The sequence below is a fragment of the Halichoerus grypus genome, chromosome 6 (assembly GCF_964656455.1).
Source record: "Halichoerus grypus chromosome 6, mHalGry1.hap1.1, whole genome shotgun sequence".
NCBI lineage: Eukaryota > Metazoa > Chordata > Mammalia > Carnivora > Phocidae > Halichoerus > Halichoerus grypus.
In genome coordinates, this window is record NC_135717.1 from 137775150 (window position 1) to 137897045 (window position 121896).

At 41.3% G+C, this 121896-nt stretch overlaps 2 long non-coding RNA genes and 1 pseudogene across 5 annotated transcripts; 2 read left to right on the forward strand and 1 right to left on the reverse strand.

Moving 5' to 3' along the window:
* Nucleotides 1-8118: 8118 nt before the first annotated feature.
* On the reverse strand, nt 8119-121364 carry LOC144382150 (uncharacterized). The gene is made up of 5 exons (XR_013448581.1): nt 121137-121364; nt 33079-33199; nt 28654-28720; nt 22682-22883; nt 8119-8993 (listed from the first exon to the last, which is right to left on the reverse strand). It is a non-coding gene; the product is annotated as an uncharacterized LOC144382150 (long non-coding RNA).
* On the forward strand, nt 10655-11193 carry LOC118531078 (cytochrome c oxidase subunit 6A1, mitochondrial pseudogene; annotated as a pseudogene).
* LOC118531080 (uncharacterized) lies at nt 44151-54542 on the forward strand. Of its 4 annotated transcripts, XR_004914974.2 has the most exons (6): nt 44151-44317; nt 47602-47783; nt 48257-48375; nt 51082-51214; nt 51679-51772; nt 53891-54542. It is a non-coding gene; the product is annotated as an uncharacterized LOC118531080 (long non-coding RNA). The 4 variants fall into 4 exon arrangements; XR_013449286.1 differs by lacking the exon at nt 48257-48375 and having other exon boundaries at nt 44165-44317; nt 47599-47783; XR_013449285.1 differs by lacking the exon at nt 48257-48375 and having other exon boundaries at nt 44168-44317.
* Nucleotides 121365-121896: the final 532 nt, after the last annotated feature.

Consider the following 121896-nt stretch of genomic DNA (forward strand, 5'->3'; position numbering starts at 1 on the left):
ATCAAGCGTCACATGTTCTTCCAGTGGAGCAGCCAGATGCCCCTGGATCTTCATCTATTTTTATATAGTCATCTTTTCAATTAAAAAATCTTTATCTTTTAAACACTTCTTGGACTTAGAAAAATTAGATGATACATGCACATTTCAAAAATTCAGAAAATACAGGGACACTTGGGTGGCTCAGTCATTAAGCATCTGCCTTCAGCTCAGGTCATGATCCCAGAGTCCTGGGATCGAGTCCGACATCGGACTCCCCGCTCAGCGGGAGGCCTGCTTCTCCCTCTCCCGCTCCCCCTGCTTGTGTTCCCTCTCTCACTGTCTCTCTCTCTGTCGAATAAAAAAAAAAAAATCTTAAAAAGTTTTTCAGAAAATACAGATAAATTAAAAATTGACCAGCACTGGAAGGATATAGCTAGATTAGGGGAAACATTCTAGAGACAAGAATGAATTATTCTTGTACAGAAAGTGAAATAAAAAAACTATTGTCAGATGAAGAGGTAGTCAATGGGAAGACAGCCAAAAATGTAGGGAAAAAATAATAGAGGCGATTAATTAATAAAAACAATATTATGTTATTTTTCTGGGTTTTGTGATCTTTCCAGTCTTTGTCACCTTTTAAAAATTGCAATTTGTTATGATTTCTTATATTGTTCTAAATAAATATTTGCTTTCACATCTGTGCTTTTGTATTCTTTTTCTTAAAGAGGGTTCCTCTACTAAATTGTGCAAGCTTCAGGCTCCACAAAATCTGAATCAACCCCTATTGGAATGAGTATTGTTGTTTTTAACAAAGTATTGTGATTAGATATTGCAAAAAATTGGGCTAAAGAAACAACCCAAACACATAGGAAAACCACTGATGAAACAAAGCCATAATGGATGTCAAAATGAGCCATTTTGGTCATAATAATTCACTCTATTCACAGACTCAGCAATTATGGAACAAGATTTGGATGCTCCCTCCACCTTTAAGCACTGTCTCCTATGCAAATTCTAAATGACTTGTACTTAATTTCTGTACTTGTCATGGATACTTAGCTTTCCAGTTTTATTCTTTGAACACAATTTTAGTTTAAATTGTAGAAATTGTGTAGTCTTTTATTTAAATTATAAAGATGGTTTGTTTCTTGCCTAACCACACAAATGGCATCTCCTTTAGACGGCACTTTGGAGCAACCAGGGGTCATATTGATCTAGCATTCACTCAACCATTAAAAATGTATTATGCCAGACATTGTAGGCAGTAGTAAGAGGGAACAGTGAGAGGGATGGGAATATAAAGATGAATAAGACATTTCCATTGCTTTCAAGAAGCTCACAGTTTACTGAAGAAGACTCATGGTCTAGGATGAGAGACATACTTAAATGTTGTGCTATGGAGAGAAAATGTAGTTGATTAGGTTGGGGGGTGTTGTCCTAAAAGACTTCTTTTTTTTCCTCCCTCAAAGAGTTATTACAGGCATTAAAATTTGAGCTAGGTCTTGAAAGATAAAAATAGCTAATCATGTTGAGATAGGGAAGAGTATTCAGGGCAAAAAGAACAGTAGAGTTATGGCAAAGAGGAATGAGTAAACATGGTAAGTTGGAATAAAAGGAAAAGCTGAACGAGGTGCACATAGGGGAATATCAAGAGTGAGAATACAGTGTGGACTGGGGCCAGACCATGGACTTTCTTGAAAGACTTTTAAGCAGTGTGTCACAATTATGTCTGTGTCTGAGAAAGTCCACTCTAACTTTATTTAAATCCATGAAAATAGGAATACTTAATATACAAATATACTGGGTGCCTGGGTGGCTCAGTCGGTTAAGTGTCTGCCTTCGGCTCAGGTCATGATCCCAGGGTCCTGAGATCAAGTCCCAACTTGGGCTCTCTGCTCAGCGGGGAGTCTGCTTCTCCCTCTGCCCCTCCACCCCACTCGTGTGCATGCAAAAATAAATTTAAAAAAGCTTTTTAAAAATATGCAAATACACTTTTTGTTTAGCGGATCTATGATAAAACTTGGCATTTTTGGACTCAATGTCTTGGTCTAAGGTTTGCTGAGACATGATATCCCTTTAATAGGGTTCAAAGTTGTATCAGGAGGGATCTGAAGTATAAATGTATAATTCTTATAAGCAGTGATCTCAGTGCCAAAATTTCAGATTTTCTGAACAGAGCAAATAACATATGATCTGCTACTGGTACCCTTTGACTTGTGGCCCATCCACTTAATTCCCCCCACCTCTAATAGACTTGTCTGGTTTCTTATATTACATATTTAAAATCAGTATCATACAGCTGTTATGCTACTACTACATATACAAAATTTCCTTAGGTTTCTACATTGACAACATTAACTTGAAATTTAAGATGAAATAATACATTACATCTCATAAATTCTACCCAATGGATTCTAAAACAATATTTTGTGCCAAATGAATACTGACAAAGTAACTTTGCCAAAAATCATACCTGTGTAGGTTTTTAGCTTTTTGAAAATAAATTATTATAAGATTATGGTTTTAATTTTGAGCTAGTTTTCCTTTAGTAAAGAATTAATCATTTAAATATTTTCAAATGTGTTTCTATTATTATGATCTATCACCTAAGCTAAGAATGAAATGGAGAGATTAAATAAAATCTATATAAAAGGTAATACTAAGTCAATTTACCGGGTTTTGCATGCATTTCTTACCTCATCTAAAACAAATGCCTTTCTTAACTTTTTAATCTGTAAAGCAAACATACTTTCAATAATGGTTCAAAAAAGCAATGTCTTATTTATGAATTAATATGCATCATCAAACGATAATGATTAAGGATATACCATATTTATGCAGCAGCAACAGACTGAAAATAAAAATAATTCAACAACCAATACTTTTCTTCTTTACTTAAATTCTTGCCCACATCAAGTCTAACCTGATTACTCCTTTGCCTTGTCTAAGATTCATGTTAATAACAAAACGGAGACAGAAACATAATCATTAACTACCCTTCATGAACTCCCTAAAGTAATTTTTGCTTGGTCAATTTTTAAATCAAATTTACCCTCTAACTCAAATTGCAAATTAAAAAGTGTCTTTACTTCTTCTGCTGGCAGACTTTTTCTAGTGTGGCACATTGTATGCTGAATATTATCTATAAATCAAAGTTTAAAGAGAAAAAAGTGATCTTTTATTTTATTTATTTTTTTGGATACCTCTCTTGAGAGGTGAGGAAATACATGCCACTGATTTTTTTTTTAATTTTTTTTTTAAATTTTTTTTTAATCAGAGAGAGAGAGAGTGAGCACAAGCAGAGGGAGTGGCAGGCAGAGGGAGAAGCAGGCTCCACGCTGAGCAAGGAGCCCAATGTGGGACTTGATCCCAGGACCTGGGGATCATGACCTGAGCCAAAGACAGCCACTCAACCGGCTGAGCCACCCAGGCGTCCCCACTGATTTTTTTTTTTTTTTTTAAATAAAGAAGGAAACAAGCTAGATGCATGACAGCCATGGAATTTGTAGACACACCTCCCCCACCCCTGTTTGTCACCCAGAAGCTCTTGCCTGTGTTCACAGGAGACATGTGCAATTATGTTCATGGAAGCACTGTGTGCAAGAGGAAAATGGGGAGACAAGTGCCCATTAGAATGGGAAATGGGTTTAATCACATGGATTATTTTTTAGTAGTTACTCAGAATCACAGCTAACAATTAAAGAGTGCTTGCATGGGTCCCATCTTGTACATTTTGTATATTCACTCATTTCACAGTGTGAGAGTTAAATGAGCTTGTATGTGTCAATTCCTTAAAACTGTGTTTACTCCATAGCAAGCACTCAGAAAATTTCAGCTAGCAATTTTTACCTTGTTTTTATTGCACTAGTTTTTCTACAACATCAACATCATCATCATCATCATAACACTGCCTATATTATTATTTCCATTTACAGAGAAGGAAACTAGGACACAATGAGGTTAAGCTACTTGCCCAAAGGGTTTGACTTCCTTGGGATTCAACAGCCAAGAGTAACAAAAAGCCATGATGGAAATGCTTGGCACTGGGATTGCCATCTTCCTCCCTATGAAATACTCCTTCCTCAAACTCTTCTCCTTTCCTATGACCATTGATGAAGCAGAGATTTTTGTTACTAATCAAATAACCTGGACAGAAAGCTAATACAGTTCTTTCTGGGGGTCTCCCAGAAGAGCAGAGGAGAAGTGGGGAAAGCAAGAGAAGCCCTGTTATACATTATACTCCTACAGATTCAGATACACTGTGAGACCAATCCAGCCCACATGCACGGCCCTTCCCATTATAATATGGAGCAGAGAGTGGGCCCAGCATTCTGTCAAGGTTCAGCTGGCCTTATTTTTCTGAAGGACATTCAGGGAGGGTGATTTAGCATTCTGCCTAAAGAGTGATAATGATTTCCATTATTGAACTACCTTGCACGAAACACGTGTTCAATGTTGAGCTTAGAGTCTCTCATTCCACCCTCACAACACATATTCCACATTCTATGGATGAGGAAACTGAGGCCCAGAGCCAGAATTTGAAAGTCTGTTTCAATTCAAAATCCATGTCCTCAATTACCTCTCCTCTTGGATATTTTCATATTAGAAACATGCAGAGTTTTAATGGTAACCTATTAAACCTGTGTGTGTGTGTGTGTGTGTGTTCACATATTTGAAAAGGTTCCCCCAGAGGATTATGACCTCCCAAAATACACTATCAGATCAAGAAACCATAGCTTTCAGAAATTGTAAAATCACATTTACACAAGCATCATACTCTAGGAAAGGCATGTCATTTCTGATTTGTAAAGCTTACAGGGAGGGAGAAGATCCTTTCATTTGTCATTCCTTCAGGTTCTGAGGCAGGGGACCTAGCCATCAAGAGCAGAGAAAAATGACCTTGTTCTTCCTGAATTTCCATCACCATCATGGAGAAGCTATAGGCTAAAATTGTTCTTTCTTTCTCTTATCCTCAGATAAAATAATCTAAATTACAGGTAAAAAGATGTGAAATGTAAGCGTACACATCCCTAAGTCAATAATTAATATGACTTGTTAAAAGTGTTATTCCATACTGATCATAAGCTTTCAAATGAGGTCTGCTGAGGAATGCAGTGACTTGGGGCTGGGGTACAGCCATCAATCTTCATATCACGGGACAGTGAGATGCCATTAATCGTTTGAAAAAATCATTCAAAATGATTCACGGGAGGCATGCATTTTAAAGGCACTGACAAAATTTAAAGATAAGTTACAAACAGAAATATTGAATTCCTTTGACCTGGTAAAGTTCTTTCATTTATGAATTATTAATGATGATATCTAAAAATGTTTTTCCTCTCAAGAGCCCAAAGCACTAAGTAGTCAAATTCTGGTTCCTCCTTAGAATGCCTGACTCAATAGATAGAAAGAAGATACTAAAGTGTGTCCATTTCCTACATAGAGAAATCAAGGTATTTTACGTCTTGCTTTAAGCCCCTCCGAATGCTTAAAATGTTATATGAAAATTTAGGGATGATCAGAATCTTTTCAAAAGAAACTTTACAAAATAGGGACTCCCAGGCATGACCCATCATCCAACCATGTATTCTGACATGGTGGAGATGAAAATGCATGGTCTGCACTTGTTTATAAAGATAGGATTGAGATTATTCTTTGGTCTTTGTAGATTTATCACGTTTGGATTGGCTCAAGTTCTCAGAATTCTTTGGAACACTAAGTTTAAATCTCTTGGAACTTCAGATATGTTTTAATGCTGAATTCAGTATAGCTATTCTCCAGGATCAATACCTCAAAGATCTATTTTCTTTTTTAAAAAAACATCTTTTTTTTAAGATTTTATTTATTTATTTGAGAGAGAGGGAGGACTAGCAGGGGAATAGGCAGAGGCAGAGGGAGAAGCAGACTCCCTGATGAGTAGGGAGTCCCACATGGGGCTCCATCCCAGGACCCTGAGATCATGATCTGAGCGGAAGGCAGATGCTTAACTGACTGAGCCACCCAAACCCCTCAAAGAGCAATTCTTAAAGATGTTAAGTCTATATAATGGCATCAGAGAAAAAAGAAAGTTGGTTATTCAGTGGATACTCCATTAACAACCAGCTATTAACTTCCTACTGTATGTTCTAGATTGCAACTGGTACTATGAAAAATGAAGGGAAACTCAGATGATTACCTACTTTAAACAACTGCAATTATAAAATCAGATAGGGTAAAAAAATAATTTCAAGCTTCTCCTTGATCTCTGTATTACTAAGGGCAGAAACCTACTAGAGGGGTTATTTTGTTTAAGAAAACATCATGGATTTTTTGGAAGAGCCCTGAATTAATCTGAATGAGAAATATTAACACAAGAGGTCTAAGCTGTACTGCATATTTAAATATTGGGATGTTTGTTTTCTTGGAACAGCCTAAGGGATGGGAGGCTTGCAAGTCTTGGGATTTGAAGAAAAGAGGGGAGCAGGGTTCCAGAGTACTGGTATGTACTCACATAAGGCAAGATGATCAGTGAGAACTTTCTAGGGGTAGGGATAGCTGAAGAAATTAAAGAATTGTGATAGCTAAAATTCATGTGCTGTAATATCCTGCTCTACAGCAGGCCTGGGTGAGTGGTTCTTAGCAGCTGATGGAGGGAGGGAGGTGTGTCCCCAAGCAAGATATTGAGAAGACAATAGCCACAGATGGGAGCACTGGAGGGAGGGCTGAGGATCGAGCTTATTTGACAACATTAATATTAATATTTACAAGGAACAGGAACCCTTTTAAATATTTCAGCTTATGTGTTAGAATAAATGATTAAATTTTTAATAGGTTACCATTAAACTGTATCTAAACTCTGCATGTTTCTAATATGAAAATATCCAAGAGGAGAGGTAATTAAGGACATGGACTTTGAATTGAAACAGACTTTCAAATTCTGGCTCTTGGCCTCAGTTTCCTCATCCATAAAATGTGGAATATGTGTTGTGAGGGTGGAATGAGAGACTCTAAGCTCAGCACTGAGCACATGTTTGGTGCAAAGTAGTTCAATAAAGGAAATCATTATTATCACCTTAAATGAGTTCATGAGAAATACTCTCTTGATCCAATTCTGAGACATTGGAAGAATTCTTTTGTTTAGATATTGATACTATCAAAAAAAAAGAATTACTTTTTTTTATTAAAAATATTGTTTTATATTATAGACAAATAACTATTATCAAACACTTTCTTAGGACTCTTTGGGTTGCAAGTGACAGAAAGCCCAACTTAAATGGGCTTAAGTAGAAAAGGAAATTTATTGGTCCTAATAAGTGAAAAGACCAGGGACCTTCAATCTGATTGGATCCATGAACTAAAAAAACGTCAATAATCTCTCTTTCATCATCTCTCAGCTCTGCTATCCTCTGTTGGATTTGGCATCAGGCTGACCCTCTTCATGTGATGATCACTGCAACTGTCAGGCTTAGCTTGTCCAAAATTGCTGTGGAGGAGACAGAGACCTTCTCCTAATGGTTCTCACAAAAGTACCGGATTTGAGCTTCATTGGCTCTGAATGGGTCATGTATAGATCACTAAACCAACCCATGGGCTAGAATAGTGGGATACTCTAACCAGCTAAGCCTGGGACATAAGCCTACCCCTGGAACTACGGTGAGGTGACTCATCCATAAGACATGACTGTGAAAGGGGGCAACCCCATAAAAAAATTAGAATGCTGTTGGGGCACCTGGATGGCTCAATCAGTTAAGCCTCTGCCTTTGGCTCAGGTCATGATCTCAGGGTCCTGGGATTGAGACCTGTATTGGGCTCCCTGCTCAGCGGGGAGTCTGCTTCTCCCTCTCCTTCTCCCTCTGTCCCTCCCCCGACTCGTGCTCTCTCTCAAATAAACAGAATCTAAAAAAAAAAAAAAAAAAAAAGAATAGAATGCTGCAGCAAGAAAAATGGGAAATGGATGCTATATAGGCAAAACACAGACATCCACAAAATCCCTGAATTACATTGGTGTTAGAGGATAAGGACAACAAGGATGCAAAAGGCTTTATGTACCATAAGTACATAAAGAATAGGATTTGATCCATAATGTTGTGAAAAGCACTTCGTAATGGCATTACTTACCCATCTATTTCATGATACTCTTAAGAAGAAGATGCATCAATATACCATCAACACCTAGCCAATTCTATCCAACCTTATAATGAATATTTTTCTAGGTTTCTTAGCATTTCCTGTTTTGTGGTTTACCTTTGTATTTATTTTTACTTATGCTATTCTAATAAAAAGATTTTTTAAATGTGTCTCCAAATGAAGCATAAATATTTTTGGAGGCAGCTGAAAGAATTTTCTCCCCTTGAAGTATAGATTTCTTTTTTTTTTTTTAACCTCTTCTTGCCTTTGCTCCTCATATCTCCATCTATTTTCCCAAGACTCTGATATATTCAATGTGTGGTAAGAAAGCTATCATGGAGAAAAGATAGCCAGTCACCATGGCAGAAGTTTTGATGAAATGATAGATTCTTAAGCATGTTAGAGCCAGGAGAAGCCATGGGATGTGGGTAGAATTCAAGGCAGGGGAATATTGGTACATTTTGAATGTCTATTATTTTATTCTGTGACCGCATTAGCTCTCTATACATTTGCTAGGACCATGCATATTATGCATATTATGACCTTGAATGGTCATAATATTGAAAATAGTATATGCTGCAAGAATGTGATTCCAGTACTGTGGAAAGAATTCCTCTCTCTCTGGAATTGTTCAGGAATCAGAGTTCAAAGAGAACAGAGAGAAGTGAATGAGGAAGTAACCTGAGCTGATAGGATCTTTCCTTGAGCTCTGGTCAGCATCCCTGGTTTATAAAGGGAATGGTGCCAGATGAGGACCCCACAGAGGAACTTGGGAGAAAAGTAAGGGGAGAGTGAGTTTTGAAATCCAGTCAGAGAGCTTACATTTGATAGTCCAGGAAGAAGGGTGAAGTTCTGCACCTGCAGGTGAGTTTAGGCTTCACTCATGGGTCCCACACCGTCAGAATCACCTGGGGAGCATTTAAAAAACAGACTCTTGGCAAAGACTTGATATCAAACACATCACAGCTGATACAAAATTGTTAGAGCTTTTTCCAAATTTGATAGCAATTCTAAAATATTTTCAGTACAAAATATTTTCAGTATAAATTGGTATGATGAAATATATTTTCCTAAATTAATAGTAATAAAGTCAAACCTTAACAGTGTTGCTAAGGGAAAATTGGAAATAAACTTTCTCTTCTTTCTATAGAAAATGGTATTACAGAGTAACTGTCATGTAAGAGGCAAAAAATACCTAGTCACTTTGTAGAAGAAAACCATTATGGAGGTGAGTCAGATGTTAACTAATAAAAATATAATTTTTCTTAAAAAAAAGCAGACTCTTGGCTCTACTCCAGGTGCCCTGAATCAGAATGGGGGTCAGGTAGATATAGGATGGGGTGCTTACTCTGTACCAAGCACTGTTCTAGGCACTTTTATTATTTTGGGCACTATTGTAATTGCCATCATAACATTATTTAATTCATTCAGGCATCTCATTAGTCAGGTATTGGTCCCTTTTTAACAGGTAAGGAAGCTGAAGTTCAGAGACATTCAGTAACTGGCAGCAAGTCAGAAAGTTGTGATTCAAAACAAGGTCTGCTTCTAGAACCTTCTTAACTCCTGTACTCTGCCAGATCCAGAAGTGAGGCAATGCAGATATCCTCAAACTAGAAGTTGTATTATTTTTATTAAGCACCCAGAAAAAAATCAGAAACAGTATCCTTTCTTATGTTGCCATTCATTTCATACATGATCTTTTTAAAAATAAACTTTCATTTTTAGAACAGTTTTTAGATTTTCAGAAAAACTGTGAACACAGCACAGAGAGCTCTCATATACCCAATACCCAGTTTCTTCTATTATTAACATCTAACATTAGTATGATATATTTATTACAATTAATGAACCAATATTGGTACATTACTAACTAAAGTCCACATGTAACCATTTTTTTTTTCAAGTATATTATTTAGAGTCAGCACAACTGTGTGCAAGACTCAGGGCTAGGTCTTATGGCTCAAGTGGTCTATTGAATCTTAATTTACTCATCTCTAAATGGGAAATAGTAAAAATAATGATTTCACAGGGACATGTTGGTCGTATTTGAAGAGGGTCCCATACCTCATACTCTTTCCCTTGCCTGGATCTAGTAGAGGCCAAAATATTCCCTAAATTAGGACTGCTAAAAACTATAAAGACCCATATGACTTTTATCTTCAGTCAAGTGGTTTATAATACTGAATTCCAGAATAAAGTAGATTTACACCACAGGACACACTAGCCAGGTAAGGCCTGGGAGCACAGAGGAATAATGAGTGAATCAGCCAGGAAACTTTCTTTCAAGGGGAAGATGCAAGGAAGGTGTGGGGCTCAGCATCCCCAGTTTCCCCATCAAAAATCTCAATCAGTTGAAGTCATTCCCCCTTCCCTGGGGAAAAGAGCCAGGTGGGGAAAGGCCAGGAGTATATTAATGTTGATGAGCAGCATTAGTAGTCAGATTTGCAGTTAAGAATTGATCTGAAAAAAAGAAAAAAAAGAAAAAAAAAAAAAAAGAATTGATCTGAGTGTGAGCTCAAATGATTGTGTCTGATACAGGGTACAAGTAAACACAAAACACATTTGCTCCAGGTCCAGGTCGAAAATGGCGGCGGCGGCGGCATCTGTGTCCCGGCTGTCTGGGCTGCTAGGTCGTTTCGGGGCACAGCTGGGGCGTTCCATGTCGAGCGGCGCCCACGGCGAGGAGGGCTCAGCTCGCATGTGGAAGGCTCTCACCTACTTCGTAGCGCTCCCTGGCGTGGGTGTGAGCATGCTGAATGTCTTCCTGAAGTCGCGTCATGGAGAGCACGAGAGACCCGAGTTCGTCGCCTACCCCCATCTCCGCATCAGGTCCAAGCCCTTTCCCTGGGGAGATGGTAATCATACTGTATTCCATAACTCTCACGTGAATCCACTTCCAACCGGCTATGAAGATGAATAAAGAGAACCTGGACCACCACCCAGTGGGGACCACAGCACTGGTTTGGACCATGACTGCACACGGACCAGAAAAATCTATGGGACCTTAAGCTCACCTTCTTTACTTGTATCAAATGATGACCAGTATACTGATCTCCCAACCCTTTGCTTACGGCAGGAGATGGCTTAAATAAATAACTTAGATTGGTCCATGAAAAAAAAAAAAAAAAAAACACATTTGCTCCAAATAACTCCTTCTGCAACAGATAGTGATTCTTCTTTTTCAGCAAAGACAGTGGTATTTTTGCTTCAGAAACAGTCCAGTTGCTAACAGTGACTAGACCCTCATGTAAGATTGCAAAAAAAAAAAAAAGTTATTTTGAGATGCATCTCTTTATGATGACTAAAGGGAAGTCAAATGATTACATCCATTAATTGCATTTTCTCATAGTGATTTCTGGTTTATCTACAGAGTCACCCTTTTCAAAATATAGAATCCTAGGTTCCATTGGTTCAGAACATCTGTGAGTGAGGCCAAGGTTTTTATATGTTGGAGAGGACTTTAGGAATTCTGATGATCAAAGAGTTTTGGTCCTACTGGTACACACTAAAGGGACATTTAACAATGAAATCTGATTTGGGGAGAAAAACATAACTATTTTGTTCTAAAAAAAACAGTTTTGAGTTATGAAGATGTATAAAAATATCAAGTTATTTTCTAAGCTTTTCTTACTTGGGAAATCTTTTCAAATAAGTAAAATATTTTGGTCTCAGAAAAACTATTATATCACATAGTTTGCCTGGCTATACACTATAAAGTATTAGCAGACAGGCTGCTGGAAAAGTTAAATCTTTGGGAAGTTTGCAATTTGAGATGCAAATGCTATACCTATGTTTATATCCTCACCATTTCCTGAGAAGGTGTACTCTTTGAACAGACTAAAATATAGATACTGCCTAGCCAACATTAAAAATAGGAACATGTTTGGGGCACCTGGGTGGCTCAGTCGTTAAGCGTCTGCCTTCAGCTCGGGTCATGATCCCAGGGTCCTGGGATCGAGCCCCACATCGGGCTCCTTGCTCAGCGGGAGGCCTGCTTCTCCCTCTCCCACTCCCCCTGCTTGTGTTCCCTCTCTCGCTGTGTCTCTCTCTGTCAAATAAATAAAATCTTTAAAAAAAAAAAAAAAAAAGGAACATGTTTGAAATTCACACACCCATACCACTCCCCACACTTCCTAAACCCACCCACAGCTTTCTCACGTTTCTGTCCCTGGCTGCAGAACCAACACATCCCCTTTCCTAAACATGTTTCCCTCCTGCTACATATTAATGCAGAGACCATTGATGCTGTTTCTAACTGTATCAGCAATAATGCTTCATCCTTCCCATGTCACTCAAGGAGCCCTGGATTCTTTCTGAACAAGTTTGTTAGTTCTGTCCACACTTTCATGGGGCACCGGGGCAGGGAGGCGGTCAGTTGCACTTATTTAGCTCATAATCCTGTGGACTGTGGTTCTCTCGGTTGGTTTTGCTGTCCTTTGCTGGGCTTACTTATATTGTCTGTGGTCAGTTAGCAGTTTAACTGCAGGCTGGCTGGTCTCAGATGGCCTCACTCGTATCTCCGGCTATTGGCAGGTTGTTGACTGGGGCCTGGTTGGCTAGGATACCTCACATTTCCATGTGCCCTTCATCCTTCAGCAGGCCAGCTTAGATTGCTCTGCATAGTGATCTCAGAGTTCTAACCACAGGAAAAGACAACCAGGCCTAAGGTGCAAGTCTCTGCTTGCTTCAGATTTGCTAATCTCTCAAGTCACATGGCCAAGCCCAGATTCAAGGTTTTGGGAAATGGAACCAACCTCTTGATGGAAGAAACTTCGAATTCACATTGTAAAGGGGAGTGGCTACAGAGATGGGAACATTGTGGCCCTCTTTGCAATCCAGTGCAAGTGCCTAGTCTGTAAAAAGCTTAACATTTAAAAGATACAGATAAGGCATCTGCCACAGTTAAATGGCTGTAGTTGATATTTTATTTTAGCCTTTTCTGCTGATGGAGTTGTGAGTCGGGCAAGTCCGGAAAAAAAAAAATCCCATTCAGCACACAAATCTCTACTTTTCTCTCACCACTTTAGCTTTCAAATTACCGGTGGAGCTAGTTTGCCACACAGAGCAGCTGCGGCTGGACAGAAGTGTGGTGAGACGGCCGGCGCGCGCGGCGAGACAGATGGCGCACGTGGTGAGACAGATGGCGCGTGGTGAGACAGCTGGCGTGCGGTGAGATGGCCGGCGCACGTGGTGAGACAGATGGCACGTGGTGAGATGGCCGGCGCACGTGGTGAGACAGATGGCGCGCGGTGAGACAGCCGGCGCACGTGGTGAGACAGATGGCGCGTGGTGAGACGGCCAGCGCACGTGGTGAGACAGATGGCACGTGGTGAGACAGATGGCGCATGGTGAGACAGATGGCGCATGGTGAGACAGATGGCGTGCGGTGAGACAGATGGCGCATGGTGAGACGGCCAGCGTGCGTGGTGAGACGGATGGCGCACGTGGTGAGACGGATGGCGCACGTGGTGAGACGGATGGCGCACGTGGTGAGACAGATGGCGTGCGGTGAGACGGCCGGTGCACGTGGTGAGACAGATGGCGCGCGGTGAGGCGCCGGCACGCGGGGTGAGACAGATGGTGCGCCGTGAGACAGCCGGCGCACGTGGTGAGACAGATGGCACGCGGTGAGACAGATGGCGCGCGGTGAGACAGATGGCGCGTGGTGAGACAGCCGGCGCACGTGGTGAGACAGATGGCGCGTGGTGAGACGGCCGGCGCGCGTGGTGAGGAAAGCCCGCCGTGCTCTGTCAGAATCGGCTTTTCAAAGTATCAGGTGAACTTTTCACCTTCCACGAGGCCTCCATGGACTAACAGGTGACAGAAACAGAAGGAAAACAGTAATATCATCTGATGAGAGCCAAAAAATGTGGCCTCACTGGGCAAAAAAAAAAAAAAAAGTGTGTACGTGATTTAGTGTGGGGGCATACTTGGTGACGGAAAGAAAGGGCATTTAGTCATGAGTCGGTCCCTGGATGAGAGACAGTGAGACAAAACTCCGGGAACTGTTGCAAAGTGGGCTCACGCTCCGTTTGATGACATCTGAGAACCTTCCGTCTGAGGAAGATGGTAATTCTCTTAGCCTGGACAGCACTGCAACTTGCCCCACTTTTTTAGGTTCCTTGTTGATAATGAGGGAGAATCAGGTTGTACTAAGGATCTTCTCTCCCTCCCCATCCCCATCTCAACCACAAACCCGTTCTGCAGATCGTGGCTCTTGGGTAATACACCCTCTTCCCCAAATGGCCTGCTCACAAAGTTCTCTCTCGCCAGAAGCCACAGAAGTGAAAACAGACATTAGCTGCCAGCTGTCAACACTCTTGGTAAAGGCCCCCAGATCCGCACTGAAGAAATATTTCCCTTCTGAAATGCAACGGGATTTGGCTTTGCTTGGTGTCTTTTGAAACAAAGCAAGGTTTAAGTGATAGGCAAATAACAGCGCTGCCTGAATTTTCCATATTACCTCTGTTTTCCTCTAGTTTCAGAAAAGCCTAGTAGAGAGGAAATAAACATTAAAATATAGTATTGGAACCTCTGAAACTAACAATACACTATATGTTAATTAATTGAATTTAAATAAAATTAAATTTAAAATATATATATATAGTATTGGAAGGGAATTTACAGTTACATAGATCAATTTCCTAGGCTTAGAAAGGGGCCCTCGTGAGCTATTGATCCGTGAGGGAGGAGCAGGACCAAGAGCGTTAAGCACCTGGCCTCTTGGCCCCTCCTCCACCAGAGCACTCTGCTCTTACCTGCTTTGTACATTGGGATTTGCAAAATATTTCTTTTGTTAAAAGGTTGTTGATGCTGAGACTTTATTTTGTGGGTGAGGGACTGGAAGCCCAGGGTCCCGGGGTGACTTGCTCAAGGTCACAGCAGTTGTCAGGTGCAGAGCTCAGGACTGAAAGCAAGTCCCAATTTCGGGTCCAGAGTTCTTTGTTCTATCACATGGCCATCTTCCACTTCTCCTTATCTAAGCAGCAAAACTTCCTTTCGATAGATGCTCACTCACGAGCTTCTATAAATATTGCCAAAATGTTTGACATCGATCAGGAGATGAAAATTGTGATTTCTCATTTGAACAACTGCTACAATATGATCTGGGTTCTGGCTTTGAGTTCTTACCCAACCTTTCACGAGATGGCTGACTTAATTTTTCTCTCCTGTGGCTTCCTTGCTGTGAAATAGAGACAATGATGCTCAACCACTGAGCTACTTGTTCAGCTTTTTGTAAGCAAGCAGTTAATTAATATAGGATGTTGTTGATTTTTGGTTTATTGCTTTGATTGAACAAAAACCATTTAAAATTCATGAATTGTGTATGGTGTAAGAGAATGGTCAAGTTTCATTCTTCTGTATATAGCTGTCCAATTTTCCCAGCACCATTTATTGAAGAGACTGTCTTTTTTCCATTGGATATTTTTTCCTGCTTTGTTGAAGATTAGTTGACCATAGAGTTGAGGGTTCATATCTGGGCTCTCTATTCTGTTCCATTGATCTATGTGTCTGTTTTTGTGCCAGTACCATGCAGTCTTGGTGATCACAGGTTTGTAATAGAGCTTGAAATCAGGCAATGTGATGCCCCCAGCTTTGTTTTCCTTTTTCAACAATTCCTTGGTGATTCGGGGTCTTTTCTGGTTCCACACAAATTTTAGGATTGTTTGTTCCAGCACTTTGGAAAAATGCCATTGGTATTTTGATCGGGATGGCATTGAAAGTACAGATTGCTCTGGGCAGCATAGACATTTTAACAATGTTTATTCTTCTGATCCATGAGCGTGGAATGTTTTTCCACCTTTTTGTGTCTTCTTCATTTTCCTTCATAAGTGTTCTGTAGTTTCTAGAGTATAAATCCTTTACCTCTTTGGTTAGGTTTATTCCAAGGTATCTTAAGGTTTTTGGTGCTATTGTAAATGGAATAGATTCCCTAATTTCTCTTCCTGCAGTTACATTGTTAGTGTATAGGAAAGCAACAGATTTCTGTGCATTGATTTTGTATTCTGCCCTACCACATTACTGAATTGCTGTATGAGTTCTAGTAATTTGGGGGTGGAGTCTTTTGGGTTTTCCACATAAAGTATCATGTCATTTGCAAAGAGAGTGAGTTTGACTTCTTCCTTGCCAATTTGAATACCTTTTATTTCTTTTTGTTGTCTGATTGCTGTTGCTAGGACTTCCAGTACTATGTTGAACAATAGTGGCGGGAGTAGGCATCCTTGTCGGGTTCCTGATCTTAAGGAAAAGGCTCTCAGCTTTTCCCCATTGAGAATGATATTCACTGTGGGCTTTTCATACACAAAGATAAAGTCTAAATGGATGAAAGACCTCAATGTGAGACAGGAATCCATCAAAATCCTAGAGGAGAACATAGGCAGTAACCTTTTCGACATCGGCCACAGCAACTTCTTTCAAAACACATCTCCAAAGGCAAGGGAAACAAAAGCAAAAATGAACTTCTGGGACTTCATCAAGATAAAAAGCTTCTGCGCAGCAAAGGCAACAGTCAACAAAACAAAGAGACAACCCACGGAATGGGAGAAGATATTTGCAAATGACACTACAGATAAAGGGCTGGTATCCAAGATCTATAGATCTATCCCAGATCTATAAAAACTTCTCAAACTCAGGGCACCTGGGTGGCTCAGTCCTTAAGCGTCTGCCTTTGGCTCAGGTCATGATCCCAGGGTCCCGGGATCGAGTCCCTCATTGGGCTCCCTGCTCAGCGGGGAGCTTGCTTCTCCCTCTCCCACTCCCCCTGCTTGTAGTCCCTCTCTCGCTGTGTCTCCATATATATATAAAATAATATAAAATAAAATAAAATTATATAAAAAATATATAAAAATCTTTAAAAAAAAACTTCTCAAACTCAACACCTAAAACACAAATAATCAAGTCAAAAAATGGGCAGAAGACATGAACAGACAGTTCTCCAAAGAAGACATACAAATGGCTAACAGACACATGAAAAAATGTTCAACATCATTAGCCATCAGGGAAATTCAAATCAAAACCATATTGAGCTACCACCTTATACCAGTTAGAATGGCAAAAATTGAGAAGACAAGAAACAACAAATGTTGGAGAGGTTGTGGAGAAAGGGGAACCCTCTTACACTGTTGGTGGGAATGCAAGTTGGTACAGCCACTTTGGAAAACAGTGTGGAGGTTCCTCAAAAAGTTAAAAATAGAGCTACCCTATGACCCAGCAATTGCACTACTGGGTATTTACCCCAAAGACACAGATGTAGTGAAAAGAAGGGCCATATGCACCCCAATGTTCATAGCAGCAATGTCCACAATAGCCAAATTGTGGAAGGAGCTGAGATGCCCTTCAAAAGACGAATGGATAAAGAAGATGTGGTCTATATATAAAATGGAATATTACTCGGCCATCAGAAAGGATGAATACCCAACATTTGCATCAACATGGATAGCACTGGAGGAGATTATGCTAAGTGAAATAAGTCAAGCAGAGAAAGTCAATTATCATATGGTTTCACTTATTTGTGGAACATAACGAATAGCATGGAGGACATTAGGAGAAGGAAGGGAAAAATGAAGGGGGTGAAATCGGAGCGGGAAATGAACCATGAGAGACTATGGACTCCAAGAAACAAACTGAGGGTTTTAGAGGTGAGGGGGGTGGGGGGATGGGTTAGCCCAGTGATGGGTATTAAGGAGGGCACGTACTGCATGGAGCACTGGGTATTATACAAAAACAATGAATCATGGAACACTACATCAAAAACTAATGATGTACTGTATGGTGACTAACATAACATAATAAAAAGAAATTATAAAATAAAATAAAATTCATGAATTGTAAAGACCTCCATTAAAATGTGTTAAAATGTGTTGTCTCTTAGCACTTGTGGAAAAACTGAAGAAAATAATCAAAACAATCACCATTTATATGGTACATAGCTTGAGTTCATTAAAGCATGATCAAAGGACCCGTGTTCTGTCTGAAAACCATGCAGTCAGAAGTACAACGAGAACTGCTAAGGAATGAGCCTCAAGAAATCACTGAACCGTTCCGAATCTGTTACAAAGCCTGGAGTACGAAAGGAGGGCTGGAGAAGAATCACCGGGGCTGTCTTTTAAATGGTAAACAACACAAGCACCAAGAATTTCAGTTGGTCTTAAAAGTCTCTGCTTCCCATTTAGGAGCTGCTTCTAAATGTGGCAGCTCTCCCACTGCCTCATTAAAATGCCTTCGCGGAATGGCTTCCAATCTGACAAGGATGAACAGTTGCCAAATGGGCCCCTTTCTTTGCTGGGCCTGTAGATAATTTGTCTCCAGCTAACAAGAATTGGCACTAAAAGCCAAAAGTGGGGCATCAAAAGGCTTTAGACACTGGGTGAGGACTGTTCTGTGTTACTCAAATGTGGAATGATCACTGTGGTGTGAGATCAGATTATTCTATCCGTAAATTGGGCAAAGCTACATTACAAAGTAGACAAAATGGTATCCAGATGAACACTACTCTAGTGTGTGCAATGGTTTCTAGTTTCTTTCACTATTATGTAAAATATCCAGATTATGTCAGTTTATGCCTCTGTTGGTAGATCAAGAGTGGAAAATAACCATGGGGTAATGGACTGGTATTGGGAGATTTGTGTTCAGGTTCTGGCCCGTTATTGAGAATCTTTGCTGGATTAAACTTTGGGCCTCTGTTTCCTCATTTGTGAAACGAATGGTGGGGTAGAAATTGAGACTGGGATTTCTAAAGGACTTTTCCAGGTCTAATAGATTCTTTATGTTATGGTTATAGGTAATAAGGACCAACAACTTTCTTTCCTTCTTTGGGCTATTTAAATTGTCCTATATATCAAATCCTAATGGATTTAAAAATTGTATGGATTCTGGGGCGCCTGGCTGCCTCAGTCAGTAGAGTATGTGACTCTTGATCTCAGGGTTGTAAATTTAAGCCCCATGTTGGGTATAGAGATTACTTAAAAATAAAATCTTTAAAAAAAAATTATATTGATTCTGTGGTCTCTTACCCTTCAGTGAAGCATATAAAAGAAGCTTAGTGTTTGATCACTTCCTGGGCTAGTGATTTAGTACGGACAAAACTGTGTTGCAAGAAGAAAGAGATCTGACTACTGTGGTTTAAAAACACAAAGGTTTATTCTCTGCCAAAAGAGTTTGGGAGGTAGGGAATCTACAGCAGGTACTGTGACTTTATGGAGAAACTTTATGAAGAAGTTCTGTTGTGTGTGATTGCTAACCTCAAGGTTACCTCCTAATTCATTATGACCACTAGGATGCCAACCATTACATCTGTGTTCCAGGAGCAAGGGGAAATAGACAAAGCAGGGCTCATCTTTTGACTAGCAAGTGTTGTCCTTTGGCTGGGCACTTTGCCACCCCAAATAAAATTGGGGTCCTGTTACTAGGACGAAAGGAGACCGACCAGCAGGCTCTGTCATAGGCAGTTCTCTCAGCTGGATTCCTTGGCTAAAGATCACTTTCTCGGTCCAGCACAGCTTTCTCCCAAATACCAGGCCTGCTGGGTGAGGGCCGGTGGAGAAACAAACCTCTCTGTTTTCCAACACCTTAAAATTAGGAGAGGAGCCTGGGCAGGGAGGCATGATTCTGATTGAGGATCTGGGGGACCATTTTCACGGGTGAAAGACAGCAAGTTTATTCTATTGCAGATGCCACCTGGGGAAGTGGTTATTTTTGAATGATTATAATAAAAGTGTTTTCCAATTTTGTCTAGAAAATAAACTAATTTCCACCTTCCAAAAAATATCCCAACAACTGTTTTAAATAACTCTGTTCTTGCTATGAGTAAGTTCCACAGTGACAGGGACTAGAAGGGAAACATACAAAGCTTTTTCTTTATTTTTAAAATAATGGCTCATCCTCGAGCTGGGATTAGGTAAAATAGTCACTCAGGCAAAAGGACCTCACTTCCTGAAGTTGTTTTTATCTTTGCTGCTAAGAACCCACAGCCTACATTTTTTCACTATGGTTTTATTTTGTTTTAATAATCTTAGTTCATCTGACTAGTCAAACTGCCTAAAAGGTATGTGGGTTTTAAAAAATTATGAACAAAACCCAGTCAAAACCTAAGCAGTGTGATAGCTGAAGTCAGTTAAGGAGAGTACTTCAGCTCAAACATTTTGGCTCCAGGGTTCATATTTGTCACAGATCACTGCTCCCCACCTGTGATGGTTCATTTTATGTGCCAACATGGCTAGGCCATGGTACTCAAATACTTGGTTAAATATCAGTCTAGATGTCAACATGCAGGTATTTTGGCGGGTGAGATTAATATTAAAACCAGTAAACTTCCAGTAAAGCAGATAACCCTCCATAATGTGCGTGGGCCTCATCCAATCAGTTGAAGGCCTTGAGAGAAAAAGATCAAGGTGGCCCAAGAAAGAAGGAATTTTGCCTCCAGACTGCCTTCAGAGTCATAGCCGCAACATCAACTCTGCCCCAGTCTCCCTCCTGCCAGCCTACCAGCCTTTCTTGCAGATTTCAGACTTGTCAACCAGCCAATTTCTTAAAATCTCTCTCTCTCTTGCTCTCTCTCTCTCTCTCGATATAGATATATAAATCTCTCTCTCTGTATATATACTGGTTCCTTTTCTCTGGAGAACCCTAATACACCATACCATCTTTTGGCTCATGGATATTTGCAAACAAGCCCATTTTTGCTGCTTCTCATTTCTGTAATGCATTTATTCAAAGCTGACTGATAAAGGCAGTGTGATCTAGAGGGGTAAGGAATATGAATACTGATATGAGTTGAGCTGGAATCATAGTAGCAAGGTCATATTCCCCAGGTAAACCTTTTACCTCTCTGAGCCTTAGTGTTCATATCTGTAAAGTGGGTCATGATGCTGGTTTGAGGATTAAATGATAATAGTAAAAACAACAACTAAAAATACCTACTTTGTCAGAGCATGTACTGTGTGCCATATGAACATGGATTCTCTTTTCCTTCCCACACAGCCTTAGGAGGTGGACATGAGGAAACCAAGGTCCACGGAGGTTAAGGAGCCCATCCAAGTTCACACAACCAGCAAGTGGTAATCACAAAATCATAACCAGCCCCACGCTGCCTCCATAACACGTGCGAAGACTCCTAGTCTATGCCCGGCACAGGGCAGCTGAGCAAGAATAATTTCCTTCCATTTTCTTTTTCCAAAGCCTCTTGTCTGATTACTCAGCCATTTCTGCTAGTGTCAGAACCAGTGAAAGCAACAAAGTGTTGTGCCGTTCATTATGGCCCTTGTGCAGTCAGGAATGTGCCCCGAGGTGTTTCATTCTGTGACTTCCTTGCCAGGAATGAAATCTGAACGTAGAGACTGCCTGTTGCCCCACAGCATCGTGAGGCCGCCTTCGTATTCACAGCTGCCAGTGGGCAGTTAGGGGAATGTGGTCACCAGCTGGACACAGCCACTGCCTCTACTGCTGAATTCATCCCCGAGCCAGTCACAAGCTGGTGCATTTGAATGCACGCCTCCTTGCCTCTGCTTTTCTGGTGTAATTTAAAAGTGAGAAGAAAGAGTGGATGTGGTCTGAATCTTCCCTCCAGGCTTAGTGTTGCCCAGAGAGCAAACTGCCTTTACTTATTTGGTTATGTTGCTGTGGAACCATGGGAAGTGGCAGAAGAACCACGCTCTCTGTCCCTTCTCTCTTCTCTTTGGAAATTGCTAAAGAGGTCTGTTCCATTAGCATGAAGAGCATTTATGCATTTTTAAGTGGTTCTTTGGCAAACTGGGGAGCTGTTCTATGACAGGCCACAGACATTGTGTCTGCAGCTATTCATAATAATAATAGGTATCCCTATAATATCGATATACCCGAATGTAACATCATCTTGAAAATTCATTTCATGCGAGGTTGCTGATGTTCATACCAAGTTATTCTATAATTCTAGGGAAAGAGCTTTTGAGAATCCTCTGTACTTGGCATAACACCTGTTATATCCATGCTCAGATTTTCATCAACTTAAATAATTTAACGTTCAAGAATATTCTATAAAGACTGGTTTCATTCCAGCTGATTACTTCAGGGCTTCCAGTATAAAGGCTAATGCAGGAACACTTATTTTTGTTATTACACTATAAATATGTTATAAAACATGTTTTTAGAAAACAATTTAAAAATTTAGGACTTGTATTATACATTTCCATAGTCTGATGCAATGAACCATGCTTGGCATCTCTTACAACTGTATCTACAAACACAATATATGGCATGGGTACAAAGTCACAAGTGTTGGGGGGCTTCCTTTCCCGTTTCCTGTCCCTTCATTCTTCCCCAATGATGCCAAACTCATTTCTGGTCCATAAGCATGTCATTGTTTTCCATGCCTTACCTATGCTAGCTCCTTGGTCTACAATAACCCTCCTGTCCTTTATCCTCCTTCTCCCACTATGCTTCACAAATTCCTTCTTCCTGACCCCCAGATCAAATGTCATCAGGAAGCCTTTCCTGATTTTCCCACACTCCTTCCTCGAAGGTTCATATCTATTTATTTCTTATAACTCTCCAATTTCCAAATATAGCTATATTTATAGTTATATCTATATTTCCAAATATAGTTAACTCTAAACTATCTTACCCAACAGTCCTGGAAAGCACACAGAGGTCTTGAATGAAACCCACACTTCTTGCAACAAGGAAGGAAGAGATGACTAATTTCTTGCAACAAGGAAGGGCTCACTATCAGCAGTTTGATCCAATGATTTAAGGGTCTTCCAGGATTCTGCTTCTCCCTCAGTGGCAAAACGAATACAGACTCCTTAAAGAGGATTTGGAAAGGGCTGGAAAACAGGGGGAAACAAAGGTACCCTTGATCCAATTATCCAGTGATAACCTTTATTGATGTTTAGTACATATTTTGCGTTTTGTTTTAAATGTGTATGTCTGTATACATTTTGTTTCTCCCCATTCCTGAGCTCATAGGACAACCACTCACCCCAACCAAACTCATTGGCCCTTGCCTTTTCTTAGTAAAGTTTTATTGCAATATAGCATATATACAGGAAAGTTCTCACATGAATCAAGTGTACAGCTTGATGAGTTGGAGGTTTGGAGGGGGGTTGTTTGTTTTGTTTTTGTTTTTTTGTTTTGCCCACAACATGGGGCTCAAACTCACAACCTAAGATCAAGAGTTGCTTCCTCTTCCGACTGAGCCAGCCAGGTGCCCAAGCTTGATGAGTTTTTACAAAATAAACACACCCATGCAACCAGCACCTGATGCAAAAAACAGTACTTTACCAACAGTACTTTAGCCCCTTCTAGTTATTACTCTTCCCCCAAAGGCAACCATTATGCATATTTCTCACACTAGATTATGTTTTGCCTGTTTTGGAAATTTATGTAAATGTAATCATCCAGTATGTGCTTTTTTCTGTGCTGGACTTCTTTCACTCAATAGTAAACTTACGAGATTCACCCACGTTGCTCCAGGTAGTTGTAAAGAGTTCATTCTCAGGTAGCATTAAATTTTGTCAATATGCCATACTTTGTTAATCCATTGTACTATTGATAGGCAGTTGGGTTGTTTCCAACTTTTGGCTATTATAGATAGTATTGTTGTGAATATTATTGAGCATGTTTTTGGTGCATTTTGTATGCATTTTTGTTGGGTTTTTACTTACAAGCAGAATTGCTAAGTAATAGAGTATGTGTATGTTCAACTTTTGGTAGATTCTGCCAAATTACTCCCATGGGTTTAATCGCGGGTGCCAGTTTACTGATGATCACCACACTTGGAATTTGTATGTTGAATAGACTCCATCAGTAAGAGTCATGTCCCAGCTTAGACTCATGAAGAATTGAAAAACTTCCATTATTTTTACTGTATTAAGAGAAACAAGTGTAGCATTTTCACATATTCTGACATTTTACTTAAAACAAAACAAAACAAAATGACATTGAACTTTCCAGGAGAAGAAATCAGTCATTATCATTTCAACCTTAAAAAGATGGGTGGTATATAACCCAAGAGCTTTTTATTATACTCTCATACCATTTGATTCTTGTATGTTGATGTTATCTCTTCTTTCTGTATCTATAGGTAAAGTCTAAAGGGGTAAAATGTTAGGTATCAACATTGGGGGCCCTGAAACCCCATGCCTTACTCAGAAGAGTGTGAAAAACATCTTTTATGAACTTTAGGATCTCTGTTCTTTGGCTCATCTTAGAGCACTGACCTATTTTGAAATTATGTCAAATGAAATATCAATGAAAATAAAATTTACTATAAATAATAAAAACTAATAATAACCATAATTCTAAAGCCATCTCAGTCTTCTAGAAATGAACTTTTGTCCCAGGCCTACTCTGCTCGAATTGACCTAGACTGGTTTTAGACTTACAGCAAGGTTAAGTGGTTATAGGCTTCCCTATGATTTGTTCTCTAAAAGGATGAATCTAATCCATACCCTAAAACACTAAATGTCTACTTCCCTGTTAAAATAAAATTCTGTCAAATTAAAATTGTAGATTTTTGTAATGATCAATCCGATTTCAGGTTGAGGAAGAAACTGAGGGTATCTAATGGAGTAAATCATGTTGGTGGGTTAATTTTGCATATATAAATGTACCCAGGATACAAGGATTAACTTACTTCTCTCATAGAAAGTGCTCTAGGGCCTTTGTGTTCATAACCCAAGTCCTACCATAACATTTGGACTGTCTCAGCCAATGGATACACTATACCAGCATAGACTCAAACAGAGAGAAGTAAAGGTAATTCCTATTTGCTTAAACTGGGATTAAAACTCAATTCTTTAAAAAATAAAATGCAGGACTAACCCAACAAATTATTTTCAGTATGAGACAGGGCTTGGCCTCCTGGAAAGATTTCTAGATTGTGTTGAATATATTTTTCTGTGCCAGAAACTACAGATCTATGCATTTGATGAATCAGATCTATTTCTAAAAGGAAAGAGGATAAATCCAATAATAAAAATAGCTAACTTTTATTAACCACCTCTCATATATGCCAGACACTGGTATATATACACATCAGCTGCTTTGTATAAATATATTATACAGTCCTTAGAAGAACCCTTAAGAGGTAGATCTTATTATCCCCATTTTAAAGTTGAGGAAATTCAATTGATTCTGCAGTTCCAGATCACTGGTGTTGGAATGGGGCTAGCTGATGAGCTGGTCAAAGAAGATTTTCAAAGGAAGGTTCTTAAAAATCACCAGACAGTGAGAACCTGAGGGTCTACACCATAAGAGTGCTTCTCTTCTTGAACCTGGGTGGGAAGGGAGTTAGACTATCCAATGAGTGTGGAGTGGAGCAGATCTCACTGAGAAAAAGAGAATAGAAGCCTACAAAGGAACCCAATGTTAGATTTGAGGAGAGAGGATGGGGTGTGATTGTATGGTCAGGATGTCCTTCAGGGATCCTGATCTCCCAGAGTGCCAGCTAACTCTCCTCTGGAGTGATGGACAAAAGATCCTACTAACTCAGCCTAAATCCCTGGTGCAAGGACTTTTCTTCGAATGCTGGAGAGACCCATGTCCTAGGAGCAGATGGTGAAGGGGTTTTCTATTACCTCCTAGAAATCCATTCCTCTAAGCAGGACTCAATTATCAGGTACAGGATTTAAAATTTAAACTAACTCTGAAGCAAAGGAATGAGTCTTCCTCTTTTAGTTAAAACTCTGTTTGTGAGAATGCCCTCAGCCCATACTCTCTAGCTTCTATTAGCCCTCAGGACAAGGAAGAAAGTTGAGACTAGTCAGAACACAGGAAGATCCTCCTCTCAACCTGGCAAGAAGGGAAGGGAAAGGAAACATCCTTGGTAGAATGATGAATGCAAGCTGGTTTAAAGTGATACCAAAACACTGGCTGTGGATTCCCTACTTTGGAACATCCTGCTAGTATTTATTGTCAGCACCTCACCAGGATCAGGCCTGGAGAGCATCTACCTAGAGAATTCCCTCCAGGGTTGAACTTCTCCTGGGCATGGAGCTGGTATAGTTCCCCCTAAATTCCTCATCTAAGGACTAGATGGTGAGGGATTAATAAGCAATATTGTTCCAATAAATCAAATATTCCAACTACAAAAATGAGGTTTGTTCCCCTAATAGAATTAACTGAATTCACCAAATCTTCTGTAAGGGGGTTCTGGGGAGAACCATCCCTAACAAGTCTGAGGCTGATGCAGGGACAACTGGTAGGGAAGAGACAGCTATCCTTCCATGTTCATAAAGCAAACTCTCTCCACTGTTTATATTCCTCTGACTTTCAACTTTCTGATCCCTACAAATACAAGTGGGGAAGTGGAAGAGGGATAAAGGGCATTGAGGGAAGCAGTGGGTTGAAGGAGAGGAAGAAAAGGAAAGAGGGAAATGAGAACAAATGGAGTAAAGCTCCAAAAAAGATAGGTTAGATGGGTTAAATAATGCTTTAATCTATCAAGTAATTTAAAAATAAGCAAATTAACAAATTAAAAATAGATTATGAGAGAAATGATACCTATTTTAAAATTAGATTTGAAATGGGATATAGAAAAACCTGAAAGCAGTGAGACAAAAAGGAATTAAGACTAGAGCCAAATATTCCAAATTAAGATTAGTTGATAAAAATACAATAAAATAAATATTTATAATTTTCAAAAAGACTAAGGGCAAGTGAAATAGAGATGATAGCTTTGGAATGGAAGCTATAAAATTAAGATGGGGCTAAAGTCCAAATGACAAAAAGAAAAAAAGTAAGGTAAATGTAATTTAAGAAGTAGAAGAAAGTAAAAAAAAAGGGGGGGTTACTCATAAAAACAAAAACTAAAAACAACAACAATAACCTGACCAGCCAGGCCAGTCAAAGGAGAGTAGAAATGAGGAAGTTCTTTGGACAGCCAGGCTTTCCTCATAGAAGAATTCTCTGAAGGCCCCTCCCCGGTGGCAGGTTTTTTAGTTTGGTCATATATTCACCTACCTCCATTCATTCATTCCACAAGTATTTTTTTGTGCCACGACCTGAGAATTCAATGGTGCAAGTCAAACAGAGAAGAACTTTGCCCCCGATGAAGCTTACAGTCTAGTGGCTGTAGATTGTGGCGGGAGAGAACATAGATGTGATTACACGGACAATTCAATGATTACAGAGTTATGAAGAAAAAACCCAGGGTACTATGGGGAATATATGAACTGGTGATTGTTTATATATTGGGGTTGGGGGATGTGGAGTGGATATGTAGGTAGGTGGACATCAGGGAAGTTTTTCTGCCAACATATTTGTTCTGAGATCCAAGGTTGTATTAGGAATTAACTGAGGCAAAGTAGGGGTGTAGGTGGACAATATAGGTCAAGGCCCTGAAACAGGAAGGCTTTGGTGCATTTGAGGAACTAAAAGGAGGCTGTGGCTGGAGGAGACATACCCAGCAAGGGAGAAGTGCTAAATGCACTTGGAGAAGATGGTGGGGACCATATTAAGAATTTCTGTCTTTATCCTAGGAGCAATGGGAAGCCATTTGTTTGTTTCTTTCATGGCACTTAAAAGAACAAATAAGTGTTTCATCCATTTGTGTGTTTACTTTTTTTTTTTTTTTTTTTTTTGCAGGTGGAGAGTACCCTTCCTTTGGGACAAGACTATATCTGTCTTGTATACTGTTGTATTCCCAGCACTTCCACAGTGGAGAATCAATAAATATTTTGAATGAATTAATAGCAAATTATTTTTGTAGGGCCACAACCAAAGTCTAGGTCTTCTCTAAAATTTGTGCTTCTTCTAGGATGTCAGGTTACTACCTTAATAAGTTGCTTCGAGTTCTATCTGCTCATGAATATGGTAGATGTTAGATGTCTCCCTCAGTACTTTTGCTATCTTTAAATAACTCAGCTTCTGAAGCATTGCTTACTTCTGAAAGTTTGGAGAATTGCTCACGGGTACTGCTATCTTCCTTGATGGTAGATGGATGTCATTGTGAGCCATGGGGGACAAATTGTGCAAAAGGAAAGAATTTATGATTACATATCCATGTGCCCTGGACTTTTCTGGAAAAACTAACACACACAGTGCCAAATTGCTTTCCCACCAACAATTTTCACAAATCTCAGAGAAATCTTAGTAACACTTGGTTTCTTAGTATGTTTTCCCCCCAAGCAATGGCACACCTAGGGTATTTGACACTTGAAGCAAATGAATTTTTAACATCCTCCTGTTGTATAAGACAGTTATTTTTAGTAATAGTCATGTAATAATCAGGAATGTTACTTCTTTTCTTGACTTTTAGGTTTAAAACAATAATTTAAAAAGAAGAATAAGTTACAGGTTTTTTTAAAAAAAAAACCACTTTAAATTCAGTAAAGTATTTCATGCATGAAGTAAAATTTGCACTTACTAATTAGACAAGAATATCACACTTTGCATTTTACCCTCATTATCACTTTTTAAAATTTAGATACAAATAACAAACTCAGAGCAGTCACAGAGAATGTCAGAATTAAAGTGAGACAACTTCAGTTTGTTTGTTTTTGAAGTCACTATGCTATGATTGTTTCTTTCGAGTCTACTTGTTTAAATGAGGGAATATGTAGTACCAAAGGGGGTGGAGACAGAAAAACGCACCTGAAGTGAGTTCAGATGATTCTGAACACTTCGGAATGTATTCTCACAAGACTCTTTGTGGCTGAATCTGCATGGGGATGGAGGGCACAGGAGCATGGGGATGGAGGGCACAGGAGGGGTAGGGGTAGGACAGAGAAAGGCAGCCACTGAATAATTGTTAGTTCTCCAAATTAACCCCCATTTAATAAACAAGGCTTATTAATGGGTAAGAGCAAGATATGCCACTTTGAAGCTTACATATACTTACTTAAATCCCACAGTAACCACGGCAATTGTTTAAAACTTAAACCAACAAAATGTTTTTGTGGGGAAGAACATTTTATCGCTGACATTGCTTAGAATAGCCAGCACACGATAACAAAAAACAGACCAATCTTTTGCATTGATTATTAAAGTTATGATTTTTCTAAGTCCTTTACAGAAAACGTACTCCCTCGCTGGCAGCACCTCAGGGGGCTCCCCCGCACCTGCCCTTGGTAAGCGCCACTGCAACTGTAAGACAATTAAAGAAACAACAGACCCCATCAAAAATGTTACATGTTATTTAAGAAATGGGGATCCCCCACCTCCCCCCTAGGCTTTAAGGGTAATTTCTAGAAATTAATTTTCTAAATAACACTTTGGGGAAATAATGAAAAATCTCTTTGGAAAATTAGGTTGTTGCCTATTTTCCATATTTTAAAAAGCACTTTGGCAAACGTTTTAGTGTGTTTCTTCACTAATTGCTGAAAAAAAACACTCTTCAATGTGGAATTGCTGGGTTGATCAATGTTTAAAGCTTTTCATGCTTTTACTACACGTCAGAGAAACCAGCTTGTACATGTGAAGAGCAACCACCACGATTTCCTACCTCCAAAGTTTCCACTGAGGCTACTGTAGAAACTGCGTCTGAAAGATTTAGAGGATCCTCGGACTCAGAAGTGGACAAGGAAGCCCTGTAGTCAGCAGGGAGGATGTGGGAGAGGCAGAAGCCTGGCTCCTGAGGTGACCCCCTCTCCCCATTGTGCGCATGCCCATCTCAGGATAATGTGCCCCCTCGCTCCCAACAGTATGGGCTGTCTTTCCTGCTTCTCTCCACAAGTTCCTAATTAGAGATTATATTCCTCCAAAAAGCGATCTGAAATTTCTACAGTGAGAAAAGCAAATTTTGATTGAAGTCGGGTTTGAATCATAAGGCACGTGGGAGGAGTTTGATAAATGTTGTGTGTATCATACTTCAGGACCTGCTCCACATGAAGACAATGGGTGTGGGGGCAGGGGCGGTGGGGGGGGATCAGAGAACACAGACACAGAGAGGGATAAGAGACCACCAAGACCCCTAATAGACTTATTTCAAAACTGTCCAGAGTTTGGGTGCCTGGGTGACTCAGTCGTTAAGTGTCCGCCTTCGACTCAGGTCATGGTCCCAGGGTCCTGGGATTGAGCCCCGCATCGGGCTCCCTGCTCCACCAGGAGCCTGCTTCTCCCTCTCCCACTCCCCCTGCTTGTGTTCCCTCTCTCGCTGTGTCTCTCTCTGTCGAATAAAGAAACAAAAATCTTTAAAAAAAAAAAACAAAAAACTGTCCAGAGTAGAAGTATTCTCTATCCTCTTATTCTTGCTTTATCAAATGACTGTCGACTCACAGGATCTCAGACTCAAACTAGCATATTGGTTTCACAGTATTAGGGATTAAACCCTGCTTTAATGGATAAGCTGGGTACTTCAGCATTTTATATATATTTATATATAATATGTGTATTTTATATATGTGTGCCTATATTTAAAATATGGTTTACGTGGAAAAAATATTAATTCTATATAACCAATTTATTAATAAACAGATAAATGGATAACCAACTAAATGTCAGAATCCATGTAGAGGGCTTGGAATAGTACCTAACACAGTAAGCACTGACTAAATGTTAGTTATTATTATGCTTGGCTGTCCTCATGATTATTATTTTTTTTTTTTAAAGATTTTATTTATTTATTTGACAGAGAGAGACACAGCGAAAGAGGGAACACAAGCAGAGGGAGTGGGAGAGGGAGAAGCAGGCTTCCTGCAGAGCAGGAAGCCCGATGCGGGGCTCGATCCCAGGACCCTGGGATCATGACCAGAACTGAAGGCAGACACCCAACCATCTGAGCCACCCAGGCGCCCCTGTCCTCATGATTATTATTACAAGTCTCCTTGCAAAGGGCACGGGCCCAGGGAAGTCATTCCTTGGGGCCAGCAAGACAATGTATCAACTACACTGGTAGACTAAAGTTCTTTACTATTGCCACCTCGAATAAATGTGAGATTCTTGTGAGGGTGGATGCTGGGGTCAAGTAGCAACTAGGCCACATCAGGGCTTGTACCACTGGGGAGAACTTATACACTTTGCCTCTGGGGACAGGCCAAGCTGCTTTGAATCAGGCTCTACTTCTCACCTGTGCTGTGTATGTGGGTAACTCACTTCACTTTTCTAAGCTTCTGGTTTCCTCACATGCAAACAGAGACAAGAATAGTGCTTACCTCCTGGGGTTGTTGTGATAAGTAAGTGACACATAAAGCAGCTAGTGTGACAACTGGTCAGTAGCAGGGACCCCGAAAATATAGGTAATTATTATGCGTTCAGCCTGGATGACCTTTTAAGGGTTTTGTTTTGTTTTCTGCCCAGATTAAAGAACTTATCCTTTCCACAATTTAACAAAAAGGAACACTCCCTAGAAACTAAGGTTTCTAAGTAGTTTCTAAGGAAACTAAAGTCAGTTCATAGTGAGGCACGATTATCCAAGAAGGTCACCTTCAAAGGTATATCAGTAAAACTTTGTAGGTGCAGAGACAAGTCTTTCACCGGCTGTCTCCATGGCTGTCACTTATTTTTCCCCCTTTTTGTACAACTGGGCTCTTTTATCAACCTTAGTGCCCACTAAAAGTAACAGCTACCAAGAGCCATTGTTGTTTCACATGGTACTTAACAGCATTGTGGGCTCGTTTTTCCACCTGCTGCCAAGCTGAAGAATTTTCAGAATTCTCCCTTTGTCTTGTTCCAACTTTGGTATTAGAAATATGAGACGAGACATAGTGAAGATTCAGGACAAAGTCAGTTTTTTACTCCTGTGAAGGTTGAGTTTGCAGGTGAATGAGAAATCATGGGTGAGATGTCTAGCAAAGAGGCTGGCAGGAAATGTTCACTGGCTTGGTTACCCGACCCTGAAACACTCCTGCCTCCACTCTAAGCTCTCGCTGACCCCTCCGGCCCCCACCCCAAGCTCTAGACCTCAGCAAGGAAGAACTTGCAGAGTTCAGGTGACTGCCAAAGGTCAGCCACTTCCAAGGTTTGCCCTGACTTTAGGTCCCAGTTCTAGCAAAGTCCTGGTATTATTATTCTGACCTTAGATCTTTCCTGATCTTACAGCTCTTCTTCCAGGATTGAATTCTGCCTTTTTCTGACCAGTGCTCCATTCCTCCAAGCTGGGATTGGGATCCTACTCCTCACTGCGAGCCCCAGAGCCCTGCTAATTCATGCCCAAATTTTCTAATCGCAACCAGTGGCTTGCCACAAGACTCTGAACTGGTCTTGCAGACCAGTTTGGATTACTATCCATCACCTGTCTCTTCATTACATTCACCAGAACTATGTTTGGCCAGCCTGGCTGAAGACTTATGACAATTTGGTTCAACATCAAACACCACTTCTGGACCAGGCAGGGAGTACTTGTAGGTCCTGGCCCCTCTATAATTTTCCTGTCCGTGCCTACTGAGCTTCAATTTTGGAATGGGCCCCTACCCAAATCTGCCACTTGCTATATGACTCTGGATAAATATCATAACTGAGAGGCCACAAACCCAGTTACCTACAGGGACCAACCAGGTGGGTAAGATAGATCTAAGTGGCTACTATGAGACTCAGCAAACTAGATTGTCATCATCACTCAGGCCTGGGTGGTTATCACCATGCCAGACCATGGGACTCTTCTGTTATGTAACAGGGGAGAAAAAGGAAGAAATGAGCATGGGAAACCAGCTGATTCTGTCAGCTCCCTGTGTTACTCCTCACCTCTGATTAACTCCAGGCATTTTTATGGCTTCTCTGGAAGAAGCCATATGGGTGATATGGGTGATATATGGCCACGCCAGATCACGGTTTCTCCTCTCCATTACTTTCCCTACAGCTCCTGAATGCCTCAGTAAGATTTCCAAAAAACTGTTCTAGCCCCAGCTTAGTCATGGATGTTCTCTGTGGCTTGTTAGTCCAGTTTACTTAACGTGCTTGCTTTTTTGGTGAGAAAGTCATGGGTTTGTTCTAGGTGACTGTATTTGATTTCAAGGACAGAGAAGGCTCCCTTTTCTCACCAGCCATATCTCAAGTGGGGTCCATGGAGAGAAAGAATATGTGGAGCACAAATCCATCATAGCTACCAGGGAAGCCGCTAAACATGGTTTTGAATTCACTCACCATTCTGGGCTCTGTCCTGTAGAATGAAGGTGTTGAGCTCTGTGGTCACTGGTATAATACAGCTGAACACTCCTCAGAGCAAGGGAATGTTAGAACGGAACTCTTCCTGCCCCTCTTTCAACTGAAAGGAAGATGACAGACTCAGATATCAAAGTGAATGAGACAGACACTCCCTTTCCTGATTAGTACATTTAAAAGGAAATGTCTCCAAGAATCTGTTCCATAATCCTTGAACTACTCCAGGAGATCAAGATAAGATTAAGGAGGAACATATCTTTAGACAGAGGGAATAGGATGAGTGTAGTGGACATTGTTAATGCCCTTCCAAATCCCTTTGACCAACTGGCCCCCCTCCCCCCACCCCATAGCTGCCTCCTTCTCTGGAGAATTGCCCTCAGCCAGACAGTACCTGCCATCTGCACACTCCCACCCTGAGCACCTCAGCAAACCTTGGCCCAACTATCAGGAGGATATAAACTGAACTCCTTGCCTCAAGGTGGGACTATCTTTGTGATGTACTTTGAGCTGTAGGGTTTTACCTCTGGGATCAGATCGAAACTAGTCTCCAGCTAGGGTTACATTCCTGCTTACCTTCCCCCTTCCCCAAGCTTTATCCTGTTTTTGCCATACCTCTTCTAATGAGAACATTTTTTCAATAAATCACTTGAACAATAATCCTCATTTCAGGCTCTGCTTCTAGAAAGATTGACCTAAGATAGTGAAGTGTACCTCCTAGACATTGGGGGTGGGTCTTGAAGATGGAGGCTCCAAGGCAACTACTTGGACAGCTTTGAAGTACTCCCTGTGATCGAGAGACAAAGAGAACTGGTCCCTCACTCAGGCCTGAGGAAGGCCACGTGGCCCGTGAATGGCATCTGACTCTCACCAAGGAACTCTAAAGGCAGCTGCCTCAATGATGGAGTTGGGAGGGTGCTGCTGCATAGAGATGGCCTGACCCCAGATTGTGGGCAGGTAAGGAATACATGAGGGCAGAATGGACCACTGTGGGTCAGGAGGAAGAACAATGTGGAAGTCTTCTTGGTCCAATAGGGCTGTCTGGAGGGGCACAGAGACCTCAACTAAAAAAGCCTCCTCTTTTCAGGTGTTCCTCAGAGTGAAGAAAGTGCCAGAGGTGGCCACCAAGAATGGAGATCAATCATCCCAGGTCATGGGAGCTGCAAGAGCAACGAGAAACCTCTGAAGGACCCACAAAATTCCCACAGGTGAAAAGAATCAACTGTGACCACCTGCTAACCCCATCCAGGGGTTCCATCTTTAATCATTGCCAGGTTCATCCAAGTGAAGGCCCTACTTTGACCCAGCTGGACAGAAATCACAGGTAGCACAGGTGAACTGGGAGAAAGGTGAAAACAGAAGGACCACAAACTATGCCCCACCGCAATCTTGTGAAGCAGACCAGGGCTGGAGAAGGGGTGATGGTTTAACCCTGACTTCAAGTTTGGATTTTTGATTAGTATGTGCAACTGAATGTATTAAAGTTCTAAAATGAGACTGGTTTACAACTAAAAGTGACTAATACCAAGAGTGATGCAAGAAAGACTTTATTCATGGACAAAAGAAATTGATCTCCACTGAATTTAGTTTAAAGTGATGGAGGGAGACAAAAATAATGTTTGGATCACATTCCATGGGTCAGCCTTGTGCGACATATGGTTACATAAGTGGGGAGCAGCAGTGGCTTCCCACTGCTTCCCGAAGAGAAGCCCTGGGCTGATTCAGTCAGCTGCATCCTCAGTCGGGCTCCCAGGATAAAAATATCTATTGGATAAGAATCTGAAACATCAGGTTCTGAAACTTTTGACTGGCCAAGTGCCAGGTGACTCAGAGCTGTGCAGTGTAACTAAATGAGTCACATCATCCCTCTCTATGCTCTGGAAGAATCTGCTATCTTTAAAATGGTGGCAGCCTCATTCCATGGCGCTGGTTGGGAATTTGTGTGTTCTTCCTTGCTTTGTTGAGCACGTGTCAGGTACTGAAGATTAAAGAACAGAGAAATAAGGACCTCACTGGCAATGATACAATTTGCTATGTGCTCTCATTTTAGTGCTGAGGAGGGAATGATTTTAACAGGGGTGATGATGAAAATGAGGTTGATCAGGGACTACTTAAGTGAGTGGATCACAAATTTGCTGGAACATTGGGATCACCAGGGATACTTTAAAAACCACCATGCTCCATCCTTGGGAGATTTTGATTTATGGGTCTGGGCTGCTGCCTGGGCATCAGGATTTAAAAAGCAAGCAAACAAACAAACAAATAAAAACTCCCCATATAATTCTAATATGCAGTCAGGATTGTGATCTACTTTAGATAAACATAACAAAACTAAGTACAGATCTTCCTCTGTGTCCCAATAAACCCATCATAAGTTGAAAATATTGTAAGTCAAAAATGCATTTAATACACTTACCCTATTGAACATCATAGGTTAGCCTAGCCTACCTTAAATGTGCTCAGAACACTTACATTAGCCTGCAGTTGGGCAAAATCATCTGGGTGGCTCAGTTGCTTAAGCGTCTTCCTTTGGCTCAGGTCATGATCCCAGGGTCCTGGGATCAAGTCCCGCATCGGGCTCCCTGCTCAGTGGCGAGCCTGCTTCTCCCTCTGCCTGCTTCTCCCCCTGCTTGTGCTCTCTCTCTCTCTCTGGCCAATAAATAAATAAAATCTTAAAAAAATCATCTCACACAAAGCCATTTTAATAATAAAGTGTGGAGTATCTCATGCAATTTATTGAATACTGTACTGAAAGTGAAAAATATAGAATGGTTGTATACGGACAGAATGGTTGTGAGTTGTTGACCCTGGTGACCACATGCTGATTGGGGGCTCTGGTTCGCTGCCTCTGCCCAGCGGCATGAGATAGAATCAAGAATATTGCTAGCTTGGGCAAAGATCAAAATTCAAAGTATGGTTTCTACTGAATGCATATTGCTTTTGCACCACCGTAAAGTTGAAAAATCACTAAGTTGAACCATCATAAGTAGGGAACCATCTATATAAGGGTACCAAGATGATAAGTGTATTAAAATTTTATTTTTCACAGTTTATTAGAAATTTTCATTTTATGAAATGAAAGCCAATGACAAACATTTCAATGTATGCATGAACTTTTTGCAATCTTTTGTATTTCTCTTAAGATATCCAACTGATTAATTAAAAAAACACTAGCATAGGGGAGCCTGGGTGGCTCAGTCAGTTAGACATCTGCCTTCAGCTCAGGTTGTGATCTCAGGGTCCTGGGATGGAGCCACATGTCGGGCTCCCTGCTCAGCGGGAAGCCTGCTTCTCCTGCTCCTCCTGCTTGTACTCTCTCTGTCAAATAATTAAATAAAATCTTTAAAAAATAAATAATTAATTAATTAAAAAACACTAGCATATGTTATATCCACCCAAGAACAAATTTTTTTTCAATTATCAATAGAGTAGATTACCACTTCCACTTTTTTGTAAAATCGATTCTTGCCAAGTAATCCTGGTTTCAAACTATTCTATAAAAACAAATTTCTTATATTAAAGTGTTGAGTATAATAATAATAGGACACATCTATTAATAAATAATAAGTAATCTCTTGATTTTTATCAGGGACTTCAATATCTCTGATTCAATAGCAAAGACTATCTCTAAAAAAAAGTCAATGTACAAGATGCCAAAACATTCAGATTAATTCCTTAGGCAGCTTATTTCTGGGTGTTAGTATTGGAAAGCAAAGATGAAAAAAATACTCCAACAAGATTTTATACAGGTGCACAATATGTTTTTGTTTTCAAAACTTGTATTAGAGCTACAGGTAAAAGTTATTCGGTAGAAACATCTGGGTCCATCATTAGTCACCTAACTTATTTTACATTCTGGAGGCAAAGGTACACCATGGAACAGCACTAGGTATTTGACTCAGTAACTTAAATCGTTTATACACACATCCACACACACACACACACACACACACACACACACTGCAGCCACATGTAGGCAGGATTTTTGTCTATTCCATCAGTGTAATTTATTTTATTTTTTTAAAGATTTTTTTTTTTTTTTTGAGAGAGAGAGAGTGAGAGGGAGGGAAGGAGGGAGGGATGAGGCAGAGGGAGAGTGAGGGAGAAAAAGCTCAAGCAGACGGCCCCCGATCTTGGAGCCCAATTCAGGGTTCAATTGTACAACTCTGAGATCACAACCTAAGTCAAAACCAAGAGCTGAAACGGACTGTGCCACCCAGTTGCCCCTCCATCAGTGAAATTTAGAAGTGGGGGTGAGAAAAAAAAGCATGGTTTTTCCCCCCTTTTTATATCATTATGCACATTGTTTACAACCTATATTTTTAAGTTCTTAACATCAATTTTTCTCCCTATTTTTTTAAGTACTCTCTTCCTTTTTTTTTTTTTTTTTTTTTTGGTTCTTCAGCCTTTCCTTCTATTAACCAAACTGTATTCTCGGTTATAATAGGCCTGTCCACCCACTTGGTTCACTCATTCATTCCTTAACCCACCATTTGTGATATGACAATTAATTCTATTGTAGTCAACTGTCACACCATAGATAATGGCTTCAGAACTTTTAAAAGAAAGGACACGTTGATTTCTCTATTGATAGAGTGAGTAGCTTGCTTCACAGCCCCACTTTCTGAGAGCAAAGTTTAATCATCAACAGAGCAACTTCTTAGTGGGTTCTGGGCAGTCCCTCTTCACACCCTCCCACCTCCTCCTCCCGCCCACCCCCAGCCCCTTTCAGCAAGTGGCTGGGAACCTACTGTAAACCAAAGTAACAGACTTAACTGCATTCAGAGGTTGGAGAATCTGAGTCATAAACTGTTCCTCTGCTTTCAAGAAGGGTTTACTTTTTTTATTCCTTCCTCTCTTCTATTTTGTCTTCACCTTCTGACCCCCATTGTTTTGCTCTTCTCTCTATATTTTTTCTTTTCTTCCTTCCTCCTTTACCCTTCTCCTGTACCAACTTATGTCTACAGCCAGGGTCCCTTGGGCATGGTTGATTGTCACCAGTAGGCCTACAGACTGGCCCTGAGCCACTCAGTTCTCTCCCAGTTCAGAGCAATGGAGGCCTGTGACAATTAAAGAGGTAAATCCTGACCTCCATGGGGGTGCCAGGAGGGAGCTGTATTCTGGGCAATGTGACCACAACAGGATGCAGTAGATTTCCATTTCAGTGGTTTGTAAGCCAGTTCCAAAGGTGAATATCCCAAAGCGTTTGGGGCATTGGTAATAAAGGAGAGAGACTCTCAAGTCGACTACTTTGAAATGGACAACACAAATTCAGATGTGTGTCAGAACAAAATAATGTTTGGAGGATCCCTGTCATTTCCTTTTCCTGCATGTGCCACAGAGAATTCTGACTTGATTGGTTTGGCTTCCTGACCCTCCCCTGAGGTGGGTCCTGGACCTTGCTGATAAAGAACAGAAAGAGAAGGGGAGAGCAGAGAAGAGAGGAGTTTTATAAAATGAAGTCCTAACCCCTGAAGGTCATAGTATTAGCAGGTGGGGCCTTTGAGAGGTGCTTAAGTCATGAAGGAACTTTCAGGAATGAGATTAGGGCCTTATAAAAGAGCTTATGGATATTTTGAGGTAGGTATGGAATTTTCCCTTTTTCGGTAACTGTGCCTGGTTGTAAGTAGCCCATTGGTTAGTTAGGGCCTATGGATAGTGCCTTATAAAAGAGACCCGAAGAGATCCCTAACCCATTCCCCCATGTGAGCACACAGAGAGAAGGCACCAGCTATGAACCCAGAAGAGCACCTCTACCTGAGCAAAACTGATCTTGGATATCCAAGCCTCCTGCACTGTGTGAAATAAATTCCTGTTGTTTATAAGCCACGCACTCTGTGGTATTTTCTTATAGCAGCCTGAACAAAGACAGAAGTCTTCAAATCCACATCCCCGGCCCCCAACACACACCATGTTTCAGTGACTAGGAGGAAAATAGGACTCAGCATACAATCTTACTCAAGGCTTAGATTTATTACAGTAAAAGGATACAAAGCAAAATCAGTAAAGAGAAAAGACACATGGGGTAAATGTGGAGAAAACCAGGTGCAAGCTTCCAAAAGTCCTAAGTCACACAGGATGTGCTTAATCCCCCCAGCACTGAATTGTGAGGACGCATGTGAAGTGTGAGGGAAGCTCATTAGAGATTGGGTCTCAGGGTCTTTATCTGGGGCTGGTCATGTAGGCACTCTCTGCCTGGCATGTACCGGAATTTCAGACTCCCAAAAGAAAAGCAGAGGTTCAGCATAAACCGCATTATTTTCTGAACAGTTTAGGCTCAATGAACTATGCTTCTCATTTAGGGAACAGTGGGAACCCTCCCAAATACCAGACAAGTTCCCAGACACCAGGCAAGAGCCAACATTGCAGTCAGGCCTTTCTGATGACGGCAGTCTCAGGCTTCCTAGAACTCCTCTATGCAGTAGGTATGTTTTTATGCCCTCCCCCTGTATCAGTGAAGAAAAGGAAGCTTAGAAAAACATAACAATAAAAAAATAAAATAAATGAATGAATTAATTAATTTTTTAAAAAAAGAAAAGCCAACTACTTAACTTGTAAGTGTTGGAATTGAAATACAAACTCAGATCTCTGACTCCCAAGCCTGTGTATTACTCTGGAATCACAGTATGCTGGAATTGTATGAAAGAAATTTGAAAGGGACCACAGTTCCAGCAGAACAGGGGGTACTGAAAAAGTTCAGGACATGCCACCCCAAAATATGCTGCTTTGGCATATCAATTATTTTGAATTAAAGGCACTTGAAAATAGCAGGTACAAGAAGGGCACTCTGACCTTTTTTTTTTTTCCCTTGAAAGCTTGAGATTTAATTCCCACAAGAAAGGTGCCCTCTTTGTGCCAGGAGGAAGAAACATTCTTAATCACCAGAGAAGGGTGTCTAGGCTGTTAAAATAACTTAGCTTCCTTTAGTCTCCATATATTTTAGTTACTTTTCCACATTTGCTACTCTTTGTTCAATCTAGTATGTAAGCACTTAGGCCTCCTCACTTCTTTGGGTATACATTTTTTCCATGAGGACTTTCATGTACATGTAAATAAAATTTGTATGCTTTTCTCCTGTTAAATCTCTCTCTCTCTCTCTTTTTAAAGATTTTATTTATTTGAGAGAGAGAGAGAGTGCAAGCATGGGTGTGGGGAGGGGCAGAGGGAGAGGGAGAAGCAGGCTCCCCACTGAGCAGGGCTGGATCCCAGGACCCTGAGATCATGAACTGAGCATAAGGCAGACGCTTAACCAATTGAGCCACCCAGGTGCCCCTCTTGTTAAATCTATGTTATGTCAGTCCCCGCCAGAAACCTTAAAAGGTAGAGGAAAGAGCCCAGATGTCCATTGACAGATGAATGGAAAAGGAGATGTGAGATAGATAGATATATATAGATATATATATATACATACATACACACACACACACACACACACACACACACACACAATGGAATACTACTCAACCATCAAAAAAAATGAATTCTTGTCATTTGCAATGACATGGATGGAACTAGAGGGTATTATGCTAAGTGTAATAAGTCAATCAGAGAAAGGCAATTATGTGATCTCACTCATATTTGGAACATAAGAAACAAAACATAGGATCATAGAGGAAGAGAGGAAAAAATAAAATAAGATGAAATCAGAGAGGAAGACAAACCATAAGAGACTCCTAATCATAGGAAACAAACTGAGGGTTGCTGAAGGGGAGAGGGTGGGGGATGGGGTAACTGGAAGGCACATGATATAATGAGCACTGGGTATTATATAAGACAGATGGGTATTATATAAGCAGTGGGTATTATGTAAGACTGATGAATCAATGACTTCTACCTCTGAAACCAATATTATGTTAATTGAATTTAAATTTTAAAAAAAGTTTCCCTCTGACCTAGTAACTCCACTTCTAGAGATGTATCCTAAGGAAATAAATTGATTTTTATGTAAAGAAAAAAAAAAAGAAAAAGGAAGTTAAACAGGGGTGCCTGGGTGATGTAGTTGGTTAGGCATCCAACTGTTGGTTTTGGCTAGGGTTGTGATCTTGGGGTCATGAGATTGAGCTCCACGTCAAGCCCAGCATTGGGCTCTGGCTTAGTGTGGAGTCTGCTTGATTCTCCCTCTCCCTCTCCCTCTTCCTCTGCCCCCCCTCCCAGCTTGCTCCTGCTATCTCTCTCTCTCTCTCAAATAAATAAATAGATCTTAAAAAAAAAAAAAGGTAGAGGAAAAATTTTACCTCCCCTAAGGTACATTCAAGAAAGAAGTGTTTTTTTCTTTTCAAAAAAATTGCTTTTATGGACCCTTTTAAAAAATTGAGTGTAGTTGACAGAATGTTACATTAGCATAAGGTGTACAACTTAGTGATTTGACAAGTTTATATGTTATGCTATGTCCATCACAAGTGTAGGTACCATCTGTCCCATTACATCCCTATTATAATATCATTGACTGTATTCTTCATGCTGTGCCTTTTATTCCCATGACTTACTCTTTTATGGACCTCCTTTTTGTGGGGGAGGGGGAGGAGCAGAGGGAAATGGAGAGAGAGAACCTTAAGCAGGCTCCACACCCAGTGAGGAGCCCCACCAGGGCTTGGTCTCACAACCCTGAGATCATGACCTAAGCCAAAATCAGGAGTCAGATGCTTAACCGACTGAGCCACCCAGGTGCCCCTATGGGCCTCTTTTTTTTTTTTTTTTTTTTTTAAGATTTTATTTATTTATTTGACAGAGAGAGTGGGAGAGCACAAGCAGGGGAAACAGTAGAGGGAGAGGGAGAGGCAGGCTCCCCGCCAAGCAGGGTGCCCAATGCAGGGCTCAATCCCAGGACCCTGGGATCATGACCTGAGCTGAAGGCAGAGGCTTAACCATCTGAGCCACCCAGGTGCCCCTATGGGTCTCTTTTTAACTAGGCTTAGGCACTGGGGAAATGCAAGTTATATTTAATGAATGCAGGAAACCTTGTCATGAATGAGGAATGAATAAAGAAACCAGTGTGACATGGGTGTGAATCCTTAGAAAATATCTTAAAATTACAAAGAGGTCATGGAGCTTTGATTTGTCCCAGCTCCTAGAGGCAATAGTGAGGTTCACACAGGAAAACCAAACCTATTCTAGGTATACCAAGCAGAAAGACATCAACACAGGGAATTCGTAGTTTGACACCGATTGTGACCTCTCATCTCTCATGCCCTGGGGCTCCATTGACATACCCTCAAGGTAACCTCACTGCCCATTCTTGGGAGACGAGTCTCCTCATTTCCTAACTCACTCTCTCTAGCTTGGTTTTAGTGTCAATCAGGGACACTTCCTCTAAGAAAATTGTCACTTCTACTCGACTCTTCTCCCAAAGTGTGCTAACTTGACTGTGGCTCACCCCTCCCCCCACCCCGACTTATAAATTCCAGTCAGAATGGTACATATTGAGAGAAAAAGGGAAAGAATTCTAGCAGAAATATGAGCTGCACCCCCCTCTCCCCAGTTCTGTCTAAATGTTAACCTGGAATCTGGTGGAGAGAATGAAACAAAGGACAAGATGAGACGCACCAGAGTGCAGCAACACCTCCTTGTTCTCAAGTCATGATGAAAAAATAAAGCTGTCTGACAAAAGAGACTTTTGCAGACTTGAAAGGACCTCATTGAATTCACTCCACGTTGCTATCTAACAGCTTCACAAGATGCTGCTTTTCTTGTCAGAGTCAACCACGGAGGTTGCAGGAACCCATTTTCGTGGTCCTGAGCTTCCCCTCCTACGACTCCTCCTTGTCACCTTTTGTTCACTTTGCAGCTTTTAGGCCATAGTAGCTTGAATCCCCCCATATTTTCTACATGTAGATTATCGGATGGAGTCAGAGTTGTCTGTGGAATTAATATATATCATAAAATGTAAAAAGCTATGTCAAAATTAAATATGTAGGTAATCGCTGTCTCCCGAGGCCACATTCAAGAGTGGGTGGGTGACACCTCCAAGCCGCTTCCTTTTTCCCCAAGGTGGCTAATGTTTTTTTATGGGTGGGTGGTGCAGTAAGTTGAATTGTGTCCCCCCAAAAGTTATGTCCAAACCTAACCCCCAGTACCTGTGAATGTGTCTTTATCTGGAAAAAGGGTCTCTGCAGATGTAATTAATGAAGTTATAAACCTCAAGATTGGATCATTGTGGATTTAGAATGGGCCCCAAATTCAATGGTGTGTCCCTAATAAGAGAAATGCAGAAGATGGAAGACAATGTGAAGACAGAGGCAGAAATTGAAACTATGAGTCTACAAGCAAAGGAATGGCAAGGACGCTGTCCACCACCATGGAAATCAATTCTCCTTCAGAACTTCCAGAGCAATCAGTCTTCCAGACACCTTGGCTTTGGATGTGTGGCCTCCTGAACTCTGAGAGAATAAAGTTCTGTTGTTGAAGCCACCCAGATTATAATAACTTGTTATGGCAGCCCTAAGAAACTAATACACTTTGGTATTTCTCATTGCTAGAGTTTACTTTCTATACCCAGTCCTACTGCTACAGTTTCATCATAACAGGGGTTAGCATTTTTTTTTAACATAAAGGGCAAAATACTAAATATTTTAGGCTTACGTGTCACATAGTCTCTGTCAAAACTACTCCACTCTGCTCTCACTGTGCAAAAGTAGCCACAGACAATATATAAATAAATGGACATGACGGTGTTCCAATAAAACTTTATTCACAAGAGCAGGTGGTGGGCCAGGTTTGGCCTATGGGTCATAGTTTGCTGAGCCCGTCGTTAGGATGTTCACCTGTGATGCTGGTGCCCCATTTCTTGGCATCTTCCTAGAGTCTTCTTTATACCATTTCTCACTGAAGCACTAGGAGGTCTTCATGCAAGAAGGCTTGACGTGGCTTGTTTGGGTTTTTCAAATTCTCTGATAGGGATTTGCCTTTAGTTCTCACTCTCAACCGCTGGTTCTTTTAAAATAATCACCTGGCCCAATTTATCTCCTGTTCCTCAGATTTAAAATATTTCCATCATGAAATACATTTTCCTTTTCTCCTTACATCCTACAGCCCCATTTCCATTGTGCGTTTGACATACTAATGATGAAGGCGTTGTGGCTGTCATTTGACAGTGTTGAGTCGTCAGCGGCTGGAGACTGTGCTTCAAAGTGTGTGGGTGGCTTCAAACACTTGGGGGCAAGCAGCTCGACAGCTCTGCACTGCTGAGTGGAGGAAATAACAAGAAAAGAACAAGAGGCTGTTTATTGTAAGTAACTTTTATTTTAAGATCAAGCCCAATACGAGGGGAGTTGGGAGGGGAGGAGAAGGAGACAGAGAGACTTCCAAAACAATAAATGATTATTTGGAGGCAGGGAATATAAGCTGAGGGGAAAGGAGGCAAAACAAACATAATGGGATTTTATACCAGAAAATCAAAATCAGTCTGTATAGAACAGTGGAGCTTTAAAGAACAAGTGTCCAGGTGAGAGAGGAAGGTTTACTTGGATTCAGAAAGAAATATTTGGGGTTGAAAAGGAAAAGGAAGTCAGAAACCTTCCTCAAAAATCTGAGACAAATAGTCAGGCTCTGATCCAGACAGTTCGTCCTCTCTTCTTTTGTCCAGATTAGCCCTTAGTTAGTTTTCTACGGTTGCTGTAATGAATTACCACAAACTTGCTTATTTAAAACAACAGAAATTTATGCTCTCCCAGTTCTGGGGGCAGAATTCTGAAACAAATATCACAGGCATCACCAGGGCTGTGCTCCCTCTGCAGGCTCTAGGGGAGAAGATGTTCCTTGCCTCTGTGAGCTCTGGTCACTGGGGTCTTCCTTGACTTGTGGTCCCATCACTGCAGCCTCGGCCTCCGTGGTCACATGGCCTCCCCCTTTTCTCTCTGTCAAATCTCCCTCTGCCTCCCCCCATAAGGGGAGAGGTGATGGCCTTTATGGCCCACCCAGATAACCCAGGATAACTCCCCATCTCAAAACCTTTCATTCAATCACATTTGCAAAGATCCTTTTTTTGGCCATAGAAGGTAACGTTCATAGGTTCCAGGGACTAGGATGTGGATATCTTTTCGGGCGGCATTTTCAGCCAGCTACAACCCCCAACCTTTATACCCACAACAGTGAAAAGCAGTGTAGCTCACAGGTTCCATTTCCTCCAAGAGCAGTTTAGCAAGAATTTTGAACAGGATAAGGGAATGGGAGCAGAAGGTTGGCTCAGTTTGTCAAATATTTCTTTCAACCACGATACATTTCAGCCCCTCTTCATTGACTGACTCCCCACATATCCACATGGCTGCCTTCTCTTTAATTAGGCTCTGCAGTAGGGAGTGATTATGGAAAGGACTTAAAAAATATAAAGGGTGGGTGACAATTTAAATAAGCAGAAACCCAGGAAAATTTTCTACAATGAACATTTTTCTAAGAAAAAAAAAATATTTCTAAATATGGACACAGGAGAACATGGACTCTAGGGATGGGGCCCATTGTACTGATACATACCCACCCACTTCCTCTTAATTTCAACATGCCTATAAAATCATACAAAACCAGGAAGCATTTTAAACTGCTTTCCACCTGAATATCCTGCCACATGCATCTCAAACTTATTACGTGTAAAACAGGACACAATACCTCCCACCACCAGCATGTTCTTCCTTATTCATTGTTACAGCCTGAAAGCAGCTGTGTTAATTTGAGATCCATGAGCTTCAGAATTGGAAACCCCATGAACTGTATGCAGACATTTTTGTATATGTGCATTGGTGCCTTTTCCAGGGGAGAAATCAATAGCCTTCATCAGATTCTCCACAGAATCTTTGACTTCAAAAGGGAAAGAAAAGTCAGTCCTGGCAGGGCACTCAGTCAGATCTACAGAAACATTGCTGCATAACCTCATGAATTTGCAATAGAGAATGCCCACTGCTTTGTTTTTGCATGCATTTGCCAAATTTGCATGCATTGTCATCATAAATTTGCATGATAGCTGGCTGGGAGTCACAGTAAAACAAATTTTGCACCATTCCCTTCCCCCTAGGTAGGGCTACAAGTCCAAGATCAAGATCTTCTCTCTGAAGAAATGGATTTTGCTCTTAAGAACAAGGAAGCAAGGGACTATGATGAATACTTTTTCTGTGTCTAAGAATTATTTTGACATGCCAACACATACCAAATAGACTTTCACATTCTTGGAATGCTTGCCTCCACTTCCTCCAACTTCACCTAATTCATCCTCAGGTCTCAGCTTAAATATTTCTTTCCCCAGTCAACACCCCTGGGAAAAGATCAAAGACTCAAGTTTTGAAATACGGGTCTTGTTGCTTACTGAATATCTATATGAAGGGAAGGAAATTGACCACGAGCTAGAAACTGGAGACTGTCCCTCTGGTCTTAACTCTTGAAGCAACCCAAGATTTCCCTCCAACCCCATCCTTTTCTGGAATCACTTTGGTATCCACAGGAAAGGTAGGGCTGGTGCTCAGCAGCAAACAGACTTCAATAGGCCATTGTATCAGAAAAGAGAGTCATATGGACATTTTGAAAACAAGAAGAGTCACAATACTCCTTTAGAAAACTAATAAGACCAAAAAGACTATGTCATTGAAAATAGTCATGATGAAGTTTCAAGGGAATAAAACATTAAGAATTATTTTCACTAAATTTTTAATATTTAGAAAATTTTAAGGTCTATTGATTCTAGAGGGACCAGTTTCCCCTTCATAATCTGTTCTTATATCAGCCCATATATTTTGTTTGTGGCATTAGCACGATTCCATCCGTATAATTTTATGTTTAATGACTTTCTTTTGCACTTGTCCATAGCTCTGCAAGAGCAGAAGCTGTCCATCTTGTTAGTGCTTAACAGTGCCGATTTCGGTCGATACCAAAAAATATTTGATACACAAATAGATGGATTAATGAATTAATATAGTATTGTGATTGTTTCTCTTCCCCAGAGAGAACTGTCCTTTGACCAGAGCAGTTACTTGTCCGTTGGATAGGATTCTCGAAGTGGGGTGGTTCTGCATGCCTCTCCTTAGAGCGGGGTTTCTCACCCTCAGCACCGTTGCCGCTCTCGGCAGGATGGTTCTTTGTTGGGGGGGGGGGGGCTCTCCTGTGCTGTATGCTGTTTAACAGCAACCCTGGCCTCTACCTGCTAGATGCCACAAGCACCACCTTCCTTAAGTTGTGACAACCAAAAGTATCTCCAGACTTTGCCAAATTGAAAAACAATGCTCCAAGAAAGAAGAGAATCACAGGAGGTGTTTCTGAATCTGGGACAAGAGTCGGGGGGTAGGATGAAGAAGAGGAAAACGAAGCTGTGGTTGAAGGCCGGAAAAGCTATGCATCTGAGGCTCTCCCTGCAGAGGCATTTTTTTTTTTTTTCATTTACTATAATAAATCTGTATGCCAAAAAATCCTTGGTTTTTATACTTTGATGTTATTATTTCTTAATTGCTTGCTGAAAACATCTCTTGAACAATTCCAACTTTATTTCTGTTGAACTAAGAAGAGGAACTTAATTTTGTGTGTGTGATTCAGCAGGACAGTTCCCTGAGGCTGAGACAGATGGGAACTGAGAAAAGATTACAGAATTGGGGCAGCTGGGATGCAGCTCCCGACACACCTGGGCGTGCTCGGTGATGGCTTCAGACAGCGTCCTTCAGACAAGCAGCAAACCACACGGAAAGGTGCCTGGAACGACCAGGAGTCAAGTTCTTTAGAGGGTCGGTGCTAGAAATTTGCTTAGTCATCTGAGTGTCCTGTTTTCTCAGTTCTGGATCTTTCTAAATAAAGCATGAGAGAAAGGGGGAGTTTAGAAGGGATAATGGTTTCTGATGAAATGGGAAGAAATACTTTTGCTTTAAAAATTAATGCAGCTATTCCTGTATCCTGGGGCACTGCAGAATTCATTGCTCATTGTTAAGGAATGTACAAAGAATGAAGTTGCAAAGGGACACAAACTAAAACTGAAATGTACAAAGACCGCATACTTTGTATTTTCTGTAATAGACCTAATCCTCGTGAGTCCCATCCCACTGGGTAGCAGCCAGTCTGGGGGCGGGGTGGGGAGAACACGTGAACTTCTCTAATGAATGGTGCACTTGCTTTAAAATATTGTGTTGACAAAACATTCTATTGATTGAAAGTTAAACTTCCTGTGGGAGCTGGATTTCTCCTTTCCCTTCCCTTCCTCAAGGAGGCATCCGGGTGAAGAGGAAGATTGCATCTCGCTGGCACTAGGGAGATGGGGCCAAGGCTGACCTGGTGCCTGTCCTTCTGCTGTCTCTACAGCAGTCCACCTGGTCCTGTCCTCAGGTAGGTGCCAGCTGGTGCCCACTAAGGCGGGCTGGGTCTGCTCTCCTTCAGAGTATCCTGCAAGTGGTAGCTGCTAAAGTCCATGACTGAGGAACTCATCTCGGTCTGTTCTGAGTTTGGTTAGGGTCACCCTGGGGACTCGGCCCTAGCTCCCCCCGACTTGCTGGTTGCTGTGCATCCACTGGAAGTCCAGCTACTAATCCCAGATGTTCCCCATCCCACCTTGAGTTTCCAGCAACAGAGCTTCTTGGCCTTATCCTACATGGTGATAACTTGTGGCCAGTTTCTCAGCCTGAATCTCGTCTATTTTCAGCAGCCCCCAAGGGTATTTGAGAACTTCTAGATTCCTCACATGCCATTCAGACCCTAAGGAGTCAGGAGCTCTACCTCAGATGTCTCTTTGCACATCTCCCTCTCTTTTTTGATATCAACCTGTGCATGGCACTGCTAAGCAATAACAAGCAGCTTGTGCAGAGCTTACAGACAAGTGCAAAAGAAAGTCACGAAACATAAAACTTAATTGTAATTGTGATAATGCCATAAACAAGGAAAAAACAAAAGCCCCTATGCTGTCTGCCCTCCTCTTACTGATTTGATTACCTCCCTCCTTCCGGACATCAACCTTGGAGAAGATAGGAATGACACAAGGCTCTCCCAGCCTTACTACCTGTTCTACCTCCTGTGTCTCCCTTCTTCTTCCCATAATCCCTCAGGGCAAGTAGTGGGCTGTCCACACCTTCACTTCCCAATCCCCCTATACCTTTGTAGCAGGGACTAGTCTTACTCTGAGTTCTCTTTCTCTCTGGAATAATGCTTCCATTTTAGCCCAGCAGACTCTGTTCTTGATATGTTAATGATGGCTCAAGAAATTTAGAAAATCATCTCATCTCTTGAAAAACAGTCTTTTAAGACAATTATTTAGTCTCCCAACTGCTCTGGAAGTCCAAAGCTGGGTACCGATTTCCCCTCCTGTTTGCATTCCTACTGCTACAGCCCTAATCCTCCCCAAAGCCAGCAGTCAGCTCTGGCAGAACAGAGAACTGGCCACGCATAAAAATTATAAAAGATAAAAGTGTAAGTCATTAATAAGAAAAAGCACAAGATAAATCCTTGTTATTTCCATTTCACACATTGATGGGGTGTTTTAGGTGTGGGAGACAAGGCCCAGGGCCAGTCCTATGGAGTGGAGAGGCTGAGATAAGGCTCAGCATGATAAAGTCAAAGTGCTTCTCATGGGGCTACAGAGGTTTTTCTAATGCAAAATGACGTCTAGGCTTATCTGGATAGATATAAAAAGTAGAACTTGTGTAAGAGAGGAAATGGGAAAAGGAAACCTAGAGAGTTAGGGCAATCCTCAAAAACTTGGCAGGAAAGCAGGCCTGAGGGAGAAGGATGGCTACCAGTAGGACACTCCCTGTGGGGCTGCAGACAGTAGAAATAGGGGTGTCTGAGGTCTGATTTCCTCTCCATCTGCTCCCATTGTCGCGCTTGTCATAGCACTCCCTTGGAGAATGTAAGTGCAGCTATGGTCCTATTGAGGGAAGAAATAACCAGAAAGAAATGGAGATTTGGTAATAAAATGACCAGAAGTAACTGAGAAGAATCTGGGAGCAGGAATTTGGGGTGAGAGCTGACAGGCTACAACTAGGACAGGTATCTTCCCTAGCTCCTTCCCAAATCTGAGCACTTCCAGCTCTATGTGTTTTCTTTTTTCTTTTCTTTTCTTTCTTTTTTTTTAAAGATTTTATTTATTTGAGAGAGGGAGAGAGAGCACGAGCAGGGGGAGAGGGAGAACCAGGCTTTCACCAAGCCAGGAGCCCACCTCAGGACTTGATCCCAGGACCCTGGGATGATGATCTGACTGAAGGCAGATGCTTAACCAACTGAGCCACCCAGGTGCCCCAGGGATCAAGTTTACTAATGGTAAATGCTAATGTGGTAGATTAAAAATGGCCACCAATTCTTGGTTACTTCCCACATAGAGAAGTGGTATTTATTTCCCACCATCTTGCATTTGGTTTGGCCTTGTCATTGCTTGAACCAAGAGAATGTGGTGATAGCTATGCTGTGCTGATCCTGAACCTAAGTCATTAAAAACCTGGCAGTTTATGATTTTCAAAACTCTGTGCCACTACATAGCTATTGTAGAGAAGGAAAATCCTCCTAGGAACCTTACCCCAGTTGGAAGCACCTTGTCTGACAAAAGTTAGATTAACACAAGAAAAGCAAACAGAATGTAACACACACACACACACACACACACACACAATCATTCAACAATGAGTCACTCAAAGAGGTGATTAGAACTTTGGCTTATATAGTATCTTAGCAGAGGAACAATAAAATTTTAGAGAAATGACGAGACAAAGGAAAGAGACTTTGTTTGTAGGGCAGCAGACTGGGGAAGGTAAATTATATGGGAAAAATGATAGCTCTATCTAGCTCTAGCAAGATTTGCTATATAGATTCCTCTGGTGTAGTCTATGGACTGATAAGGGTCTAGACTTGTCTCTGGTGATTAACTTCTGTCCTTCCTGGTAGAGAGGGGAGGGGGGATACCTTTAGAAATTTATGTCCTGTTTTTAGACAAATGGGAAAAAAGAGAGTTTTTCTTGTATCTACTCTTCTCAATTGCCTTTAGCTCAAAATAATCCTTATGCTGAAGTGGCATATTTTGGGGTGGCATATTCACCTACTCTTCACTAGGTCTAGAAAGATCTCATAGAGAAACCACATGAAAAGATCAGATGGAGACTGACAAGCTCTGGGATGACCTGGAAAAGGAGAGAGACCCAGCCAAGTTCATCCTTCCAGCCATCCTTTCCAAGATGCCAGACATGTGAGTGAGCCATTGGATACTGCAGCCCTGGCCATGACCTGATTGTACCGACATGAGAAACCTCCAGAAAAGACCAACAGAAGAACATCTTAGCTGATCCCAGTCAATTCACAGAAGCATGAGATAGTGGTTGCTTTAAGTCATTAAGTTTTGGGGTGATTTGTTATGCAGCAATTGATAAGTGGAACAGTGGGGTAGGGCCAAGGTGGCAGCAGTGAGAGAGACTGTGGTGTATTGTGCATCGGCTCTTACATGCCTCCATCCAGAAGTGACAGGTGAAATTTCCATTCCTATTTTATTAGCTAAAGCAAGTCATACAACCATGCTTAACTTCAGGGAAGTTATGTCCAGGAAAGAAAGTTCATGAGTGATATCTACCACCCCACCTCTAGCAGCAAGGGAGGCTGGGGAAGCTGAGCAGGTTTGTAATGATTTGTTTTACCTGATCATGATTCATTACCTAGGTCTGGGCACACTGCAGCCCTGAACACAATCAGGATACTGTTGTCCGGGGTGAAGGCAGGAATACATACAGCATTTGTTCCAAGAGGGGAGTAGGTAAGTAACAGAGAGATTGCAAAGGCTGCCACCGGCTCTTGCACCCTGCCCTGACCCTGGCCCCACTTACTATGCTTGAGCTCTCACCATCCTCACACTTTCAATCCATATATTTGGAATTTGAGTTTGGAACAAGCCTGGATGGGGAAGAGAAAGGGAGAGAGAGAAGGGAAAAGGGAAGAAAAGGAGGGATGGAGAAAAAAGGCAGCAGTTATGTACGTGGGTGTGAAATGAAAGACAGGCCTTGAGTGCTCCTGACTCTGACTTCAGAACTTTTTCCACCATTTAGGGGGAGAAAATAATTAATGTTTACACAAAAATGTTAAACAGAAAGACAAAGGGAAAGGGAACATTTCAAAGAAGTGTGAAATGTGTAGCAGTCTGGGTAGTCTGGTTGAAAAAGGAAAAACAAAATTCTTCTCAGGTTGTGCTTTGGAAAAGTCTTAGAGGAATGGAATGGAACATTCTGATCTAAGGCTTATGCCTTGAGTGTTGTTCTCTCTATCCACGCTCTAAAGTAGATAATCTTTGTTTCTTTCTCCCCTTTCTTTTAAGTTCCCAATTCAGCTCACAGGTTCTTCCTTGTTGGTCAAAATTAAATCCAAAATAGCAACTCTTTTTTTATTTCCATATTAAGTGAAAGATAAAATCCTAGGAAAATGTTTAACCATCTTCAAAAGACTTTTCATATATTGTCCTCAAGTGAACTTTATTTCATCCTTATTTTACTTATTAGAGAATCGGGGCTAAGAGAGGTTAATTTATCCAAATTCACCTAACACATATGAAACTAGATCTAGTCACCTTCATAATCCCTTAAGTTAACCACCAAAATACTCAGACTTTCAAAAAGTTATTTGGTGCATTGTTCTTAATTGAACCTGGGATCTAGAAATTGTCTAGATAGCTTGGCCAGCATTTGTTGTCTCATTCAGGACTACTACTTCTAGTTCCTCCTTCTGATGGAACTGACTTTACTATCTTTCCACATCTATATCATTTTTGCTTTCTCTCTACTTTTATTCTCATCCAAATGTTCCCCCACTGTATTCCCAACTAGCAGTTATGGGTTTCCACATGTGTGGATATCTCAAGTCATGCCCATTCGTGGCCAAGTCTGTTTATGCTGATTCTACTCACTCAGTTTTATGATGCCTATTAGGTATATTTCCTGCCTTATATTGAACCCTCAAGTTCACCTAGTTTTTGCCCCTGCTTTGCTGTCTCTCCCACTCCAGCCCCTTCAAATAAATCACACTACCCACAAAGCCTGCCCTGGGCTTCAGTAAAACTTTGATGGAATTCATCATCACTTTGCCCTGATTTTCAGATCCATGGCTCTTACATTTCCTGGTTCTCTTGGGCCCTGAACCTAGCTCCTGTTTTCTGCCTAGTCCTGTTGGTTAGTGGCATGAAGTTGCTCCTCCAATTTTGTCTATGTCCATACTAATGAATGCCTTATTGAAGCATCTGAAAATAATGAGAACTGCCATTAGTTATGGGTCTACCATGTGTCTACCTCTGAGCTAAACATTTTATGTATTATTGCATTTACTCCTGTAGGGGAGGAAAAATAATTTTCCCTCTACTCTTCTAAGTTCTCTGCTGGGAACTCTGTAACAAATAACAGATTAACAAAAGAGATACAAACAGAAATTTATTAACATGTATACCTCATATATGAATGGGAGACACTCAGTAACGCTCAGAGGTAGTTTAGAGTTCGGGCTTAAATATTATTTTCAGCTAAAGACAAAAGAGAGAAGGGTATGGGGTAAATCAGTTATGGGGAGATGAGCAGGAAAGGTAAACAAGAATAAGTTTTGCTATGCATTCTTAAGTGCCTTCTCCATTGATGGATTGAGTTCCTTGTGATTTAGTCATTCTTCTCCCCCTGGGGCAGAGAGGCAGCCGCCCTTACAAATGGAGATTTCCTTATAAATGTAAAGTTCCCTTACAAATGGGTAACTTCTAATCTGTTTTCAGAGCTTCGCCTTTGTCTGCTGTTTCTCAAAATAATTCTTATGCCAAAGAAGTATATTTTGGGGTAGCACATCTTACTACCCTTCACTCCACATGACAAACCAGCCAGGTACTTTTATTCCCTTCATTTTCCAGGAAGAAGAAACAGAAGCTGCATGAGTACTGGGAAACATCCTTCATATTTTTAATTAAAGCTCTTATCTGGACACCTGGCACTGTGCGGGGTTCTCTACATTTACTACCTCGTCTGATCTTCCCAACAGACCTGCAAGCTGTCCAGGCATTCTCAGCTCTACTTTTTTTTGGTGGTGGTGGGGGGTGAACACTGAGGCTCAAGGAGGGTGACTTCTGAAGCAGGCCAATGTTTAAACTCCAATCTCCTCTCTAGCCACACTGGCCTGCTTGCCAGACCCACTTCAGGAACTCTGTCCTAATTGTTACTTTGCTTCAGTGCTCTTCCCCCATATCCACACTCCTCCCTTCCTCACCTCCTCCACATATTTGTTCAAATGTCACCTCTCAGTGAGGATTTCCCTCCCCCTCGTATTAGAGCCCCACCCTCACTCATGGCTGTCCCTCACCTCTTCTCCACTTTATTTTTCTCCATAGCACTTACCACTCTCTGACACCACACATTTTAGTTACTAGAATGCAAGTTCCAAGACAGAATTTTTGTCAATTTTGGTCACTAGTATGTGTACATTTTTTGAGAAATATTTGTTGAAAGAATGGACGAATAAATATCTAATTACAAAGCCTATACCCTTTTCACCACGATATTCTCAGATCCTTTGTGTCAATCGTATCTTCTTTTTGCCTCTAGGCTACTTAATAATGCTAAGGAATTTTTTTTAAATAAATGCCTACATTCAGTATTGTCAAGGAAAAGAAGAAACAAGTCCAACCTATCCTGGGTCTGGAAACTGGGCTAGCAGCAGTTTTTGGCTTTATCAAAGAACATTTATTATGTGCCTTCTTGTCTATGATGCTCTGCTAGGTACTATGCAGAAAATATTAAACCAGAATGCTTATCTCTGGCTCCATCTCCCCTTCCAGTTGGCTGGTTACTGGGAGAGCCAGCACGGGTGCCGATAAACAAATGGAGTACCCATAGCACGTACAACCCAGACCAGAATGACAGGTGTTGGGAGCCAATGTTTACAGGTCAGTCAATCAGAGAGCAAATCCATGGGAGTTTTATTATTAGACAGGATGGGGTTTCCAGAAATCATCCAAAGAGAGCTTTTCCATCCAAAATCTGTTTGGATTTGGGGGGCTATTGCTGAGAAGCAGATTATCTGCTACACAGTGAGCTTCCTTTACAAGTTCATGGTTTGGTTCCTGGCTGCAAACATTTGACTGAGGAAGCCACAATAACTGTAATGCTGGAAGAACAACTTGCGGCATCCCCTGCTCTTGGGAAGAACCCATTTTTCATGGTGCCATGCAGATCTTGGGCCCAATGCCAACTCTTTTTTAAAACTAATTTACTAATGATGCGTGATGATGCTATAAGCTGCTGGTGATGGGGACGACTGTCATCATTTAGCATTCTTTAAGCATCCTACGGTGAATTGGGGATTTTTAACTGCATCCACTCTGTTTATTACTCTTCTGTTTTATGCATATACTCCAAGTGTGTATAAACAAGACAATATTATAAAAGTATTAAAAATATAAGCACATTAAAGTAACATGAAGCCAGCTTGATTGCCAGCAACAAATCCAGCCGCCACCAACATAGTTCTAGAGCCTTTTGGCCGCACACCAGTGCTATGGGGCCAGTTGTATGAAAAGTAAATTATGCCAATTAGCACTTTACATGCATAATTCCAAAATTAGTTGTACTAGATTTTAAGCTCCTTTAGAGCAACAATAATATTTTCCTCATTTCTCACACAGCCCCTGTTTCAATGCTCCATAAATATATCCTCTCCCTCCAATAGACTAGCATGCATTAGGGCTGAATGTTATGTCAAAAAGCATATCCAGTATCTACTATGCATTGGGCACAAAATAACATCAATAAATATTTTTTTTTAGAAGTTAAAAAAAAAAAAGAAAAAGGGAGTGCCTGGCTGGCTCAGTTGGTGCAGTGTGAGACTCCTGGTTTCAGGGTTGTGTGTTTGAGTCCCACGTTGGGTATAGAGATTACTTAAAAATAAAATATTTTAAAAACCCTCTTACCTAGGCTTGCAAAATGTAAGTCAAAGGTTCCACCCCATTAAAAAAGAGAGAGAGAGAAAAAATAAAAGAAATTGTTAAAAATGAACATTGACTTGGGGTGCCTGGGTAGCTCAGTCGTTAAGCGTCTGCCTTCGGCTCAGGTCATGATCTCAGGGTCCTGGGATCGAGCCCCGCATCAGGCTCTCTGCTCCACGGGAAGCCTGCTTCTCCCTCTCCCACTCCCCCTCCTTGTGTTCCCTCTCTCGCTGTGTCTCTGTCAAATAAATAAATAAAATCTTTAAAAAAAAAAATGAACATTGACTTGAATGAATACTGACCTCTGAAAATTAAATTTGATTCAACATTTGGGTAATAGTGATTTGTCAGTAAAATAAGCCATAAACAAAAGATCCTGGATTCAATGGGCGCCTGGGTGGCTCAGTTGGTTAAGCGACTGCCTTCGGCTCAGGTCATGATCCTGGAGTCCCTGGATCGAGTCCCGCATCGGGCTCCCTGCTCGGCAGGGAGTCTGCTTCTCCCTCTGACCCTCCCCCCTCTCATGTACTCGCTCTCTCTCAAATAAATAAATAAAATCTTAAAAAAAAAAAAAAAAAAGATCCTGGATTCAAATATTTTGTAAAAAGATATTAGGATGGGGAAGTGGTAAGGGGAGGAATGTGGTTAAAAGATACTAACCTCTAGTTATAGGATAAATACTAGGGATGTAATGTACAACATGATGCCCTAGCTAACACTGATGTCTGATATATAGGAAAGTTGTTAAGGTAGTAAATCCTAAAAGTTCCCATCACTAGAAGAAACTTTTTTTTCTTTTTATGCCTTAAACTTATATAGTGATGTATATCAATTATTTCTCAATAAAACTGGGGATAAGAGGTATTGACAGGTCTAAAGATAAAATTTTGAGTCAGCTTTTGGGGAGAGGGTGGTTTGGAGCATCACTGATACATCCTGGGCTTTATTTCCCTATTCTATCCTGATGAATCTTAGAAAAGAATGAGGTTTTGGTTAGAGGGTTATCTCTATGGTCCCTTTCAGGTCCAAGTTCTGGGACTATGACTTGTATAATCCAAAAGGATATAGGTAGGGGCACCTGGGTGGCTCTGACAGTTAAGCATCTGCCTTTGGCTCAGGTCATGATCTCAGGGTCCTGGGATGGAGCCCCATGTCAGGCTCTCTGCTCACCGGGGAAGTCTGCTTCTCCCTCTGCCTCTGCCCCTCCCCCCTGCTCATGCTCTGTGTCTGTCTCTATCTCTCAAATAAATAAATAAAAATCTTAAAAAAAAAAAAAGGCTATAGATTATTTGCAGATGCTGGCCCATTAACTGGAAGGGCCAAATAACTTTTTATAAGTGAATAAATCATAAACAAAGCCAGCTCCAAGACAGCCTCCAACAATCCCCCCTCCTGAGATCTCCACCCTTGTGTAGTTCCCTCCCACATCATGCTAGCATTGGTCTGTTTGACCATCAGCATACAGCAGAACTAGTGGTATGTCACTTCCTAGATTAGGTTATAAAAATAAAAGGTGAGGAATTGAAACCTCCTGCCAATAGCCATGTGAACACATCTGCAAGTGGATTCTCCTCAAAGCTTCATTCAAGCTTTCAGAAGACAGCCGTCTCTGCTGACAGATTGACTGCAACCTCATGAACCAGATCCCCTTGGCTGAGCTGCTCCTGGATTCGTGATCCTCAGAAACTAGGTGAGGTCATGCACTGTTGTTGTTTTAAGTTGCTAAATTTTGGGGTAATTTATTATGCAACAATAAGTCACTAGGACATTTTTTCATCCCAAAGTCTTCCCCTCTCCTGGGGCGTATGAGCAATATCTATTTCACCATTCCTGGAAAAAACGCACTTTGTTTGGCAACATATATTTCATAAGAAAAGACACAAGTTAGTACGAGCATTTTCTTAGCTACCTGGTTTTAAAATCAGTTTCACTCAAGCCAGAACTTTAAAAAGGAAGAAAAACGACCTTATCGCATGTAGTAGGGGTCTCCCTGGGATTTCCATCTCTAATATTTCAAGATTACATGTTACCTTTGCCAAACTTTCCTTCTTTCGTGGCTGTCCAATAGGCACATTACTCTCCGCCATACTTTCTTACTTGGTCTTCCTATGAATCCACTGATTACTTTGAAAGAAACACAGTCATAGGGCTTGGTTCTCTTTCAATACTTCTTTAATTCATACATTTGCTCTTCAGTTCATGACAAAATGACCTTTGAAGATCTTTGAAGACTGTTTTTAGGTCTAAGAATTTTAAAAAGTTAAGTGGGGTGCCTGAGAGTGGCTCAGTCAGTTAAGCATCAGAATCTTGATTTTAGCTCAGGTCATGAGCTCAGGATCGTGAGATGGAGCTCCACATCAGGCTCTGTGCTGGGTGTGGAACCCACTTAAGATTCTCTCTCCCCCCTCCCTTGCCCCTCCCTGCCCCCTGCTCTCTCTCTCTCTCAATAATTAAGTAAGTAAGTTAAAACGTGGAATTCAACTGCTTTGGCCATTCAGTGTTTCACCTTGGAGGTAATGTATATGAAGGTCTCCGAAAGTTCCTAGCATATATGTACAATAAAATTATTATTTATATAGAAGTACAGATTGACTCCCTATTATATAGATAAGGAAATGCTTAATGTGCTTAATACCTAGAGACCAAAGTGGGGAAGAGCTATCCGCTAACACAGCCTGGACTCTACAGTGGATGTCAAGTTCAAAATAGCTCTCATAATTGTAATCAAGAACACCCCCATAGCATGGTTTCTATGATTTCTCTATCATCTGTCATATAGAGCTGTTAACAAAGCTGGTCTCTCAAATGCTTCCTGATAGGTCATCATATAATGATCTAGCACACAAAATGACTCAAAAACTTCTGTGGACAGGAATGATTATTAACACATCACTGTGCCTTTGGACAAACACACTTCTTAGATTTAAGCTAGTAAATTACTGCCTCACACCTCTAGGAAACCATGTGTACGTTTTACCTGATCTGCAAAGGTATAGGCTGTTATAATACCCTCAAAGTGAATTTGTACAATTATTTGTGGGTCAGAACTAAGGGCAATTAAAGCTTTGGGAAAATAATGCTTCCTTCCTTCCTTCCTTTGATGAATTTACTTTGAAGAACCAAAATTTATTTTCTTTTTCCCCCATCTTTATTGTGGTATAAGGACAAATAAAACTACATATTTAAGGTACATAATTTGATGTTTTGACATAATATACATTGTGAAATAATTGTCACAATCAAGCTAATTAACATGAAAAAATGATGTTTCCAAATTAAAAAAATTTGAGTTGCAAATGATTCCCTCATGATTTTACAAAGGAAATGAAGACAAACTGTAAAAAAATTAAATGACAGAATCTTAGAGCAAGAGAAAACAGTTCCTGGGTGTTGTCTAGACAGGCATTCAGAGAGCAGTGATAGTGTTACTTATTTTTATTTTTTTGCCACCTATTGAGAGAAAGAATATCAACTTTCATGTCATAAATAAATCCCTGAAGGTGATTACATTCCCCCTCCTTTCTCCAGAGAAAAAGGAAATTGAAAATTCTGCATAAAATATACATTATTATACTTGGGCAGGCCTCTAAGAGCAAAAGTTTTCTTATAACCTCATTACAATGAAACGATTAACACCTCTTGCATATTAATCAGTTATGATCTTGAAGTTATATGGTCACTTATACCCCAAACACATGTAACTAATTTGACCCAATACCAGTTACCTTTTTCTACATAGCAACCACCCATAAACTTATCAGCCTAACGCAGCGACCACTTATTAAGCTCACAATTCTCTGGGTTAGCAATTAGACTTGGGCTCAGCTGAGCCATTCTTCTGGTCTTGGCTGGGCTAACCCATGAGTGAATGGTTAGCTGCTGGTTGGCTAAGGGGCTCTGGTTCTGAGGGAGGGCTTGTCGAGGATGCCCTCAGCTGGGACAGGTCATCTCTGTTCCACACAGGCCTGTGAAATTGAGGCAATTTCCTGGCCTCTCCCGTCCTCTCTGCTGGCTCACTCTCATCAACATACAAATATGCTGTTATTTCTCTAACTCACACCCAGAAATCCACTTTCGTCTCCAGCTAACACCCTATCTCTCTGCTCATTCTTATAGCAAAACTCTTGAAAAGGTGTCCATACTCACTGTCTCCAATTCTGTTCTTCCCATTTTTGCTTAAAACCTACTCCAAAAGGTTTCAGCCCACACCTTTCTGCCCAAAAAGCTCTTGTCAAAGTCACCAATAACCTTTACATTGCTCAATCCAACGATCCATTCCCACTCCTCACTGTACGTGACCTGTCAGCATTTGACACATGTCATCACCCATCTCCTCAAAACACTTCCTTCCCTTGGCTTCTAGGCAGCACACCCACCTGGCTGTCCTCCTCCCTCACTAACTTCTCCTTCCAGGTCTCCTTGGCTGGCTCCTTCTCATCTTCCTGATCTCTCAATGTCAGAGTTCCTCCAGGCTCAGTCCTTGGACTTTTCTCTTCTCTTCCCTGATTTTATTCACTTCCTGGTGATCTCATCCAGTCTCCCAGTTTTAAGTATCATCAGTATGTTGATAACTCCAAATTTATATCCCCATCCTCTATCCCAAGTCCAGACATAAATATCCAGCTGCTTACAAGGTATCTCCACTTGGATGTTAGATTTTCCTATTTCTGCTGCAACAAACTGAGTGTTAAAACAACATGAATTTAATGGGGCACCTGGGTGGCTCAATCAGTTGGGTGTCTGCCTTTGGCTCAGGTCATGATCTCGGAGTCCTGGGATCGAGGCCCACATCAGGCTCCCTGCTCAGCAGGGACTCTGCTTCTTCCTCTCCCTCTGCCCCTCCCCCCAGTCATGCACTCTGTCTCTCTCTCTCAAATAAATAAATAAAATCTAAAAAAAAAAAAACAACTATGACTTTATTATCTTACTGTTGTGGAGGTCAGAAGTCCAAAATGGGTCTCACTGGGTAAAGTCAAAGTGTCAGCAGGGCTGCATTCCTTCTAAAGGCTCTAGGGAAGAATCCATTTTCTTAGACTTTCCAGCTTTTAGAGACTGCTGGCCTTTCTTTGCTTGTGGCCCCCTTCCATGTTCAAAGCCAGCAATGGCCAGTCAAGTCTTTCTCACATTGCATCACTCTGACACTGACTTCTTAGTCTCCCTCTCCCACATTTAAAGACTTATGATTATATTACATCCACCTGGATAGTGCAGGATACCCTCCCTATAGTAAGGTCAGCTAATTAGCAAATTTAATTCTATCCACTACTTTAATTCCCCTTTGCCATGTAACCAAACTTATTCACAGGTTCCAGGGATTAGGAACTGGATGGCCCCTCTTGGGGGTCATTACCCTGCCTTCCACAGATGTCTTATAGTCATGTCAAACTTAGCATATCCAGGCTGACCTCCTGATCTTACCAAGCCTGCTCCTCTCTAGGTCTTCCTCAACTTCAGTCCATGCCAACCTCATCTTTCCAGTTGATTAGAGCAGAAAATTTAGAGTCCACTTTTTCCTCTTTTCTCTTTCTAACTCATATCCAATCTGTGAGCAAATCCTGTGGACTCCACCTTCAGAATATACTTGGCGTCTGATGATTCTCACCACCTCCTGTGCAACTACGTGGGTTCATTCCCCTCCATTACTCTCCTGGGTTGTTGTTAATGGTCTCTAGATCTCCCAGAGTATCCTAATAGCCTCCCAACCCATCTCTGTGGGTTTCTACCCTAGCTTACCGGCACCTGTCTCCTGCCTGCCCCCACATTGTCTATTCTCAATATAACATCCAGATGGTATTATTTTAAAGATTTTTATTTATTTGACAGAGAGAGAGAGCACAAGAGAGGGAGCACAAGCAGGGGGAGCAGCAGGCAGAGGGAGAACTGGCTCCCCGCTGAGCAAGGAGCCCGATGTGGGACTCGATCCCAGGACTCTGGGATCATGACCTGAGCCGAAGGCAGACACTTAACCAACGGAGCCACCCACCTGCCCCATCCAGATGATATGTTTACAACAGAAGTCAGAAGACAGTCAACCCTTCTCAGCTCCGTAAAAACTAATGTGTGCAAGGCCCACAGGATCTGGCCATTCCTCCTACTTCTCCAACTTCTGTTCCTCCCTGACATACTTTCTTCATTCCACCCACCGGGGCCTCCCTGCTTTGTCTCTAACAGTCCAGGCACCTCCTCAGGGCTTTTGTACTTGGCACTTCACTATTTGTGACACACTCTTCTCCCAGAGGTTTACTATATGGGTCTCTCTTCATCTCCCTCAATCTTTGCTCGAAGTCACATTCTCAGTGAGGCTTTCCTTATTCATCATCCTTTATTTTTAATTTTTCCCCTTTTTCTTTTATTGAAGTTTAGTTGACACACAATGTTACATTAGTTTCAGGAGTACAAGGCAGTGATGTGACAAATGTACTTGTTATGCTCTGCTCACTACAGGTGTGGCTACTGTTTGTCACCATGCTACACTATCATAATACCATTGCCATATTCCCTCTGCATACCTTTTATCACCATGACTTATTCATTCCAGAACTGGAAGCCTATACTTACCACTCCCCTTCACCCACTTTGTTTATTCCCCCCAGCCCCTTCCCCTTTGGCAACCATCAGTTTGTCCTCTGTATTTATGAGTCTGTTTCTGCTTTTTGTTTATTCGTTTTTGCAGATTCCACATATAAGGGAAATCCCTATGATTTTCGTTTTCCTCTGTCTGACTTATTTTACTTAGCAAAATACCCTGTAGGCCTCTCCACATTGTTGCAAGTGGCAAGAGCTCATCCTTTTTTATGGCCAAATAATACTCCTTTGTATATACATACCACATCTTCTTTACCCATTCATCTATGTTTTTTTTGCAGTAGAGATTCATTTTATTATGTTAGTCACCATACATTACATCATTAGTTTTTGATGTAGTGCTCCATGATTCATTGTTTGTATATAACACCCAGTGCTCCATGCAGTACATACCCTCCTTAATACCCATCACCAGGCTAACCCATCCCCCCACCCCCTCCCCTACCCATTCATCTATTAATGGACACTTGGGCGGCTTCCATATCTGGGCTATTGTAAATAATGCTGCTATAAACATACGAGTACATATATCTTCTCAAATTAGTGTTTTTGTTTTCTTGGGGTAAATACTCAGTAGTGGAATTACTGGATCATATGTTATATCTATTTCTATTTGAAGAACCTCCATACTGTTTTCCACAGTGGCTGCACCAATATACATCTCAACAACAGTGCAGTGCACAAGGATTCCTTTTTCTCCACATCCTTGCCAACACTTGTTATCTCATGTTGTTTGGAGTCTAGCCATTCTGACAGGTGTAAGGTGATAGATCATTGTAATTTCAATTTGCATTTCCCTAACGATGAGTGATGTTGAACTTCTCCCATCAGCCTTTAATTGCATGCACATGCACAGAAACACACACATAGAAACCTTTCCTTCCTCAATGCTTTACTTTTTCCAGTAACATTTATCACATTCCAACTTACCATATAATTTACATTTTTAGTTTTTTTTTGTCTCTTACCACTAGTAAATTCCATGAAGGCAGGGATGCCTTGAGGTATTCCTAATTCTTAGGCTAGTATCAGGTACATAGTAGACAATTGGTTAATATTAGACAAGTAATGATTCTATATCAGTTTTTTCTTTTTTTTTAAGATTTTATTTATTTATTTGACAGAGAGAGACACAGCGAGAGAGGGAACACAAGCAGGGGGAGTGGGAGAGGGAGAAAAAGGCTTCCCGCTGAGCAGGGAGCCCGATGTGGGGCTCGATCCCAGGACCCTGGGATCATGACCTGAGCCGAAGGCAGACGCTAACGACTGAGCCACCCAGGCGCCCCAATTCTATATCAGTTTTTTCATCAGTAAAATGGGAATAATAAGAATAGTATAGAATAATAACAATAGAATAAGAATACACTATAAAGTTGTTGGGAGAATTTAATAAGTTAATATATGTAAAGTGTTATCACAGAGCCTGGCACAGAGAAAGCATTAAAAAGGTATTTGCGCTTATAATCGCTCTACCATTTATATTGATTCTTCTCTTGTTACTCAATGAGCACCAAGCAACACCTCTCAAGAGGAACGATAGTAATATGCTGAGAATACACTGTGTCCTAGCAATGAAGATATATGTAAATACTTGCTATTTTATATAATTTAACAAGTCCTCAGCAAGTAAGGATCTTGCACTAATTGCTATTGGACTCTCTAGGCGTGTATGTTGAGGACAGAATGTTCATTGTTCTTATTTTTCTTTTGGATGCACACATGTCAACACGGACAAAGGAACCTGAACTTTATAAAGTCTCTCACCTGTTCAGAACTAACCACAAAGGGCAGATAGATGAGCTAAATCCTCACGACTGCTGTACTTCCACATTCCTTTGTCATTTTTTGGATTTAGGTGATGACCTTCACATCCAGAATCGGCACTAGTCTTTCCCAGTTTGAATATTGGCACAAACCACAGACCATATTAATCTTATTTCAAAATGTCAAAATTCCAATATTCAGAGCATTTGAAGCTGCGCAAATATCCTTCTAGAATACATTAAAAAATCAAAGTATTATCATTGATTTTATTCCTTGCAGCATATACCAAACCAAATCCCAGAGATTCCAGCAAACTTATTTCCATTTACATACCAGTGACGCCAAAGGGTTATTATCTGGAAACAGAAACTCAGTGGAGAGCCAAACCTCAAACTTACACATCTATGAAAATTAAAGTCTGTCCTGACAAAGTAGGTCAAATATCACTGATGTGTGGCTATTGGATGGTGAGTCTTACTCACTCCCTAGTAAATATGAAGCACCAAAAAAATCAATTTTATAATAAATAGGATAATAGCTGGCTGCTTGTCTCTGATTAAATATCACCTCTGCTATTTAATTCAATTACTTCAGACAGAATTCTATGACATTTGATTCTGAATAAAACACTTTAACACCAAGTTTGAAAACAGCAGTGTGTGGTTGTACCTATCATTCATTGTACTGGGATATCTAGCTAAGGGGGCAAGGGAGGCTGAAAGATTTTTTGTTTTTTTATTTTTAATTCCAAAGCTTGATTGTGAATATTAGGGATAAAACCTGGAAGACTCAGAGCATAGAGTACATGTCATAAACCACAGAGCTGGAAAGAATAGGTGATAATATTATAGAGGAGGACAGAGGATGGTAGTGAGTTATATACTACCAATGCCTAGATAATTCATAAGACCCTTCCAGAAATTTAGATCAGGCCTGGAGAGAAGGGGAGAAAGGGAAAAGAAGGTGGAAGAGAAAACCCTTGAATGTGGCAATTTAATCGAAAGAAAATGAATTTTTAAAAAATGACATTTATAATGATTTGGCAAAATTACATTTTCTGCAATCTACTCAACAGAAATTGGGGACTTGAGATCCAAACTCCTTTTTAAAGCAGTTTTTTAAAAAATATTTTATTTATTTATTTGAGAGAGAGAGAGAGAGCACCACCGCTGAGGGAGAGGAAGAAGCAGATTCCCCGCTGAGTAGGGAGCCCTATACGCAGGGCTCAGTCCCAGGACCCTGGGATCAAGACCTGAGCCGAAGGCAGATGCTTAACTGACTGAGCCACCCAGGCAACCCTTAAGCAGTGTTTTAAAAATTGAATATGTGTACACGTGAGTAACAAGGGCTGGGACTATAAAATTCATACCCAGCATACTAGCATTTATTGAGCTTCCAAAGTACTAGAGGCACTAGGCTAAGAGCCTTATACACATTATCACATTTAGTCAATCCAGGGGAAAAAGTGGTCTGAGAGGCTGGCTAGGTATTTTCTATTTGCTGCTCCAGAGCCTTATCTACTTTGTGCCAAAAGAGGCTCACTGATATGAACCACAACCACCAGCCACCTTATCCTTCTGCTTCTTCTGGGGATCGGCTAATGGTAGGACTGGTGGGGAGGGAGATTTGGGTACTTACTCGCCTGGCTCTCTTTATGTCATATTGCCTTGGCTTGTCTTCATCCCTCCATTGAAGGTGATGGCTCCTATCAGGTAGCCCTCTCCATTACTACTGTTATGGACTGAATGTTTGTGTCCCCCTTCCCCAAATTCCTATGTTAAAGCCCTAACCCCCAAAGTGATGATATTTGGAAGCAGGGCCTTTGGGAGGTGATTAGGTTTAGAGGAGATCGTGAAGGCAACCCCCCAAGACGAGATTAGCTTTCTTCTAGGAAGAGGAAGAGAGACCAGAGCTTGCTCTTTCTCTGCCATGTGAGGACACGTGGGAAGGCTGCGGTCTGCAAGCCAGGGAACCAACTCTCACCAGGAACCGAGTCTGCCAGCATCTCGAGCTGGGGCTTCCCAGCCTCCAGAACTGCCAGAAACAAGTGTCAGCTGTTCAAGCTGCCCAGGCTATTGTATTTTGTTAGAGCAGCCCTGCACCCTAAGACAGCTACCCTCTCAGAGTTCCAGGACGGCTGCCCTCCACTGCCCCTTCAGCCACAGGGGTGGGGCTCCCTGACACCACCCGTCTCAAAGCCCTGCACTATTCCTTTCTGATTTCCCGAAAGCCGGCCCACGAGTTAGTCAATAGGCACCTTCTGCTGAGGCGGTCAGAGTGCCCTCTCTTTCCTGCCAGGACACTCACTAATATACATGTAGCTCCTAAGCGGAGACGAGCTGACCATTTCTCAACAGGAATTTCCCCATCTGTGGGGCTACGTGGCTCTTCATGCCTCTTCCAACTCTGAGAGTCTCTCTGCTTACAGTTAAACTAATGAGGACATTTGCTGTGTTTTTATCCAATTATACATGACACAGCAACATTTTCCTGGAAAAAGTTTACGTTCTGTTCAGCAAGCTTATTTTGTCTATCCTCCCAGAAGCTGTTGTGTTGTGACCCCCCACTGCACTCGATTTAAAAGAAAAAGGAATGGAGAAAAAGCCACTGAAGGTCCAGTGTCAGTGCCGGAGGGCCCTCCGTCGACTGGGCGTCCCTGGAGAGTCTGCGGCTCCTGTGCCGGGGACGACGGGTTCTCTAGAGATGGATGCAGAACCCGAGAACGCGGCTCACCGCATGAAGAGGGCCTCCTGTCCACCAGCTCAGCCACTCGCAGGGCTCAAAGCTTTGCTTGGGAGGTACATCGTGATGCTTCGGAAAGCAGCAACATTTATTTGTCAGTGCTTCCAGGGTGTTCCGCTCCCCTGGAGAGCCCGAATCTGCGAATGCTATGGTAAAACGGAGTGAGAAAAAATAATGAAGGAAACGGTCCAGGGCATCTCAAACCATCTCACCTCTCCATCCCATCTCCTTTTGTCTTATAACAAGGAATAATCGCCAAATTGTTGTTCACGTTGCTGTAATTACTGCTAACAATCCCTCACACTTGTCTAAGGCTTTATAATTCATGGAGCCTCTCGTTTTATTCTCACAAGGATCTCATGTGCCCGCGCTCACACACACACGCGCACGCGCCTGTGAAAATTAATAGGGCAGGTATTCTCTTTTATTTTTATTGTTGGTGTTTTGTTTTTTTTTTAAGTTCTCACAATATCTTATCTCTTCCCGTTCCAACCGTTCCGTGCTTTTTATGATATATTATAAATATGCCTTTTCTTGGTCTTCATAATAGTAATCTTACTAGTAATACTATGTGTTCTGTATTATTTGTTAGATATTCATTTGTTGACTATCTTCTGTAAACAGTGAGGTGTTATGGGGAATACGAGACCATTTCTGTCCAGTAGAACTTTCTGCAATGATGAAAATATTCTAAACGTGTTGTTGAAAACTGACCTCTGTGCTATGGAGCCAAAATATAATGTGAGGACAGAATGTGGGATAAAGAACAATAGCTTGATTGTGTTGCCGGCCACGGAGGCTGCAGCGTGCTAAGGCCTTCAAAAACTGCAAGCCCGCCTGAAGGAAGGGGCTGGAAGGTTTTATACGGAAATACAGGATCTAGCCAGTTTTGACAGGAATTGTGGACATGCTTCCAGCTTTGTTCATCATGTCTTCAGGGTGGTACTGGGTTCCTGAAACAAAAGGCTAAGAAGGGAGGAGGGGAGGCTTGCAGAAGAAAGGAAAAAGGTTACTTTAAAATCGAGCTTGGCTGAAGCATTAGTGCATCCATTTTGATTTTTGTTCAACTTTATGCTTTGAAGCATTTTCAAAGGTACTGTGTCCATTATGTTAGCAACTAACTGCATGTGGCCATTGAGCATTTGAAATCTGGCTAATACAACTGAGGAGTTGAACGTTTAGTTTTTGTTTTTGTTTTTGTTTTTGAGAGATTGTGCAAACCTATTGTATTTACAAAAATGGCACAAAAGTGAATTCAACAGTTGATGCTCATGCACACTTCATTCACATCTTCAACAAAAGATATTCTAACACTATAGAACTGAATAAGAGTACTAGAACTGAATAAGAATACTAGCTTCAATGGCAGCTGTTAAGCATTAGAGTCACATAAGTTACACCAGAATGGGCAAATATTGCCCAAGTAAAATTCTATTGTTAAAGCTGAAACAGGTCTAAGGCCATTCAAGTTCAAGCACAGAGATACAAATCTTTCAGAGCCCCATCTAGTTTTCTTGGAAGAATGTGACCTTCCTTCCAACTTGTGGTCTTAAACTTCTGTTTTACAAAATCCAAAAGGAAAATACAAAAGAGATCAATACAATAGAGGTTATATTACATAAGAGTACCATACATAGCTATACTTAAGATGAATTAAAGAAAGCCAAAATATTATAATTGTAAAACTTGCTTGATACTTGTTGAATCAGTCCTGTACTAGGAGTTAGGTAATATATACAATTATTTTCAAGTAGATTATGTTAACTTATTTTAACGTAATGTTAATTTTTAAAAAAGATTATTTATTTATTTATTTGAGAGAGAGAGAAAGAGAGAGTATGAGCAGGGAGGACAGGCAGAGGGAGAAGCAGACTCCCTGCTGAGCAGGGATCCTGATGCGGGGCTCTATCCCAGGACCCCAGGATCATGACATGAGCCTAAGGCAGATGTTTAACTGACTGAGCCACCCAGGCATCCCAATGTTAACCTTTAAAAATCAAAATGTTTGACTTTAATAGCTGTTATCTTTGGCAGTGCAGCTCTAGAACCAGAGCAGCTACTCCTATTTTGCAGGAATTTAGAATCCAGAGGGATGTTGTTGTAGAAGTGGGTGACCGGCAGGAGGCATGGCTTGAGAACAATTACAAACTATTGTATAAAATTCAAAATTATACCAAATACATCTAAACACTGAGATCATCTTATGAAGCTATCAGTGTGGGATGAGGTTAGTTGAAGGAAAGCATTCAGGGAAAATGGGATTTCAGGAACTACTATGATGGAGGAAGGAAGAGCAGAGGCAAGTAAAAGAAAAAGGACCATTTGGAGGAGTGAAAGGAATGGACCCCTGAAGAACAGGAAATGGGAGAGAGGTAAGTGATTCACACCCAGCTGCTGAGAGACTTTGAGGCAAATCTGAAGTGAATGTGGATATTGACCCTGACTAGTGAAGGGTGGCACAATATGCCAGCCCAAGGATACCTTTTTGGCATAAGGAGTATTTCAAGAAACAGCAAACACAGGAGAAGCTCTGAAAACAGAACAGAAGTTACCCTTTTGTAAGAGAAATTTATATTATTAGGAAATTTCCATTTATAAGGGTGTCTCCCTCTCTGTACCAGGAAGAGAAGGATGACTAAGTCATAAGAAACTCAACAATGCAGAAGTCACCAACTTAAATCTTCACGGCAAATCTTACTCTTGTTTACTATACTTGTCCTGCTCCTCTCCCCATAACTGACTTCCCCCACACCCTTCTTTCATCCTTAGCTAAAGATGGTTTTTAAGCCTGAATTCTAAACCACCTCTGAGAGTTACTCAGTTTTCTGAGTGCATCCCATGTATACATCAGATATACGTTATAAACTTCTGCTGGTATTTCTCTTATTAATATGTCTTTTTTATTTTTTTAAAGATTTTATTTATTTATCTGAGAGAGAGTAAGCAAGAGAGAGAGGGCACGAGTGGGGGGAGGGGCAGAGGAAGAGGGAGAGAGAGAATTTCAAGCAGACTCCCTGCTGAACAGGGAGCCTGATGCGGGGCTCAAACCCAGGACCCTGGGATCATGACCTGAGCCGAAGGCAGATACTTAACAGACTGAGCCACGCAGGCGCCCCTAATCTGTCTTTTTTAAAGGGCTCCGGCTGAGAACTTAGAAGGGTAGAGGGACCTACATTAGCAACATGGGAAGACATTATGGGATAGTGTGGACACTGCAAGAGAAAAACAAGTGGAGAGGAAGAAAGAAAACCACTGAGAAAAGCAAGACAAAACAAAACCCTAAAAATGTTGGAGTGCTGTGACCTGGCACATCTTTTGTTGTTTCATTTATTTCCTAAAAATGGTTTCAAATATTAACAGAAGATTAGCTAACTCATTTGCTGGTTTCTGAATTTGTGTAGGAGAGGAAATTTTTATTCTACCCTTCTAAATTCTGTGGCTGGTCTAATAATTAAAATGACATAGGATAGATTAACAGAAGAAAAACAAATTTAATTATGTACATGTACAGGAGACCCAAAAGGCAGCCAGGCAATTGAGGTTTATATAACATCCCGAGCTAAGGAAAGGAAAGGGGCCTGGGACTTCAAAGTGGGGAAGGCAATTTATAAGAAGGGGAGAGGAGGCAATGTTTGACAAACACAGGTTATGCAGATCAGTTTCTTAAGTAAAAATGGTTTATCTCTCTTCCTGATATAGGCCCCCTTTCCAATGTAAATTTCCTTTATAATTGCAGATTTCCCCCACAAATGGAGAAATTTATATTTCTTTTAGGCAGTTAAGGGGGAGGTTAAGAACTTTTCCTGAGCCTTCTGGGTCTTGATTGCCTTCAGCTCAAAGTAATCCTCATGCAGGAGTGGCATGTTTTTTTGTTTTTTGGTTTTTTTTTGAAGGGGAGGGTGAGGGTGGTCTTGTTCTGAACCCCTTTGTTTGCATCATATTGGGAAATATATATGGTCTTTTATTATTAAACATAAACCCCAGCTCTTTTGCAAATGATATTATATTTAATCTAATGACTTTCCACTAATTCTCTTTTCCTTCAACCCTATAAACATGCACACACACCTCACACTCCTGCCCAACACCATGTTCAGAACAGTGCTTCTCAAACTATCTGAGGTGAAGAACCAGTTTTTCTTTTCCCAATCCATCATGAACTCAAACTTTTATAAAATACAACAAAAAAAGAACAAAACTAGAAAAATGGAATAAAAAGACATACAAAATACAAGCCAAGTTTTCTGCTCTTAAATTCAACATATATAAAGTATTCTGACATATTGCTTTAAAAGTTTCTAAATGCTTACCCTCAATTTATTACTTATTTCCTTATGGACTGTGTTAAAAATGATTAAAGAAGACCAATTAGGTGATAAACCTCACGAAGCGGACAGCCTCCATTCTGAGAACCGTAAAGTGGGGAGGAAGCCTGAAAGCTTTTACAAGACAAAGAATAAGAACAAGGAAGAAAGAAATAGAAAATATCAGATTGGCTGGGGCAACATAGTCAAACTTGCTTGGGGTGAGAAGGAAGAAGGAAATAAACATAGAGTCCAGAGTTGGTGTGGCAACTGGGGACTGGCTGACTGGATAGTCTGTTTCTGGTGAAGCTGAGCATTTACAGGGACATGAAAGTTATCTGAGTTTCAGTTTGCTGATGTGGCACCCAAGGAAGGAGCAGTTCCATCTTCTAACTAGAGATTTATTTCAAAAACTGGTAACAAATAATTTGCTATTTGGCACCTGCCCATGCATCATACTTTCAATAGCATTGACTTAGATGTATGATGATTTGTCTATGTAGAATGTTGTATAATAAACAGAAATTTATTATTTCTATATATACATAACAGACTGCATAAACAATATTATCTTTCTGATGTTCAACTATTTATGCTTTTTTAAAAAAAGGTTTTACTTATTTATTTGAGACAGAGTGAGAGAGAGAGAGCACAAGCCAGGAGAGGGACAGAGGAAGAAGCAGATTCCCCACTGGGCAGGGAGCCCAATGTGAGGCTCCATCCCAGGACCCTGAGATCATGACTTGAGCCAAAGGCAGATGCTTAACTGACTGAGCCACCTGGGTGCCCCTATTTATGACTTTAAAATAAAGCAAATCATTTGAAGTTCATAATCTTTAAGGAATCAAGTTTTTTCTGAGAAGTCCTCTTTAGTTCTTGGCTTATTTTCTTGCACTTGTAAATATTTAAAAAAATATATCAGTTTTCCAATGGACTCTTGTGTTCAAATAAAAATATGTTGGACACCCCAAATGAATATCTACAGGTATTTATTTCTAATACTCTATGTTTGTCTGTTTAATGTGTTTCTTGTTAAGAACATTTTTATTTGTGAATGAAATCTTATAAGACAGATGCTCATAACATTACAGTTTATTGCCACAAAAAAAGAGTGATCTATCAGAAAATGACTGAGTTTTCACAAACATCAATGTCATACTGCTGTGTGAGGAAATGGAAAAAGTCTGGCCAAGAGAGAGGCGAGGAAATAGTGTTTAGCACTGCAAGGATTTGCAAATGTGCAAAGTACAAATTTGTTTATTAAAAACAACTGGCTTAAAGTTTTAAATACTTCAAAAATTCCTTCATCTAACACTGCCTTTATTCATCCTAAATTTTAGGACAAACATAAAATCATAACAGAAGCCTACAGGAAAAAAAGCAAGTGCATATCACTTAGGAATAACAGCCTCAGAAAAAACTGAAATAAAAGCTCAAAGGCTGTTGGCATTTATTTTCCCTTCACTCCCTTAAAATTTTGGAGACTTTGCATTCTATTTCCGAAAAATGTGGTTAGTATTTTAACATTTCTACCAATTATGCTGAGCAATCTAATTTAACCTCCATTTAAGAGAAAGGTTTCTTGGTCTTTTTGCAAGTTTATTACTATACAACATGAAAAACAAATGTTATGGGTGATCCTTGATTGGATCCTAGATTGGAAAAAACCCAAAAAACAAAAAACCTTTGACAGGCATTATTAAGACAATGGAGAAAGTTTGAATATAGGTAATACATTAGATAATTTTATTATATCAACATTAAATTTCTTTGGTGTGATATGGTATTATGGTTATATAGGAGAATGTCCTTGTTCTTAGAAAACACATGGTAAACTATTTAGAGGGAAAGTGTCATGATGTCTACAATATATTTTCAAATGGTTTGGCATTAAAAAAAGGCACATGGAGATAGGTAGGTAGATAGATAGATAGATAGATAGATAGATAGATAGATAGATAGATAATAGACAGAGCAAGCCAATGTGGCAAAGTGTTGATAATTGGTATATTTAAGCAAGGCTGTTCCTAACCCTGGGTCAAAAGTACAAATGGAGACTCATATACTATGCCTAAATACTTAAAGTTATAAAGCAAATTCATAAAATAATACCTTCTATCCTTTATTTTGACGAATACATCTTCATAATGATCTGGAAACCAAGTTTAAATTTAGAATTCACAAACTCCTGCAAGTTTTATGTTAGAACATAGTAATTCAAGGAAAGCCAGCCCTGGTCTCCTGGCCTGCAGCCAGTTCCATTTCTCTCCCCATCCCTAAGTCCATCCGTATCATAAGGGGCTCTATGCACATTTGTGTGGACCTCAGTTCATGCATTCAAGTGCCATCTGTGGGGTAGCAGAATATGAAACCCCAAAACATGCCCCTTCGGCATAAGGATTATTTTGAGCTGAAGGCAGCTGAGAAGAAGCAGGTATAAAAAAGTTCCGTGCCCTCCCTCTATTTGCCAATCACCAGAGATAACTTTAGATCCTATTAGCCTGGATATGGCACTGGAAGAATCTATATAACATACTTTACTATCCAGCTTTTGTCTACCATTAGTTTCCTATATATCTGCCTCCCTATTATTTGCTGCCCCAGAGACTCAAAGTCTTTTCCCTTTGTCTTGTCACTTCTATAAAAATGTATTGTTCCTTTGCTAAGATACTATGTAAACTCAGGGTCTAAATAAACCTTTGAGTTACTCATTTTTCCCTGGGTATATGAGGTGTACATGTTAATAAACTTCTATTTGTTTTTCTCTTATTAATCTGTCTTTGGTTATAGAGAATCCAGCCAAGAACTTAAAAGGGTAGAGGGAAATTACTTTTCCTCCCCTACACATCCAGATCAGCTCATCCATATCATCCATAACCACTCCCACAAATGGCTGTTTCTTGGCCACCTTTGGGCCAAAGGATAATGGATGTGGTCTAACCTTAGGAAAACAGACCCCAAAAAGATTAAAGTAGCAGGGATTCCAGGGTCTAGGATACCTGCAGCATGGACTAAAAGTGAGGGGTTGTGGTGGGAGCTGAGCTCCAGATGGGCATGCCTCTTGGCTCAGAATACTTCTCATCCCCTGGGGAGGACCAAGGCTGGAGGAGAAAAGGGCCCTCCAAAGGATGGGTAGCACTGGATCTAGGTGAAGGGATATGGATTTCCAATGAAATTATTTTTTCAATTTTTAACTTGAACATATTGGCGTATTTTTTCCCACTTTCCAAAAATGCATTGGAGATGATTTGGAAAAAAATGTTTTATATCCCGTTCTTTTCACATATCATTCTAACAACTACAGAGGGAGAAAAATTAATCTTCCCTCTACCCCAGGAGTTCTTAGCAAAGACCTCTGTAGTAAAAGAAGTTTATTAACATGTATACTTCATGTATATTTGGGAGATGCCCAGGGAAAAATGAGTAACTCAGAGGTGGCTTAGAGGTCAGGCTTAAATACCATCTTAATTGGGAAGGGAAGGGGGGTATAGGCCTCTTAGAGGGGAGAAAGTGATTTTTAGGGAAGATGAATGGATTCTTGGAAAAAATAGATGGGAGACATGATAGTTTGTGATGAAGTTTGGGTGTGGTCAGTGATTCCTGGTTGGTAAAGCTCCCAGGGAGGGGATAACTGAGTTCCTTTTGTTGTTCTGTCTTGGGGCAGATATGAGGAGTTCAGAGAAAGCCCCTCCTTGCATTTAATATTTTTCAAATGCCTGCAACTCAAAATAATTAATATGCGAAAGCAGCATATTTTGAGGTGGCATGTCCTGAACTCCTACACTCATATTTTGAGATGGCACATTCTGCTATTACATGATTAAAACCTCTTTGCAAATGTTATTTTTAATATTCATTATACGCAATCTGTAATATTGTGATTTATAATAAAAGAAATACATATTTGGTCTTCATCCCTGTTCCTGGCACAGAGCTAAAACCTCTGGAATTGCCTAGGTGTTGACAGTGGGACAAGGTGTCTTTTGTCATGTTAATGAGGTGACTCGTGGATCGCTGGGAGGGATGGGAGCTCCTTGTTGCCAGGGGAAACAACCAGGTGTTTAGAGGGCTGGAATTTTCAATCCCACCCCCTGATTTTTGAGGGGGAGAGGGGCTGGAGATTGAGTTTAATCACCAATGGCCATTGATTTAATCAACCATGCTTCCGTAATGAAGCTTCCATAAAAAACCAAAAGGACTAGATTCAGAGAGCTTTCTGGGTGGGTGAATGCAAGGAAATTTGAGGATAGTGGTATGCTCAGAGAGCGTGGAAGCTCTGAGCCCCTTCCCACATGTACTGTTTTATAACATATCCTTTTATAATAAACTGGTGAATGTTTCTCTGAGTTCTGTGAGATGTTCTAGCAAATTAATTGAATCTAAGGAGGGGTTTGTAGGAACCTCCCATCTATAGCCACCTGGTCAGAAGTACACGTAACAGACCAGCACTGACATTGACTTCTCAAGGAGGTGGAGGCGCACTGTTATACAACTCAGTCCTTAATCTGTGGGATCTGAGGCTATTTTCTAGACAAGTAGTGTCAGAATTGAGTTGAATTGTAGGCCACCTGGTCAGTGTCTAGTGGGAATTTCCCATTTACAGAACTCAGGCATGTGGCCATGTCAGACTTGTAGGAGAGCTGGAAAAGGCAGTCTGAAAGCCCAGAAGGAGAGGGAAATAATGTGACTCACCCCATCCAAACTCTTCTGTCTACTAAGAGAGTATACATCTGCAGGTTGTGCAGGGCATTTACAGTTTCAGCCTGTCAGTGGACGTAAGCAAGAGGCCTCTAGGGTTTTGTTTTATTTTGTTTTGTTTTTTTCATTTCCTGGAGGAGTCCATGAACCTCTACTCTGCCAAATGTGGCCATGGATCTCGTAGGATCCCCCTTCGGTCTCCAGCCTCCATAAATATTTGAGATTGGAAACCCTCGGGAGGAATTTGTCTTGCCAACAATCCCTTTCAAATGGACTCCATGACAACAGTTCTGTTAGCCCTTGTGTTTGAGCCAGTTTGGTGGTGATATTCACTGTATTCACTCTAGTGTGTAGACTGTATTCACTCTAAATGAGGAGTCCTTGCATTTGTGGAAATTGCTTCCCAATGGTCTCTCTGCAATTTTTAAAATGATGCATTTCTTATAAAGGAGGCCCAAGTTACTTATTTTAGTTTAAACTCATAGTGTTATTTTTATAACTGGAGCAGAGAGTGACTGCGTGCTATTCACTAAAATTTCGAGAAAGTGTCAGGCCTTAATGGATTTATATTTCAAACCTTCTGACTTTACTTTCTTTACATTGATTTTGGGTACTGACTGAACTTATAATCAAGTTGAATGTCTGGCAGAGTTGGGGAATTCAGTTGCTGTCATGCTAAATAAAGGCTTTAATCTGGGGAAAAGGAGATTAAAAAGATCATTTTAAGTTAAAGGATGGGGGTTCATTTGAGCATCTCCAAAAGAAAGCTCCAAACTACCCAAAACTGGATGAGTCCTAAGGAAGTCTTTTTGGAAATGATTTTAGCTAGTAGGCCTACCAGTCAGGCTAGTTGGCAATGTTTGCCCATGAGCAAGAAGGTTGAAAATTGACTTCACATGGTTAGTCATCAATACACACACACAGGAATCTGCCAAAGAATCTTTGAGGAGCAGAGAGACACATGGGTGCGGATGGCCTCAACCCAAATTCTCAAAATATTAGGGGAGCACAATAGGACTAGTGAGGATACTATTTGTGTTCCTTGGAGGCAACATTAACTCTGAAAAAAATTTTTTTCCTGTCGCTTTAGGAAAAAGGCAAAAATAAAAGAGATGCCAGAATTATGTTGCTGTAAATAAACCACTACTATTGGCAAAACAATTAATCATTTACTCAACAAGCGTTTATTAAGCACTGGCACTAAGTACTGGAGATAGGAAGATGAATGAAAGTTTCTGCCCTCAAACAGCACATAGCCTAGGGCAGAAGAAAATAATTGCAAAACAGTGTCATAAGGGCTGTAAGGAAGGCATGCATAAGTCGTGGGGGGGGGCACAGAGAAGGAAGCAAGTTTGGAGAGGATGGTTAGGGAAAGACTTACTGAAAACACCCTTGGGATGCAGCTCAAAGGATGAACAGGAGTTTGCCAGTATAAGCAGCACTTTCCTAGGAGAGGAAAAGCATAGCAAAGCTTGTCAGAGCAGAAAAGCACGCTCCAACTTTCACATCAATTTGGTTACTAAAGCTGTTTTCATGGTAGAACTATTTTTATTTCAAGGTTTTCTCTTTTGATTTGCTTTTCTTTACATTTTAGAGAAAGTGTATCTGTGGAAATACATAATGGAGCACCCAAGCAATCTCACCATTGTGGAGTCGAATGCACCCAGGATGACATCTGAATCTCTGCTGCTGACCTTGTTTCCCTAAGGTTCCCTGGCAAAACCATGTGGATGAGAGCATGACCATTAGAAAAAGGGCATTTTAAACCTCTGGTTTTTTTTCAAGTTAAAAACATACAAACCACTTTTCTATAGTCATATAGTTAACTTTTGATTATTCAGGGACACGGGGATAAAAGTTAGGATGACCAAACCAGGAAAAACAGGGGAAAGAAAAAAGGAAACAACTGTAAAGTTCATTTTTAAAAATCAGAGTCAAATGAAAGAATTAAAATCAAGTATATCTGTTCTTACACTAATTATGAATGGACTGAACTTGCCCATTAAAGTCAGAAACTGAGTGAGGTTAAAAAGAATAAACCGCCCTAAATGCTGTTTCCAACAAACACCTGACACACAATGACAAAAAGGAAATGGGATAGTAAGTTACCTCAAAATCCACACTTGTTCATGATTTTAACTGCCTTCCTCCATCCGACTTCTTGCCTCAAGCAAGGTTTTTAGAAAAGTCAAATTGGCAATCTTAAGGACCCCTAATATTTACCAACAACATAATTCTCCAATGGAAATATAAGTAAAGCAAAAGGGTTGTTGGGGCTGTCAGAATCTAGAAGTCAAACCCAACTTGTAACACCTGAAACCTAGAGCCCGTTGGAGGATTTTCTCCCAACACTGCTCGTGTCATGTTATGTTAGGAAAGAGATAGATAGTAGGCATGACCCAGGAAAATTCTCTCTGTTCTGATGTAGGAAAGACGTTATTAGGGGTCGAAGCCAACCGCCAAGAAAGGATTCTTGAGAAGTCTTTGGTGCAAAAAGGTGATTTTATTAAAGCACGGGGACAGGACCCATGGGCAGAAAGAGCTGCAATGGGGTCATGAGGAGTGGCCCATTATAGACTTTCAAGTTGGGAGGGGGTTAGGGATAGCGTAAGTCTCTAAGGAATTTTGGAAGCAAGGTTTCCAGGACCTTGAGGGGGCTAGTTATTGTTGGGAAAAGGTCATTTATTACCATCTAATAAAACCTTAGTCATGAGACCCTTCAGATGTATATAGGTGGGCCATATGCTTGGGGGATGATTACCAACATGTATCTTGGAGGGGGGAGCATTTAGAGATAAAGGAAGTTTCCAAAAGAATATGTTAAAGTAGACTTACAGGATCCTGGGGGTGGGGGTGGGGGGGCAGTCAGGCTAGGATTCCCTTCTGCCCTTAGCAAAGTATTAACATTGAGGCAGCTGAGTCCCTAGAGGAATGTCACTCTGCCTGTCTCAAGGACTTGTCAGTGGGTGTAGGTAGTAAGGGAATTCAATAATTTTTCTTCTGCCTTTGTTTCCCACATCATGTTCCTTACCGCAGGCTTATCCTTAATCCTGTTTCCTGGTGAAGAGGATACACCACGTGGGACTCCAGGGTCTCCTTTTTCTAAAGAAGGTAACTCTAAGTCTTGCAACCCTACAAGTTGGCCAAATAGCCTCCTAGGCACCATTACTTTAGGACCACACCAAAATTGTAGGGGTGGCAAGTAGGATCGTTCCAGTGGCAAAACAAATAAACAAGCAAAAAGGCTAACTCAAGAAAGAAAAGAAAGGAAAGGGCTGCACTTGGGCTTCTTCTATAGCCTAGAGCAGAGTTGATCCTGATCATTCTAGAAATCAACAATTACAACCTTCTAGGACATTATATATCCTCTCTCAAGAAGACAGGAGTGGTTCCTGCACCATTTTTCCTGAATTCCAGATAATAGGAAACAGCTTCTATCGACCCAAATTAAGAAGGGAAGATGTCACTTTTATAGAAGGATAAAGATACAGAAGGATAAAAGTTTCTATTCGAAGTCCTTTTTGACCTTCTGGTCAAAAGAGCTTCACTAGAAATGGGGTTTTTCTAATTGCTAAGAGAACACTGGAAAGATCACTCAAAACTGGAACCGTCAAAATATGACTACTGATGTGTGCATCATCTTGGATAAGGTTTTAATTCATCGTAGTCAGTCCTTGCCCCCTGAGAGCTGAGCCCTGTGCTAGGAAGTCATAATAAGATTACCTGGCTTTCTCTGTCCCTGTGCTATCAATCAACATTGTGGTTGATGAAGTTACATAAAATAATCAGATAAGCCTCTGATGCAATGATGATAATGACAAAAAAAGCAGTGAAATAAAATAGAGCCAACACAAATCAATCCCCTTGCATAAAAGTTAAAGTTAGAAAGTTTGCAAACCTAGGACATTGTCAGTCAATGTCAGGATTTGTCATTTATAACCCACCACTGGATTAAACCATTCTATAAAGCAAATATTCCAAGAATCTCAGGTTTAAAGTTACCTTAAACATTATTAGTTGCAGAGATAACAAACTGACCATGGGCCAAATGTACATATGTGTTATGTGGCCCATAGTGGAGTTTTCTCCCCAGTGGAATTTGATAGCATATTTAAGAATTAGAAGCTTTTGTATAAAAAGTAGAATTCCTGGCTTCTCTTTAAAAATAGAAAGATTTCTTAAAACAGGACCCATGTTCCTGCATGAAAACTATCAGTACTGAATAATAATTGTGTTCTTTATAAAGAATATACCCAGACCCCATTACTCCCTATTATATCTCCAATTTAGAGGCTGAGAGTCAGCCACTGTTTATCATGTTGCTGCAACTGTTTTACATGGAGTTAAGGGAGAAGTGAAGTACTTCTTACACTTGTCTGCTTCTCTCATTTATGCTCCTTGCCTGGCCTCTGTGGGCATCTGAGTGAGGGGCCCTGGTCTGGTTGACAGCCCCCACCCCACTTGATGCTCGAGTCCCTACGTACCATCTTCAGTCTATGCGGAGTCACAGGGAAGTCACCCTCCCCGAGACAGCCAGCTCCAAAGTTAGTCATCTCTGAACATTACAAGCTTCTTAATAATGAACAGAAATGTATCTTCCTATTATCTCCACTAGTCCTAGTGCGATTCCTGGAGCTATCCAGCATACAGAACACTAACAAAAACCAAATAATGCAATAAATTTGGAAAGCATTTAGTCCGGAGCCTGGTATGTGGCAGGAGCTCAGTATATGTTGGTTTCTTTCCTTGCTCCATTTCTTTCATTTAACAAGTATTTGACAAACATTTGTTGAGTGTCTAGTATGTGCAAGGCACTGTACTGGGAGCTAAAAATAAAAAGATGAATCTAAATAAAAATAAGTCTCTGAATTCTAGAAGGTAATAATCTAGTAGCTGAGGCTGATCTGTGTGTGTTCTGTCACAATGCTGGGTTAAGAATACGTACAGGACTCCCAAACTAGACCGAGACACTCTACTGACTTTTGTGGGCAAGTAGGGTCATCCAGGTGTGTCATTTGACCATTATTTGTCTTGTACCTAAAGGCTGGCATGTACTTTGGGAGCAGAAATTCCATATTGCTCATATCTCGAATAAATAATAAATTTGGCTTTGTATTAGGGAATTAAAGACCTAAAGAGACTTAGTATCAGTTGGAACATGCCTTTACGAATACTTTCATTTTACAATCTTAGAATTGTTACAAATTCAGAGATAGTAGTAAGTATAGTGAGCTATAGGAACAAAGAGAAAGATCACCTGACACATTTTGGTTATTTACAAATAATATGAAAGACAGTTTCAAGGGTGGACAGGCAATAGGTCAGGGAGACATAAAGATTCCCTCTCCAGAACTTGGGGTATATAATGAATACTCGGCTTAGTGGTTTCCTCCTTGTTCCCTTGGGTACCGGACCCTGTTTCCTCTCAGCAAGAGACTTCAGTTTGTGACATTTGCAACTAGGTAGTGTTTAAGGTAAGATAACTTACCTTAAGGATGGAACTCTGACAAGTGGATGAGATGAGAGGTTTTAAAAATATATATTTAGGAACCTCTCTGACACTAAATGCACAGGCAATAAAAGTAAAAATCAGCAGGTGCAACTACATTAAACTAAAAAACCCTGCACAGCAAAAGAAAAAGCTACACAATGAAAAGGCAACCTAAGTAATAAGGGAAAATATTTGCAAACCATTTTTCTGACAAGAGGTTAATTTCCAAAATACATAATGAAGAACTCATACAACTCAATAACAAACAATCCAGTTTAAAAATGAGTGGAGGGACTGAATGGGCATTTTTTCCAAAGAAGATATCCCATTGGCCAACAGGTAATGAAAATGTGCTCAGCATCACTATTCATCAAGGAAATGCAAATCAAAACCACAATGAAATCTCACCTCACATCTGTTACAATGTTATTATCAAGATGACAAGAAGTAGGGACGCCTGGGTGGCTCAGTTGGTTAAGTGTCTGCCTTCGGCTCAGGTCATGATCCCAGGGTCCTGGGATCGAGGCTTGCATTGGTCTCCTTGCTTAGTGGGGAGCCTGCTTCTCCCTCTGCCTGCCGTTCCCCCTACTTGTGCTCTTTCTCTCTCTTTCTCTGACAAATAAACAAATAAACTCTTAAAAAGAGTTTCTCTCTCTTTCTCTCTCTTTCTCTGACAAATAAACAAATAAAATCTTAAAAAGAAAGAAGACAAGAAATAACAAAGATACGAAGAAAAGGGAACTCTTAAGCACTGTTGGTGTGCGTATAAATTCGTTCAGCCACTATGGAAAACAATATGGAGGTCCCTCAAAAAATTAAAGATAGAACTACCATATGATCCAGCAATTCCATTTCTAAGTATATATCCAAAGGAAATGAAAAGAGGGTATCGCACTCCCATGTTTATTGCAGCATTATTCACAATAGCCAAGATATGGAAACAACCTAAGAGTCTGTGAATGTATGAATGGATAAAGAAGATGTGGTATATATACATACAATGAAATATTATTGGACTATGAGAAAGAAGGAAATCCTGCCATTTTCAACAACATGGATGAAACTTGAGGGCATTATGCTAAGTGAGATAAGTCAGAGAAAGAAAGACAAATACTGTATGATACCACTTATATGTGGAACCTAAAAAAAGCAAGACTCATAGAAACAGAGTAGAATGGTGGCTATCAGAAGCTGGAGTAAATGGGGAGATGTTGTTTAAGGGTATACAAACTGGCACCTAGAAGATTAATAAATTCTGGAGATCTAATGCACAGCATTGAGATTATTGTCAACAATACTATATTATGTACTTCAAAGTTGCTAAGAAACTAGATCTTAAATATCTTGATCATAACACACTATGTTAATTATGTGACCATGGAGGTGTTAGCTAAGCTACAGTGGTAATCATATTACAATATATAAATATAGCAAATCAATGGGTTGTACACCTTAAACTTATGCAACATTATATGTCAACTCTATCTCAGTAGGAAGAAGAAAGGAAAGGAAAGGAAAGGTAAGGAGAGAAAGAAAGAGAGAGAGAAGGAGAGAAAGAAGAAAGAAAGAAAGAAAGAAAGAAAGAAAGAAAGAAAGAAAGAAAGAAAGAAAGAAAGAAAGAAAGAAAGAAAGAAAGAAAGAAAGAAAGAAAGAAAGAAAGAAAGAAAGAAAGAAAGAGAGAAGGAGAAAAAGAGAGAAAGCAAGTAAGCTCCTCTGCTCTACTTTGATGAAGGACAGGAGGGCGCCTGTTTTACTTTCCCTTGGTTGCCCTTGCCAAATTGCCTGGCAAAGGATGCAGGAGAGCAGAAGAGCACCGCCACCCAAGAGCACCAGGAGACAGGCTTCCTGCAGTTGCAGGTGGATGGAGAGCCTAAATCAGGGCAGGTGCCAGAGCTGCAAACTGCACCCGAGGCTCTTTCCCAGAGTGACCACATGCCAGGCTACCAGCCCTGGACCTGCTGGGCTGCTGAAGCACATCGACGCACAGAGAGAATGACACCTCCAAAGGAACAGTGTTGGACATGGAGGCAGGGCTGGATCATGTGTCTGCATACTCACTCACTGTCTCCTGCATCCCACATTTCATCCTTGATATCTATACCGTATAAAAATTGAATAAGCCCTTGAACCTAAAATTCAAGGGTACAGACTTGCTTAGTCCTCATTGTTTTATTCTGTATCTCTTTGGGGTAGACAAACTGTTCAAGCTTTGTATTTGAACCATTAAGAAAATATTTTCTCAGATCCCTTTTAGAATATTTATTATTTCAAGAGTCAGGATCAAACTATTAAGATGGATGCCCTCAAGAGTGAACACAATTCTTTGCTATCCCTGGATATAGGCTTGAGAACAAAGAGAATGAATTGTCAGCTTAAATATGTCCTATGTAAACTCCCCTAGGAATTTTGTGTTTAGTTCGAGTGAAACACTTGGAGAAGAATTTTAAATTATTATTATTTTTCTTATGTCTCTACTTCTCCAAATAGGATTTACATAATTGGACAAGCTGAAACATATTTAAAACTGGTAAACAGAATAGTGAATTCACCCTAAACCATGTCATATGAAAAAGGAACAGAAATTCACTGTCTTTATCCTGGGTGGCATACCCTAAATATTTGTCTTACAGAAGTAAAAGCAACAACACATGCAGATACATCTACTGGATGTTTTTTGAAGTACTTTTCTTCTGTAAAAAGTTTTATTACATCTATACATTTCCATAATCAATACATGGTTTTATTTTATATGATTAACATTTTACATAATAGGTAATTTTATTCCGCATTTTTTTCACTCAAGATTTTTTTTTTTTTAACAGAACCATCCAGTTATAGTTTCAGACAGAGCTGAATTTAAGGACTCAAACAGTTTCTTTCCACATTTCAGCTCTGCCTCTTTCTTTTTTTTTTTTATATTGGGAAATTTATTTATTTATTTTTATTATGTTATGTTAATCACCATACATTACATCATTAGTTTTTGATGTAGTGTTCCATGATTCATTGTTTGCATATAACCCCCAGTGCTCCATTCAATACGTGCCCTCTTTAATACCCATCACCAGGCTAACCCATCCCCCCCAGCCCCCTCTCCTCTAGAACCCTCAGTTTGTTTCTCAGAGTCCATAGTCTCTCATGGTTCGTCTCCCCCTCCGATTTCCCCCCCTTCATTTTTCCCTTCCTACTATCTTCTTCTTTTTTTTAAACATATAATGTATTATTTGTTTCAGAGATACAGATATGTGATTCAACAGTCTTACACAATTCACAGCGCTCACCATAGCACATACCCTCCCCAATGTCTATCACCCAGCCACCCCATCCCTCCCACCTCCCACCACTCCAGCAATCCTGTTTGTTTCCTGAGATTAAGAATTCCTCAAATCAGTGAGATCATATGATACATGTCTTTCTCTGATAGACTTACTTTGCTCAGTATAATACCCTCCAGTTCCATCCACATCATTGCAAATGGCAAGATTTCATTTCTTTTGATGGCTGTATAATATTCCATTGTATATATATACCACATCTTCTTTATCCATTCATCTGTTGATGGACGTCTTGGCTCTTTCCATAGTTTGGCTATTGTGGACATTGCTGCTATAAACATCGGGGTGCACGTACCCCTTCGGATCACATTTGTATCTTTGGGGTAAATACCCAGTAGTGCAATTGCTGGTTTGTATGGTAGCTCTATTTTCAACTTTTTGAGGAACCTCCATACTGTTTTCCAGAGTGGCTGCACCAGCTTGCATTCCCACCAAGATTTAAACATCGTATTACATCTGGTCCATTCCTTTTGACCATGATATTCCATTATACGACTACATCACAATTTATTGATTGATTGCCACATTATGAAGGATTGCCTTTAACAGGAAATAACTGGAAATAAAAGGCAAAGCTGCAAATGGAAAAATTGTTGAAAAAATAATGGAATATCTATATCATAGAATATATGCAACTCTTATAAAGAATGAGAGAAAGGCATTAACTTTGAAAGATGTCCACAATAAATTATGAGGCATATAGAATAATCTCATTTTTGTAAAAAATAAAAAGACAAAAGACAAAAAATTTTTAAAACTCTATATACTACACATGCATATGTGAGTTTGTATAAACATGGAAAAACATACCCAATAAATCCAATGAATAGATACCTAATAAACAAAATGTTAATACTGATTTACATGTTAGTGGAACTGGATGGGGGAGGAGGAAACTACATTTTTATTTTATATGCTTCCGTATTGTTTGATTTTGTGTGTTATTTGATAGTTTGAAACAGCAATGGTAATAAAGCATTAAATAAAAAGAGGAAATTGTTAGCACTTAATTTTTGCTTCAGACTCTTCATTCTAGATGATCAATGTTAAAATACCATGTCCCAAACAATCCCTCCCTTCCCACCTCCTTCAAAAATGTCCCTCAAATTCTCAATGTCTATACAAATTCCTCATTTTTGTGCCAGATAGTAAACTAATTCACACTGAAGTGTGAATGATTGATGTCAACTTAACTGTTACTCTGTCCAGGGATATTTGAATTTCTTAAAGGGCTGTAACTTCATTCACCTGAATGCTTTCCTAGTTTCAGACAAGAGTGGGATGACTGGGGGATAGCCCTCACTCTTGGACCCATCACAGACCAGTTAGTCCAACTACACGTGCCCAGGCCCAGTCATGAGAGAGGCCCCTTACGAGGACAATTTCAGAAAGCTCCTTTTCATTTCATATTAAAAACCTAAAAATGGTTTCCACAGTTGAATCATCCTGTCAAAATTGAATCATCCTGTGGAAACTGAATCATCCAAACAGACTCTAAGAGGACATACTTCATTTTCTGGATAGCAAAGATAAGGAGAAGATTTTATCTCTGTTTTCTTCTTCCTTGCTACACATAAAGTTCCTAAATCTATGGGGAGATCAGTGACCACTTGATGTCTCTCCACGAGGCCTGGCCACCTGGATGTATCCTGCAAGGATGGAATTGCCTGGACCAGTCTCAACAACCTGAAGCAAACTATTAGTAATGTGGGCAACATTTCCTGCACTGCCATTTCTCGAATCTTGGATCCCCTGAGGCCCCAGAAATCCCAGGTCCTGCTTCTGATGGTAATAGTGACAGACAGGCCTACGTAGAAGCACACACTCAACACCTAAGAACTGCTCCTGGAAATGTTCCTGTAGACAAGGTAATGCTTTTAATGGTCTAATTTGGGAACTTTTAGTTGTGACAAAAATGGGCGAGAATGATTCAGTCTACATTTCAGGATCACATTAAATGCTGGGAGGAAAGTTCAGGCACAAAGTTCTCTGACGCCATCCCATCCCACTAGGTACTCTTACTTGAGTTCCAGAAGGCACCTGGTGGGCCAGAGGAAAATCCAGTGGTTTGTTCTTATTGACCTTGAGCTCACTGTTGCCTTTAACTAGCTCTCTTATTTGCATAGTTCCCCCCCAACATAAAACATTTTAACCAAAGGGGAGAAGCATGATGAGGGGAGGTAATCACAGGAGGCTTTACTGATTTCCTTTAAAGCAGTAGTTCTCAACTGGAGTAGATTCTGCTTCCCAGAGAACATGGAACAATGTCTGGAGATATTACAGATTGTCACAACGGGAGGCAGGAAAGGGGTGCACGCTCCTGGCATCTCGTGAATAGAGGCCAAAGATGCTGCTAAACATTCTACGATGCACAGGAGAGCTCCCCAGAAAGAATTCTCTGGTCCCAATGTCAGTAGTGATGAGATTGAGAGGCTCTGCTTTTAAATTTTAGATTTATTGCTAAGGTGTAACTCTTGACGAAGTCTATGGGGGCACTAGAGATTTTCAAGTACTTCTTTGCTTTCTCTTTCAGAAACCAAATTGGCCTGAGTGTCTCTTGAGTTCTATGACATGAAATTAGCTTTAGAATAAAATCTTTGAAAACATTAGATATATCAGCTTTAGAGAATATGAATTAGGGCACCTGGGTGGCTCAGTCCGTCAAGCATCTGCCCTCAGCTCAGGTCATGATCCCAGGATCCTGGGATCGAGCCCTCCATCGGGCTCTCTGCTTGGCAGGAAGCCTGCTTCTCCCTCTCCCTCCGCTGCTCCCCCTGCTTGTGCTCTCTCTCTCTCTCTCTCTCTCACGCTCACTCACTCTCTTTCCAATAAATAAATAAAATCTTAAAAAAATTTTTTAAAGAATATGAATTAGATTTCTGAATCTGAATAAAAAATGTTTTTATCTTATCTAAAAATGTTTCTATCCCATTTGATCTTATTGCAGTGTTGGGCTAAACAAAGTACAACAGTGTCAAAACTGCTTTAAGAGCATATTTTGTCTCTGGCGCTTGGGTGGCTCAGTCGCTTAAGCGTTTGCCTTCAGCTCAGGTCATGATCACCCTGGGATCAACTCCCGCATCGGGCTCCCTGCTCAGCAAAGAGCCTGCTTCTCCCTCTCCCTCTGCCTGCCGCTCTGCCTATTTGTGCTCTCTATCTCTCTGTCAAATAAATAAATTAAAAAAAAATCTTTAATGAAAAAACAAAGAGTGTATTTTGTCTCTCCAAGGAGTAATCTGTGGACCACCTGACTTAGAATCACCTAGAGTATTTATTAAAAATGCTGATTCTTACGCCTCCCTTCTCCTGTCTAGCTACTATAAGAGAATCTCTGAGGATTACACATTCTCTCCACCTTCACCTTGTCAGCCCCTACCACACAGCAATGAGCAAATACTTGCATACACCCAGAACACTGTGTGACATCCTCAAATGTCAATGATTGATACTAGTTATCATGATCATTTTGGGGACCTAATAAAAAAAAAAAATACGTGATCTTTGTCCCTGGTTCCTGGCACAGAGCTCTAAAATTATTATTATTATTTATTTATTTTTTTTTTTGAAAGAAAGAGAGAGCATCAGTCGGGGGGGGGGAGGGCAGAGGGAGAGGAAGAGAGAGAATCTCAAGGGCCTCATGCTCAGCACAGAGCCTGACACAAAGCTCGATCTCACGACTCTGAAATAATGACCTGAGCCAAAATCAAGAGTCAGACACTCAACTGACTGAGACACCCAGCTGCCCCCAGAGCTTCTAAAATTCTTAAAATTTACTCTCTTTTTTTATGCTAATAAGGTGACTCATGGAGGGGCCCTAGATCTAGACTGCTTCAGCATGGAGGCTGGTTGCCAGGAAAACCAGCTGTGGAATTAAAAGGTTAGAACTTTTAGCCCCACCTCCACCTCTACCTCCAGGGAGGGGAAAGGGGCTAGAGACTGAAATCAATCACCAATGGCTATTGATTTAATCAATCACGCCTACATAATGAAACCTCCAAAAAAACCCCCAAAATGATGGGGTTCAGAGAGTTTCCTGGTTGGTGACCACATCCAGGTGATGGGAGGGCAGAATGCCAGGAGAGTGTACCACCCCCCTCCCCATACTTGCCCTGTGTATCTCTTCCATTTAGCTGTTCCTGAGTTATGTCCTTTATAATAAACAACAGTAAATAAATCACTTCCCTGAGCTCTGTAGACATTCTTGTGAATTCTTGAATCTGAAAGGGGATTGTGGGAACCCTTGAATTAGCAGTCAGCCAGGTAGAAGTGTGAGTAGGCTGGGGACCCTATTTGCAGCTGAGTCTGAAGTGGGGGCAGCCTTGTGGGACTGAGCACTTAACCTCTGGGGTCTATGCTAACTCTGGGTACTTAGTGTCAGAATTTAATTGGATTGGTGTACACCCACTTGGTGTCAGAGAATTAGAAATTTGCTTGGTGTTGGAATGATGTATTTGGTGTTAGGAAAAAACTACACAATGATCTTACCTTAAAGTAACAAAGAAACCATGGAAAGAGAGAGTAAATCAGATACCAAGATAGTAAGATCATCTTAAAATCTTAATACCTTAACTTTCAATGATACCTTCAATAAGTTAAAATATTCTAGAAATTTTCTAATTTCTGATTCCATATTTATATGGTTCTTAGAAAAATCAATTGTAAAGTACAGATATTTCTGTAGTACCATATTCAAAGCAAGATATTTAAAAAATTTCCACCTCCCCTAAAATGTTCCAAGACATTATGTGTAAGGCAGTTAGTAATAATACTCAGAACATTGCACCTGCAGAAATAAATGAGTGACACATTTGTAGATGTTGCTATCCATACATTATCTGTGAGAGGACACGGGGAGTTTCTGTAGTTTCCGCTTCACACATCATTCCACTTCTTCTTTTTCTTTTTCTTTTTTTTTTTTTTTAGAGAGAGAGAGCACAAGTGGGTGTGGTGGGGAGGGGCAGAGGGAAAGAGAGAGAGAATCTCAAGCAGACTGTGTGCTGAGTGCAGAGCCCACCCGGGGCTTGATCCCACACCCCTGAGATCATGACCTGAACCGAAACTAAGAGTCTGACTGAGCCACCCAGGTGCCCCTACCATTCTACTTTGTAATGGCAAAATGACAATTTTGTGAACAGCAAGAGAGAAAACTGAAGACTCTTTGATTCAAGAAAGGTAACGTTGGTGTTGCCATTTTGCCTCCAGGGACAAGTCCCAGTGGAGAGCAGCCTGTTCAACATCCATTGGAAGACTGCTGCACTCAGCTATTTACTCCCTGTCCCCTGTGGACGGGGGCTTCTAAAATTTCCTTCTTACTGCCTTGACTTTCTCTGGATCCCACGGTCTCGGACTGAGATTACTGGTTCCTATGAATGTGGACCACTCAGTATAAACAAATGCTTACTCTCTGTTTTTGTTTTTGTTTTTTGTCTTTATCTGTTTTTTTTCTGAGGGGCCAGCTTCCCCGCACCCTATCCTAGTCGTGCTGAAGGCCGCTCAACTTCCCAACCCAGAGCCTCCCACTCTCCTGGAAGACAGAGGCAGGAGAGAGATTAGAGGTTGGACTACAATATCAGGATTAAACACTGGGTTGTTTTCTTCCCTTTCACATGTCAAATGGGAAGTACCGTTTGGCCAACTCACTTCACAGCATATGACAAGGAGACTGCCAGCAGAGACCATCTCCTTTTCTCTGATTCCCTTCTTAATCCTCCAAACATTTGAGGTCTTTGTCATTAGTAAATGAAGAGGCCATTTAAGCTGCTTCCTGAGAGGCCTTGAGGCTGAGGGGAAAGCATGGAGGGTGTTAGTAACCCCTCATATTTAAGTGTTCTTTAAATGTACACATATGTCTCATTTTAAAAACTAACTAGAACTCTCTAAGGCAGTCTGTCAAATAAAAGCATAGGAGTACAAGCCACATATATAATTTTAAAGTTTCTTGTTACCCCATTAAGTAAAAAGAAACCAGCGAAGTTAATTCCAATATGCATTGCCTTACTACAGCCCCTTCTATTTAATCCAGCTGAAAATCTCACATAATATTCACGAATGGGTATGAAGGACGTAACAGCAAACCCTAGGATAGGTAGTAAGTGACGTTGGGATAGATAACTGATGCTGTGCTACAGGAAGTAACCGAGCTTTGAAGTCATGGCAGGGATCCTTCCAGGCAGTTCTCAACAAGCTCTGTGGCTGTTCTCCTGACCCCTAAATCAGAGACTTCTGGAACACGGAGCAGATGTGTGTGGTCTGTATTTTTACAGAGCTGACATTGCATAGATCAATCCTATAATAAATAAGAAGAGAAATATCCAGAGTTCTAGGAAAATAGTGGTGAAACTTCTGTGTGACCCCTAATAAAAATCTGCCATCTAGATATTTTCAAGAGTGAAATTAAACCCAAATTGCAAACTAACAAAAATGCACACAGCAGATGTGATAGTGATGGGTAGGCGCTCTGAGACACAAGTAACGGTCAGAACTGGTTTTGACCCCCAAATGAGCTTTGTCCCTGCACTTACAAAAAGCCTTCTGTTTCTCAGAGCTTTGGGGATTTTTACATTTGCAGAGAAAGGATTGTGGACCTGTGTCTGCCTCCTCCTGAAATGTCACACATTTTGAAACGTACTTGTCCTTATTTGACTAAGCAATAAGACATAGTGTTCTCTGGAAAGAGAACTCTCCCTGCCACCCCTTTTATTACACATGGGACATTAATAAGGCAATGGTGAGCTCATCCTCCTAGCTTGGCTTCCTTCGCTGAGCTTCCAGATCAGTGGCAGTCAGAGCCTCCAGATCCATCAAGCAGACTGACCGATCCACTGGTCTTGGCTCTCACAGCTCTTTGCTGGCCTAGCATTTTAAGTCCTGAACAAGTTGGCATCCAAAAGGAATCCCTTTTTCTGCTAATACCAAATACTATAAAAGCTTCCCTCACTCTCTGAGGACCTCTATTCCCCAGATGCTCTGCTTGCCAGTGAAAATGCTTTCTTGGCCCACCAAATTTATACCACCTGTTAGAAATATAGGGCAATGGAGGGATTGATGCCAAGGAACCCTGTGCACCTGAATTCTGTTCTAGAGTGAAATACATAGACAGAAAATGACACTGGCAATGAAGCATGTTATATTTAGCTGGGCCCTGGCCCAAGCCCAAGCACATACTCTTGAGACCTAGAGTAGACCACATGCAATTTGGTGAATGTATTTTACCCAGACTAGCCTGAGCTCTTAGCCCTTTTGTTTTAGGTTTGGGCCCTATCAAGGAAAAGGCATTCAGAGCCTACAGTACGGCCACACTCTTCCCTGCGGGGAGTGAAATGAGGGTGTATGGGGGGAGTGGGAGTTGCTGTGTACCTCCTAGGCGAGAGCATCCCTGATTTTTATTCTTTGACCCGTTGTTCTGTAGACTTAACTTCTAGGCTCATCTTAACTGGCCCTTTGGGATGAAAAGTACCCACACAGTCAGTGTCAGCAGAATGCTTTCCCCAAAACAGATTAATTTAAACACTTCCAATAACATTGTACTCACCAGAAACCTGTCACAGGGACTCTTCCTGCCCTTGAACATGTTGTTGAGGAAAGAGCAAAGAAACCAGGGAGGGTGGAACTCTGAGATTCTCATGGCCAACACGGTGGATGTTTAACAAAGGATGGTGGAATAAACAAAAATGGAGCAAGACTTCTTATACTGGCAACCATCCCTTACCTCAGAATGTAGCATAGAGGGTGCTGCTCAAATCATGTGCTTACTTACCCCCTGGAGAAAAAAATAATCTCTTCAGTCTTGGGCTAATGGCAAACTAAGGCAGTTTAGAGACATAAATGCAGAATATGCTCCATTTGGAAACAAGGAATCCAAGTAAACCCCAATTTTCTCTTCACTTGTATTTCTTTCTCCACTTTGGGAAGTAAATCAAAGCCATTGAAGATGTTGGCCCTGCCAAATGTATATCAACCTCAACACAGACTCTGTATAGAGGTCACCCTTTCATAAGAAAGAGCAACCCTGCAAAATATGTATTCTCATTCTACCCTCTGAATTAAAATCTTGGCCTAATGTACTTGTCTGCTTGTGTTGTTTTCAGAAGAGTCTAGACTTGAAATCTAATTATACTGCATAATTAGAACACTAATACTGATGTGATTCCATCAAGGCCTGTCTTCCTTTATAGGCCATATCCTGGCCTAGATTTGTCTTCATTCATAGTACTTGAGCCATCCTGACAAAATGCTCTGAATTAGTCCGGAAGAAATTCATTCTGATATGTGGTCTGATATGTGGTCTGTGTTCAGATCCAGACCTATCTTTAAGTCTCACTGGAAACTCACTGGTGACATGAGGGTCCTTTGTTGATTGAAATCCTATCACTGATTAGCCATTGTAATTAGTTATTAGTACTCTTATTGATCAATACCATCACTGATTAGTGAAATACTATCACTGATACTCTTTTGTCAATTGTGTCATGACAGAAGTCTGAAATACCACCATCTATATAATTAATGAAAAATCTGGGGTGCCTGGGTAGTTCAGTCAGTTAAATGTCAGACTCTTGGTTTCAGCTCAGGTCATGATCTCAGGGTTGTGAGACTGAGCCCCACATCAGGCTCGGCGCTCAGTGGGGAGTCTTCTTGGGATTCTCTCATTCCCTCTCCCTCTGCCCCTCCCTCCTCTCACTCTGTTTCTCTCAAATAAATAAATAAATAAATAAATGTTTAAAAAAAATCCAATTTGGGTCTTTATACAAGTGAAATCTTACTACCTTCCATGAATCACAACTCCAAAAGAGAAATGTTTTAATTTTAGCATTTTGCCTGGAGGCCAAAAAAAAAAAAAAGATCCAGAATTTGCTCAGGCCTAATTTGATATTATTAATACTCTTTTACAGATGAGGAAACTGTACAGATAAGGTACAAAGTGTACCCATCGTACACATGAGGCACAAAGAGGTACCATAATGCTCAAGGTCACATAAATAAGAAAAGTAGCCTTGGAACTTGAAGAATTTGCCAACAGAAACTATATTCTTAATCATTATGTAAAACCACCTCTCACTAATACCCTCCCTTACCAAGGTCCTAAAGCCTTCTATGATCTGACCCCACATACTTCTCTGGTCTCATTTATTGCCATGCTCATTCTATTCCAGGCACACTGGCCTCCTTGCTATTCCTTGGATATTTCTAATACACTCCCACCTCAGTCCCCAAAACTACTGTTCTCTTTACTTGCCAACCTCTACGCCCAAGTATCCTCATGACTCTCCTCCTTACTTCTTTTGGTGTCTATTCAAATGTCACTTCAACAAAGCAGCCTTCCTGACCTCTCTATCCATAAATGAATTCCTTTGCCCCTGCCTCTTCACTCTCTATTATTTTAACATGCATTATTTCCCTTCATAGCACTTATTAATATTACACAGTTACCAATTTATTTATTTATTATCTATCTTCTCCAACCAGAAGGTAAGCTCCACAGGGCCAAGAATTTGACTCTTGTATTACTGGCTCCTAGAACAGGTCTTGCACATACTAAGCCCTCAATAAATATTGGTTGTGTGCAAGAAGGAAGGAAGAACTGGTAGAATGGAGTGAGCAAGATTAAGTAATTCTTTGAAATTATGATACTGGTTGTACAGTCAGTAAGGATTTCTAACCCCAATCACACCAACACATGACGTCCATAATTTTCTCATGTGTAACTCGAAAGGTTTCCTTATGTCATTTCCTGAAGTGGATAAGGAATGTAGCTCTAACTTTCAAAGTGCCTAAGGATGGGGATAATACAAATTAGTTCTTTAATTACTATTGTATTCACAAACCCTAATTTATGAGGCTCTTTATAGGGTCCAAGCACTGAGTTAAGCACTCTACATGGTTTATCACATTTTATGGCCAGAACATGGCTTTTGATTTTTCAATAGGGACTGTTTACATATATGAGCCCTGGGGTCAGCCTGCCCAGATTAAAAACCCGAATCCACCAACTGACTCGCCATGTGGCTTTGTTTATTATCTGCAAAGAGGACATGATATGATATTAACTGTACATAACTAACAGAGTTGCTTTGAGGCTTACATGAGATCATGCATGTGAAACACTTTACACAGAGTCAAACATTGGCACATAGCAAACATTCCAAATCTTAGCTATTATTACCCCCATCTTCCAGATCAGAAAACCAAGGCTGAAAGCAATTAAATAACTTGCCCAAGGTCACAAACAACTAAAAAGTAGCATTGGGATTTAAACCTGGCACTGTTGAACACCAAAGATTTTTTTGGCTGAACATCTTTTCTGCCTTTCCTAGTCTAGCTTTGTGTTCAAAGAGTTTCCAGAGAAGTAAATATAGTGTAGGAAACTGTACCAACTTGGCTAGCATTCTCTTTTAAGATAGTAAAGGTAAATGTTTGAGAACTTACACAAGGCATTATTACATATTTGTAAATAGAACTAGGCTGAACAGTGGTGGACTTGAAAGCCATGGATATTTACATGTCTGTCTAGAAAAAGTTGATCACATTTGATTGTTACCTAAATGTGAATAAATAATGCTTCTAGAAGACTACCTTTATAATTTGGGCTAGGCAATGATTTATCTTTTTTTTCTTTCTTTAAATTTGATTATTATTTTTTAAAGATTTAACCATTTATTTGAGAGAGAGAGAGAGAGATCGATTACACAAGAGCAGAGGGAGGGGCAAAGGGAGAGAATCCCAAGCAGACTCCCTGCCCAGCGGGCCCGATCCCACGAATGTTCAACTGACTCGGATGTTCAACTGACTGAGCCACTCAGGCACCCCATCTTTTCTCTTTTTAAAGATTTATTTATTTATTTTAGAGAGAGAGCATGTGTGCATGCACAAGTGGTGGGAGTGACAGAGGGAGAGAATCTCAAGCAGACTCCCCACTGAGCACGGAACCTGATGTGGGGCTCGATCTCACAACCCTGAGACCACGACCTGAGGCAAAACCAGGAATCAGACCCTTAACCAACTGAGCCACCCAGGCACCCCAGGCAATGATTTCTTAAGACATAAAGAACACTAGCTATAAATAAATTGGACTATGTAAAATTAAGAATGTCTTTTCACCGAAAGACACCATTAAGAGAATGAAAAGTAAAGCCACAGAGTAGAAGAAGGTATTTGAAATACTTATAACCACACAGAATTCTTATCTGGAATATATAAAGAATCCTATAAACCAATAAGAAAAAGCCAAGTGACCTAAGAGAAGAGTAGGCAAAAGACATAGACAGGTACTTCACAAAAGAGATCATCAAAATGGCCAATAAGCATATGTCTCTTTGTTTTGAAATCTACCAAGCCTGTGGCCTTCTAAATTAACGTCCAAGGATCAGAAAATCCAGAAAAGTCAAATGCTGTGCTGATGCTCTTAGAGGATCAAGCATTCCTAAGACAGAATCCTTGCTTGCGAGGATCATCTCATTAAAATACACAGCACAATAAAGCACAAGGTACACTGTGTAAAGATAAGGTTTAAAGCTCATGGTGGTAACAGCTTAATCCTGAGTAAAAGGAACAAGCAGGTTTCAGAGGAGGTGAGACTGAGCTGTGTCCTGATGGATGGTGAAATGCATGAGTAGATAATGAGCACCTCCCCACTTGAAGGGGCCTTGCAGGGGGTAGTGGGAAGGAAGGAAGGATAATAGGAACAAGTCTGCACCATTCTCCAGTAGTGGAACCTTTTCAAGGACCCATAAGACATGGGACTCAACACACCAGGGGTCACTGTGCAAGGACTGGAAAAGAGAAGTGATCCAAAGGCAGTTCCTCTTGTGTGAACTCACTCCATCTACCAGTGGACTAGACCTGGCTTCTGTTCTTCGTTACTCTCTGCATCCTTCCTTTCAATTTTTAAACAGGCATCTGCTTGTAGGCCACTGAAATAGATTCTTCTTGGTTGTCCCATGTTTTTTTCAGAGCCCAGTTTTGATCTGACATCATTACAACCAGTTTGGGTTTTGACTCTGTGTCTTGAGTGAAGTCACCTTTTTTTTTTTTTTTTTTTAAGATTTTATTTATTTATTTGAGAGAGAGAGTGAGAGAGAGAGAGAGCACAAGAGGGGGGAGCGGGAGAGGGAGAAGCAGACTCCCTGCTGAGCAGGTAGCCCGATGCGGGACTCGATCCCAGGACTCCAGGATCATGACCTGAGCTGAAGGCAGTCGCTCAACCAACTGAGCCACCCAGGCGCCCCGAAGTCACTTTTATATAGGTTGTCAGCCAGTAGTCTCTGGAAGCTTTGGGACAGGGAGAATATGCCCTGTTAGCTAACTTGCCCTGGGTGTAAGACAAAAAGTGCTGCTCCTCTAAAAGGTTTCCAGTGTTCAGCTTCACAGAAATGAAAATACTGTCAGCTGGTCGGCAAGAATCTCAAAACAGCCCCTTTGTCTCTGGGTCAGGGCAGTCAGGTCGGCCTCCTTTGCTGTTCGTCTTTCCAGTTTTAGGCACAATAGTCTTACTGTTCTCCAGAAAACAGGGAAATGCTCTTCGAGCCATTTGGTAAAGGGATTTAAAAAAAAAAAAGAAGAAGAAGAAGAAATTATGTGACTTTCCAGCAAAAATAAATCATTTCTAAGTGAGTCTTCAATGGGATCGCAAGGACAGCCTCCTGAACGAAGAACGAGCACAGGTGCATGATGCTCGCTGGCATGTTTTGCTCCAGTCCATCTGGGTTGTAAGGATTTGGGTCCACTATTTTCTTTTGGTGTTTCCTTCCCTTTTTTGGAGTCATAATAAATTATCTGTAAATAGCAACTCCCTTCCCTAATCTTCCTTATGGTCTTGTTTAGGAAGGGTTACAAGCAGGGGAGAACAATGAGACTTTAGTAAAGATCTTAATTGGATTCCTGAGGAAAAAGGGAAACTGAAAAAGATTTTAAAAGTGGCTTAAGTTCTTCAACAAACTTTCAAAGCAGATTAGAAATCACCATGGGGGAAATATTAATGGATAGCTCCAGGGAGACAGAGGTGACTCAGGGATAGGGATACTGAACTTGGGCTGTCGGCTAGATTCTGAGCCCTCATGTCCCATGTCATCCACCACATCTGAGCTTGTGTCTGTTTTACACATTGATATTCCATGGAAGATTTGTTTGAAAAAATATTTTTTTAGTTTGGCAATCATTATTATTGTCCTTTCCCTTCTCATCTTCTAAGAATCTCTCAAAGGAACCCCAGCTCTTTAATCTGGTGCCCCTTAAAACTGCAAGCACCACCCTTAGACATGGGCAAGCAGACCACCTGTCTAAGGCTCTGTGACAAAGGGGGCTGTATGTGTTAGAGTGCCTTCCTCCAAGCTTTCTGAGTCTCTGCCAGTGCCTGGGACTGGTGCCGCAAGCCCACATGGTTCCCAGCCCCTGTGTCTCCTCTTCAGAGAGCTCTCTGAAACTCTACTGGTGTGTGGGGTTGGCCAATTGTCTCAAAGAACTTTGGAGCTGGCCACTGTGGGACTGTTCTGGGGTTGCATGGCGGGATCCCAGGTCCAGGAGTGTAGCCTAACAGAGCACTCTTACTGGCCAGTGCAGCGCAGTATTTCTTTCACATGATCCTTCAGGACTGTGTTGCCCGCAGAGTGCAGACGCTCTGATTTGGGGTTAGTGACACTCGCAGCAGACATAAGAATTCAGGGCTTTCGGCTACTGACAGTCCACTGCCTTCCTTGGACTTGAGCTGCCTGTGTGAGCTTGTGCTTTGGCTCTCAAATGTCTATGCTCCGACCGCAGTCCCGCCCTGGCCCCAGCACCCCAGGTTATTGGCAGGAGTAGCAGGAATCCGTTACCTCCAACCTCTTGCTTCTGGCACCCACGGCAGCCACCCCGTTTCTTTTTTAGGCTATGCACCACATGTCAGGGAGTCTCCTAGGAGTGACCAGGCCTGTCTCCTCTGAGGGCTTTTGAAATTATTGCTGCGCAATAGCAACGGGCCCTCAGATCAATGTCCTTCTCTCCTTGTGATTGATATGGTGGCATTGTGCTCTCCCAGGTTGTTCTTTTTTTTTATTATTTGAGAGGAGAGAGAGAGAGCACAAGCAGGAGGAAAGGCAGAGGGAGAGGGAGAAGCAGACTCCCCGCTGAGCTGGGAGCCAGACATGGGACTCGATCCCAGGACCTGAGATCATGACCTGAACTGAAGGCAGCCGCTTAACCGATTGAGCCGCCCAGGCACCCCTCCCAGGTGGTTCTAAAGGCCTGCCCGACAGAGGATGGACATTGCTTGACTAGTGGGACCCTGCTCTTCCCAGCAGTCCCACAGGCTCCTTTCCTATCCTCTTTGCAGGTGGTGGTGTGGAAGGCACCAGTGGGATCAACACCAAAAGAGACGACATTCTAGAAATGCAGGGATTACAGCCTAAAGAGTTCAAGAGAAAGCATGGCTGGAATATGTGCTATTTTACATTTAAGATATAAAATTCTGATCAATAAATGTCACACGAGCAGAAAACGAATTATGGCTCACATTTTCCTGCATACTCTGGGCAAGACTTGCATTTGTGGTCATTGTCAATGACACACCATAACAACCCCTGAGAGAAGCATTGGAAGAGGTATTCAGAGGCAGCACAATAGATGATGCCACATCGTGAGTGATGATGTAACCAGCATGAAATAACGGATGTTAGCAAGTTACAGGAGCAAAAAGATCTGTATTACTTCTATACCAATAACTCACAAAGAGCCATAGCATTGTGAGTAATAACTGCTTTGTTACCTTTTTCTTGAAGTGGAGGACATAAATTAGCCAGGAACCACGTATCCAACATGAAAGAGCATGAAGAGATAGTTCCTGGACCTGAACAGGAACAGACAGGGCCCTGGATCCTACAATCTTTTCATGCACTCATTGGATAGAAAACAATTATGAGAATCTCTATTCCACCCATTTCTTAAACCATCAGTTAATCATTTTTTATGGGCTCAAAAACTTGGTAATACACTTTCAATCATTTTTATATAGACAGGGTTCCCCCAAAACTTTGCCCAGGGACTCACACATTCTAGAGATAGACCTGCTGAGCCCCTTACCATGTCTTGTCTGATAGTTTGTAATAACCTCCCAATTGGTATCTCTGTTTTTTAAATCTCCACAGTTTCTACTGCATATTCCAAATTGCCAAAGAGTGCTCTTTCTAAAATTCAAATCCAGTCAAGTGTTTCTTGCTTGCAATCCTTCCCGTCAGCTGGCCTCTCCTTGTCTCTTTTAGCCTCATCTTTTACAATACCCCATTACCTACTCTATGTTCTAACCACATGATTGGTAATGTTCAAAGCCCTCAGTGCTCTTAAATGTTCTACCCAGTCTTGGGATTCTCTTACCATTACTTGTCTACCTAAAGGATTCCTACATGTCTGGAAAGACTCACTCAGGCTCCCACCACCACCTCTTGGAATTCTTCCTTCCACCCCACCTTTCTCAGGCTGAAGAGGGCCAGAGTAGCTAGAGAGAAGTGGGGGAAGGAGGGAGGATGGAGTGGAGATTGGAGGGTATGGGAGATAGTACACAGAAGTTCTCAGGATTTTATTCTGAGAGAAAAGTGGGGACATCCAATATACCCTATGAATTGCACCTCCTAATATTCACATCCTTGTGTAGTCCCTTCCACTCTAAATCTAGGTTGGTTGTAGGATGCGGTTTGACCAAAGCAGAAAAGATACTGTGCCAGTTCTGGGCCTAAGTCATCAGAAATCAAGGCAGCTGCTGAATTGTGCTTTGGAAATATCTCGGCACCATGTAAGAAGTTCAGCCACCCTGCTGCTGGAGAGACCATGTGAGGAGACACAGGGCAAGGGAGAGACTGACACTACATGGTGAGAGCAGGAGACCCAGCCATAGCAGCCCAGCTCATGGGCTCCAGCTTCCAGTTATCCTTGTCAAAGGAATATGAATGAAGCCTCTTGGATATTGCAGCCCCATCCACAGCTTTGTGAGTGTCCTGTGAGCCATCTACCTGTATCCCAGTCAACCTATGGAATTATGAAAAACAATAAAAAGGTCATACCAAACCACTATGTTAGCTGATACTTGAACCAGGACTCAACAGGTGAGCATAGATGCTGGGTGAGGGATGGGTAGCAAGTACCATTAGCAAACCCCTCAGCTGGCATCCTGAAGCAGGGCTCAAAGACTGGATGGGCAGGCAGGGTACAACACTAGATATCCAGCAAGACTGTATGTACCCACACTTGTTGTCAACCTAGCATACTCCTCCACTCTCCATCATGCTCACCTCATCAATCTCACACTTGATCAAGAGAGACGAGGCATCAAACAAGTGCGACATTGGGACATCTATCCATACCTGGGCCAGGCAGTAAGGCAAAGCGACCATCCAGCTGGCAAGGTGTTGAGGACAGGAAGCCAATACCTGATCAGATGTTGTAACAGAAATGGCTGAAGGTGATTACCAGTTAGTCTTGTTTTTCTGGACGAGGGCACAGATTTCATCCCAGTTAATTTGGCTTCATTCCATGACCACAGACTAAACCTTTAACCACAGCCAGCTGTCCAAATTGGATTCCCTCTATTTGTCTTGGAAAAGATAAAACAAGATACAATGTCCAACCCACAGCTTTTCTCAGGGAAATGCTGTGTTGTGAGTGAGACCATCTATAACAGTGGCAGCATCAGAAAAATAACTGGGTTCTAAAATTCATCTGTTCATCTCCTTCCTCTCCACATTCCAGCCTAAATTTGTTCTTCTAGTTGAACTCCCTATTTCTTAATGGGATCACCAGTCTCCACCCAGTCCCAGCTTAACTTTAACATCATTTTGAAGTCCCACTTCTCTCCACCCCCTACACCCAGTCTATACCTTGATATCACTTCTACAGTGTCTCTTAGCTCACTTTTTATTCCCAGAGTTCCAGTTTAGGTACGTATAACTCTTACATGGAAGGTTCCAGAGACTTCTTTAACTAGTCTGGAAGCTTCTACTCTTTTTTCCACATTCAATCCATCCTTCACATCTCTGCAAGAATAATCTTCCTAAAGCATGTTTTGAGCATGTCATTTTCCAGCTCACAATCCATCAACGGTTCGATAATTCCTGCAACATGGCTGCAAACTCAAATACCTTCAGGTGATTTAAGTGTAAGATGTGACTGAATGTTTAGGACAACAGGGAGCAATACAGGCCTGCTGACAAGTGGGGAGAATGAATCTTGCTCAAGGCATTTATATTCCCTATTTTTAGAACTACTGTTCTGACCAAATGAACCACTAAATTTCACAAAATAAAGGCCAGAATCTTTGGTCTAATATTCAAAGCTCCCCATGACTTGATTCCAACCTACTTTTCTAGACCCAAAGCTTTCAATGTCAGTGTGTGGTTCAGAAATTGTGGTACGTATATGGCACCTGGCCATTGCTCTTCCACCCCTGGTCCATGGTAGGTAATGCCACTGTTCATAGCTCTCTTTCCTGTTGGGCTCGATACAGCCTCAGCATCCTCCTCACAACACAATACTCCAGAGAGCATTTATGAGCTGGGTAGGCTTAGAGTACCAGTTAAAACCTATTTGCCATTGTGTGCAACTCATGTCTGATCAATTCCAGCCCAGGCCAAATCCCCTAGGTTTACTGTCCTGTGCTTATCAGACAGACCAGAGAATTTCAGCATTCTGAAATAAACAGGCTGGTGTAGCTGTTTTTCTCTCCCCGACACTCTGTGTTACCTCCTAGGCTGCTATGCTCTAGGCTCAATCCCATTTTAGGTGATTTGCCCCACCAGTCACTACAGGTCATGGCAGAGGAGGACCCCTCTCAGTAAAAGCAGATTTCTTGGAAAGTCTTCCATCCCAGTGCTCCACCAACAGCCTTGCAATGGCAAATAATCTCAGACCTTACCCCTATGATATTGTTGTTTTAGAGGAACTTACTCACAACACAGCTAGTCCACAGTATTCCGTCTGTTTGTAGGTCATTTGTTAATGTTGTGTACATAGATTCAAGCTCCCTAGAAGTATCATAATCTTAGTTGAATTTGGCTCAGTGGTGTGTGTGTGGCTTGTGGGAGATTTTTATGCTATGATGCCCACACCAAACAGAGTCTAAGATTTCTCCTGTTGAAGAGTTTATTCCATTCTATAACTATTTTTTTACTTATTTATTTGACACAGAGAGAGAGTACAAGCAGGGGGAGCGGCAGGCAGAGGGAGAGGGAGAAGCAGTCTCTCCGCTGAGCAGAGAGCCAGATAGGACACAGGGCTCGATCCCAGGACCCTGAGATCATGGCCCAAGCTGAAGGCAAATACTTAACTGACTGAGCCACCCAGGTGCCCCCATCCTATAACTATTGTTTCTATGACTTGGGGTCAGCTTCACTTTTTCCCATTTAACTGGGTACTGCACATTCAAAAATAAAAAAAAAACAGTTTTCTTCTTTGTTTTGCAAGATGTTTATATGTTCTTCTAAAGCAACTGACTTTATTCTTTGTCCTAAAGGAGAAAGTAAGACAGATGCTAAAAATATCACACAGACTAATTCAAAAGCCCAAGGAAGTAGGAAAAGAACCACTTATTTAAAAAAAAAAAAAAAAAAGCTTAATAGAGCCAGTTTGTCTTCATTTATGATCCTCCTGAGAGGTTTTTAACCTGAGACCTGCTGTGTGGACATCATACCTGTTCTGTGTGGATATGCCCTAACAACAGGTGTGGATATAACAAAATTTCACATGAAAAAGGAGTCCTGCTTCACCTGTCACCCAAAATGCTGCTCTAACTTCCTGTATGGTTTAACATGTCTCCCACAAAACCTTCAAATGATTGGGTCTCTGGGGCAACCACAGACAGTGATGCAGCAGGTCTGAAAGTGAACAGGGCAGATAGTCAAATGCACATCACAGCTGGGAGCAAGGACCTCATGGACCTCCATGCCCCATGGCCTTAGCCCACTGAGAGTCTTTTATCTGTTCAGAATTCTGGGTTTGTTTTGTTTTGTTTTGTCTTGTGTTGATTTTTCCTAACTCAGGAATAAACACTGCTATGGACTGAATGCTTGTGTCCCCCCAAATTCATATGTTGAAGCCCTAACTCTCAGGGAGACAGCATTGAAGGTAGGACCTTTGGGAGGTAATGAGGTCATAAGGGTGGAGCCCTCATGAATGGGATTCATGCTCCTATAAGTAGAGACATGAGAGAGATCACCTTTCTCTCTGCCATGTGAGGACACAGCAAGAAGACAACCATCTGCAAGCTAGGAAGAGGGCCCTCACCAGACACGGAATCTGCCCGCACCTTTATCTTGGACCTCTCAGCCTCCCGAACTGTGAGAAATAAATATTTGCTGTTTTTAAGCCACTCAGTCTATGGTAATTTGTTAATAGCAGCCTGAGCCGACTAAGAAAAAACCCCACAAGAATTAGTTAGAGACAAAATCCATGCTAAGGGCCACTTGCCAAAGTGTCTCCCAAGGAGAGTAATTAATTCCATCTATCCTATCTGTACAAAAGGTGAAAGAAGGCATTATATGGGGAGAATCACCCCAGCAGGATAGGAATATGTTAAAGTTGGGTTTTTCTCTTTAGTAAAGACAAAGACACCAGTGAGACTGTGTTTGTAGCTGAGGTGGCTTCATGGAGAAGGCAGGTTTGATGGCCCCTGGGGAAATGAACCCTCAAGAACCACCTATTTTCACCAAAAGCTTGTTCATCATTGGGATTCACCTCAACTGAGATGGTAGGGTCAGCTCAGGCTGGGTGGCTAGGCCTCCTCTCTGATCCCTGGCCCGCCTCGGGGAACACACACCATTCCCGGGGCCTGAAGTCCAGGTAGGACATGCTTTAGCCTTGAGGTCCCTGGTGCACATGGAGTTGCATTTTATGAAAACTCATGAAGGATTTTTTTTTTTTTTTAAGATTTTATTTATTTATTTGACAGAGAGAGAGAGTGAGAGAGAGCACAAGCAGGGGGAGTGGCAGGCAGAGGGAGAAGCAGGCTCCCCGCTGAGCAAGGAGCCCGATGCGGGACTCGATCCCTGGACCTTGGAATCATGACCTGAGCCAAAGGCAGATGCTTAACCGACTGAGCCACCCAGGCGCCCCATCATGAAGGATTTTAAAATATTTATTTTGGGATGCTTCTCCCTCTACCTGCCACTCCCCCTGCTTGTGCTCTCTCTCTCTCGCTCTCTGACAAATAAATAATAAAATCTTAATATAAAATAAAAAATTTATTTTTTCTTAACTACTTTTCCCAAGTTAATCGATATGATCACTTTTCCTGTGGAGAAGAAAATATAGTGTTAAAAAAGAAAGATACTATGTCATCCTTACTCTCACCTACCCACCCCCAACTATGTGATTGCTGAGAGGGTGACTCCAGGTCCTGGCATTGCATCACCCAGTATGGAGTCATGCCTGAAAAGGCCTCCCAGCTAAGGCTACGTGGGAGAAGAGTGATGACAAAGGCTAGAAAGGGGATCTGTGCTATTTAACAAGACGTTTGCAAAACAACGGACTAGTAAGTATGTTGGAAAACTGACAAAAGTATATCCCTCTCATGATTGTGAGGATTTTAGGTGGTTTTTCATAGTTAACATTTTATGAGGAAATAGGAATATTCAGAAAGACTGAACAAAATCTCAAAGTAGCATGAAGAATTAATTACAAAAAAGCATAGAAAGAAGGCCATAACAAATAACAGCATATACAATTTTCTCTCATGGCCTCAAAAGTCAATCTCTTGATACTTCTTCAACTTTTATTTTCATCACCGTTCAATTTATTTCTCAGCAAATATTTAGGTTTCTTATTCATTGCCCTTATATAAAGTTAACAGTACATCTCTTGTGTTCTGCTTGTCTATTCCCCCACCCCCCCAAATGCTTCTTTAAATGGCAGGCCAGGGTGTAGGATGTTTGATGTTTTCTGAGTTACCATGAGTGCTGGGCTGTAAATAAATCATGAATGTACCACATCATTCATGAATTATTAATTTTTTTTTCTTGTGCTTTCTATAGAAGACTATGCATCAAAATCGAATTCAAACTACTGAAATCTTAGGTGGTTTCAGATCATTAAAAGAGCTGGTTATTCAGCCTTGCAGAAAAAAAAAATTTTTTTATCTATGTTTATGTAAAAATTCTTACTGGCTGGAAGATGTCTAGCCTTCCCTACACTTACCAACACTACAGAGGTGATGCATTAGATCACAGAGAGCACAAGGGGCTTAAAGGTATAGAGGCCTCAGGTGCTGGGGTATATAGTTCAATTCTTTAATTGAAAATTGTCTTTTCCCATAACAGGGATCCTTTCAGTCTTTGGGCTTATAGCCCAATTCCACGCTTGTCTAATAGAATAATTTCTCCTCTTTTACAAACGGAGCACAGGCTGTCCCCAACTTACTAAGTACCCAACTTACTAAATTCCAGATCTTCAATCAGGAGTTGTTTGGTTGGAACAGATTACACGTTTCCCCAAAGAAACAAGATGAGCTGTCCCCAGGCGAGCTCACAGCCTGTTCACCCACAAGGTACCAGAAATATGAACCTAATGATAATTTAGAATGTCATCAACGGGTAGAAGCATCCTTCTATGGAAAACTGTGTTCAGTATTTCAACCTGGAATAGGAAGAACAGACCTCAGTGTTTATGTCACATAGGCTTGAGGCTGTTCTGGGCTGGGAAGAATGGGGAACCACAAGGAGAGTTATGTATATACATGGGTGTGTATATGGGTGCACCCATGTGAATGGTTGATTCTTAATTCCAGGGGTCTTTGAATTCAAAATTATGTTTCACGTGTATTTCATGCATATGTGTGCACACAAACATGTATTTTCTAGAAATAGAGTCTATTCCTTTCATTAGATTCTTGAAAGGATCTCAGATCTTCACACTCAAAAAAATTAAGAACCGTCCCTCTAGCAGATATGAACAGGGAATGAGATGGGACTTCTTGCCAGGATCATTTTTCCATCCTATCAATCTCCTGAGACATTTAGAATAAATGCAAAGGTTCTCCTGCTCTCTGGGCTCCACTAATACCTGATTTTTAAATCAACATTCCTCTCCCTTCTGATGCACTAGGAAACAGGACCTCCTGTTCTGGAAGCAGTTTTTAATAGTTCCTGCTGCCTGTAAAAATATGAAGGTGTACGCAGAATTAATGTCTCCTTTCTTTCCACCTTTCCTGTTTTTCTTTCTCTCTGTCTCCCTCCTCTGTCTGTTTGTCTGTCTGCCTCTCAGTCTCGTTCTCTCTTACTTGGTCAAAAGGAACTGGTCAAAGGGAGGCTTGAAACACAGAGTACTCAAGTTAGAACCATTTACATTTCAGAGGAACGTGTTCTCAAGTCTTCCGTGACGCATGTGTCTTGCTGGTTTTGCTTTGGAGCATGTCCATCTGTTCTGTCAATGAGAGTCAGTGTGGTCTCTGGAGGTCTGGAGGGCGAGGAAAAGGTGGAAGTGAGAGAGGAGTTACTCCAGGTAGCCTGAATCAGTTACAGAAGCAGAGACTTCAAACTCTTCATCCATGTGTTTGCTCTGTTTAGTTAGTGAGCACCTACTCTATGCAGAGAATTATGCTAGGCTCTGAGGGATACAAGGATGGAAAGATCTGGTATTCTCCTTTGAGCAACAATGTCATAGGAAGATGGACATATAAACACACAAATACAAATCAATTCAATTGCTAGAAAGTAGGTATATATATTCAAGCAGCAGAAGCAAGGAAATAAAAATAATTCTGTTCAGTTGGGGTAAAAGTAGTGGTGGGAGATTCTATTTTGTGAGAAGGCAATTCATAGCCAGGAACACACCAGGGTTCTAGCTCCAGAGCAAGATGCTTGGCTCTTCAGCTCTCTGGTCTTGAGTTTCTGCATCTGAACATGATGGGATTGACCATCTCTAGGGGGGTGGTCAGAGAAAAGGGGATTCAGACAAACTGACTAAACTGACCTGGGGCCTACATCCAAGCCCTGCCTCTTCCTGTGCCTCAGTTTGCCCATCTTCTCAGGCCTTCCATTCTCTGTTAAATGGGAAGAGTAATGACTACTTTTCAGGATTGATGCAGGGTAAATAAGAATTAAATGTTAGTCCGTTTTCCTCCTTCTTCTTTTCACTCCTTCCTAGGATTCTGGTTATCATGAAGTTCTTGGGCCAGGTGATAATGAATCACCCCAACCTCTCCCACCATTTATTTGAAAATGTTTTTTTTTCTGATGTATTTGAGGTTATGAATTCTGTTTAAGAGAATAAATGAAGTTTTTCTGACTTTTTGCTTTGGCCTTTTATGGGAATTATGTTTGCTAAAATGTAAGGGCGCCTGGGTGGCTCAGTGGGTTTAAGTGTTTGCCTGTGGCTCAGGTCATGATTCCAGGGTCCTGGGATCAAGTCCCACATCAGGCTCCCTGCTCAGTGGGCAGTCTGCTTCTCCCTCTCCCTCTGCCCCTCCCCCCTGCTCATGATTTCTCGCTCCCTCTCTCTCTCTCAAATAAATAAATAAAATCTTAAAAAAAAAAAAAGAACATAAAATCAGGGAATATTTTTTTAAGCTTACAATTATTGAGCAACTACTATGTGTAATAAGTACCATACATGGACTTTAATTTCACAACAGCCTGACAAAGCAATTATTATTATCCTCTGCACTAGTCAGCGTTCTCCAGAAGAACAGAACCAGTAGGATGTATGTGTATATATATTTATCATAAGGAATTGGTTTGCATGGTTATGGAGGCTGACAAGTCCACAATCTGCAACGTGAATCAGCAAGCCGGAGACCCAGAGGAGCCAAAGGTTTAGTTACAATCCAAAGGCTAGCAGGGTTGAGATCCAGGAAGAGCTAATGTTTCAGTTCTACTCTGAAGTGAAGAAAAAGCCAATATCTCAGTTCAAAGGCCATCAGGCAGGAAGAATTCTCTCTTACCAAAGGGTAGGGTAAACCCTTCTGTTCTATGAAAGTCTTCAAGTGATGCAGCCCATTCACATTAGAGAAGGCAAGCTGCTTTACTCCGATTGGTCTCAGGAATTGTCTGCCAGCCTTACCTCCCCAAGGTCCAGTTACTGAAGAGTTAATGCCTGGCATAGTGGGGGACCTCAGGAGCCAATGTCTGATTGGCTGGTGCCTTGGCCACACTTGTGATTAAATATTCTAATTTCAACCCTGGCTCTCCCACTCGCCTACTACCTTGGTTTGAAGATAAATTGCTTAACTTACTGGCCTCAGTTTCCTTCTCAGTGGAATGAGGGGTAAAAATACCACCTGGCTTGCTGACACGACGTGAGGATTAAATGAAAGTGTAAATTGAGTGTCTGGCATAGAGAAGGTTCTCAAGAATCAATAGCAATTACCATTATTAAATGAGATACCCCTTGCAAGGCACTTAGCAGTGTGCATAGAGTTAATGCTCCATAAATATGAGCTACCATCACCTCATTACTATTTAGAAAATAGAAATTATTTCAAAAATAATAGAAAATGAAATTATCTAGAAAAAATTCTTCACTGATTGAGAGGTGAAAACAAATGACTTCTATCTACTAACTCAAAAATTCTGTAACTCTATGGCAATCTATGGCAGACATGTTTCTATGCCTCTGATATCAGAAACTGTTGTGCTATCCAAGATTCCCTCCAGGAGAAAATACTCTCTGAGGATTGTAACATAGGCTTTTCCACTGCTAATGGGATCATTTCACATGCATTTGCACACTTAAGCAGGGTTGGCCATTAGAAAACTTATTGAAAATTGTCTGCTCTCCAAGAGGGCATGTTCAGGGATATCCTGATTGTGTCCAGATGGTTTTGGCTATCTGTATGGAATTATCTAGCTGATGAACTATGTCCTCAGCCTTGAATCCGGAAATGTTCAGCCAGCAAAAAGAGAATTCAAATCCTTCTTTGCATAGCCTTATAATGTGCACACTCCAATTTGGATCCTTCTACAGAAAAGTGGAATGATCTTCCTTGGCCTCCAACTCACTCCATGTGATTGTTAACATCCCAACAGCCATGACTCCCATGGACTGCTGCCAGCAGTGTTCTTATGTTGGCATCCACATCTCCCAGTGGAACAACGGTCTCTTATTTAGAGGCCGTTTTTTATATAATTGTCCAAAAATAAATAAATGACATATAATCCCGTATCAAATTCTAATTACTATAAACTTTCACCTTGTTTTTCATAGCCCAAGCAAAAAGCCTAGGCAATTTCCCTCCTCCCTTGTGACAGTGTTCAGGATACATTCCCCAGACTATGGCACCTTGATGTACTGAATATTTTAAGTTGAAGGAATTTAAGATATGGCCTGAGCAGAAGAGATTTTCTGACCTTCCCCTGAGCAGGACACAAAACCCTCATAGCAAGAAGTGCCCTTCTTATAGCCAGAGGAAAGGAACATCCTTATCTCTGAGACACCAAGAGGAATCTGAACCAACAGGCCTTGCTGGATCCCCATGTTTACCACACTCAGCTCACACCCTTTCTCATTCTGTCATAGTTTCCCCCGACTTTCCACTCTTCATCAAACCTAGTGTAAAAACACACTCAGGTTTGACTGCTTCTTCAGGTCTTCATTTCTTTATGAAGTTTCCCATGTCATGTAAAACTTACACTAAATCAATGTATATGACTTTCTCTTGTTAACCTGTCTTTTGTTACAGGGGCCCCAACCAAAAACTTAGAAGGACAGGGGAAAAAGATATTTTTCCTCCCCTACACTTGCTTTCCTCACATCCCCAAGATATCCTACTACTTTATCTTCAGCCAATCATTGTCTCCCACACTGAACACACTTCCTCCCCTAAAACTTTTGAGATCCAGTACGTTTCATACTTCAGAATTGTCTGGACTTTAGAAAGGTAACAAGGTACATACACTATATTTTAAATAACACATCCAACTGGGCCTGGGGAAGCATCCCATAATCAAACACATTTATATTTTAGTATCAAAACATATGAATATTCAACCAAATGGCATAAAGACCATAGGTAACCTCATAGGTCTGATTTTGTCACCACATGAGTTTTCCACAAACTGGCAAGAAAACGTTTTGTTTCAGAGCTTTTTTGACTTTGAAATCACAGATATGGGGTCATAAAATAACTCTGCAGGGGAAACAAATCTTGCATTTTATATTTCCTTTCAAATGAATGGTGTCCTGTTAGTTACACTCTTGGCCTCTCTCCCTATGGCCCTGTACTCAGCCATGGATATGGGGATTGGGGGGTGCTGGGCAGTAATTAATCTGATTGGTACACTTGGCAAAAATAAACTGGGCATTGTCCACCCAGCTCCACACATTCTGCTCTTGGGAAGCAGCTGGTGCTCTGCCTTCTTAGGCCTTGGACCTTTGCCTAATTTAGTCATGATCCTTATTTCAACCTTAGAATTTATTATTACTGTTGTTATTATTATTATTATTATTAACAATATTTTGGCCTCAATCTGCCACCCTTTGTTTTGTTTCTCAATTTGTTAGGAACTAGACGAGAAGAGGCCTGACCTCTCAGAGACTCCAGTGTTTGGTCCTTGGCTGGGAATGTTGAGAAATTTAAACAGTGGGATTTTGGTTGAGAACAATATACCTGCATGGACCATTTTGGCAATGCCATGACCTGTGACTTTGTGGCCTGGATTTGGATGTGTAGGCAGGGCCTTTGACTCTGAACGTTTCTAAAGGTTTGTATTAGGCCAGGCAAGTTTTCACAGTTGTGCTTTAAACCAAGTTGTAGAACTTGAGAGGTATATCTCAAGTTTGGGGCAAAAAGTATTCTGGAATTTTATAGAGAAAACATCCCAGTCATGGAGCACCTCTTAGAACAATCTTGGTCAGGGGCACCTGGGTGGCTCAGTCATTTAAGAGTCTGCCTTCAGCTCAGGTCATGATCCCAGGGTCCTGGGATTGAGCCCCATGGCAGGCTCCCTGCTCAGTGGGGGAGTCTGCTTCTCCCTTTCTCTCTGCCCCTCACCCTGCTTGTGCTCTCTCCCTCTCAAATAAATACATAAAATCTTAAAAAAAAAAAAAAAAAAAATCTTGGCCAGAGTGCAACTGATTCAGAGAGAGACATAAGAAACAAACTGTAAAATTTCCCTAAAAATGGAAATTTAAGGACTCTGGTTGACTCAACAAAACTATGATCTCAATGAGTTGGAAGTGGGAAGAGCAGAAGACAGAAAATGGAGAAAAAAGAGACAAAGAATCACGGATTAGTAGGGGACCATACATGACACTATTTCAGGAGAGCAGGACACCAAAAAGAACCAGAAGTTGAAACCGGTGGCTTCGGTGGTTATATTACAGCCCTGGACCTGAGACCTCTCCAGAGGGCCTGTGCCCACAAGAAGAGCGAAGCTTACAGGGATTCTCAAGCTTGAGAGGTTGGTGCTTGTTGAAAATGTAAATTCCAGGATCCCAACACCATGGTCCTGATTGGTAGTCTTACTTGGGGCCCAGGCATCTACATTTAAACATGCTCTCTAGTTGATTCTGATAAAGATGGTCCCTGGGCCATATTCTGGGAAACACAAATAAAGGTAGGATTAATGATTTTTAATGATTAAAAGAAAAACATGTTACAAATGCAAACACAAGCACTTCCTCCAGATCACAAGGTTAAATTCCAGGCCCCTGCAGAGCCTGCCTTTGGGTTCTGTCCCCAGCTGTCCGCCAGTGCCTACAATCTGAGTTTCTGACCCCATCCTTTTATGGGCTCTTCAATTCCACAAGCTGCTTGGATGGTAAGGAAGTTTCTGCCTGAATCTAAAAGCTATTTTCTCTCATGCAAACAGTTCTTCTAGAACACTGTGTAACTGGTTTTTTCCATGGTATGATAAGAAATAGGTGAAGGTGTTAGTCCTTTTCTGGGTTCAGGAAAGAATCGGCACTTGAGAAGAAGAAGGTTAATTTTTGCAAATGCCCCTCAAATTTTACAAGTAAATGTTTGACAGATATTTAAAAAAATACTTCCCCTAAGCAGCTGAAATGTAATTACTTATACCAACATTTGCCATATAATAAATTAAAATGATCAAGGAAAGATCTACCACAGGTGATAAAGAAAGGCTATTTGACAGGCCTCTTTCCAGCACTTAGGGGGTGGGAGACAGGCAGCCTACCTAATCCAGATGGTGCTCAGAATATGTTCATAAGGATGAAGTTCTTTATTTTTGGTCATAAGTTGTTTTACTTACTATATCATGTTCATGTACCCAAAGAAACGAATGGGTTTGCAAGTTATTTAATTCAACAGGTATTTCTGTTGTTTCAGAATTTCAGCTGAAATCCAAAGCTGAGAAAAATAGCTAAGAAGTACTACAAGTTCTAAAAAGAGAGATGTTGGGCACATCTACTCAGGACTTGTTAAGAGTGGCCAAATGGGATCATATGGCCCTTCTCCTGTCACCACCTCCAGCTTGTCTAAGAGAAGGGTAGGGATTTAGTGGTGGAAAGAGGCTCTCTTTAAAGAGAGTTGTCGGTTAGGAGAGCAGACACTGGAATGTACCTCTATCCTAAGCCAAATAAAGGAAACAGCAAGAGAACCTTTCAGATCCGCCAGGGGAAAGAGACCACTCACCTAGTCGTCACTGAGGTATGCCGGTCCTCCCACCAGGGTGGGGAATCTACATGGACCCAGGGAGCTGTGAGGCATGTACCTGATGAAGACAGAGGCTGCCCCACATGGCCCCTGGTGGCAGGGCAAGGCGAGTGGCCTGATCTTGCCAGGTTTCAGTGGGGGCAGGGGACAAGGGAGGCAAGCCTGCACAAAGTGTTCTAGGGGGCCAAGTGGATACCAGGAAGAGAAGCTGGGCACAAGGGAAAGAGCTGTGTGGGAATTACCCAAAGTGTGTATTATGTACAGTGGAGAATACAGCAGAGTGGAAGTCTGGACATGGGCGTGGAGAGTGTCCTCCAAAGAGCCCACAAACGTTCTTTGCAAGAAAAACAAGCCAGTACTCAGGCTTTTTCCACAAGAGAGAAGGCATTCAACATCCAAGAGAGCTGTTCAAACAGCACTAGCTAAATAATCACATTTTGCCTGGCTTCCTACCATCCTTTCTCCTCTCTGCTCCTTGCTCTGAATGTGGAGGTGTCAGTAGCATCCAGGGTACAGGAGAGGTTGCAGAATCACAATGGACCACAGGACCCCTCCTGAATCCGGGGTTCTGAGTGCAGGTTAGGTGTGAGCAGTAGAAAAGGAAGGTGCTGTGAATCACATGAGAGAGCAAAAGTCTACCATTAGATTGGTCCAGATTTCCTAACTGCTGAAAACAAAAGTGTTTTAATACTTGGAAGTGAGAGATGAGAAAGCCAAGAGATCTGCCTGAGATATTGTCCAAGAGCAGAGAAAGGAGAACCAACAGGATGTGTGATGGTAGAAGAAAAACAAAACGAAACAAAAACTGGACATTTCCTGAGTGAATCCTCCTGAGTCCTGTCTATTTTCTAAGCCAGATATTTTTGCAATGTGCCCAGGCTGCAAAGGATAGAAACATGAGTAAGGCTATTGCTGTTGTTGGGTAATTTAGACAAGTGTGGCAGGATTCTGGATTGAAGTAAGAACTCGTGTTTTTGTTCTCTGTGATTTTTCAGCTTCCCCCAGGCTAAAAAGATCACTGAGCTCACTAGCTCCTTTGCCTCAGGGAGGTTTGTGTTTCAGGGCAGAAAACAGAAACACGGGAAGACAATCTTTCCTTCAATTTGTTGTGAAAGACTTTATGATTTTTGTGAAAATATTAGGTATCCAGTAAGGAGAGGCAGAGAAAAAGGATTATCTGTGAAGGCCAAGAGAGGGGAGGAATTTCTCCCAAACAGAAAGGGAATAGAATTCAGCTGGATCCATGGGTGGCAGGAGCCTGTCCCTCCTTCCACCAGTACCATAAACAGGAGGACAGAGTTTAGCGGGGGAAGAGTGGGTGGTGGAAAGAGGGCATGTCCCAGCTAATTGGCTTCTTTCAAGAAACTGTGAAGGTTCAGATGATGGGACAAAATGATGGGCTAGAAACTAAAGGCTTATAATTTCACCACCTGGGCTCTGTGGATACCATGGCTTCTTAGATTCTCATTTGTTCCTGGGGAAGATTGATTTTTCCACTTGTCTAGGGGCACTGGGACTCGGAGTCAGATATAATATGGTTTTGAACTGACATTTATTGACTTTCTGAATTTTAATTGTACATTTATACCCACTACATAAGAAAAGAAAGAACCAAACTACAACCGTCTTGATAAATGCCAAAGAGAAGCATATGTTAAGAGGCTAAAAACAAGAGAACCTTTTAACTGGGGGTCACCAGAAAATTACTTTATGGAGGATCCAAGGTTGATACATAGGATTCCAAATGACAGCAGGGGTGCAGGGATGAGGGTAAGGCATCCCAGTGTCAGCAAATGCACAGAGATGGAAAAGCCAGAGGGAAACAGTGTATGGAAGACTTTTGCTATAGTCATCCATAGAGGATGCTACATAGGAAGATCAGGGATGAGAAATGAAATGAGTCTGAGCATTGGTATTTATTTTGGCAGCAACAGGAAAATATCATTGGCTTTATAGGAATAACAGGACATGACCTGAACAGAGCTTTAGAAAAATTAATCTGTCAGAGATATATGGGATGGATGGAAAGAGAAAGTGAGATGGGATGGGAAACAGGAGGTTATTGCTGTAATCCAGAAAAGAGGTCATGGAGGCCATGACAGAGCAGTGGTAGTGACCTTGGATTGTGGAGAAGGCTGTGGAAGACATCAGGGAGGTAGATCTTAGACCTGCATGGGAGCAAGACAAGAGGGACTTAGAAGTGTTGAGCCCAGCTGATGAAAAAAATCATAATGCCATCATAGAAATGGGAAATAGTGGAAAAGGAGCTAATTTACAATGAACATATTCTAAATTTGAAGTTCAACATATCTGAATTTACAACTGGGTAGCGATTTCAGGGAAGAAGAGGAGCCTAAGGATGGAGTTAGCAGTGCTTTCATAGTAAAGTTGCCTATTTCCATAGCTGTCCCTTTGTGGATGGATGTCTCAGAATGATTTAGGGAGAAGGAGGGAAGGGTTGGGCTATGGCAGTAGAAACTTAGAGAACTGAAGTACAGAGCTGGGCAAAGGATGAGGCTCAGTCCAGATAATGATCCTGAAAAGAACTGGCTTTAAAGAATTTTCTAGTTTACTTGGGATTTTCTCTCATTTTGCCCAGTGCTCTCATGAGCCCTGGGCCCCTATCTTTCCCAGCACCTTTCAAGCTTCCTGTATCATAGACTTTTCTCAAAAATGGGATGAATAGACACTTAAGAGCCCGAGACTTCCTGAGTTTGGAAAGGCTCTGCCACTTTTGACTTGGTGGACCCAGGGAGCATTTCTTAACCCCACTTGGTGTCAGTTTGATTACCTAAAAAAAATTTTTTTATTACAACAAAATGAAATCACTAGGTTTTTATGGAGAAGAAATGAAATAATGCATAACAAAACAGCCAATAGAGTGACTAGTAAATATTAAACTCTCAACAAATGGTAGTTCCTTCTCTTCTGTCCCGCCATGTGAGTAGTAATTCCTGGTACTGATGAGGACCCTTCAATGGAGGAGCACTGAATTCCATGCAACAGGATGCATGAAAACCTTCATCTTAGCACCAGGGGAGCTATTTAGTAGGTTGTGCCCCTGGCCTAGCTTCTCAACTAGGGCCCTCATTAACATGGGAGTTGGCCGAGATCAATGTTTGCTAATTTCTACCACCAAGGAATGTTTTGTCCTCTTTTCATGCCCTCCATTTTTTGAAATATTTTTCTACCCATTTGCAGTTTGTTAAATCATTGATTCATTTCTTATGTGAGCACCAGAGTTACTAAACTGGATTGATAGAGCTATTGCCCAAAGCAGTCTGGAGAGACTTGACATAAGACATTGTACAATAGTTCTTATAGTCTTAAACAAGAAAAATGGCAATATGGACACTGATGACAATGTCTTGGAATGTTAGATTCTAGGTGGACACCACTAGGCAAGGTGATCTCAAAGTTTCCCTCTAACACTCACTGAACCCATAAAGTAGTTTAGGGTTCCAACTAAGTGTCTTTTGGAGGACTTAATCATTTGTTTTGCCCTTAAGGGCAGTAATTCAATGTAGTAAGGAAGCTAAAACTAAGAGACGTTTTAAGCACTAGTCCAAGCATCCAAACCTTCAGTATGATGGGCAATCAGAACAGATATTAACGTGGGCTAGAGTAGTCACATACAATAGATGTTTACAGGAGGTAGAGTTTTCTCTGGTTCTTTAATGATGGTTGGATTTTAAGTAGCCTGAAAAGGAAAGGGGAGCATTCAAAGATTGGAGAAGAGAAGAATATCATTATAGGATGCACAGAAAAGAGAGGCCAATGGGAGAGAAGTGTTGTTCTCATTCTCCCGAGAAAAAAAGCACCTACCTCTCTACCCTTAGTTCTGGATTCAGAGGAAAAAGTCCAAAATGTTTTGTGATTAAAGTCATTCTTTTCTCTCCAGCTTCATTTCTAGCCCCTTTCTTCCCAAACTCCACACTCTAGCCATGTCAGAAGATAATACCCCATCCACCAAATATCTCCAGCCAAAACCCCTAAGGATCATCTTGATTCCTCCCTTGCCCTCTCCTCTCCTCCCCAGTCAATCTTCCAGAGAGACCTATAGATTCCATTTCTAGAATTTCCACCTCATCTTTATAAAATGCAAACCTGGTTAAGTCATTTCCCTGCTTAAAATATTTAGTGGCTCTCCATCAGCTACAGAATAAGTCAAATCCTCTTATCCCGGCATACAGACTGTTCATAATCTAGCCCCTGATTACCTTTCTAACATTATCTCCATTGATTTCTTTGCTCCATGAAAAAGTCTATGGGATAGGAAGCTTGGAAGATGCTGGGAAAGGCATAAGGGCTGAGGGCTAAACCTCTGCAAGTAGCACACTTTCTAGCTATTAGAAGAGATGATGAGAGCTTAAAGTAATGCAATAGTAACAGGGACAGTGATGAAAATATGGATTTGAAAAATATTTAGAATGCAGGGTAGAACAGAGACGATTTAATAACTAGTTAGATTCAAGGATAAAAAGAAAAAGGTAAAGCTAGGATGATGATGATGATGATGACAATGACAAGGACAACCAGAAATGTTGGCAACAATAACCAACATTTTCTGTGTACTTACTATATACGAAGTATTGTTCTGAAGGTGATATGTGTTAACGCATTAAATCTTCAAATCAATCCTATGAGATAGAAGCTATTTTATCCACATTTTATATGTAGGAAAACAGAGGCACAGAGAAGTCAAATAATTTTTCTAAAATCACACAGGGAGTAAGGGCTGTAGAGCCAAATTTGCACCCCCATAGTTTGGCTTTGCAGCCTACACAATTAAGCACAGTGCAAAACTGCCTCTTTTGTCATATCCGACCAATTGCCATCTTTGAAACATGCCATACTCCTTTGAGCCTTCAAGTCTCCCCCATTCTTTCTGTATGAAATGCCCTTAACTTTTCCTTGGAGTGAAAACTTTAGGACACAGATCGAATATTACCTCCTCTGGGATGTCTTCTCTGTGTTCTTCCCCAAGCACAGCTCTTCACTCCTTATTCTGTTTTACCATCATACAGTGTGTGTAATTCCACCAGTGAGCACATTACACTACGTGGCAATTACTTGTTAATGTTTCTATCTCCCCTAACTAGACTGTGAGCTCCTTAACAACAGAATCTGTGTCACATTCATCTCTCAATCCCCGGGCTCTAGCATCCTCCTATGGCACCTAGTTTTTGATCCGTAGTAGGCATTCAATAAATGTTTCTTAAATGAATGGATGAGTGAGTGAATAAGTGAATAAGAAATACGGAGGTGAGAATTCTCCACGCTGCCATGTTACTGACGGGTGCTGGTATGAGCTCTTAATGCAGAACTGGGCCAGAAATGAATAGCAGTGGGGTGATGAGACAGAGTGGAGAGGTCAGAGATGAACTTAAAACTGGGTATGTTTGAAGAGATTAGCAACATGACTTCCAGAATAGCCAAGTGGGGGATGCCAAAATCTGAGGAGGCAATTTAGGGAAGTAGATGTAATGAGAGCTTCTAAAGATCAAATCTGAAAGGAGGAACAAACAGATATTACTCTGGTTTCTGGGCATAGGTTTCACCAATTCCCCTGCCATTTATTACCTGGAATATGACTGTTGTTCACCTATTTCCCTTTTTCCAGGGCTTCTGAAAATATGTGAACTGTGGAATAGACACCATTACCAAAGTTATCTGAAGAAGAAATCAATCAACCTTTGGAAGTAGCATGTAACAACCATCAAGTCAACGTTTCCAGATGGAAGCCAAAATTGCTTGAATTCTAAAATGTAATATTCACCTGAATTCCAAAATGTGATCATTCATTTCACTCACATGGCTGAATGGGCAGGATGTTCCCTTAGGCGGTCTTTATCTTCCATATCTCTCCACCCACTATTGTGGACACCATCTTATAGGCCCTTCTTAAACGACCATCATTTGTGGGAGAACCTTCCCTTTGTGCTTGGCTACTGGAGTCATTTTGTAATCTGCTTCTCAGACTTTTCAGACTTCTAAATAAGGGCAAGAAGTAGGTTAGCTCCCTTTCTCTGTGTGTGTTAACATCATCCTCTTTTCTCTCTATAGTTGTAGAGAGCAGAATGGAGTCTCTCATGTCAAGCAGGAGCCCGTATCAAGCAATGACGCAAGCAGTTCAGGGAGTGCAGCTAGGTGATGTCACCAGGACCAACGTCGGCTGACACCCCAGAACTGGTAACGAGCAGAACAGGACGAGGTCTACAGACACCCAAAACCGATTCAATCCCTTTAATAAGGGAAGGATTTTGGCAGCAAATGGTCAGACTCTTCAGACCTGACCCCTCCATATCTGACCACTTTTTTTTTTTTTAAAGATTTTATTTATTTATTTGAGAGAGAGAGAATGAGAGAGAGCACATGAGAGGGGGGAGGGTCAGAGGGAGAAGCAGACTCCCTGCCGAGCAGGGAGCCCGATGCGTCGATCCAGGGACTCCAGGATCATGACCTGAGCCGAAGGCAGTTGCTTAACCAACTGAGCCACCCAGGTGCCCCATATCTGACCACTTAAAAAAGGCAACTACTGGGGCCCCTGGGTGGCTCAGTCGTTAAGCATCTGCCTTCGGCTCAGGTCATGATCCCAGGGTCCTGGGATCGAGCCCCACATCGGGCTCCCTGCTCAGCGGGAAGCCTGCTTCTCCCTCTCCCACTCCCCCTGCTTGTGTTCCCTCTCTCGCTGTGTCTCTCTGTCAAATAAATAAATAAAATCTTTAAAAAAAAAAAAAAAGGCAACTACCGCGGAAGGCTCTGCCTGATTGATCTCTGAGCAGAACTGAGAGCCTTCCCTGCTTGAACATCAGAAGCAGTAGGTGCTGAGAGCTGACCCGGGCCAGACCGAGGCCTTAACTGCGCGTCCACAGACTGACTTTGCATTTGGTTCATTCACTTCCCGCACCTTTCTGTCATCTTGTTTGTTGTGTGGCTTGTCTTCTGTCCTGCTCTGTGTGCTATGTAAGAAGCCAAGTTGAATCACATGGTGAATTGTCATTGAGTTTAGAATCCTGAACCGGCTTTATCATTGTGATTTAACTTTGCTTTCTGGTAGAATAAAGCTGACACTGTGGAAAGACACAGCTCATGTGTGCACCTTCATAGTGTCCTCATGCCCATAGTTCTTTCCTGTGCTGGCAAGAGAGTCGCTTTGGATGCCCATTTGGAACTCTCTTCTGTTGTCAGAATTCCAACAACTTTTCTGCACAGCCGTCCGCCCAAATGCCCCTGAGTAGTGTACATCTCCGTGTCACAGTCTTGTTGTAAACAAAGTGCAAGAACTAGGGTTTAGTCCTGTCCAGTGGTTCTCACGGGGAGATCCCTAGGCCAGCAGCATCAGTATCACTTGTTAGAAATGCACATTCTCTGGCCCCATCCCAGACCTACTGAGTGAGAGACACCACGCAAGACAGGTGAATCTGATGTGCCCTAAAATTGCAGAGCCGCTGCCATCCGCCACGTACTCGCCCACTTTCTGAGAGGATTTTACACTTTCTCCTCCAACCTCAGAGAGCCCTTCCCCCCAGCACACTCACAACCTCTTAGATTCTCAGTTCACTAAGAAAATCTGAGGAGAACTTTCCTGGGCTCCCCCGCCCAGGCCCCCTGAGAAACCGGCGCCGTGCTCACACCTGGCTCCCTCCCTGCCGCGGTGCCCCCCCCCCCCCCCCCCCCCGCCCAACACACTCACCCGTTCCGCCAAGTGGATGCCAGCGCGTCGCCTGCTCGGGCAGCTGAGCGCCTGCGCGTGTCCTGGGCTCCTTCCTGTCGGGTTGTTCCCGTCAGCACTTCGTCTCTCCCCACCTCTTTTGAAAAAGAAAAGAGAAAAGAGAAAGGAAGGAAGGAAGGAAACAAGGAAGGAAGGAAGGACTGCTCCCTTCCCTCCACATCTGCCGTCAGCCACCCTTCATTTCGGGGATCCCCTCTGAGCAGAACCTCACAGGCTTGTCTGACCCCGTGGCTTGCGCGCGGGAGGCTCTTCATGACCCGCGGTGACGGAAGGATGAAGGCATGTCTGTGAACCGGGCGGGAAGGGGGAAACCGCCGTTTGAAGCAAACGAAAGAAACTCTGGCGGGAGATGCTGCCAGCTTCTTAAGAGGTGGCATATTCTTTATTAAGGAAGAATAGACTTTTACACGGCTCCCTTCCGACTTAAGGAGACTGACGTGCCCCACAGTTTGATCTCATTCGAGGAAACTTCTCAGCTTCTATGGGGACTCTGTGCTCCTAAAGGGCAGATATCCTGAGAGAATTGGTCCTTTGTTTAGAAAAGAGGCTCAGTGAGGTTAAGGATTTACCAAGGGAGGCTTTCATGAGTTCCGAGTAGTGAACTGGAGAAGAAAATCGTTCTACAGCAAAATGAGCAGTGTACAAGCTGGCTAGGGCTGCCATAACACAGTAAAACAGACCGGGGGGATGCAACAACAGAAATTTCTTTTCTCACAGTTCT